We start from the raw sequence: 144179 nt of genomic DNA, 5'->3' as shown, positions 1-144179 counted from the left end.
GAACAACCTCTACTGCCCCACTGCATTCCAAACATTTTACAAAGGCTTTCTTTTCAAATCACTGAATGTGGAGAGTGATAACATATGAGCTGAAGTGATACTCCAGGTCAAAACTTCAATTATTTATTCTGCAAGTGTCAAACTGAGATCTCAAGGACTGAACCAAGCAAACAATTCTTGTTGGCTGATACTGAAATGAAAAAAAAAAAAAAAAGCAGAAGTCAATCATATATACAATCAAAAAAAATCTGTTGTTCAAACTGGTCACAAGTGTCAGCATAAAAAAGGACAAATGTATTTTGAAAGAGGACAAAGAAAAATGAACAAACATCACTTAGAAATAAAAAAAATTACATGCTATCAGAAAGGAACACAGAAGAAAACATGTAAAAGTACACTGGATACCAGCAGACAGGCCAAATGTGGAAAAGGCTTCTTACAAAATAACCATTCCAAGGTGGATTCAGGTTGACCTGGAAAACAAAAATGGGACACAACACATTTCCCAGTCAACTGAGGGGTACTTACTAAAATCCTGCACAGGCAAGTAATGTCCTCGTCGAGGACCACAGCCTCAGTCACTTGTGTTAACCTTCAAATGACCTAAGAAAAGCAACCCCCCCTTACAAAATAATCAGTAAGATCTAATAAATAATGAATTTGGAACAAATTATCTGAATATTACCATCTGTACCAAAACAAAGACTTTATTAACAAGAGTAGGGCAAGGGAAAAAACAAAACTTTTTGTAGCTGTGATGGTGGGACTGAACTGTTTCTATTCAGAAACAAAAACTCATCATTACCATAAAATATCTGAAGAAATTATACATTACAGGGGATTGGGGGGGGGTTGGTGCCAGGTGAGGAGACAGAAAAAAGGCAACTCAGAAAGATCTTCTATAATGTACACAAATAAGGAAGGCGTCAACTCAGGTTGGGGGGGGGGGGGGGGGGGGGTGGGGGGTTGGTGCCAGGTGAGGAGACAGAAAAAAGGTGCCAGGTGAGGAGACAGAAAAAAGGCAACTCAGAAAGATCTTCTATAATGAAAGATCTTCTATAATGTACACAAATAAGGAAGGCATCAACTCAGGTCTACAACCATGGGGCAAATGTTCATACGAGTTGACTCTCAGTTATGGTACTTGATTCTTCTAGCACCACCTCTCTGGTGCGAAAGGAACCCAAGTTCCTGTCAGATGCTGAGCAATATCAACGGGAAATAGTTGTGTCCACCTCCACATACAACACAGCCCTGGAACCAAATACCTGGAGAGTGGCTGGACTCTTCCTCCAGAGTTGTAAAAAGTGAGAAGCACCGGGCGGTTGATGGAGATACTCAAGTCCCCAGCTGAGTGCCACTATTATGGACTTTTCACTGCTGAACAAAAGGGCTGCCTCAATCTGGCTCTGTGCCATAGAAGAGGAAGTCTGTCCAGATGGCCTTCAACTGACCCTTCAACTGGCCCATCAAGATGATTTGGAAAAATCTATTGCCAACTTAAGACAAGGTACTCTCAGCTAGCCAGTCTCCTGACTGATACTCCAAAACAGAACGTGATGTTCTCTTTAAGAGGTTGAACAACTTTTTCCGTCACTCTCGGGGAGACGTTAAAAGCCAGGAAAGCCCAAAACCAAACTGTACAGCTACAAGACGAGATGAGTGACCTTTCTTTGAACCCAGAGGAGATAATATATTTAGGAGCTTTTATTCCAAAATGTAGACATCAGAATGCTCTAGTGATGAAATATAATTCAACAAATTGTTCAAAAAGCTGGCTATGCCCAAAATATCTACTGATGAGCGTGCAAATGCTCAACGCCCTCTTGTAGCTTTCTGAGATTAAAAAGCCAAGACAGGCAATGAGCAGTGGCATAGCACCAGGACCAGATGGGTACCCGGGTGAATTTTGTTAGAAATTCTCATACCGACTAGCCCCACTGTTTAGAAAAATGTTTAGTCATGCCATCAGGGATCCCTTGTGCCCACTCTTATGCAACCTTCTATCTCCTTGATTTTGAAAGCAGGCACTGCGCATCATATAGCGCAATTGCACTTCTACCTGTTGATGTTAAAAAAATAACTAAAGTCCTGGCACGCTGATAATGGCATGCCATGAGATATGATTATAGCAGAAGACCAGAAGGGCTTCATTAAAGATATAAATTAATTTGGTAATATCAGAAAACTTCTTAATGTCACTCACACCCTGAGTTCTTATACAGAACTGAAGGTTGTCATAGCTCTGAATGTGGAGAAGGCTTTAGGTCCATTCCACCCCATCTTTTCTTCTTTTTGCAGCAGTTTGGTTCTGAGGCAGGCTTCATGTTTTGGGTTCAGTTGCTGTCTTGCTCTCCTCAGGCATCAGTTTGTATTAATACCCAGCACTTGAAACCTTTACTCTTCTGTGGGACACGCCAGGGTTGTCTGCTCTCTTTGCACCAACTATTAAACCACTTTCGATTGCCATAAATGCCGAGAATGGAAGTAAGGGGATTAAGACACTGAGTATTGCTAATGGGGTCTCGATGTATGCCGATGATCTGCTTTTATACATTAGTGACCCTCTATCCAGCATTCCTCTCACTCTTAGAATCTTTTAGCGTGCTTTCGGGGTACAAAGTAAATCTTTCAAAAAATGAATGTTTGCTAGCAATCTGTGGGCTGAATGATTACCACAATCATTAATTCCTTTAGGATTTTGAACAAAGGATTCAAATATTTAGGTGTTACAATGACTAGACCAGTCTGTACATTGCAGAAACATAATCTTACCACTTTAACAACAATATATCTGACTTACAGAGGTGGAGCCATTTACCTTTCTCAATGGCTAGATGTATGAGGGCTTTTAAATGAAAAGACTTCCTAGATATCTATATATTTTTCAGCGTTTCCCCAGCTCATTTTTCATTTTTTGATTATATAACATCCTGATTTATTTGGGCTGACAAACAGAGTCAGCAAATGATTTTTGCAAAGAAATAGATCCTGGGGTGGGCTTGCCCTACCTACCATATTTACACCATTAAATGGCGCCGAGGGTCTGCAATTTTCGTTAAGGGGGCATTTATTGATGATCGTTTGAGTGCGTGTGCATGCTGTACACAGTACAGCCTTACGGTACCTACGGACGTGTACTGCATGCAAGAGAACCAGCACAGACTCAAATGTTTCGAGTCTGCACAGACTTTCCTAGTCGATAGGAACCGCGTCCAGGAGTGATGTAGGAACAGGACAACCCTGGCCAAAACAGCAAAGCGGTTGCTTAGTGGGGGGAGGAGAGTGCATTACAATGACATTGAAGAGGAGCTGATAAAATGGTTCCAGGAAAGGAGAAACAGCAAGCATCCGTGTGACAAAGAAGGGTCTGAAATATGAGGCACTGCGACTACATAAGCAACATGGAACCAGGACAGACTTGATGAGATTTCATGGCAATGTGGTAGGGGGCTTTAATGGAGTGAATACAGTAGTTTCATTGGCCAGTATTGAGCAGCTAACCCTCAAAAGATTAGGTTCTGTTCACCTCAGCTCACAGCAATTTATGTGGGACGAAGGTCATGTCATGCTCCTCCTCTTTCCCAGCCTTCCTCTCTCTCAGTTCACATTTCACATCCAATCCTATTGTAACCAGCATGTTGAAAATCTGGGCACAAATTAGGTGCCACCTTGGCCGGCTTACTCTCCCTCAGACAACTCTTAACTGCCTTAACAGTTTAGTCACAAAGACACAACCCTAACTCATCAAGGCAGCCATATCACTCACTACACAGTATCAAGACAGAAGCAGGTCAGTCGACACCACACTCACGCACCCCCAAAAAAAATAACTACCAGTTGTTCATGTGTCTGGCATTTAACATCCGGGTCACTGCATTATACACCTGTCTACATGATTACATCGCAATGGGGGTTGGACGATTATCACCCTGGCAGATTACAGGTGCAGATATTCAACATTTTTATGATTATCAGTATCCGTCTTTTAAAGTTGATTCACCTATAACACATCTGTCTACCATAAGTTTACATCTGTACAGAGTGATGTTTTATGAGATGCAGCCATTTGTACAAAATTGAGAAAATAGTGAAGACAGCCTGGCGTGATATTGAAAAGATGTTAATTTTTTAAATAATAATTAAAATAAAAATACACACTTAAGGAGCTGCAGACACATCCCATGAAAAATTAAACAAAATACGTATAATCCAGTTCAAAGAAGGGTTAATTTTTTAAAAAGTTACATTTACACAATACATCTCAGCTCACTACCTCACTAAAGCTTCTGCAAGTAAGATTTGAAGAAGGAAGCAAATGATGGGTCCATCCAATATTAATGTGTTTTTGGGGGGGGTTAGTTAGCCTTTTAAACATTAGTTCTGACCTATGCAGAACCTCAAATCACAAAAAAACATAAAAAAAAATGAAATTTGCATCTCATTTAACTTTGACTTAAATTGGCTCTAGTTGTGCTTACAGTGGACTGAAAAAAAAAAAGAAAAAAAAAAAAGGAAATCCATTACAAATCTTGATTTATTTTATTCTACTTCACATAGGCATAGATGTCTGAGAAGGGGCCATCAGATGGAGAAAATGGCACATTACTTCAGGAACTGAGTGGCCATTAGCCCATACCACCTTTTTGGAAATATCAATCACCATTTCTTGTCTTTTGCAACATCCCACCCACAGTACTACCTGATTTATAAGACATCACGAGTTTAGCCTATCAATGTGTAAAGGCTACTGCCTCACATACTGGCACAGAAGAAGTTAGCAATGTGCAGACTGTAACTGTGTTGACTGCATTTAGTTTGTTTGTTTGTTCAACTTCACAACAATTAGAGTTCCCTGCACTTTCTGCATGAAGGTCATGTTGAAAGGTTCTGTGATTTAAACATGCTGTGGGGCATTTCAAGAAAACACTTGTGTAAGAAGTAGTGTTAGTCAAAATTTTGAAATCTTTTACAGCAGGCAAATATTAGTTTCAAATACACGTCATCAGACTTCTGCATGAGTAATAATCTGTATGGGTCCTAAAAAGGTTTGACCCCTACATCCCACTATGAGTTACAAAATGAGAAAATACTGTCACAACCAGTATTTATCAGCTGACTGCTATTTATATTTTACATTGGTCTTTACCATTGTTCAAAACTTGCAATATACATAGTTTGTGCATTCAGACAACATTAAATGAAACATCATCCTAATAGCTTATCTCAATTAGATTAAGATCTGGACTATTTGCAGGCCATCACATTGACCCTATGTGTCTTTTTGCAAGGAATGTTTTCAGTTTTCGCTCTATGGCAAGATGCATTATCATCTTGAAAAATGATTTTCATCATCCCAAACATCCCTTTCAATTGATGGGGATAAGAAAAGTGTCCAAAACATTCAACGTAAACTTGTGCATTTAGTGATGATGTAATGACAGCCATCTCCCCAGTTGCCTTTACCTGACATGCAGCCCCATATCATCAATGACTGTGGAAATTTACATGTTCTCTTCAGGCAGTCATCTTTATAAATCTCATTGGAACGGCAACCAAACAAAAGTTCCAGCATCATCACCTTGCCCAATGCAGATTCGAGATTCGTCACTGAATATGACTTTCATCAGTCATCCACAGGTCCACGATTGCTTTTCCTTAGTCCATTGTAACCTTGTTTTTTTTGTTTAGGTGTTAATGATGGCTTTCGTTAGCTTTTCTGTATGTAAATACCATTTCCTTTAGACGGTTCTTATAGTTCGGTCACAGACGTTGACTCCAGTTCCTCCCATTCGTTCCTCATTTGTTTTGTTGTGCATTTTCGATTTTTGAGACATATTGCTTTAAGTTTCTGTCTTGACGCTTTGATGTCTTCCTTGGTCTACCAGTATGTTTGCCTTTAACAAGCCTTCCCATGTTTGTATTTGGTCCAGAGTTTAGACACAGCTGACTGTGAACAACCAACATCTTTTGCAACATTGCGTGATGATTTACTCTCTTAAGAGTTTGATAATCCTCTCCTTTGTTCAATTGACATCTCTCATGTTGGAGCCATGATTCATGTCAGTCCACTTGGTGCAACAGCTCTCCAAGGTGCGATCACTCCTTTTTAGATGAAGACTAACGAGCAGATCTGATTTGATGCAGGTGTTAGTTTTGGGGATGAAAATTTACAGGGTGATTCCATAATTTTTTCCTCAGAATTGAGTGAGTCCATATTTTTTTCCCTCTGCTTGGTCTAAAAAGTAACCGTTACTGACTGCCACAATTTTTTTTCCTGATTGTTTATAGTGTTTCTTAAAGCCAGAAAGTTGCCATTTGAAATGACTTTAGTTTTATGTCATGTCTGTGATCTGCTTTTTTTCTACAAAATTAAACAACTGAATGAACACCCTCCGAGGCCGGTGATTCCATAATTATTGCCAGGGGTTTGTATAAAGCTGTAAACAAAAACAAGCTAACCTGATTTGTGGGCATTACACAACAGTTTAACTTGAGGAAGTAGTGACAGCTACTTGACTATCATTATCTAAAGTAAAATGGCAAAATCTGACATGGAATAAAGTGTTTGACACATTATGATGAACTTGGCAAAATTATAAAACACCAGTGGGTCAGGAATATGCAAGGTGTACAGAAAACAGTTTTATTTGAGCTAGCGCTACCTACTAGCTACACAGTTAAACATTAAGAGAAATGCCAAGTGGCTGAAAGAATTTGGCTGCTCTTAGCTATAGTGGCCAACAGCCTCTGTCATACATAGTTCATACCAATTACACACCAGGTGCAATTATTGGGGTAACTATCTTGTCAGATATCACTGATTAATCCTTTGGTATGTGAATTTGATTACTAATCATGTTGTATCATTCACAGATACAATTTGTAGCTCAAGGAAACCAATTGTGACTAAAGACAAAAAACACAAAATTTAGCCACATTGCCTAAGTGTTAAAACATGTTCTAGCCCAGGTTTTATAATCTTGCATACAGTAGTGTTCAGAATAATAGTAGTGCTATGTGACTAAAAAGATTAATCCAGGTTTTGAGTATATTTCTTATTGTTAAATGGGAAACAAGGTACCAGTAGATTCAGTAGATTCTCACAAATCCAACAAGACCAAGCATTCATGATATGCACACTCACACCGGGCGCGACGCGACTGCAGTCACAGGTTGCCATGTAATCCCTATGTAAAGACGGGTTTTGGCGCCAAACTGCGCAGCCGCGACGCGAGTGAAGCGATTTTGCGCGTTTGTGGCGCAATATTGCGTCGCGTCACGTCGTGTTGCCCTCCTCTCCAAGTTGAAAAATCTGAACTTTTTCGTCTCGTCGCGCCGCGATGACCAATCAGGGACTGAATATGTAGTGACATGGAGATGTCTGGAGTTTGACTGAGGATGTGAACATGTCCTGTATCTGGTAGCAGCCTGTGAGCAGGACTTATGTCTCTTTTGTCCTTTATTTCATAATCATGACAGTTTTTGGAGCGAGCAGCAGCTCCACAGCAGCGGGAGCGGAATTTCTTTTTCTTTCTTTTTTTTTACGTGCGCGCGCGAGGGAATCATCCATGGAGATTATTTACTTATTAACTACACAGATGTATAATAAAGCAAATGGTGACTGGTTTCTAAAGACAATTATGACAGAGTTTTTTTGGGAAAGAGCAAGGAGCAGCCCCACAGCAAGCCACGGAGTTTCTTTTTTTTTTTTTTTTTTTACGTGCGCGTGCGAGCGAATCGTCTGTGTGGAGAATATTTTATTAATTAACTACACAGATGTATAATAAAACGAATGGTGACTGGTTTCTAAACACAATTATGACAGAGGTTTTTGGGGGAAGAGCGAGCTGCAGCAAGCAGTGGAGTTTCTTTTTTTTTTTTTTTATTGTTTACATGTGCGCGCATGAATGGGACAGTTGGTCCTCAAACTGGGTCCCGCAGAGGTGGAAGGACCGCTGAAAGCAGCCGTCATCCAGACGCAGCTCCTGCAGCAAATAATGATACTCTCTGTATTGGGAGCTTTTCACAACAACTCGCTCCGTGTGATCAAGGTCCGTCATGATGACTTGACGCCGAGCGAAATGGAAGCTCCTCCTATTTGATGACACACTGGGTGAATTTTCGCAGCGAAAGTCCACCCAAGCAGAGCGACACACCGGGCGAAGGAGGCGCGTCCGTCACCACGCGACCCCCGCGAATTTGTAGCGTCTGATCGCACCCGGTGTGAACGCGGCATTAAGGCTATGCAACCTGTCCCTATTAGTAAAAAAAAGTAGAAAAAGGGGTGTCACAATAATAGTGTGGCATTCAGTCAGCGAGTTCGTCAATTTTGTGGAACAAACAGGTGTGAATCAGGTGTCCCCTATTTAAGGATGAAGCCAGCACCTGTTGAATATGCTTTTCTCTTTGAAAGCCTGAGGAAATGGGATGTTCAAGACATTGTTCAGAAGAACAGCTTAGTTTGATTAAAACGTTGATTGGAGAGGGGAAAACTTAGGCTATTCATCTACAATGATCTCCAATGCTTTAAATGGACAAAAAAAAAAAAAAACACACCACGTGGAAGAAAACAACCATCAAAATGGATAGAAGAATAACCAGAATGGCAAAGGCTCCCCATTGATCAGCTCCAGGATGATCAAAGACAGTCTGGAGTTACCTGTTAAGTGCTGTGACAGTTAGAAGACACCTGTGTGAAGCTAATTTATTTGCAAGAATCCCCCGCAAAGTCACTCTGTTAAATAAAAGACGTGCAGAAGAGGTTACAATTTGCCAAAGAACACATCAACTCGGCTTAAAGAGAAATGGAGGAATATTCTGTGAACTGATGAGAGTAAAATTGTTCTTTTTGGGTCCAAGGGCCGCAGACAGTTTGGGAGACGACCCCCAAACTCTGAATTCAGCACAGTTCACAGTGAAGACAGTGAAGCATGGTGGTGCAAGCATCATGATAGGTGCATGTTTCTCCTACTATGGTGTTGGGCCTATATATCGCATACCAGGTATCATGGATCAGTTTGGTATATGTCAAAATACTTGAAGAGGTCATGTTGCCTTATGCTGAAGAGGACATGCCCTTGAATGGGTGTTTCAAACAAGACAATGACCCCAAGCACACTAGTAAACAAGCAAAATCTTGGTTCCAAACCAGCAAAATCAATGCCTCGCAGATGTGAAGAAATCATGAAAAACTGTGGTTATACAACTAAATACTAGTGATTCACAGGATTGCTAAAAAAGCAGTTTGAACATAATAGTTTTGAGTTTGTAGCGTCGACAGCAGATGCTACTATTATTGTGAACACCCCCTTTTCTACTTTTTTTACTAATTGCCCAATTTCATAGCCTTAAGAGTGTGCATCTCAAGAATGCTTGGTCTTGTTGGATTTGTGAGAATCTACTGAATCTACTGGTACTTGTTTCCCCATGTAACAATAAGAAATATACTCAAAACCTGGATTAATCTTTTTAGTCACATAGCACTACTATTATTCTGAACACTACTGTATATGTCCATCTCTTCTGGAATGTACAGTTGCACAGTTGTTGCAAATGATTTTAGGTTGTCCCTCAACAGCGTAGCTGCCAACAAGCCACAGTGTGATTATGACAAACACAGAGGGGGTGTCCCTTCAAAAGTGGCCAGTCATGGCTCACAACCCTTCCTTTATCTTGCAAAAAGAAAGCCAATAATACCATTAACATACTTCTTGACTATATTCACAAACTCAAGTGAGCATGCATTTGCTCTAGACTGTTTTGAGATTTTTTTCTTTCAAAATCCTGTTTCCCAGTATTTTAAAGAAATGCCCCCCCCCCCCACACACACACACCCCAAGTTATCATTGCAAGCAAAATATATAAACTTAATATAATCTAAACTAATGGAATTTTATTTATTTTTATTTGAATTTGTTAACTGACTAAACAAAATCTTAGACACCTATAGAGGTTCTGCTCATTCTAACTTGTTAGTGAATATGATTATTGTTGTTTTACATTAATTAAAATGTGCCAATTAATGCATTTTCAATCTGCATGCGAACAGCTCCGTAAGTATTTGGACAATGACATTTTTTGCTATGTCTGCGATTGAAATGAAACGATCAAGATGTGCTTGCAATGTAGATTTTCAACTTTAACAAAAATTTAGCACCAACCAGTTATGAACTGATCATTTTCTAGAGTCACTGCATTTTCAAAGTGTATAACAAACTGAACAAACCAAATATAAGGCTTATTTTTGAACATAAATCATTAATTTCATAAACTGTTTTGTCAAGACAAGACATGACCATTAGAAAAGCTGATATCTAAGTAGATCAGAAAAGGATCATATGCTGAACTGCAGTCAAATCAGCGGAAAAGTTTTCATCCAGGTGAGGAAAACTGAGATATTCCAAGTGTCATTCTAGCCCAAAGATTTTAGATTTTGTCATATCATACTGCTGGCACTGGTTGTATTCTTTATAAGTCTGCTTTGACTATATTGTATTGCAGATACAATCACACTATCTTCCATATGTCCAAGGTCTTTTTTTTTTATTCTTTACCTAAGTTTGTATGCCAGGTTTCGGCCAGTTTTCTGTGTTTGTTTCAGATCAAAGATCTCTTTGCTTGAGCTTCAGTGACACTAAAAAAAAAAAAAAAAAAAAAACTCAGCATGTTTCATTTTTGCACACCACTGGTTTACACTGAGCTAAAATACTAAGATACTTAATAATGGCCTCAAAAATGAACCTGAATCAACACAACTGATTTAGTGTAAGCAAAAATGGCACAGGTATTTATTGCATGCCTACAGTATGAAACACATTACAAGATTACAATGCACAGAGGCTTTAGATAGACGATAGATAGCAGATAGCAGATAGCAGACAGATAGATAGCAGATAGCAGATAGCAGATAGCAGATAGATAGATAGATAGCAGATAGATACAAGGTGATGGAGAGATTTTCTCAAGTTCTCCATCATTCAACTGTAGGATATTGAAAAAGGGGGTAGATAGAGATACTGATCAGTATATGCTGCAGCTGGACATGCTCACTGTAAATGCAGCTACTCGCTGGTTCACTGAGCAGCAATAACCCCAGACCTAAAGAAGACTCACTTGGGCTTGGTCTCAGCATCTGTAACCTGTCGAATGAAAATGGCATCTTCTGGGTGACTGATGTCTCCCTTCTCATGCATATAGGAGGCAGCGATAGCAAGCATGCTGCCGTCGTTATTGAAGGCCAGCGAGGCAATGCTGGTTGGGTAGCGGTGGAATTGACACAGCCGTTTTTTGTTGAACGGGTCCCATATGTTCACAAAGCCATCTGAGCCACCTGGTGGAAGGACAGATTCAAGGTCAACCTCAACTGATTTAGACAACACAAGACCTATGTGATCTTTAAACACTGGAATCTCAATGCTGCAAGACCCAACATTGGCATAAAAACATCTCTAAATAAACAAATGCTTAATTTAAGCTGTCTCCCATTGCCTATTTTTGGCCCCAATTGACATCTAGATTTCAAATGCAATTTAATTAGGTCCGGTTATTCATAGCAGTAGTCTACAGTTGTGTGTCATATAGTTATCACCAGATCCCTGTCAATTTCAACTGTCACTGAATGCAGTACCATACATTTATTCTAGTACTGTCTGCATATGCACCAATATCTGTGGTTAAACGCATTACAAAGCAAAAATGCAGCAGTTAACATCTAAAAATGTGTCTTCTGAAGGGTGCGGCATGCCTTTCACAGGATTATGGATGTATATTCCCAGAGTAGATTTTCAAGAGATCAGTGAACAGTGAGTCTTTTAACTGCACAGACAGTAACCGCTGCACTCACTTCACAAAGAACACAATCTGCATTGTATTTTAATTTCCTAGATTGAAGCCTGGCATCATCAAAATAACTGAGCTGCCCAATCCATGTTCAAGTGGACAATATTTATTACAAGAGGCGCTGACAAATTAATAAGCCCAACTATACATATAAAATACACGCATGATATGTGCAGTCCCGTATGCAACAAGTACTCCATACAAGCTATGGACAAACCTCTGCAGTGCTTTTGCCTAAGCAATGAGGTGTGCACCTCGGCATGGTGCTGCCGTGCATCCAACAAATCCTTGTATCCCCCCATGCTATGCTGATCTCCCCCCACTCCCCAACATACTCATTGCACACAATCCCTGCCCAAAGAGGCCATCACTATAGCTTGCCCTGACTGGATATCCAATTGCTGTTTTGTTTTTTTGTTTTGTTTTTTTTTGGGGGGGGGGGGGGGGGTAGTCACTATAGTAGCCAATCATGTTTGAAATTGGCAATGGGAGATCTGCTTTAGCTAAGATTCTCTCAGAAACCTACATTTTAAGCAAACTGTACCTGTGGCAAAGGTGTTATGAACATTATGAAATGAGATGGCATTGACAGGATAAACATGCTCAATTCCTTCCTCCTTCAGTCTGTGGCATTTAAAGGCATACTTCTTCTTCTGAACCTCCTGACTTGGGTCTAAGTATTCCACAGCAACACGGCCCTCGATTGAACTCAAAACATAGCCCTGAAGCACACACACAAAATATGAAATTATTATCCAACACCTTCCCATGAATGTGTGTATGGTTCAATTGGTTAAACAGTAACATTATTGAAATAGCACCTGTTTATTTGGGAAGGCTCTAATGCACCGAGTTTGATACTTGAGACTGGACTCTCGTCTCTGCTGTACGTAGCCCATGTTCCTCAAATCCCACACCAGCACTCGTCTTCCAGCTGTGCCAACAATCAGCCTATCCCCAGCCACAGAGAGGGTGTAAACCTTTCACAAAGACAAAAATATGACACACAACACCAAAACTTTACTTGAATCCTACAGAGATGCATGGTGCAGACAAGTCTAGTTTCACAATAAAATTAAGACCATCAACTAGTTTGTGTAATCCCCCCACCCCACCTATATACCAATTCTAACAACAAAATTCCTCTTAAGTTCTTCTTGGAAAACTATGTGTGCCATGAGACTGTCACCCAGCTTATACAGGAGTGTTTCCTTTTCACTTCCTAACAGATATAGATTATCTGGCCTCTTTTTGCATTGAAATGCTTCATATGGGGGGCTGGAATTAAACTTCAATAAAGAAATTGGTGCACATGCACCCTGATATCTGCCAGTGACGACTTGTGTGAGTCTGACGATATGCACATTAAATTTTGCTTATATCAAAACATACTGTTTGCATCCATACTGTTGGGTGCAGAAAGGTTAGCGATGCTGAAACTGAGTGATCTGTCTTTTGATATTTCTTTAGTATGCCCGTGTGATTTTTCTATGTAATATACTGACTCATTGTTAAAAGTGACAGTTTCACAGATAATACAAATGTTATTTTTCTGTAAAAAGTATTTCAAAAAAAAAAAAGAAGACCAAGCTTTGCAGAACTATAATGGGATTTCATAAATAATGAGTAGATAAATTACATTTAGCTTCCAAGTTTTTGTGCACCTCAATTTTCAAGTTCATAAAGGCAAATATCAGCATGTTCAAAAAAAAAAATGCATAATTTAATCACCCATAAACTGCAAAGGACAAAAGCACAGACATGCAGCAGCACAGGAGCAAAGGAACTACATCCTACCTGACTGCATCAGGCATGTAAACTCAACCCCTAAAGCCCCTTTTACACTGGGCCAACGGAAAATTGCGTAATGCGGCGTACCAACTAACCAAGCTTATGCAGCCCTACGTGGCAATATTCTGAAGTGCAATATTCTGCGCATGACATTTTTTTCATAACACAGCCATCCCAGCATACTTGATACACAGCACAATGCAACACTAGGCAGGTCCGGTGTGAAAAGGGCTTAAACAAGCAATTTGTGTTATTCATTTCAATTAGCCCTCTTGATAAGCTGTCGTGACCTGAACAACCATTTTAAAGTCAAATTCAGGCTTTCAATGACTGATTTTCAAATCACAACGGCACTGAAGAGTCATTTTGGAGCCGTCAAAACTACAAAAATAAACAAGGTCATCTGCTTCCCCAAAAAAACAGATACACACAGACACATATATATATTAAATGTGATCTGTTATCAGCAGACACTGACAATTAAAAGACAAAGTATGACTGTCAGAAAAGAAAAGGTTTTACTGATTACATCAAGACATTCTGCAATAAAACACAGAGATACACCAGATGCTCCTGTGCTAAAGTCACAACATACAAATTTTGCACATTTACCTTTTCAGGCTGAGTGAAGGTGCCTGCGTTACAAGGTGTCCTTGGGTCCCACAACCGAACTGACCTGTCCCAGCTACCCGTTACCATGACGTTAACCTCAGGGCAGTATTCCACACAGCGAATGGGAGCATCATGTGTTCCAACTACTGTATCTGTTTAAGGACAATACAAAATATTATAGTCATATGCAGTAGTCATAGTCTGCTCAAAAGTCCTCCTGGTATCTGTCTGCCTGCAGGAGACAGTGGTGTAGCATCCAGTTTGTTTTTATACATTTTTTCTATTCAATTTCAAATTATTTCATTTATATAGAACCAAATCACAACAAAGCTGCCTCAAGGTGCTTCACACAAGTAAGGTCTAACCTTACCAACCCTTAGAGAAAGCACACATCCCACACAAAAGTAAGATGTGATTAAAAATGAACATGTCATGTTTGAATGATTTCATTTGAAAACATCTACACAGGTTTGTGATGGAATCACAAACACTCAAAACTGCTTTGTCAAAATGTATAACCTTGACAGAGAGCTTGTCATGACATACCTTGGTCAGTGTTCAAATCATGAGTTTTTAACTGTGCATCTAAACCACCGCTCCAGGAATGTGTTGGGTCCTGCAAAAATAAAGATCATGTGATGCATGCACCACACTTCTAGACTAAGATGTCAGAATGGACTAAATCTGTGACCTACATAAAAAGCACAATCCAGAACTGGAGCTGTATGCTGGTACTTCATTCGCATGGAGTTGCCTCCCACATCATACAGGCGGACAGTGCAGTCCCAGGAGGAAACAAGCAGGAACTGGGATGTGCTGGGGCTGAACTTGACAGCAGAAATGCCATCTTCTGGGCCCTGGTTCAACTTGTACTCATTTGACCCAGTCATCTGAAAAAAGGTAGAGCTAAAAATTAAGATCAAGTCACATGCAGAGATCTCTGTAATGTGAGTGACACATATTTATTAAAAAAGGAAGCTAACAACATGTAAACACAAAACAGCAAAACACTAAACAAAACTTTCTCAAAATACTGCGCAAGTGTTGCTGCAGACAAACTCCCACAAAGGACATCTTGACACCAATCTCAAGACTGGCAGTGTGACTGACTCAGGCATTTTGGGAGACAATCGTATTGAGTTAGTGAATACTGCCAGCTCTACAAAGGGTAAAACAAACAGGTCCTGAGCAAAGAGTACAGGCATTTTTTGATATTGATGAAATGCTCGTTATCATGGCTGAATGTGTTTTAACATAGACTGCTCAAACACTGTTAAGCGATGCTGTCATAGGAAGGTGAACGACACACAACCAAGCACTGCATTAGGCAGTAAATCTACCGGGTGCTGCCTTGGCCAGTACATTACACATGAAATGAAAGGTAATTAAATTAATAAATAAAAATATGCACCACAGAGCTTAATCTTCTCAATCATCTACAACCCCAGTTCCAATGAAGTTGGGACATTGTGTGAAATGTAAATAAAAACAGAATATAATGATTTGCAAATCCTCTTCAACCTATATTCAATTGAATACACCACAAAGACAAGATATTTAATGTTCAACTGATAGACTTTTTTGTTTTTGTGCAATTATTTGCTCATTTTGAAATGGATGGATTTCAAAGAAGCTGGGACAGGGGCAACAAAAAACTGGGAAAGTTGATGAATGCTCAAAGAACACCTGTTTGAAACATTCCACATGTGAACAGGTTAACTGGAAACAAGTGAGCATAAGGTGAGATGAGATCGAGAGTTGCTGGCGTTGTGTGTTCGCCGCCCGTCTGATTTTCTCCAGTTTTCTCGTGTATAATTCGGTTTTTAGTGGCTTGAGTGTAATTTTTATTTTGGATATGTACTTAACATGGTTTTTGGTCCTTCAGTGTGCATTTTTAGTTATCTTTGATTTTTATTGCCTGCTTTGCGCTGTACGACGCCGCATTTCACTCCCTCGGCTGGCGTGATGCTAAGCTACTCTGCAGCTGTGCTACGAAGCTTGAACAACAACAATGTCCCTCGGGACATTCTCGCTATCAGAGAGCTTGGCTTGTTCCACCGACATCGCTGTGTCCACAGAGGCTCCCGGAGAAAGTTTGTGTTCCATCGAACTGGGTCGTCTGTGCCGGTCATCTGGTCAGCTGAGCGCATCGGTGCTCAGCACCCACGTCAGAGCGCTGCAGCTTCTGGGAATTGTAGTCCTGATGTGACGACAGCAGTTCCTCAGAAGTCTTCAGTTTGGGTCTTATTAACATCAGATCTTTGTCCTCAAAATCCCTGTTGATTAACAATCTAATTATGGATCATCATTTGGACATGATTGGGTTATGTGAAACCTGGCTCAAACCCACAGCTGTTCTTCCTCTGAATGAGGCCTGCCCACCAGGGTACACATTCAGTCACATGTCTCGTTGTGCGAAGCAAGGCGGGGGTGTTGCTTTCATCTATAAATCCAAGTTTACCTTCTTGACTGTCGGGGGGCACAAATATAATTCGTTTGAGCATCTGACTCTCCGCTCTGCCCATGATGCTACATATTGTCAGGGTCAGAAGTACGGAAATCAGTCATGCCATGTTGTCACTGTTTATAGGCCTCCTGGCCCATATTCTGAATTTTTAGATGAATTTGGTGCATTCATCTCTGGCCTGTCAGCTAGTGTGGACAACATTTTGATTATTGGTGATTTTAATATTCACATAAATAAGCCCTCTGATCCCCTTTGTAAGTCATTTATGGAACTTGTGGATGTGCTGGGATTCCAGCAATGTATTCAGGATTCAACACATATTAGTGGAAATACCCTTGATCTGGTACTCACACGTGGCCTTGCTGTCACAAACATTGACATTTTGCCTCTTGCCTCGGTGATCTCTGACCACTCATTTGTTAAGTGTGCATTTATGTTGCCGCGCCTAGTGGATCGAAAGCCTTGTCTTTCTTTGCGGCGACGCATTACTCCTTTAATTATGATAGAACTCGAGGCCAGACTGCCTGAAATTTTGGCCTCAGGGTTAGAGAATATTCAATCAGTAGATAGTCTTGCAGATGGCTTGAACTCAGCGCTCAAGGCCACACTGGACAAGGTTGCGCCTCCTCTCTTGAGGACACGCCTTCCCAAGGCATGCTCACCTTGGTTTAATGGTTACCTGCGTGACCTTAGGCAGAAGGCTCGAGGTTTTGAACGGAAATGGCGTAGTTCTAAGTTAGAGGTGTTCCATCTTGCATGGCGAGATGCTGTCTTGGATTATAAGCAGGCACTACTGGCTACAAAGCGTGCCTATTATTCTGAATTGATTAATAAAAATAAGCATAATTCCAAGTTTTTGTTTGAAACTATAGCATTTCTTATTCATGGACAGCCACCTGTTATTCACTCTCCTTTCTCAGCACAGGACTTCTTGGATTACTTCGAGAAGAAAATTGAGGATATTAGGTTGAGTATATCTCAGCAGGCTTTGGCCCAACCACTGCATACTGCTGTGGAGGTGGATGCGCCCACTGAGGTGGTATCCAGATTTACAGATTTTGACGGTATCTCGTTAGGCGCACTGACGAAGCTCGTGACGTCTACTAAAAGCACAACCTGTTTAATTGATCCTATACCAACGAAATTGTTTAAGGACTTGTGGCCCATTCTTGGACCAACTGTGCTGGAAATTGTAAATCTCTCATTGACTTCTGGATCTGTTCCTAGGTGTTTTAAGTCTGCAGTGATCAAACCATTACTTAAAAAATCTAATCTCGACCCTAGTGTATTGAAGAATTGAAGACCGATATCAAATCTGTCATTTTGTTCTAAAATCCTGGAAAAAGTGGTCTCGCGACAGCTCGTGGACTATCTCACCGAGAATAATCTTTTTGAGCCACTGCAGTCTGCTTTTAGAAGATTTCACTCCACAGAGACAGCACTTACTAAAGTAGCGAATGACCTTTTGCGAGCAATGGACTCGGATATCACTACGGTCCTGGTGCTGCTGGATCTTAGTGCTGCATTTGACACTGTGGATTACCATATTCTACTCAATAGGCTGGAGAATCACTTTGGGATTACTGGAACTGCTCTTGCATGGCTGACGTGTACCTGTCTAGTCGTTCCTACTGTGTATTGTGTAATGGAACCTCCTCCGATCGTAGAGACATGAAGTTTGGGGTTCGTCAGGGATCCGTTTTGGGCCCCTTGTTTTTCTCTTTATGTAGCACCCCTCGGGAATATATTGCGGCTTTTGGGATTCCCTTTCATTGCTATGCCAATAACTGCTGGTAATCTTACTCACATAAAGTCCTTGGAGGATTGTCTTGCATCAGTGAGAAGTTGGATGTCTAGTAACTTCCTACTTTTAAATTCTGATAAGACTGAGGTTATGGTTTTTGGTCCAGCGAGATATCGGCATCAATTTGATCAGCTGGCATTTAGCTTAGGTCCATGTGTTATACATCATACGGATAAAGTGAGGAACCTTGGAGTAATTTTTGATCCTGCATTGTCCTTTGATCTCCACATTAGAGACATTACAAGGACTGCCTTTTTTCATTTGCGAAATATAGCGAGGATTCGTCCTATTCTGTCTATGGCTGATGCTGAGACTTTGATTCATGCGTTTGTCTCTTCTAGATTGGACTATTGTAATGCTCTATTCTCTGGCTTACCCAGGATCAGGGGTCTTCAATTGGTTCAGAATGCTGCTGCCAGACTTTTGACACGGAGCAGAAAGTTTGACCACATTACGCCAATCTTGGCGTCCCTGCACTGGCTTCCTGTTTCTGCAAGATCGGATTTTAAAGTACTGATTTTACTTTATAAAATTGTTCATGGACTTGCATCCCTATCTGGCTGACTTGATAAGCCCCTATGTACCAGCTCGGGCCCTGAGTTCTCAGGGTGCAGGACTTCTGTGTGTTCCCAGGGTGAATAAGAGGTCTGCTGGTCACAGAGCTTTCTCCGATCGTGACCCAGCTCTGTGGAACGATCTGCCGGCACACATTCGGCAGTCGGACACTGTGGAGACCTTTAAATCACATTTAAAGACTCATTTATTTTCCCTGTCTTATCATTAGTGTTATGATGTGTTTTTAATCTGTACTTTTTTACTGCTATTTTTTTTTCTTATGTTTTTTTTTATTGTGTTTTAAATTTTTAACTGTTTTTATGTTGTGAAGCACCTTGAGACAATTTTGTCGTGAATTGGCGCTATATAAATTAATAAATTTGAATGACAACTGTATGGTTGAATTGTGGTTAATTTGAGTGACAGCTAACATCCAGGTAGGCACCCACCGGCAGGCTGCTTGTAGGCCACTAGCTCCTTTTTGATCATTTTAATCCAAATATCTAAGATAATATGGCTCGCTGTGCTGTTTTGCAATAAGATTGACCAACCATAGAAGTATGTGCTCCAGTATTTATGTTGAGTGAAATTTTAGTATGCACTCCAGCACATCACCTCAGAAAAACATGGCTGCCTGCAGCAAACTCATGACTAGAAACAGAGCTTCTTCCATGATAATAGGGCAGTGTAGTCTCATTTGATCCCTGCGTGATATCGCAGGATTTGACCACTTACGGGGACAGCTGCCCCCGTTGCACAATACATACACAGCATAACTTCACACAGAAAGAAGGTGTACTGTTTTGTTCTCGGCTGCAATCACTGAAGCAGTCGCGAAAAGTGCAGGGTTTTGTTTTTTTTCAGCTCCCAGCGGAGAAGAGAAGATAAGGCAAATGGGAGAGGTTGTGTCCATAAGTGTTAGACTACACAGCTAACCAGAGTAGCTCCGTTCTCTCGCCTGCAAAACAGCCTTGACATGTTTGAGCTCTGGGTCATAAACAAACCACATGTCCACTTCCCACCATATCAACACTTTTTTCTTAGTATTTTCACTTTGTTTGCCGTGTAATTTGCCCAAAAACTCAGAGAGGGCTGTCCCTGGATGTAGGATTATTGTCATATTTTATTTTTAACCCTTTAGCACCCGCCCTCAAACAAGACTGCACTGCCCAATTTCATCTGCCATCTTGAGAGGGATTGTCATGGATTTGTGACCCACAACGTAAGTCAGAACGCATCAGATAAGTTTATTGCATAAAACTCACCATTAAATACAGCATAAACATAAAAACTGAAACAGTAACTACTTTTCCCGCCAACTGAGAGTGCTGCCATATTGCTGTGACATCAGCTCAACGAGCTCAGTCTACACAGACCTTGCCTGAGTTTCCAACTTGGAATTCCGACTTGAATAACCCTTCCAGTGCACTTTTCCACGTCTGAGCATGTTTTGTTTTTTTCCCTTGAGTACAATGTACATAGTATTTCCTTTTTATTCCATTCTCTTGCTTTGGCTTTTATTTGCAGGCTTTACTCTGTCTCAACTCCTTCTAAAAAGAGGGTCTTGGTCCACTGTTAGATTGCTGCTAGATTTACCACTCCTTGCAGGTGCTTGGCCAATTTCCAAGAATTTTGTATCTGCATGACCTTGGAATTGTCCGTAAAGAATGCACCGGGATTGTAATGGGATCTTTAACACTGCGCTCAAATATGGCAAAAGAAATGCACAACATGGCCGAAATATCATAGCTGATATTCCTCACCACATTTCAGCAGTAGCCAAGGACCAAGTAGCAAAAGGCATTCAGTTGTCATGTTAGGTCAGTGGCGGTACAGTGAGAAAGAGCGCAACCTAAAACTTGGACCTTCTTTCTTCCCCAAACGTACGAGGGGTGACAATGTTTGAGCCCGACCCAGAAAAAGAAGGGTATGGTTCTCCACCTTTTTGCATTCTGAGAAACCAAGATTTCTCACCATTGCACCCAGGGAGTCAAAATTTCAGTCTCGAGAAACAGGCCCCACTTTTCTGAGTGTCTCAAAACTTCTCAATCGCCCCTTGTATATACATAGAACAGCATTATACAGTGCCGTCCAAAAGTATTGGGCCCTTGGTATTTCACACATTTTAATTTGTTTATGCCACTTCAAATGCAAAATGTAAATTGGGCTTCTCAATATCAAAAATTCTAAAATGATTTTCCTTAAACTCAAACTCAAAGTAAATTGCAACAAGTTGATATAAATGAATTAAAAATATAAAAGCCAAGATGATGGGTACATAAGTAATGGCCCCCTTGGTATAATACCTGTAAATAATCAGTTTAATTGCCAGTTTTCTTCAGACAAATCAGGGGATGGATACATGAACATTCCCAAGTCACCGAATATGTCTTGGACTTTATTTACTTAAATTGTGAAGGAATACAAACAGTATGGCACTCTATAGTAAATCTGTGTGGGGTAGACAGTTGTCAAAAACTGAGTGACTGTGCAAGAAAAAGAGTGAGGAAAGCCACCAAGACAAACCAGAAGTTTAGGCTTCTGTGGCTGTGATTGGAGAAATGGTGCATAGTGCATGTTTTGCATTCTGTATCCCCAGTTATACAGCTTCATGATGAAGTGGAGCAGAGAAGGATTTTCTTTCACCAAAACATTAAATCTAGCCTTGTATCTCAGATGTACCTTCTGGAAAATTGTAGCCAAACTTTCAGTTCTTTTTAAGAAAACCCTCCTCTTTACCACTTCATGAAGCTCTATAACTGGTGATACAAAATGCAAAACATGCATTTTGCAGAATTTGGGTATGGTATAATGTTTTACACCATATTTGCCCCAAATGTCTCATCCAGAACCTATGCTATTATGAGTTGGGTAAGAAACTAGTGGGATGTCCATTAGAGTGCATAATTTCATTTTAAAATTTCCTGGACTCCAAAGTTTAATGGCTACTGTTCAATCATGGGCAGAAACAAAAGCTCATTGGATGTTTCCTCAGGATGTACCGGCTTCACTTTGTTACACAACAGCTAAGAGCAGTGTCACTTTAGAAGCATGAGATCCCTCTAGACCACAACTAAGTTCACAAAAGCTACAAAACAAAACTGCCACCACCTCATTTGACTTGACCTAAATGTCCCAGAGCGGTTCTACAATCAAAAGAACAAGACAAACAGCAGAAATAAGGCAAATGTGAACAGCACATAATGATGTGTCAAGTTTGTTCCTGTGGATCAACTTTAACCATCTCAACAAAGTAACACCATCAGTTGATTGTCAGATAATTGCTGCCTGGAAATGTTTTCTTTGAAGGGGATTTTGCCAACAACATCTATTAAAGCGGGGTGAAATGGATACGTTTCTGTTGGATCTCGCCCGCAGTCAATCAAAAGGCGCACAGGGGAACTTGAGCCTCAAAGATGCGGCGCATTAGTTCTGCTAAGCTAACTGTGAATGCTAATTGCAGGAAGGACAAACTGTAAACCCTGCAGCCACAAAGCCATTAGACAGCACAGAGAGCTTCACATGCACAAAAAGCCACCCTAAAAAGGCCCACGATCCCATTTAGGTTTAAACAAGGATAACGAGGAACTCCCTCGGGATGTGCCCCTGCTCTAGTTCACCCCACCCCTTTCTTTCTATGACAAAGAAAGCTGCAAATCAGGCTGAAGCTGACTGCAAATCATCAATACAATGCAACAGGTTGTTTTCAAGTGGGGCAAGTGTGAACCTGTTGCTCCCGGTGTCCCAAGTGTACAATGTGTATCAGTTCCGGTGGTTTCAGAGCTGCAAGAAAGTCACCACCCAGTTACAAACACAAAAATAAAATAAATATGGACATCGTACACATGGGAGAGGTGCTCGTAGGTATGAGTCCTCAGTGTCAGTGTGACTTACAGACCCTACGTCAAACATAAAACCTCATAAACAGATTGGATTTAAACAATACAGACAGCTGTTGTGTATTATTGACCATCTAACATCATAAGCTAAAGTTTTCAGAGTTCACTGTTCTTGGTATGTTCACCTTTCATCTCTGGAGCCCCTCCGGGCATACATTTTTAAACATGACCCCCACGCAGTGACTGCCCTGTCTCTAATTTATCAGTCTGACAGGTGAAAACCACTTTATTGTGTCACTGAAGCATAACTGTACCACAGAATGTTGTGTATTAACACACAAATCAGGACCTGGCTAACTGAAGAACATTTTTAAGGGATTTAACAAAAACTACACATATCTGAAATCCACAACTGTCAGTTCTCTATTCATTATGTTATCTATTCCAAAGCAGATGGCCACCCCACTGAATCGGGCCTGTTCTAGTTTTTTTTTTTCTCCCCCAGTTGAAAGGGACTTTTCCTTTTCACTGTTGCCAATATGTTTACGCCTAAGCTGAAAGTGACACATCCACATTCAAAATATCAGGTATATCGAGAAAATAGGTCACTTTACACCACTGGAACACTACTCCCCACTCCCCTGTTGCTGAGTTTTTACAGGAAGCGGCCCCATAGTTGACAACCTCAGCTGTTGTGTCTCCATTACAGTGAAGACCCACCGGCTGAATGTGCAGTCTCGATTTTGATGTCAAGCAACATTCTTGGGGGAAAAAAAAAAAATCCATTTAATCATATAATGGCAACCTATCAGTTTTTTAATTACACCGGCTCCATCCCTTTATCTAAATCCACATGTCAAGTCTGGGAGCATGCAATGGTACTTCGCTTTGCAGCATCCACACCACCACAGAACCACCTTAGGTCCTAGATGGCAACCATCCAGACAAGTAGTCATCAGGTCTTTTCCTTACATCCCTTTGGCATTCTCCAGTCACTGTGGTCCTCAAAACTCAGGCACCTATGTGCAGCATCATGCAGAGAGAAACGCACTGCATGGCCAAAATAATGACGCCAAAGCTTCTTTACAATACAAGTGAGACTCTTCATCTTAGTTTCCCGAAGTACAAGGTTCCTACTGCTTAAGGCAAGACAGATTTAAGACATTTTAATGCCAGTCAGCATGAAATTCAAGACCAACACACAATAAAGCAGGTGTACCACCAAGCATTGTTCAAAGATCTCCAAGCACTGGTGCCGGTATATAAGGTGAAAAGGTAGCAGCGATAACCTGCGTGCAGCTGCTCCACCCCCCCACCCCCCATTGAAAATATTAAAATAGCACTGTTGTTCGTTTGTGCTACATTTGTGCTGAGCAGCGCTGTTTTAATATTTTGGAGGAGCGTTGGTGGGGGGCCCAGCATCACACAGGTGGGAGTGTGGGAGGAACCACAGCAGCACTGAGACATACCCGGTGTCGAACACTGGTTTGGCAGTCTTGTGTTTTTCCACTTTGCATGTGGGATTCCACCACCTGGAGTCCCACACACCCCCTGGTACTGATTTAAGCCACACCACAAAATCTTCCTTGATAAGATACACATACAACACACCATATATATATGTGTTTTTGAAAGACTGATTTCAGACATTTTAATACCAATTGAGGCCTTTATTATGTATTTAATGCATTTTCAGACTTTTTAAGGTTCTGCAGGAACCTTAAAGTAACAGCTTAATCATTCCAGCAATACCCAAGGATCCTTATAATTTACTTTTTTAATTATTGCCACATGGTTCAAATTTTGTGTATTTTATGCACATACAGGCATGGTCTCTGTATCCAGGAACTGTAGGTGGTCCTCTAGTCCATAAGTAATCCTTGTGAGGGATTGGCAGCGGGATTAGTACTTCAGCTGCCATCATAATATCTTGTTTAAAAAATTTTTTGAAAAGCATGATTCATCACCATCCATCAGAAAGTAGCATTACTATGAAAGGATAATGTAAAGCCGTTTGGAGTCTTATCTCTAATACGTTTCTGTTGGAGGATGGCAGCTGGTACTGTCCCGAGAAGGTCCTCATTTCCTTACATTCTACCAATGACCAACTTTGTTTCTTTCCTCCCTTCTTCTTGTACTTTTTTTTTCTTTTTTACGCCTACCATTTGCAGTCATGCCTCAAAGTTTACCCCTATTCCATGGTTCAGAAGTTGCTCCTGAATGATTTACTTATTCTGCTACTACTCAACAAATACAGCAAACCACGTTGGTCAAACGCCTGTCCCAATAGCAATGGTGATTTTCGCACAGTAGACTCACACTTCCATCAAAGGTTCCAAAATCAGAGAAGTTCGACTTGAGACCAAACTGTATTTGTGGATAATCAGCCATGCCCTCCCATTTACAAATCAAGAAAAACATACACCTGAAAAGCAGCCCAAACATAAACAACAGAGACCTGCCACATGTTTTATTACTAAATGATTTATCTACAGCTCACTGCCTCGAAGCCAAAAAAAGCAACCAGGGGCACAGGATCTGATGCTTTCTGTCACAAGCAAGGGTTTTGATTTACTGCAGGCCGCCCACAGATGGATGTGTGAGTGTGAAAAGAAGCGGTGGGACACACAGCCGCAAGCTTTGCTAATTAGGCTGTAATGTAACTACAGTGCTCTTCAGGAGATGTTGTCTCGGCCACCAAAGCTCCTTAAAAGCATCCCTGGGGCAGGAGCAGCATGGAGGTGCAGCGACAGGCCACAGCCACGTTCAAGGGAAAAGGGTCCGGTTTCATGTTCAGATCAATGACATGCACATCATGTCTTCATTTTGGTCCATAAATTTAATGGAAACAGTGACATACCACAAACAATTATTTGACTAAAACTAAAATATAAGGGCTTTCAGGTAAGCTTCTGTATGAAATCAGTACCACTGATATCTCAGTTTACTTTTTTTTTTTTTTTTTTTTTGCTGTTGAGTCGCTCATGTTGCCACAGCAGATCCAAATTTTCTGAGTTAGCACTATGAATTTTTCTTCTTTTGCCATTATAGTTTGGGGTATTTGTTCAGCCATATTTTTGTGTAGAATGTTACTAATTAGGGTAAAGGCTGCATCTTGTGCCGTGATAATGATATCATGGGGCCTGTATGCAGTGGTGGGCACAGTTCTGCCTAATCCACTAATTATTGAAGATAATGTGTTCATTATCGAATTAGCTTTTCAGATAATGAGAACCATCATCGGACCAATTATCTTCTGATAAGTTTTGGTCTGATCATTTTTAGACTGCTAACATTTTTGCAGACGTAGTTTTTTTGTAGTAGATGCGTAGTTCTATCCTCTACAACCAGAGAAGAGCTGGTTCCAGAATAAAGTGCTCTATCCTCTGCAGGCAAAGGAGAAGTGGTCATAGAAAGAAAAAACTAATTTCTTTTGACCCCATACAAGGGTGATTCTTAGACTACAGGCACTTATGTCCTTTGATCATATTGTATGAAAAACAGAAAAAAAGGGGAAATTTCACACTTTTATAGTTATCTTACAATGAAAGTGTTAAAAAATTTGTTCTAGTAGTCTATGATGACTTTTTCACCTTTTTTCAGCATCATTATATGCAAATATTGCCATTTTGTGCTTGTCCCACACCCAGACTTTTGATCTTCAATGATAAAAATGAATGGTAAAGAAACATTTTTTCTAATGTTTTAAAATATCTCAATAAAAATATCAGTAAAATAATCAAAACATAAGTGGGGTATTCAATGTCATACAACTGTTGTGATTTTTTTTAACAAAATGTAGTTGTCCCACACTATTGCCGTAATTTCCACCACAACACTGTAATGTCCCTTTTAAACAGTTTGTATGAAAGATTGTTTGGGTTGTTTCTATGGAGATAAACAGTGACATCAGAGCACATGTATATAGCGCCAAATCACAACAAACAGTTGCCCCAAGGCGCTTTATATTGTAAGGCAATGGTGTGGTGGAAATTACATTTACAAGGCCAATAGTGCCCGTAGTTAAAAAATCACCCACAAATACGCTGGCAATAGCACCCAAGTCATCCAGAGGCATTGAGTTTTAACTTATGGCTAGAATTTTAACCAAACTAATTTCGGACGTTATTTAAATTAACATCATGTCTAAGTTTTATAAAGTGAAAATATTCAGATATATGTTTTAGTTTTAAAGTAATGCACTAATTTTTCAAGGTTTTAGTGTGGACATGCTGTGTGTGCAGAGCATTATGGGTAGGTCCACGACAGGAGAAATGCATTTGAGACGCTCTGATCAGGCTCCTACGGACAACAGCATTAAACTCTTTGTATAGTGCCTAAAACTCTCATGAATATATTCTCTGGGTTTATAGACGTTATTGTGTTTGTTTTATGTAAAAATGCCAGAAGAAACCCAGATTGCTTTTCCAAAACCCGAAATTGTCATTCAGGCCGTGTGATATAACCGGCGTCAAAATGTACAGAACACTGCCATCTACTGGTGACCAATTATATCACAGTGTTGTTGACCTCAGGATTTTAAAATTTTCTGTAGGTTTCCAAAACCTGAGACCACACACGTGGAGATTAAAAAAACAAAACAAAAAAAAAAAAATCAGATCTGACGGTTTAATTGTACAGTGTGTGGAGTCAGCCACATGGTAAAACAACACACACACAAACAGATTTCACACACGAACATTTCCGGGTCAAACACCTCGCTTTCTGATTGGTTGCATGTCACAAATCTTCAGAATTAGTGCATTATTTTAAAATTAACAGATATGTGTTATATATCACTCTGTACATTTTAAGAGTTTACATTAATGTAGTTATTCTATCTGCAATAATTTGATTTTTTTAAAGCAAAACCATAATTCAAACCTGCTTTCCATTTCAAGACCTCTGCCTCATCGTGGGACCACTGTATCCTGTCAGGGTAAATGACGCTTTCCTACAGCAGGGGGCAGAGTGCACAAAGACAAGCACTGGCTCGTTGGCTGTTTGTGTTTGTGATCACCGTTGGTTCTATCAGATGCTTTGGCGGTGTTTAAACTCACAATCAGCTTCTTAGTAGCTGAGAGCGTATGGGAGGCAAAATTTAAAGTTATTGGTTATCTGTAGCTTCCGGTACGTTTTTAGGCAGTTTATCGGTTTAGCGTTAAAAAAAGATAACTTTTCAGATAGCCGAATACCAGTTATCGAAGCTAACTTTTTGGTTAGCTGTGCCCACCACTGCCTGTATGGAATTATGTTTTTGTTGTTTTAAATGAGTATCATGATGCCATGAAAAGTGAAGTACTGCATGGAGGAAATAATGACCTCTCGAAGAAGAATGAATTATTTCAAAAATATACAAATCCGGGAAGGACTCTGGGTAGAGCTGCTGCTTCTTCACATTGAAAGATGCCAGCTGAGGTCCTCACCAGATCGTGTTTCCACTGATCATCCTTGAGATGTTTCTACAATTTAATTGGAGCTCACCTTGGGTAAATTCAGTTGATTGGACATGATTTGGAAAGACACACACCTGTCTACATATAAGGTCCCACAGTTGACAGTGCATGTCAGAGCACAAACCAATGAAGGCACAGGAATTGTCTGTAGACCTCCAAGACAAGATTGTCTCGAGGGACAAATCTGGGGAAGGGTAGAGAAACATTTACGTATACTGCTTTGAAGGTCCCAATGAGCACAGTGGCCTCCATCATCCGTAAATGGAAGAAGTTCAGATCCACCAGGACTCTTCCTAGAGCTGGTTGTCCATCTAAACTGAGGGATCAGGGAAGAAGGGCATTAGTCAGGGAGGTGACCAAGAACCCCATGGTCACTCTATCAAAGCTCGAGCATTCCTCTGTGGAGAGACGAGAACCTTCCAGAAGGACAACCATCTCTGCAGCAATCCACCAATCTGGCCTGTATGGTAGAGTGCTATGGCTTTCAAGTGGTTTAGTGTTGGCTTGATACCACTAGCAGACAAAATTCTTAGATATTCACTGAAATGTTACTTTTTCATCCGATAGCGTATTTAGAAATAAAACAGCTAAACAAGTTTGGGGAGGTGGTGGTCTGGTGGTTAAGCGTTTGGCTTGAGGGCAGATGATCCTTGGTTCAAACCCCAGCCTGACCAGAAAATCACTAATAGCCCATGGGCAAGGTCTTTAATCCCCAAGTTGTGCCCGGTGTGTAGTGAGCATCTTGCATGGCAGCATCCTGACATCGCTGTGAATGTGAGCCATTATTGTAAAGTTCTTTGAGCTTCTGATTCAGCTGGAAAAGCGCTAAATGCAGCCCATTGACAGAGTGGCCAGACAGAAGCTACTCCTTAGGAAAAGGCACATGGCAGCCCACCTGGAGTTTGCCAAAAGGTCCCTGAAGGGACTTTCAGACCATGAGAAAGATAATGATTGAAGTCTTTGCTGTGAATGCCAGGCGTCGTGGACTATAGGCACCACCCTACAGTGAAGCATGGTGGTGGCAGCATCATGCTGTGGGGATGTTTTTCAGCAGCAGGAACTGGGAGACTAGTCAGGATTGAGGGAAAGATGAATGCAGCAATGTACAGAGACATCCTGGATGAAAACCTGCTCCAGACCGCTCCTGATCTCAGACTAGGTGACGGTTCATCTTTCAGCAGGACAATGACCCTAAGCACACAGCCAAGATATGAAAGGAGTGGCTTCAGGACAACTCTCGCGATAATTCATGTTTCCGAAGAGCATCTTTATTGGGGTTTGTGGCATCTTTAATAACAGTGGTGAAGACATTTTGCTTTTGTAGTCTATAACTTGTAGAAAAACCTATTTACCCAATGAATTGAACAATCAGCCTATGGTTGTCCTTTGTGTATCTGGTGGTGTTTTTTTTTTGTTTTTTTTATCCAATGGAGCATCATTTTTTTTCTCCTTTCTGATATATTCCTCATGAAAATGTTCGATATGGCCTGCTGCTTCGTTTCTGCCATGGTGTTCAACTGGATCAGTGAGGTAGGAAGTTTGAAATATCCCTGTCTTGATAAGTTAAGAAAAATATACACCGCAGCACCCAATTATTTTCATTTTATGAGCATGTGAGCCACTGAATTATTTTTTTTTTAAAGTAAAATATGCATACTTGGGTGTTTGCTTCCCATTTTAAAATAATAATTTAAGCCAAAAAATTGGGACCAAAAATCTGGAAAAGTGCACCCTTAGTCAGATAGTTACTTTCATAACAGTTAATTCAAAAGGTAGCAGCACACTATTCTAATTTTTACAACAGTTGTTAAGTTTGCCATGCAATTTTGTCTGCTACAGCGGCACATTGATTTGAGTCTGACTGTAGGCAGACTCTTATAACCATGGAAAGACATTAATGACATTATTACAACAGAACAGTGGTTGAGTTTGCAGTGTATTGATGTCTAGTGTTGCGAGTAGTTACTACAAATGACCATAATTACAACAGCAGTTTCAACAATGCATCCACCCCGGTTGGATTTATTGTAAACTGCAGCACTGGGGGGAGGGGGGTGACATTGTGCTAATGAAACAGGAGACAGAATGCTGTCAATATTTCCTAATGCATATGATTTCCCCATTTTCCACAGCTCAGGAGGACGTGTGGTCAGCTGGACATATAATATTAGACAGTGGTGTTGAGAGATAAAGTGTCTGGCTGAAGGTCATCTGTGCCCTCTTGAGTGAACATAAGAGCCTTTTGTGGTCGGGTTAAATGCACCTGACAGGCTTTTGGAGCACAATCGGCCATTTTAATTGTCATGTAACGCTTTCATGTAGAGCCAAAGTGTCTGCAACACTACAGCGGCTGGAAACCAGAGCCTGGCCACACAACCACATCTGTGGTTAACTGGAAAGGGGGAAAGAAGGGGGGAGAGAAATAAAAAAAGCTAGAGTGTTAAGGTGGGTTTACAGAAAGATTCAGATCAGTTGTATTTGACATTACATGTAATCAAATAAATGCATACATTAAGCACATTTTGAAGAGCTTGAACCAAAAATGTACAAATCAACTGGTGCAGTATGACTTTTTCTATTAAATCCACCTGACAAATATGCTGCCAAATGACCTTTTTCCCTTTAAAATGTATCAAAACTTTTACAGCACTAATGTCAATTCTCCAATTTAGCAGAAGCCAAAGAAGAAACAGCAGCCGAACAACAACACACGGCCATTCTGTCTGCTAATGAGCTGCAATACATCCAAAATGAATGCCATTTCATATTAAGATGCAGTCATAATCAACGTCAAAGCCCTGACTCATTATCAACTATCATGAGAATTAGTTACATCATTTAACCAAACGAACCAATCATTTTCCAGGATACCGCAGAAGCAGATAGGGCCATTAGGATAAAATGGAGCTCTTAATAGGAATAATTGACATCGCTATTTTCTCTGCTGCTTTTTCTGTAAGGCTTCAGAAATTGCATTAGTCGCCATTGAAAATCTAAACCAAGAGGAAGGGGGTGGGGGCACTTAGGTTTTTTTTTTTTTTTTTTACTCATTTATTTTTGCAGTGAATGTTCACTTTTCCATTCATGTATTGCGAAAAACAGCATTGCAAGGGCCTGTGTTAGATCCAATGCTGTCACACTGTCACAACAGCGCAGATCCGCTCAGTGATAAGCACCGGAAAAAAAAAATAAATAAATAACTGCAGTCATCCTCTTCTGGTGAGTAGAGACTTATGTCTTAACGGAACTTTCTCAATATGATTTGATTGCCTCTGTAGATATTTCTCAGAAAGTAAATAAACGTCCACAGTGCAGCAGAATCATGTAGTCAACTGTAAAAGTAGCTAAGAAACAAACAAAAATGAGCAATTTGAGATTTCGGACTTCCGCCAAGGGCTGACGAGGACTCAACATGTGATTCACATCATGACCCGAACTTTAGGTGGACCCGGATTCCACAACACAGTGCAATAATTGCATCCTGATCCAGAATGAGCCGACTGATCAACATGAGCACCGTGGTATTTAATTCACAAGCTGAAACAAACATAGTTCTTTCTGATCTGGTTTTTACATCATGATTCGTATCCGTGAAGTAGCTTGACGTAATTCTTAAAAGTCTACAACGTGAGATCCTGATCCATAATCTGGATCACCTCCGAAATTTAATGGAGTCTTCCCAAGGCCTAAGACCAGTGTGTCTGTGGTGGCAATCCATTAATAGTGTTGACTTAATCCTCACAATCCGACAAACTGAAGCTTACAAATTGAAATCCTGATCCAGAATCCGGATCTCCTCCAAAATTCAGTGGAATCTTCCATGGCCTAATATTTATCTGTGGTGCAAATTTGGTGAGAATCTGCAAAGTAGTTTTGAACATTATCCTGCTAACAGTGAGACAGACAAATAAATAAGCCGATGATTTTATCATGTCTTTGGCGACGTAATAAAGCCTAAGTTTTTGTTTTTTTTGGGGGGGGGGGGGCCTAGATGCAATACAGGTGTACTCTCTAGTGTTTTCTGCAGTAATAAAACGTAGGAACCGGGTTCAGGCCGTAGACCTGAGATGTCTATCAGCACGTCACGTATGGGGGCAATTGCAGCCCTCGGCAAGAGGACGGTGGATCATCGCCTTCCCTCAACCACCATCAAGAGAACAACCTCTACTGCCCCACTGCATTCCAAACATTTTACAAAGGCTTTCTTTTCAAATCACTGAATGTGGAGAGTGATAACATATGAGCTGAAGTGATACTCCAGGTCAAAACTTCAATTATTTATTCTGCAAGTGTCAAACCTGAGATCTCAAGGACTGAACCAAGCAAACAATTCTTGTTGGCTGATACTGAAATGAAAAAAAAAAAAAGAGAAGTCAATCATATATACAATCAAAAAAATCTGTGTTCAAACTGGTCACAAGTGTCAGCATAAAAAGGACAAATGTATTTTGAAAGAGGACAAAGAAAAAATGAACAAACACACTTAGAAATAAAAAAAATTACATGCTATCAGAAAGGAACACAGAAGAAAACATGTAAAAGTACACTGGATACCAGCAGACAGGCCAAATGTGGAAAAGGCTTCTTACAAAATAACCATTCCAAGGTGGATTCAGGTTGACCTGGAAAACAAAAATGGGACACAACACATTTCCCAGTCAACTGAGGGTACTTACTAAATCCTGCACAGGCAAGTAATGTCCTCGTCGTGAGACCACAGCCTCAGTCACTTGTGTTAACCTTCAAATGACCTAAGAAAAGCAACCCCCCTTACAAAATAATCAGTAAGATCTAATAATAATGAATTTGGAACAAATTATCTGAATATTACCATCTGTACCAAAACAAAGCTTTATTAACAAGAGTAGGGCAAGGGAAAAAACAAAACTTTTTGTAGCTGTGATGGTGGGACTGAACTGTTTCTATTCAGAAACAAAAACTCATCATTACCATAAAATATCTGAAGAAATTATACATTACAGGGGATTGGGGGGGGTTGGTGCCAGGTGAGGAGACAGAAAAAAGGCAACTCAGAAAGATCTTCTATAATGTACACAAATAAGGAAGGCGTCAACTCAGGTTGGGGGGTGGGGGGGTGGGGGTGGGGGGTTGGTGCCAGGTGAGGAGACAGAAAAAAGGTGCCAGGTGAGGAGACAGAAAAAAGGCAACTCAGAAAGATCTTCTATAATGAAAGATCTTCTATAATGTACACAAATAAGGAAGGCATCAACTCAGGTCTACAACCATGGGGCAAATGTTCATACGAGTTGACTCTCAGTTATGGTACTTGATTCTTCTAGCACCACCTCTCTGGTGCGAAAGGAACCCAAGTTCCTGTCAGATGCTGAGCAATATCAACGGGAAATAGTTGTGTCCACCTCCACATACAACACAGCCCTGGAACCAAATACCTGGAGAGTGGCTGGACTCTTCCTCCAGAGTTGTAAAAAGTGAGAAGCACCGGGCGGTTGATGGAGATACTCAAGTCCCCAGCTGAGTGCCACTATTATGGACTTTTCACTGATGAACAAAGGGCTGCCTCAATCTGGCTCTGTGCCATAGAAGAGGAAGTCTGTCCAGATGGCCTTCAACTGACCCTTCAACTGGCCCATCAAGATGATTTGGAAAAATCTATTGCCAACTTAAGACAAGGTACTCTCAGCTAGCCAGTCTCCTGACTGATACTCCAAAACAGAACGTGATGTTCTCTTTAAAGAGGTTGAACAACTTTTTCCGTCACCTCTCGGGGAGACGTTAAAAAGCCAGGAAAGCCCAAAACCAAACTGTACAGCTACAAGACGAGATGAGTGACCTTTCTTTGAACCCAGAGGAGATAATATATTTAGGAGCTTTTATTCCAAAATGTAGACATCAGAATGCTCTAGTGATGAAATATAATTCAACAAATTGTTCAAAAAGCTGGCTATGCCCAAAATATCTACTGATGAGCGTGCAAATGCTCAACGCCCTCTTGTAGCTTTCTGAGATTAAAAAGCCAAGACAGGCAATGAGCAGTGGCATAGCACCAGGACCAGATGGGTACCCGGGTGAATTTTGTTAGAAATTCTCATATCGACTAGCCCCACTGTTTAGAAAAATGTTTAGTCATGCCATCAGGGGTCCCTTGTGCCCACTCTTATGCAACCTTCTATCTCCTTGATTTTGAAAGCAGGCACTGCGCATCATATAGCGCAATTGCACTTCTACCTGTTGATGTTAAAAAATAACTAAAGTCCTGGCACGCTGATAATGGCATGCCATGAGATATGATTATAGCAGAAGACCAGAAGGGCTTCATTAAAGATATAAATTAATTTGGTAATATCAGAAAACTTCTTAATGTCACTCACACCCTGAGTTCTTATACAGAACTGAAGGTTGTCATAGCTCTGAATGTGGAGAAGGCTTTAGGTCCATTCCACCCCATCTTTTCTTCTTTTTGCAGCAGTTTGGTTCTGAGGCAGGCTTCATGTTTTGGGTTCAGTTGCTGTCTTGCTCTCCTCAGGCATCAGTTTGTATTAATACCCAGCACTTTGAAACCTTTACTCTTCTGTGGGACACGCCAGGGTTGTCTGCTCTCTTTGCACCAACTATTAAACCACTTTCGATTGCCATAAATGCCGAGAATGGAAGTAAGGGGATTAAGACACTGAGTATTGCTAATGGGGTCTCGATGTATGCCGATGATCTGCTTTTATACATTAGTGACCCTCTATCCAGCATTCCTCTCACTCTTAGAATCTTTTAGCGTGCTTTCGGGGTACAAATTAAATCTTTCAAAAAAATGAATGTTTTGCTAGCAATCTGTGGGCTGAATGATTACCACAATCATTAATTCCTTTTAGGATTTTGAACAAAGGATTCAAATATTTAGGTGTTACAATGACTAGACCAGTCTGTACATTGCAGAAACATAATCTTACCACTTTAACAACAATTATATCTGACTTACAGAGGTGGAGCCATTTACCTTTCTCAATGGCTAGATGTATGAGGGCTTTTAAAATGAAAAGACTTCCTAGATATCTATATATTTTTCAGCGTTTCCCCAGCTCATTTTTCATTTTTTGATTATATAACATCCTGATTTATTTGGGCTGACAAACAGAGTCAGCAAATGATTTTTGCAAAGAAATAGATCCTGGGGTGGGCTTGCCCTACCTACCATATTTACACCATTAAATGCGCCGAGGGTCTGCAATTTTCGTTAAGGGGGCATTTATTGATGATCGTTTGAGTGCGTGTGCATGCTGTACACAGTACAGCCTTACGGTACCTACGGACGTGTACTGCATGCAAGAGAACCAGCACAGACTCAAATGTTTCGAGTCTGCACAGACTTTCCTAGTCGATAGGAACCGCGTCCAGGAGTGATGTAGGAACAAGGACAACCCTGGCCAAAACAGCAAAGCGGTTGCTTAGTGGGGGGAGGAGAGTGCATTACAATGACATTGAAGAGGAGCTGATAAAATGGTTCCAGGAAAGGAGAACAGCAAGCATCCGTGTGACAAAGAAGGGTCTGAAATATGAGGCACTGCGACTACATAAGCAACATGGAAACCAGGACAGACTTGATGAGATTTCATGGCAATGTGGTAGGGGGCTTTAATGGAGTGAATACAGTAGTTTCATTGGCCAGTATTGAGCAGCTAACCCTCAAAAGATTAGGTTCTGGTTCACCTCAGCTCACAGCAATTTATGTGGGACGAAGGTCATGTCATGCTCCTCCTCTTTCCCAGCCTTCCTCTCTCTCAGTCACATTTCACATCCAATCCTATTGTAACCAGCATGTTGAAAATCTGGGCACAAATTAGGTGCCACCTTGGCCGGCTTACTCTCCCTCAGACAACTCTTAACTGCCTTAACAGTTTAGTCACAAAGACACAACCCTAACTCATCAAGGCAGCCATATCACTCACTACACAGTATCAAGACAGAAGCAGGTCAGTCGACACCACACTCACGCACCCCCAAAAAAAATAACTACCAGTTGTTCATGTGTCTGGCATTTAACATCCGGGTCACTGCATTATACACCTGTCTACATGATTACATCGCAATGGGGGTTGGACGATTATCACCCTGGCAGATTACAGGTGCAGATATTCAACATTTTTATGATTATCAGTATCCGTCTTTTAAAGTTGATTCACCTATAACAGACTCTGTCTACCATAAGTTTACATCTGTACAGAGTGATGTTTTATGAGATGCAGCCATTTGTACAAAATTGAGAAAATAGTGAAGACAGCCTGGCGTGATATTGAAAAGATGTTAATTTTTTTAAATAATAATTAAAATAAAAAATACACACTTAAGGAGCTGCAGACACATCCCATGAAAATTAAACAAAATACGTATAATCCAGTTCAAAGAAGGTTTAATTTTTTAAAAAGTTACATTTACACAATACATCTCAGCTCACTACCTCACTAAAGCTTCTGCAAGTAAGATTTGAAGAAGGAAGCAAATGATGGGTCCATCCAATATTAATGTGTTTTTTGGGGGGGTTAGTTTAGCCTTTTAAACATTAGTTCTGACCTATGCAGAACCTCAAATCACAAAAAAACATAAAAAAAATGAAATTTGCATCTCATTTAACTTTGACTTAAATTGGCTCTAGTTGTGGCTTACAGTGGACTGAAAAAAAAAAAAAAAAAAAAAAGGAAATCCATTACAAATCTTGATTTATTTTATTCTACTTCACATAGGCATAGATGTCTGAGAAGGGGCCATCAGATGGAGAAAATGGCACATTACTTCAGGAACTGAGTGGCCATTAGCCCATACCACCTTTTGGAAATATCAATCACCATTTTCTTGTCTTTTGCAACATCCCACCCACAGTACTACCTGATTTATAAGACATCACGAGTTTAGCCTATCAATGGTAAAGGCTACTGCCTCACATACTGGCACAGAAGAAGTTAGCAATGTGCAGACTGTAACTGTGTTGACTGCATTTATTTGTTTGTTTGTTCAACTTCACAACAATTAGAGTTCCCTGCACTTTCTGCATGAAGGTCATGTTGAAAGGTTCTGTGATTTAAACATGCTGTGGGGCATTTCAAGAAACACTTGTGTTAAGAAGTAGTGTTATTCAAAATTTTGAAATCTTTTTACAGCAGGCAAATATTAGTTTCAAATACACGTCATCAGACTTCTGCATGAGTAATAATCTGTATGGGTCCTAAAAAGGTTTGACCCCTACATCCCACTATGAGTTACAAAAATGAGAAAATACTGTCACAACCAGTATTTATCAGCTGACTGCTATTATATTTTACATTGGTCTTTACCATTGTTCAAAACTTGCAATATACATAGTTTGTGCATTCAGACAACATTAAATGAAACATCATCCTAATAAGCTTATCTCAATTAGATTAAGATCTGGACTATTTGCAGGCCATCACATTGACCCTATGTGTCTTTTTGCAAGGAATGTTTTCAGTTTTCGCTCTATGGCAAGATGCATTATCATCTTGAAAAATGATTTCATCATCCCCAAACATCCTTTCAATTGATGGGATAAGAAAAGTGTCCAAAACATCAACGTAAACTTGTGCATTTATTGATGATGTAATGACAGCCATCTCCCCAGTGCCTTTACCTGACATGCAGCCCCATATCATCAATGACTGTGGAAATTTACATGTTCTCTTCAGGCAGTCATCTTTATAAATCTCATTGGAACGGCACCAAACAAAAGTTCCAGCATCATCACCTTGCCCAATGCAGATTCGAGATTCGTCACTGAATATGACTTTCATCCAGTCATCCACAGTCCACGATTGCTTTTCCTTAGTCCATTGTAACCTTGTTTTTTTTGTTTAGGTGTTAATGATGGCTTTCGTTTAGCTTTTCTGTATGTAAATACCATTTCCTTTAGACGGTTTCTTATAGTTCGGTCACAGACGTTGACTCCAGTTTCCTCCCATTCGTTCCTCATTTGTTTTGTTGTGCATTTTCGATTTTTGAGACATATTGCTTTAAGTTTTCTGTCTTGACGCTTTGATGTCTTCCTTGGTCTACCAGTATGTTTGCCTTTAACAACCTTCCCATGTTTGTATTTGGTCCAGAGTTTAGACACAGCTGACTGTGAACAACCAACATCTTTTGCAACATTGCGTGATGATTTACTCTCTTTTAAGAGTTTGATAATCCTCTCCTTTGTTTCAATTGACATCTCTCATGTTGGAGCCATGATTCATGTCAGTCCACTTGGTGCAACAGCTCTCCAAGGTGCGATCACTCCTTTTTAGATGAAGACTAACGAGCAGATCTGATTTGATGCAGGTGTTAGTTTTGGGGATGAAAATTTACAGGGTGATTCCATAATTTTTTCCTCAGAATTGAGTGAGTCCATATTTTTTTCCCTCTGCTTGGTCTAAAAAAGTAACCGTTACTGACTGCCACAATTATTTTTCCTGATTGATTATAGTGTTTCTTAAAGCCAGAAAGTTGCCATTTGAAATGACTTTAGTTTTATGTCATGTCTGTGATCTGCTTTTTTTCTACAAAATTAAACAACTGAATGAACACCCTCCGAGGCCGGTGATTCCATAATTATTGCCAGGGGTTGTATAAAGCTGTAAACAAAAACAAGCTAACCTGATTTGTGGGCATTACACAACAGTTTAACTTGAGGAAGTAGTGACAGCTACTTGACTATCATTATCTAAAGTAAAATGGCAAAATCTGACATGGAAATAAAGTGTTTGACACATTATGATGAACTTGGCAAAATTATAAAACACCAGTGGGTCAGGAATATGCAAGGTGTACAGAAAACAGTTTTATTTGAGCTAGCGCTACCTACTAGCTACACAGTTAAACATTAAGAGAAATGCCAAGTGGCTGAAAGAATTTGGCTGCTCTTAGCTATAGTGGCCAACAGCCTCTGTCATACATAGTTCATACCAATTACACACCAGGTGCAATTATTGGGGTAACTATCTTGTCAGATATCACTGATTAATCCTTTGGTATGTGAATTTGATTACTAATCATGTTGTATCATTCACAGATACAATTTGTAGCTCAAGGAAACCAATTGTGACTAAAGACAAAAAACACAAAATTTAGCCACATTGCCTAAGTGTTAAAACATGGTTCTAGCCCAGGTTTTATAATCTTGCATACAGTAGTGTTCAGAATAATAGTAGTGCTATGTGACTAAAAAGATTAATCCAGGTTTTGAGTATATTTCTTATTGTTAAATGGGAAACAAGGTACCAGTAGATTCAGTAGATTCTCACAAATCCAACAAGACCAAGCATTCATGATATGCACACTCACACCGGGCGCGACGCGACTGCAGTCACAGGTTGCCATGTAATCCCTATGTAAAGACGGGTTTTGGCGCCAAACTGCGCAGCGCGACGCGAGTGAAGCGATTTTGCGCGTTTGTGGCGCAATATTGCGTCGCGTCACGTCGTGTTGCCCTCCTCTCCAAGTTGAAAAATCTGAACTTTTTCGTCTCGTCGCGCCGCGATGACCAATCAGGGACTGAATATGTAGTGACATGGAGATGTCTGGAGTTTGACTGAGGATGTGAACATGTCCTGTATCTGGTAGCAGCCTGTGAGCAGGACTTATGTCTCTTTTGTCCTTTATTTCATAATCATGACAGTTTTTGGAGCGAGCAGCAGCTCCACAGCAGCGGGAGCGGAATTTCTTTTTCTTTTCTTTTTTTTTACGTGCGCGCGCGAGGGAATCATCCATGGAGATTATTTTACTTATTAACTACACAGATGTATAATAAAGCAAATGGTGACTGGTTTCTAAAGACAATTATGACAGAGTTTTTTTGGGAAAGAGCAAGGAGCAGCCCCACAGCAAGCCACGGAGTTTCTTTTTTTTTTTTTTTTTTTTACGTGCGCGTGCGAGCGAATCGTCTGTGTGGAGAATATTTTATTAATTAACTACACAGATGTATAATAAAACGAATGGTGACTGGTTTCTAAACACAATTATGACAGAGGTTTTTGGGGGAAGAGCGAGCTGCAGCAAGCAGTGGAGTTTCTTTTTTTTTTTTTTTTATTGTTTACATGTGCGCGCATGAATGGGACAGTTGGTCCTCAAACTGGGTCCCGCAGAGGTGGAAGGACCGCTGAAAGCAGCCGTCATCCAGACGCAGCTCCTGCAGCAAATAATGATACTCTCTGTATTGGGAGCTTTTCACAACAACTCGCTCCGTGTGATCAAGGTCCGTCATGATGACTTGACGCCGAGCGAAATGGAAGCTCCTCCTATTTGATGACACACTGGGGTGAATTTTCGCAGCGAAAGTCCAACCAAGCAGAGCGACACACCGGGCGAAGGAGGCGCGTCCGTCACCACGCGACCCCCGCGAATTTGTAGCGTCTGATCGCACCCGGTGTGAACGCGGCATTAAGGCTATGCAACTGTCCTATTAGTAAAAAAAAGTAGAAAAAGGGGTGTTCACAATAATAGTGTGGCATTCAGTCAGCGAGTTCGTCAATTTTGTGGAACAAACAGGTGTGAATCAGGTGTCCCCTATTTAAGGATGAAGCCAGCACCTGTTGAACATGCTTTTCTCTTTGAAAGCCTGAGGAAAATGGGATGTTCAAGACATTGTTCAGAAGAACAGCTTAGTTTGATTAAAACGTTGATTGGAGAGGGGAAAACTTAGGCTATTCATCTACAATGATCTCCAATGCTTTAAAATGGACAAAAAAAAAAAAAAAAACAACCACGTGGAAGAAAACAACCATCAAAATGGATAGAAGAATAACCAGAATGGCAAAGGCTCACCCATTGATCAGCTCCAGGATGATCAAAGACAGTCTGGAGTTACCTGTTAAGTGCTGTGACAGTTAGAAGACACCTGTGTGAAGCTAATTTATTTGCAAGAATCCCCCGCAAAGTCACTCTGTTAAATAAAAGACGTGCAGAAGAGGTTACAATTTGCCAAAGAACACATCAACTGGCTTAAAGAGAAATGGAGGAATATTCTGTGAACTGATGAGAGTAAAATTGTTCTTTTTGGGTCCAAGGGCCGCAGACAGTTTGGGAGACGACCCCCAAACTCTGAATTCAAGCCACAGTTCACAGTGAAGACAGTGAAGCATGGTGGTGCAAGCATCATGATATGGGCATGTTTCTCCTACTATGGTGTTGGGCCTATATATCGCATACCAGGTATCATGGATCAGTTTGGATATGTCAAAATACTTGAAGAGGTCATGTTGCCTTATGCTGAAGAGGACATGCCCTTGAAATGGGTGTTTCAACAAGACAATGACCCCAAGCACACTAGTAAACAAGCAAAATCTTGGTTCCAAACCAGCAAAATCAATGCCTCGCAGATGTGAAGAAATCATGAAAAACTGTGGTTATACAACTAAATACTAGTGATTCACAGGATTGCTAAAAAAGCAGTTTGAACATAATAGTTTTGAGTTTGTAGCGTCGACAGCAGATGCTACTATTATTGTGAACACCCCCTTTTCTACTTTTTTTTACTAATTGCCCAATTTCATAGCCTTAAGAGTGTGCATCTCAAGAATGCTTGGTCTTGTTGGATTTGTGAGAATCTACTGAATCTACTGGTACCTTGTTTCCCCATGTAACAATAAGAAATATACTCAAAACCTGGATTAATCTTTTTAGTCACATAGCACTACTATTATTCTGAACACTACTGTATATGTCCATCTCTTCTGGAATGTACAGTTGCACAGTTGTTGCAAATGATTTTAGGTTGTCCCTCAACAGCGTAGCTGCCAACAAGCCACAGTGTGATTATGACAAACACAGAGGGGGTGTCCCTTCAAAAGTGGCCAGTCATGGCTCACAACCCTTCCTTTATCTTGCAAAAAGAAAGCCAATAATACCATTAACATACTTCTTGACTATATTCACAAACTCAAGTGAGCATGCATTTGCTCTAGACTGTTTTGAGATTTTTTTCTTTCAAAATCCTGTTTCCCAGTATTTTAAAGAAATGCCCCCCCCCCACACACACACACACACCCCAAGTTATCATTGCAAGCAATAATATTGATAAACTTAATATAATCTAAACTAATGGAATTTTATTTATTTTTTATTTGAATTTGTTAACTGACTAAACAAAATCTTAGACACCTATAGAGGTTCTGCTCATTCTAACTTGTTAGTGAATATGATTATTGTTGTTTTACATTAATTAAAATGTGCCAATTAATGCATTTTCAATCTGCATGCGAACAGCTCCGTAAGTATTTGGACAATGACATTTTTTGCTATGTCTCTGCGATTGAAATGAAACGATCAAGATGTGCTTGCAATGTAGATTTTCAACTTTAACAAAAATTTAGCACCAACCAGTTATGAACTGATCATTTTCTAGAGTCACTGCATTTTCAAAGTGTATAACAAACTGAACAAACCAAATATAAGGCTTATTTTTGAACATAAATCATTAATTTCATAAACTGTTTTGTCAAGACAAGACATGACCATTAGAAAAGCTGATATCTAAGTAGATCAGAAAAGGATCATATGCTGAACTGCAGTCAAATCAGCGGAAAAGTTTTCATCCAGGTGAGGAAAACTGAGATATTCCAAGTGTCATTCTAGCCCAAAGATTTTAGATTTTGTCATATCATACTGCTGGCACTGGTTGTATTCTTTATAAGTCTGCTTTGACTATATTGTATTGCAGATACAATCACACTATCTTCCATATGTCCAAGGTCTTTTTTTTTTTATTCTTTACCTAAGTTTGTATGCCAGGTTTCGGCCAGTTTTCTGTGTTTGTTTCAGATCAAAGATCTCTTTGCTTGAGCTTCAGTGACACTAAAAAAAAAAAAAAAAAAAAAACTCAGCATGTTTCATTATTTTTGCACACCACTGGTTTACACTGAGCTAAAATACTAAGATACTTAATAATGGCCTCAAAAATGAACGCCTGAATCAACACAACTGATTTAGTGTAAGCAAAAATGGCACAGGTATTTATTGCATGCCTACAGTATGAAACACATTACAAGATTACAATGCACAGAGGCTTTAGACAGACAGACAGACAGACAGACAGACAGACAGACAGACAGACAGACAGACAGACAGACAGACAGACAGACAGACAGATAGATAGACAAGGTGATGGAGAGATTTTCTCAAGTTCTCCATCATTCAACTGTAGGATATTGAAAAAGGGGGTAGATAGAGATACTGATCAGTATATGCTGCAGCTGGACATGCTCACTGTAAATGCAGCTACTCGCTGGTTCACTGAGCAGCAATAACCCCAGACCTAAAGAAGACTCACTTGGGCTTGGTCTCAGCATCTGTAACCTGTCGAATGAAAATGGCATCTTCTGGGTGACTGATGTCTCCCTTCTCATGCATATAGGAGGCAGCGATAGCAAGCATGCTGCCGTCGTTATTGAAGGCCAGCGAGGCAATGCTGGTTGGGTAGCGGTGGAATTGACACAGCCGTTTTTTGTTGAACGGGTCCCATATGTTCACAAAGCCATCTGAGCCACCTGGTGGAAGGACAGATTCAAGGTCAACCTCAACTGATTTAGACAACACAAGACCTATGTGATCTTTAAACACTGGAATCTCAATGCTGCAAGACCCAACATTGGCATAAAAACATCTCTAAATAAACAAATGCTTAATTTAAGCTGTCTCCCATTGCCTATTTTTGGCCCCAATTGACATCTAGATTTCAAATGCAATTTAATTAGGTCCGGTTATTCATAGCAGTAGTCTACAGTTGTGTGTCATATAGTTATCACCAGATCCCTGTCAATTTCAACTGTCACTGAATGCAGTACCATACATTTATTCTAGTACTGTCTGCATATGCACCAATATCTGTGGTTATAACGCATTACAAAGCAAAAATGCAGCAGTTAACATCTAAAAATGTGTTCTTCTGAAGGGTGCGGCATGCCTTTCACAGGATTATGGATGTATATTCCCAGAGTAGATTTTCAAGAGATCAGTGAACAGTGAGTCTTTTAACTGCACAGACAGTAACCGCTGCACTCACTTCACAAAGAACACAATCTGCATTGTATTTTAATTTCCTAGATTGAAGCCTGGCATCATCAAAATAACTGAGCTGCCCAATCCATGTTCAAGTGGACAATATTTATTACAAGAGGCGCTGACAAATTAATAAGCCCAACTATACATATAAAATACACGCATGATATGTGCAGTCCCGTATGCAACAAGTACTCCATACAAGCTATGGACAAACCTCTGCAGTGCTTTTGCCTAAGCAATGAGGTGCGCACCTCGGCATGGTGCTGCCGTGCATCCAACAAATCCTTGTATCCCCCCATGCTATGCTGATCTCCCCCCACTCCCCAACATACTCATTGCACACAATCCCTGCCCAAAGAGGCCATCACTATAGCTTGCCCTGACTGGATATCCAATTGCTGTTTTGTTTTTTTTTTGTTTTGTTTTTTTTTTGGGGGGGGGGGGGGGGGGGTAGTCACTATAGTAGCCAATCATGTTTGAAATTGGCAATGGGAGATCTGCTTTAGCTAAGATTCTCTCAGAAACCTACATTTTAAGCAAACTGTACCTGTGGCAAAGGTGTTATGAACATTATGAAATGAGATGGCATTGACAGGATAAACATGCTCAATTCCTTCCTCCTTCAGTCTGTGGCATTTAAAGGCATACTTCTTCTTCTGAACCTCCTGACTTGGGTCTAAGTATTCCACAGCAACACGGCCCTCGATTGAACTCAAAACATAGCCCTGAAGCACACACACAAAATATGAAATTATTATCCAACACCTTCCCATGAATGTGTGTATGGTTCAATTGGTTAAACAGTAACATTATTGAAATAGCACCTGTTTATTTGGGAAGGCTCTAATGCACCGAGTTTGATACTTGAGACTGGACTCTCGTCTCTGCTGTACGTAGCCCATGTTCCTCAAATCCCACACCAGCACTCGTCTTCCAGCTGTGCCAACAATCAGCCTATCCCCAGCCACAGAGAGGGTGTAAACCTTTCACAAAGACAAAAATATGACACACAACACCAAAACTTTACTTGAATCCTACAGAGATGCATGGTGCAGACAAGTCTAGTTTCACAATAAAATTAAGACCATCAACTAGTTTGTGTAATCCCCCCACCCCACCTATATACCAATTCTAACAACAAAATTCCTCTTAAGTTCTTCTTGGAAAACTATGTGTGCCATGAGACTGTCACCCAGCTTATACAGGAGTGTTTCCTTTTCACTTCCTAACAGATATAGATTATCTGGCCTCTTTTTGCATTGAAATGCTTCATATGGGGGGCTGGAATTAAACTTCAATAAAGAAATTGGTGCACATGCACCCTGATATCTGCCAGTGATGACTTGTGTGAGTCTGACGATATGCACATTAAATTTTGCTTATATCAAAACATACTGTTTGCATCCATACTGTTGGGTGCAGAAAGGTTAGCGATGCTGAAACTGAGTGATCTGTCTTTTGATATTTCTTTAGTATGCCCGTGTGATTTTTCTATGTAATATACTGACTCATTGTTAAAAGTGACAGTTTCACAGATAAATACAAATGTTATTTTTCTGTAAAAAGTATTTCAAAAAAAAAAAAGAAGACCAAGCTTTGCAGAACTATAATGGGATTTCATAAATAATGAGTAGATAAATTACATTTAGCTTCCAAGTTTTTGTGCACCTCAATTTTCAAGTTCATAAAGGCAAATATCAGCATGTTCAAAAAAAAAAATGCATAATTTAATCACCCATAAACTGCAAAGGACAAAAGCACAGACATGCAGCAGCACAGGAGCAAAGGAACTACATCCTACCTGACTGCATCAGGCATGTAAACTCAACCCCTAAAGCCCCTTTTACACTGGGCCAACGGAAAATTGCGTAATGCGGCGTACCAACTAACCAAGCTTATGCAGCCCTACGTGGCAATATTCTGAAGTGCAATATTCTGCGCATGACATTTTTTTCATAACACAGCCATCCCAGCATACTTGATACACAGCACAATGCAACGCTACGCAGGTCCGGTGTGAAAAGGGCTTAAGCAAGCAATTTGTGTTATTCATTTCAATTAGCCCTCTTGATAAGCTGTCGTGACCTGAACAACCATTTTAAAGTCAAATTCAGGCTTTCAATGACTGATTTTCAAATCACAACGGCACTGAAGAGTCATTTTGGAGCCGTCAAAACTACAAAAATAAACAAGGTCATCTGCTTCCCCAAAAAAACAGATACACACAGACACATATATATATTAAATGTGATCTGTTATCAGCAGACACTGACAATTAAAAGACAAAGTATGACTGTCAGAAAAGAAAAGGTTTTACTGATTACATCAAGACATTCTGCAATAAAACACAGAGATACACCAGATGCTCCTGTGCTAAAGTCACAACATACAAATTTTGCACATTTACCTTTTCAGGCTGAGTGAAGGTGCCTGCGTTACAAGGTGTCCTTGGGTCCCACAACCGAACTGACCTGTCCCAGCTACCCGTTACCATGACGTTAACCTCAGGGCAGTATTCCACACAGCGAATGGGAGCATCATGTGTTCCAACTACTGTATCTGTTTAAGGACAATACAAAATATTATAGTCATATGCAGTAGTCATAGTCTGCTCAAAAGTCCTCCTGGTATCTGTCTGCCTGCAGGAGACAGTGGTGTAGCATCCAGTTTGTTTTTATACATTTTTTCTATTCAATTTCAAATTATTTCATTTATATAGAACCAAATCACAACAAAGCTGCCTCAAGGTGCTTCACACAAGTAAGGTCTAACCTTACCAACCCTTAGAGAAAGCACACATCCCACACAAAAGTAAGATGTGATTAAAAATGAACATGTCATGTTTGAATGATTTCATTTGAAAACATCTACACAGGTTTGTGATGGAATCACAAACACTCAAAACTGCTTTGTCAAAATGTATAACCTTGACAGAGAGCTTGTCATGACATACCTTGGTCAGTGTTCAAATCATGAGTTTTTAACTGTGCATCTAAACCACCGCTCCAGGAATGTGTTGGGTCCTGCAAAAATAAAGATCATGTGATGCATGCACCACACTTCTAGACTAAGATGTCAGAATGGACTAAATCTGTGACCTACATAAAAAGCACAATCCAGAACTGGAGCTGTATGCTGGTACTTCATTCGCATGGAGTTGCCTCCCACATCATACAGGCGGACAGTGCAGTCCCAGGAGGAAACAAGCAGGAACTGGGATGTGCTGGGGCTGAACTTGACAGCAGAAATGCCATCTTCTGGGCCCTGGTTCAACTTGTACTCATTTGACCCAGTCATCTGAAAAAAGGTAGAGCTAAAAATTAAGATCAAGTCACATGCAGAGATCTCTGTAATGTGAGTGACACATATTTATTAAAAAAGGAAGCTAACAACATGTAAACACAAAACAGCAAAACACTAAACAAAACTTTCTCAAAATACTGCGCAAGTGTTGCTGCAGACAAACTCCCACAAAGGACATCTTGACACCAATCTCAAGACTGGCAGTGTGACTGACTCAGGCATTTTGGGAGACAATCGTATTGAGTTAGTGAATACTGCCAGCTCTACAAAGGGTAAAACAAACAGGTCCTGAGCAAAGAGTACAGGCATTTTTTGATATTGATGAAATGCTCGTTATCATGGCTGAATGTGTTTTAACATAGACTGCTCAAACACTGTTAAGCGATGCTGTCATAGGAAGGTGAACGACACACAACCAAGCACTGCATTAGGCAGTAAATCTACCGGGTGCTGCCTTGGCCAGTACATTACACATGAAAATGAAAGGTAATTAAATTAATAAATAAAAATATGCACCACAGAGCTTAATCTTCTCAATCATCTACAACCCCAGTTCCAATGAAGTTGGGACATTGTGTGAAATGTAAATAAAAACAGAATATAATGATTTGCAAATCCTCTTCAACCTATATTCAATTGAATACACCACAAAGACAAGATATTTAATGTTCAACTGATAGACTTTTTTGTTTTGTGCAATTATTTGCTCATTTTGAAATGGATGGATTTCAAAGAAGCTGGGACAGGGGCAACAAAAAACTGGGAAAGTTGATGAATGCTCAAAGAACACCTGTTTGAAACATTCCACATGTGAACAGGTTAACTGGAAACAAGTGAGCATAAGGTGAGATGAGATCGAGAGTTGCTGGCGTTGTGTGTTCGCCGCCCGTCTGATTTTCTCCAGTTTTCTCGTGTATAATTCGGTTTTTAGTGGCTTGAGTGTAATTTTTATTTTGGATATGTACTTAACATGGTTTTTGGTCCTTCAGTGTGCATTTTTAGTTATCTTTGATTGTTTATTGCCTGCTTTGCGCTGTACGACGCCGCATTTCACTCCCTCGGCTGGCGTGATGCTAAGCTACTCTGCAGCTGTGCTACGAAGCTTGAACAACAACAATGTCCCTCGGGACATTCTCGCTATCAGAGAGCTTGGCTTGTTCCACCGACATCGCTGTGTCCACAGAGGCTCCCGGAGAAAGTTTGTGTTCCATCGAACTGGGTCGTCTGTGCCGGTCATCTGGTCAGCTGAGCGCATCGGTGCTCAGCACCCACGTCAGAGCGCTGCAGCTTCTGGGAATTGTAGTCCTGATGTGACGACAGCAGTTCCTCAGAAGTCTTCAGTTTGGGTCTTATTAACATCAGATCTTTGTCCTCAAAATCCCTGTTGATTAACAATCTAATTATGGATCATCATTTGGACATGATTGGGTTATGTGAAACCTGGCTCAAACCCACAGCTGTTCTTCCTCTGAATGAGGCCTGCCCACCAGGGTACACATTCAGTCACATGTCTCGTTGTGCGAAGCAAGGCGGGGGTGTTGCTTTCATCTATAAATCCAAGTTTACCTTCTTGACTGTCGGGGGGCACAAATATAATTCGTTTGAGCATCTGACTCTCCGCTCTGCCCATGATGCTACATATTGTCAGGGTCAGAAGTACGGAAATCAGTCATGCCATGTTGTCACTGTTTATAGGCCTCCTGGCCCATATTCTGAATTTTTAGATGAATTTGGTGCATTCATCTCTGGCCTGTCAGCTAGTGTGGACAACATTTTGATTATTGGTGATTTTAATATTCACATAAATAAGCCCTCTGATCCCCTTTGTAAGTCATTTATGGAACTTGTGGATGTGCTGGGATTCCAGCAATGTATTCAGGATTCAACACATATTAGTGGAAATACCCTTGATCTGGTACTCACACGTGGCCTTGCTGTCACAAACATTGACATTTTGCCTCTTGCCTCGGTGATCTCTGACCACTCATTTGTTAAGTGTGCATTTATGTTGCCGCGCCTAGTGGATCGAAAGCCTTGTCTTTCTTTGCGGCGACGCATTACTCCTTTAATTATGATAGAACTCGAGGCCAGACTGCCTGAAATTTTGGCCTCAGGGTTAGAGAATATTCAATCAGTAGATAGTCTTGCAGATGGCTTGAACTCAGCGCTCAAGGCCACACTGGACAAGGTTGCGCCTCCTCTCTTGAGGACACGCCTTCCCAAGGCATGCTCACCTTGGTTTAATGGTTACCTGCGTGACCTTAGGCAGAAGGCTCGAGGTTTTGAACGGAAATGGCGTAGTTCTAAGTTAGAGGTGTTCCATCTTGCATGGCGAGATGCTGTCTTGGATTATAAGCAGGCACTACTGGCTACAAAGCGTGCCTATTATTCTGAATTGATTAATAAAAATAAGCATAATTCCAAGTTTTTGTTTGAAACTATAGCATTTCTTATTCATGGACAGCCACCTGTTATTCACTCTCCTTTCTCAGCACAGGACTTCTTGGATTACTTCGAGAAGAAAATTGAGGATATTAGGTTGAGTATATCTCAGCAGGCTTTGGCCCAACCACTGCATACTGCTGTGGAGGTGGATGCGCCCACTGAGGTGGTATCCAGATTTACAGATTTTGACGGTATCTCGTTAGGCGCACTGACGAAGCTCGTGACGTCTACTAAAAGCACAACCTGTTTAATTGATCCTATACCAACGAAATTGTTTAAGGACTTGTGGCCCATTCTTGGACCAACTGTGCTGGAAATTGTAAATCTCTCATTGACTTCTGGATCTGTTCCTAGGTGTTTTAAGTCTGCAGTGATCAAACCATTACTTAAAAAATCTAATCTCGACCCTAGTGTATTGAAGAATTGAAGACCGATATCAAATCTGTCATTTTGTTCTAAAATCCTGGAAAAAGTGGTCTCGCGACAGCTCGTGGACTATCTCACCGAGAATAATCTTTTTGAGCCACTGCAGTCTGCTTTTAGAAGATTTCACTCCACAGAGACAGCACTTACTAAAGTAGCGAATGACCTTTTGCGAGCAATGGACTCGGATATCACTACGGTCCTGGTGCTGCTGGATCTTAGTGCTGCATTTGACACTGTGGATTACCATATTCTACTCAATAGGCTGGAGAATCACTTTGGGATTACTGGAACTGCTCTTGCATGGCTGACGTCGTACCTGTCTAGTCGTTCCTACTGTGTATTGTGTAATGGAACCTCCTCCGATCGTAGAGACATGAAGTTTGGGGTTCGTCAGGGATCCGTTTTGGGCCCCTTGCTTTTTTCTCTTTATGTAGCACCCCTCGGGAATATATTGCGGCGTTTTGGGATTCCCTTTCATTGCTATGCCAATAACTGCTGGTAATCTTACTCACATAAAGTCCTTGGAGGATTGTCTTGCATCAGTGAGAAGTTGGATGTCTAGTAACTTCCTACTTTTAAATTCTGATAAGACTGAGGTTATGGTTTTTGGTCCAGCGAGATATCGGCATCAATTTGATCAGCTGGCATTTAGCTTAGGTCCATGTGTTATACATCATACGGATAAAGTGAGGAACCTTGGAGTAATTTTTGATCCTGCATTGTCCTTTGATCTCCACATTAGAGACATTACAAGGACTGCCTTTTTTCATTTGCGAAATATAGCGAGGATTCGTCCTATTCTGTCTATGGCTGATGCTGAGACTTTGATTCATGCGTTTGTCTCTTCTAGATTGGACTATTGTAATGCTCTATTCTCTGGCTTACCCAGGATCAGGGGTCTTCAATTGGTTCAGAATGCTGCTGCCAGACTTTTGACACGGAGCAGAAAGTTTGACCACATTACGCCAATCTTGGCGTCCCTGCACTGGCTTCCTGTTTCTGCAAGATCGGATTTTAAAGTACTGATTTTACTTTATAAAATTGTTCATGGACTTGCACCTCCCTATCTGGCTGACTTGATAAGCCCCTATGTACCAGCTCGGGCCCTGAGTTCTCAGGGTGCAGGACTTCTGTGTGTTCCCAGGGTGAATAAGAGGTCTGCTGGTCACAGAGCTTTCTCCGATCGTGACCCAGCTCTGTGGAACGATCTGCCGGCACACATTCGGCAGTCGGACACTGTGGAGACCTTTAAATCACATTTAAAGACTCATTTATTTTCCCTGTCTTATCATTAGTGTTATGATGTGTTTTTAATCTTGTACTTTTTTACTGCTATTTTTTTTTTCTTATGTTTTTTTTTTATTGTGTTTTAAATTTTTAACTGTTTTTATGTTGTGAAGCACCTTGAGACAATTTTGTCGTGAATTGGCGCTATATAAATTAATAAATTTGAATTTGAATTTATGATTGGGTATAAAAGGAGCATCCCCAAAAGGCTCAGTCATTCACAAGCAAAGATGGGGCGAGGATCACCACTTTGTAAACAACTGCGTGAAAAAAAAAATAGTCCAACAGTTTAAGAACAATGTTTCTCAACGTTCAATTGCAAGTTGAGAATCTGGAGAACTTTCTACAAGCAAGCAGCAAGGCCGAAAACCAACACTGAATGCCCGTAACCTTCGATCCCTGAGGCGGCATTGCATTAAAAACAGACATCACTGTGTAAAGGATCTTACCGCATGAGCTCAGAACACTTCAGAAAACCATTGTCAGTTAACACAGTTCATCGTTACATCTACAACTGCAAGTTAAAACTCTACCATACAAAGCGAAAGCCATACATCAACAACATCCAGAAACGCTGCCGCCTTCTCTGGACCAGAGCTCATTTGAAATGGACAGACGCAAAGTGGAAAAGTGTGCTGTGGTCTGATGAGTCCACATTTCAAATTGTTTTTGGAAATCATGGACGCCGTGTCCTCCATCACACAAAAAAGGAAAAAAGACCATCCAGATTGTTACCAGCACCAAGTTCAAAAGCCAGCATCTGTGATGGCATGGCGGTGTGTTAGTGCCAATGGCATGGACAACTTACACATCTATGATGGCACCATCAATGCTGAAGGTACATCCAGGTTTTGGAGCAACACATGCTGCCATCCAAGCAACGTCTTTTTCAGGGACGTCCCTGCTTATTTCAGCAAGACAATGCCCAGCCACATTCTGTACGTGTTACAACAGCGTGGCTTCATAGTAAAAGAGTGCGGGTACTAGACTGGCCTGCCTGCAGTCCAGACCTGTAGCCCATTGAAAATGTGTGGCGCATTATGAAGTGCAAAATACGACAACGGAGACCCCGTACTGTTGAACAACTGAAGTCATGCATCAAGCAAGAATGGGAAAGAATTCCACCTACAAAGCTTCAACAATTAGTATCTTCAGTTCCCAAACGCTTATTGAGTGTTGTTAGAAGGAAAGGTGATGTAACAGTGGTAAACATACCACTGTTCCAGCTTTTTGAAACGTGTTGCAGCCATCCATTTCAAAATGAGCAAATATTTGCACAAAAACAATAAAGTTTATCAGTTTGAACATTAAATATCTTGTCTTTGTGGTGTATTCAACTGAATATAGGTTGAAGAGGATTTGAAAATCATTGTACTCTGTTTTTATTTACATTTTACACAATGTCCCAACTTCATTGGAATTGGGGTTGTATATTATAATACCCAAGTGGCCTCTGTATGTGTGCGTGCATGTGTACGGCTTTGAACACACAGAAACTATTCTACTTACCAAACAGCTGACATCTGCTGTTTGGTATGCTTATATATTTTGGGTCAAGGACGAACGCTGCAAAAACAGAAAGTTGATAGGACAAATATTTTTGAAGAAATTAGCAATTTTATCTAACCAGTAAACAATGGACATTGTGCTGCAATGCACCATGGGAGAACAGTGATAATAACAATAATAATAATTAGTGTGTATATGACAACAAGAACTGAAACAATTTATAAATACGCTAAGACAATAAATTAACATTAAAAAAATGTAGTTTACAGGAAATAAAAGGGCTGAGTTCTTCATCTAAAAACTGTTGCAGTCTTAAGGTTCTAAAAACATTCTGGACTCACACACCATTACAACTCATTATAGAAACTATGCATAATTTACTACCACACGTCAGATACCTATTTTATAAAAACTACCCAATCTAGAGCCTGTGGCTCCCCACGGGCAACATGCCAGCTAAGATTATTTTGGGATTCACAAGTAGTGTGATCCAAACCTCTGCCACTGATATTGAAAAAAATAGTAAACGTAGTACAAGAGCAATATTTTCATTAGCACTACATTAACAGATGCAGTTACGGCAGTTAATTAAATTAAGTAATTAAAAAACTGTGTAGCTTTATTTGGTAATAATAAAAATAGGTCGAACACTTTATGAATATAAAATGTTCACTCAGCTAAACAGTTCTTGTGGATATTATCCTGATAAGCATTTCACACTCTGGGAATGTGCATGCGCGACAAGGTTGGTTCAAAGGTCGAGAGGTTTAAAAACGTAAACAGACGCTCAGTCGGTCAGTGACAGCGTCAGTCAAACAACTGTCTCAGGGCAGTGAAATGAAAATTGTGAAATCCGAGGAAAATTTGCAGGGGTCGGGGGGGGGGCAGCATCCAGGAGCTGGGGTCTAGGGCTCTGTGGGGCCCCAGAATTAATTTTTTAATCGAATGATACTTTTTTAGCATCTCCTGGAAGAACAAATCTCAAAATCAGTGCATGTTTAAATGATCCTACATTCAACCCTTTTATTTGACCTGTCAATGATGATGTTGAAATAACAGAATATGACATGGAAGTAAGACCTGGAATGATTTCCCTTTTAATTGTAAATCAAATTATGCATCAACTCAGAACAATTAAACTACATGAAATTTATGAAGACTGAAAAGACTCTTACAGCATTTCAAAAACCACAGCTAAAGCTTGTAGAATATTTGCAAAATCATGGTAAAATATCAACAACATACCTTATAGTAAAACGTCACATATTGTGTAAATTCATGCAGCCTAAATCCATTCAAACCCACAATGTCTTTTTTACAATGAAAGAAAGTCTAGATTAGTGAAAAAAGTCACAAAATCTTGTCTAAAATCCTGTTTGAACAGCAGAAAGTTTATTTTCCAAGGAGAGAAAAATTCTTACCATGTTTTCCTGATAGCACACTTCACTTTTCCCGTTTCTTTTATCTTTCAGGTGTGTTGATGAAGCCAGCGACGATGCCACGGACTCTTGTCCTTATAAGAATTTTTCAAACCGTCTTTCTTGCCATCTTCTCTCTGTGCAACGTCGCTCCGTGACAGACATGCTGCACAATTCTTTTAAAAACTTGAAAGCTCTAAAATTTTGGGATGGCCACATGCTACATTTAGCTTAAGTGCCGCACAGGAGTCACACAGCGTCGTCACAGCAACCAACCAGTCCTGCTTTACGACAACTGTCGTAACAGCTACACTTTGAGTGCAATTTTTCCTCCGCGAAACTGATTTGTATCTGTAACACACAGATCAGTGTCCGCGGACTTATAAAACTTACACGATGTCGTAAAAAAGGGAACGCTTTGCGATAAGCATTTTAAAAACTCAGTGATGTCCACGATTAAAGAGTACATCACTAACACCCCCCCCCCCCCCCATGATGAAATCCGTGAAATCCCGCGGATCCGCGGAGTTTTCACAGCCCTGCTGTCTAAATCCATACTAAACATAAGTTTTTTACAGATGCTTATAAGGAGTGAAAATGCAACTGTTGTACCAAGCCATTACAATATAAATTTTGTAAATAATTACCTTTAAGATTATCCCAAACGCTTTCTCCACCCCATGAAGCACACAAGAAAAGCTGCTGGAGAAAATTCCTCTGTGCTTCCAGAGCGATTTATCAGCCAATCTCTGAGAATAAATTATTACAAAATAATTATTTTATATAATGCAGCGTCCAGCAGTACACAGTGCAGCATCCAGTGGGTCACGTTGGCCCAGCGAACTGTGTGGCAGTGTGCGTGTTAAATGCGCGGCAGTGCCATCGAGTCATGCCGCTGTTATCATCCAGCCAGCCCCGAGTTAGGATAACAGGTTGGGGGATGATTTGCCATCGTCATCTTTTAAAAGGGCAGCGTAATCTGTCACCTAGCTCTGGTGTAATACAAATCAGTGCATTTTATCCCACCTGTGTCCATTATTCAATAAATGACACAGAACATGCAGGGATATGGGCCAGGCCGTTCCTTCACGATTATTTACTGGAGACACCATTCAGCTGCCGGAAGGGTGGTGGCCAAGTGGTTAATGCGCTTGGTTTCAGTTCAGAAGGCTCCAGGTTCAAATCCCACCCCTGCCACATTTCTCCATGTAATGTGGAGTTGCGTCAGGAAGGGCATCCGGCATAAAATCTGTGCCAATTCTACATGCAGATCCACCTTGGATTTGCTGTGGCGACCCCGAGTGCAAACAAGGGAGCAGCCGAAGGGACTTACTTTACCATTCAGCTGCCATTCACGAACCAGATCGATGATAATAATCTTATTCTTCACAAATACTTTATTTCACACACTCGGAAATATGAATGTAGTGCACAAGATTTATAGAGGTCCACAAAGCAAAACAGCGATCAGCTGATTCCATGTTTACGAATAGACACTGCCTATCAGCAGTGGGTCAAGTCGAACAAAACCTGAATTTTCAGCTCATGTGCAGCATAAGCTTCAGTTTTTCTTCCTTGGACACCAATACCACATTTTCACAAAAAACCTTTCAAGGAATCAACACTCCAACGGGAAAAACAATCAAAGTCTCTGTCATTCTCGCTGCCCACAGTCAGTCATGATGCCTAGAGACTGCAGTTTACACCTCTTGCTCTTTGACCTTGCGCGCAAGACCCGGAAGAGAGTGTACAAAGGCTTATTGTGTTATCACATTGATCTGTATATGTTACTGGATAGCTCATTGGCCCACACACTCCATACAATCTGCTGAAGCAAACTGGCAGCCAGCTTACCACTCCAAACTTATGCGGACCGCACATAGACAGCTTATTAGAACGTCAACAATTTCAAGTAATAACTGAGTTGATTCTCTCATTTACTTATTTTTGTTCTTCGGATAATGTAAGGCTGATCCCTCCTAATCTATGCCTGCCATGATTAGCTATCTGATTTATTTTCTTTCTTTCTTTTATTACTTTGACACTTTCTTCCCTTCTATTCTCACTTTACTCATAGCTCACTGGGACAAATACTCAATTCTAAAAATTATCATTCTTTAATCAAAGTTTATACAAGTTTTGTGGAATCATTAGCAAGCTTATATATATATATATATATATATATATATATATATATATATATATATATATATATATATGTGTGTGTGTGTGTGTGTGTGTGTGTGTGTGTGTGTGTGTGTGTGTGTGTGTGTGTGTGTATTGGTACCATATCATGAACAAAAGTGTATGGATAACAAAAGTCATGATGGATAATACAGAAATAGTGGATTTTTTTTTTTTTTTTAATAGTTGCACTAAAAGAATAAAACACCACTTAACCAGCTAGAGGGGAGTTAGTTTTCCCTGCAATGACATTTATTACACACAGCTCTACGAGCTTCACCCTAATATAAGTAATAAAGCTCGTAGCAACAACGCGTAAAGTGCCAAAACTATGCACAAGTAGACCTTATAAATGTCTTAAAATAGTTCGTCCAACACAAAACTCAACATGTGGCTACACATGTTGAGTTAATAAGCTTGTATTATTATTATTATTATTATTATCATCATCTTTTCCTATATGCTGGAATAAGGGATAGAACTCTTCAAATTATTGTTCATTACTTCCCATTTCAATCATAATCACGGGTGAAATGTTCGTCCACAGCCTTTGATCTGGCGATTTGCGCAGTTTACAGCTGCACATGAAGTTATTTTTTTTTAACAAAATTATAAAGAAAAAAGTTGCGTGCGCCTCATTAAAGATCGTTCAGGAGCGGGAGGTCGGAGTAGTAATATGGCGGCCTGTTTGCTTCATAAATATTATTGGCCAATAAGCTATCCAGTGTTATACATAGATCAATGTGTTAGCACAATGGCTTCCGTGCACTTTACTATTTCAACACATACAACGATGATCTTTTTGAGCCACTTCAGTCTGCTTTCAGAAAACATCACTCCACAGAGACAGCGCTTACCAGAGTGGTGAAGGACTTTCTGTGTGCAATGGATTCGGACACCACAATGGTTTTAGTGCTCTTGGATCTTAGTGCTGAGTTTGATACTGTGGATCATCGTGTAATACTTGATAGGCTGGAAAATTACTTTGGGATGAATGGAATTGTTCTTGCTTGGCTGATGTCATACTTGTCCAGTCGTTCTTATTGTGTTGTGTATAACAACTACTTCTGGCCTTGGTAAAATGAAATTTGGGGTTCCACAGGGGTCTGTGTTAGGTCCTTTGCTTTTCTCACTTTATATAGCGCCCCTTGGGCATATTCTGTGGCATTATGGGATTGCCTTTCATCGTTATGCTGATGATACTCAATTGTACAACCCCTGGCAAAAATTATAGAATCACCGGCCTTGGAGGATGTTCATTCAGTTCTTTAATTTTGTATAAAAAAAAGCAGATCACAGACATGACACAAAACTAAAGTCATTTCAAATGGCAACTTTCTGGCTTTAAGAAACACTATAAGAAATCAGGAAAAAAAAATTGTGGCAGTCAGTAACGGTTACTTTTTTAGACCAAGCAGAGGGGAAAAAATATGGAATCACTCAATTCTCAGGAAAAAATTATGGAATCATGAAAAACAAAAGAACGCTCCAACACATCACTAGTATTTTGTTGCACCACCTCTGACTTTTATAACAGCTTGCAGTCTCTGAGGCATGGACTTAATGAGTGACAAACAGTACTCTTCAATCTGGCTCCAACTTTCTCTGATTGCTGTTGCCAGATCAGCTTTGCAGGTTGGAGCCTTGTCATGGACCATTTTCTTCAACTTCCACCAAAGATTTTCAATTGGATTAAGATCCGGAATATTTGCAGGCCATGACATTGACCCTATGTGTCTTTTTGCAAGGAATGTTTTCACAGTTTTTGCTCTATGGCAAGATGCATTATCATCTTGAAAAATGATTTCATCATCCCCAAACATCCTTTCAATTGATGGGATAAGAAAAGTGTCCAAAATATTAACGTAAACTTGTGCATTTATTGATGATGTAATGACAGCCATCTCCCCAGTGCCTTTACCTGACATGCAGCCCCATATCATCAATGACTGTGGAAATTTACATGTTCTCTTCAGGCAATCATCCAGTCATCCACAGTCCACAATTGCTTTTTCCTTAGCCCATTGTAACCTTGTTTTTTTCTGTTTAGGTGTTAATGATGGCTTTCGTTTAGCTTTTCTGTATGTAAATCCCATTTCCTTTAGGCGGTTTCTTACAGTTCGGTTACAGACGTTGACTCCAGTTTCCTCCCATTCGTTCCTCATTTGTTTTGTTGTGCATTTTCAATTTTTGAGACATATTGCTTTAAGTTTTCTGTCTTGACGCTTTGATGTCTTCCTTGGTCTACCAGTATGTTTGCCTTTAACAACCTTCCCATGTTTGTATTTGGTCCAGAGTTTAGACACAGCTGACTGTGAACAACCAACATCTTTTGCAACATTGCGTGATGATTTACCCTCTTTTAAGAGTTTGACAATCCTCTCCTTTGTTTCAATTGACATCTCTCGTGTTGGAGCCATGCTTCATGTCAGTCCACTTGGTGCAACAGCTCTCCAAGGTGTGATCACTCCTTTTTAGATGCAGACTAACGAGCAGGTCTGATTTGATGCAGGTGTTAGTTTTGGGGATGAAAATTTACAGGGTGATTCCATAATTTATTCCTCAGAATTGAGTGATTCCATATTTTTTTCCCTCTGCTTGGTCTACAAAAGTAACCATTACTGACTGCCACAATTATTTTTCCTGATTTCTTATACTGTTTCTTAAAGCCAGAAAGTTGCCATTTGAAATGACTTTAGTTTTGTGTCATGTCTGTGATCTGCTTTTTTTCTACAAAATTAAACAACTGAATGAACATCCTCCGAGGCCGGTGATTCCATAATTATTGCCAGGGGTTGTAAATGCTGGTAACTGCTGGTAATCTTGCCCATATAAAAGCCATGGAAGATTGCCTTATATCTGTGAGAAGTTGGGTGTCTAGTAATTTCCTACTCTTGAATTCTGATAAGACTGAAATGATTGTTCTTGGTTCAGCTAGACATCGGCATCATTTTGACCACTTGGCGCTTAATTTTGGTTCGTGTGTTGTGCATCATACAGACAAAGTGAGGAATCTTGGAGTACTTTTCGATCCTGCATTGTCTTTTGGCCCCCATATTAGAGACATTACGAGGACTGCCTTCTTTCATCTGCGAAATGTGGCGAGGATTCGTCCCATCCTGTCTATGGCTGACGCTGACACTTTGATACATGCGTTTCCAGACTGAATTATTGGAATGCTTTATTTTCTGGCCTGCCGCAGTCTAGCATTCGAGGACTTCAGTTGGTACAGAATGCTGCTGCAAGACTTTGACACAAAGTAGAAGGTTTGACCACATACTCCCATTCTGGCATCCCTTCAATGGCTACCGGTTTCTGCCAGATCAGATTTTAAAGTTTTATTGTTGGTTTATAAAATTGTTCATGGACTGGCACCTTCCTACCTGGCGGACTTGGTTAAGCCCTACATACCCGCGACGCCCTTGCATTCGCAGGACGCAGGGCTTCTGTGTGTTCCGAGGATGAACAAGAAGTCTGTGGAGTATAGAGCCTTCTCTTACCGTGGTCCGGCTCTTTGGAACGATCTACCTGCTGTTATTCGGCAGTCTGACACGGTGGAGACTTTTAAATTAAGACTGAAGACCCACTTTTTTAGACTGTCTTATTAATTTAATGTTTGTGTTTGCTTTGTAATTTCTTTTTATTCTACTGTGTTTTATCTTTTCATTGTGCTTTTCTTGCTTTTAATTTTGATTTTAGCTTCATTTGTGTTGTGAATTGTGTGAAGCGCCTTGGGGCGACTTTGTCGTGAGATGGCGCTATATAAATTAATAAATTGAAATTGAACGTAATTACACCACGCTTACGATTAAATTTGATAACAGCTTTAAAAAAAATAGTTCTCTCCGGTTTAAGTTTCACTACAAAATAACACAACGTTATTACCGTGTTCAGCAGCACCAATAGTTCGGTTGCATCCAGCAATTACACGGAGCCCACGATGATTCCCACCAGTGCTTGCTAATGCTAACGTTAGCTTATAGCCCATGCGGTATATGTTGCACGCTACTTACCACTTCGGCTTGATGTCTCTTAGGCCCAAAAGTGTTTTTCAGTCCACCTAGGTGTATTATTACTATTTGGTTTGAGTTGAAATATCTAAAAACCGACAGATACTAATAAGTAAGATCGCTATGTGCTGTATGTATGCCGTGTCGTCGACGCCCCTGAAAAACTTGATTGGCTGAGGTAAATGTTCAAACTCCCGCTTTCGTTGTGATTGGTTGAAATTGACACAGGCCCTTTCGACTTCCGTTGTGTGAAAACACATCACGTGATACGGGTTCGTCGTCCTTTTCCTTTTCTTTCTTTTCTCTCTCTCTCTCTCTCTGTCTCTCTTTCTCAAAAGCAGGGTACTGGCAAAGATTGAATTTTATTTGGATCCATTCATAGAATTCGAACTTTCACATTTTTTAGCCTCTTATATTTTCTTGCTTTAACAATGCCAGCATTTGTTTGAAATATGTTTTAATTTTTTTTAATTTTCATTTTATGTGGCAAGTCACTGTCAGGTTTCAGGCATCCTTTTTAAATTATAAAAGTTTAGTGTCTGTATTTATAGATCACGAGTGTAAATTTTCAAATTTTGCTGTTTTCCCATTATATGTTTATTAGCAGGGTTGGGTAGCCAAGTGTACATATAATAGACCAGATTACATTGTAAAAATGTGCAATCAGATTATAGTTACATTATTAAGGATTACTTGAGTACATTTTGATGATTAAAGTGTGGTCATTTTAAAAGTGCCTTAAAAAGTGCCTTTAAAGTACCTTTAAAATGATTCAGTTGTATTAACTCAACTCATCAATTGTATTAACTCATCAACCAACAGTCCGGCTTGTTTTTTGTTTTTGTTTTTTAAGACTCTGCGCCACTTAATACAAAAAAACAGCTTTTGATTCTTGACAATGTCGCCATATATATATATATATATATATATATATATATGTGTGTGTGTGTGTGTGTGTGTGTGTGTGTGTGTGTGTGTGTGTGTGTGTGTGTGTGTGTGTGTGTGTTTTGTTTGTTTGTTTGTTGTTGTTGTTTTCATTTAAAAAAAAATGTGCGCAAGAAGGTAAATGTTGAGTGCAGTATGGGTAATTTGTTATGAGATGAAAAGACAATTTTCAGATCATTGAAAGAGATATGTTTTGGGATGCTTTGTTTTAATTTATAATTTAACTTATAAATTATGCAACCCAGAAAAGTTATATTTGTGGTTATGTCAAATTTTTTTGTATTATGTACATCATTCTCAGTAACTGGATTTGAAGTAATCTAAAAGCATTCAGATCACAATACTTTTTTTATAATCCGGTTTTATAACTTGGACATGTAATTTGTATTTAATAACTGATTAAATTTCAAAGAAATCTGACCCAACTCTCTTAGTTAGCTAGCTAGTTAGTTCAATACATAATTTTAATTTATATTTTAGGTTATTTTATTTTAATTTTCCATCTGTCTTATTTAGTGTCTTTTTTATCTTATCTGCACATGTTAAAAATGCAGGATTTTTGTTTTAAAAAACAAAATAAAAAAAACAAAATTCAAAAATACATTATGCTAATTGTTATGTGTTAATAACCTTGTATTAACAGAGTAACACTCAAATTATTTTAAATTCACCCTGAAATCTGACTGACTTCATCCCCTAAATTCTGAACCAACATATATATATATATATATATATATATATATATATATATATATATATATATATATATAAACTTTTTCTCATCTCAACATCAGCATCTTCATAGTAAAATCACTAAAACTGTCAGTGTTAGTTTTATGCTGGTGATTTTACTGTGTTGGAGAAATGAAGTTATTCTTCAGTTAATCACTCAACCTAAAATGATATTTTGACAATTACTAATTTTATATTATTTGATAAAGGATTTAGTTCTTTTTCCTTTCATCTTCACTCAATGGGGTTGATGTGTTTTTCTGGTTCAATGAAGGCAACATGCTCTTCCTGACACCAGGTCTTCCAGATTTTCTTCATACTTCAGCCCATGCAGAAACCGTTCCATGCCTTGCTCAGAAGCAGCCACTGTCCAAACCAATAACCTTTATGAACAACCAACCAACACTTCATGAGCTGCTGTCACCCTGCACTGAAAAATAAATTGACCATCTTTATATTTTGAACTGTTGGGATTCCAGAACAAGTTAAATGAAGATGGCATTGGTCAGTGGGAAAATATTTTTTTCTTTATTAACTGTTTTACAAGCAGCGGCAGCCACCACACTGAGATGGACTAAGCCCATTTCAAGATATATGTAAATTCAGTTATACCTGCTCCTAAATTCCCAGTTATGCATGTGATGGTTATTTATTCCTGACAAGTCCAGCAAATGGCAGGAATGCATGTGATATATATATATACCTTTTTATTTTAGCGTTTATTGTTTTGGAGTTATTTGGAGAGGTCGGACTCATTCATTCATCGTATTTGACAAAGGGCATCCTGAGGGTTTTTTTTTTTTTAAGAAAGCTGAGGAGCAGACAAATTGAATAACTTATTTTTTTAATCAACTCTTATTTCAACAATGAAAAAATAATTGTTCATTGCAGTCTGATGTGAATGGAATGGTGGTGATGATTATCAAACATTCAAATCCGTTTTGTCTTCATCGAGTTAGTTGTTTTTCCTTGTTTTTCTGGTCAGTTACTGTTATTCTGTCTTCCAAGGAGGAAGACAGAATGGTTTCATCTCAGTCGTTTCTTGTTACCAAGACTGCCCAAAATCGAATCCATTTTAATGTAACTCGGAGGGGTGTGAGCCATTAAATTCTGGATCCATGAAATTATTTTTCACTTATTGGACAATTATCAGATGTTTTGATGTTCTTCAAAAATTAATGCACAGATCTTCATGAGAAAACTCATTCAGACCCATTACTGTTTATTGATAAGTGTCATTTGGTCCTAAACTGTACATTGAAAAAAATGCTACTTTGGATCAACTTAAAAAATTGATGTAATTTGTTACAGCTAATTTTTTTAGTTTCTCACAATGTATATTTATGATTTTGTAAAGTGATTCCAGCAGATTTAAACTGGAAACCACAATTTTCCATTAGACCAATGTAAATAAGTGCTTTGAATGAAGTGCACTGTGTTTCACTTTTTTCAGTGTAACAATCCTGTTCTGATGGACAAATATTTTCAGACCGGGATGAGCCACCAGAGTAGACTTTGTGTTGCAATTTGGTTTGGAGCTGCATCTGGTCTGGTTCCTCAGTATCATCAGAGGGAGTTTTTTCTTACCACTCTCACCTGTGTGCTTGCTCAGGGGGGTTGGTAAGGTTAGACCTTACTCGTGTGAAGTGCCTTGAGGCAGCTTTGTTATGATTTGGCACTATATAAATGAAATGAATTGAGCTAGAGGACGGTGGCTGAGGAACACACTCAACTGAGCGCTCTTCTAATTCTGTATTTGTCTTTGTCTTTCCACTTTTTGCCAGGCAAAGATGATCAGGGTTATGTCAAAGGGCACCTCAAACCGTGTCACAACAGATGCATAGATAGATAGATAGAGATACCAAACAAAACCCACATGATTGTAACAATGAAAAGCAATATTAAGTTGGGATGCACAAATTTGATATTTTCAATTGTATAGGTCATATTTGGGCCAACATTAGTGGATTTTCATTCATTTTCTGAACCTGATTAGTCCTGTTGAGGATCGGGGCTATCCCTGTGGCCGTGTTCATTGGGTGCGACGTGGTGTATGCCCCGGTCAAGTGGCCAGTCTGTCGCAGGGCCGACACATATAGACAGCTCATTCACACTCCAACCCAGGTCAATTTAACATTTCTACGTTTCAACATTTAACATGCATTTCATTCACCTATCCTGCAGGTCTTTGGAGGTAGGAGGAAGCCGGAGCACCTGGAGAGAACCCACGCAAACACAGGGAGAACATGCAAACTCCACAAAGAAAGACCACAGCAAACCACGAATAAACCACAAATTCACCATGCTGCCCGATATCAGAAATGTAAAAAATAAATAAAAACAATTCTGATCTTCAGATGGTAAATGGAATACATTTATATAGCGCTTTTCCAACTGAATTAGAAGCTCAAAGCTCTTTACAATGATGCCTCACATTCACCCATACATTGATGTCAGGGTATTGCCATGCAGGATGCTTACTACACTGGGGAGAACTCAGGGATTAAGGACCTTGCTCAAGGGCCCTTAGTGATTGTCTGGATGGGGTTTGAACACTTAAGACCAACACTTTACCTCTGGACCTAAATGTATTTATTAGGGGGAAAATTGTTTTGAAAAAAAGGGGGGGCGGAGTATCAGATTGGTATCGGTAAATTAGCAGATCCTAAAGATTCTAAAGATTTTATCCTAATACTAAATAGTATAAAATATAATAGTACTTTATATGGACATTTTGCACTTAATTTTGAAATTTCCAACAGACAGGAAAAAAAAGTGATATTGTAACAAATGGATTGAAGTCATTATTCATGTTGCACCTGTTTTCCTTTTTGTCAAAACATCAGCTGTGAATATGTCTTTGGAATATATATTATTTTCCACATTAAAAGCCTCTGAATCATCCATTTCTTATTTATGAAAACTGCTGATGTAACAAATAATTCCACCGCAGTGTAATGCTTTGTAAGACTTTTTTAAATCGTCTGTAAAATTAATAATAAAATCCAAGATCGCTGTGGAGCTTTGTTTTTTTATAATTAATGTTCGAAATGAACTCATGTCAGCACATTTTTTTCAACGTCCGGTAATCACTCAAAGGTTTACAATAACAAAAAATGTAATATTTTAATTGACAGAACCTTATACTCTATTAAAAATAGAGATCACGTAACTCTCATAAATATTTAAAAACAAAGATATTTAACCGTGAAATCTTTCCTAAGTGCATAAGACTATATAATACAGATTTTTTTTTCTTAAAATAATAAAGGAAAAACGTACACAAACAGGGTCTATTTGGCTCTTTCATGGCTTCAATAATTACTGACAAAATGTTACGTCATAAAAACAATTCGTTTTTTTTTTACCTGCAGGTTTCCTGGGATTTTGTTTTTGTATATATATATATATATATATATATATATATATATATATATATATATATATATATATATATATATATATATATGCACGATTGTCCTCACCTTTACAAAAAGTCCCCCCCCCCCCAGTGGGCGCCGAGAGACAAGAAAAGCGAAGCAAACAATATTGCACAATATTGCAAAAATATCAAAATATTAAATTCCACAGTTTTAACAACAAACACTGACATCGATTCTGTAAAATACATATGGACACTCAGCCCCGTGGAAAACAGTTTTCCCCCTCCAAAATGAACACAATAAAAATAAAATAACTATAATTCTACCACTAATAATAACCCCCTAGAGCTCTGCAGTGAAGCATAATAATATTTTTTTACAAAATCTACAAAAAAATGTTGAATTTAAAAATGACGCGCACACGGTGTTAAACGGGCCTGAGCAGCGGGACCGAGTGTGAATAGTACATGTGGTGCTGAAAGGCCAGCAGGTTCTGGCTGCCCGGTGAGTTCCCCGCGGACCCCGCGCTCGTTTCCGTGGCCCCGTTCTCGTGGTAAAGTATCGGAACCCGCACAATCCTCTGCGCCGCCGCGTGGTTCAGGTTGGCCGCCTCCAACTCCGCGGCCAGCTGCCGTTTCCACTTATTCCTGCGGTTCTGGAACCAGATTTTGACCTGCGTCTCGGTCAGGTGCAGGGACGCGGCCAAGCCCGCCCTCTCCGAGCTGCTCAGGTAGCGCTTGATATCGAAGGTGGACTCCAGCTGGAAGACCTGGCTCCTGGAGAACACCGTGCGCGTTTTCTTCTTGCGGCACGGCTTCTTCTCGGAGTCCAGCTCGTCCGCTTTTCTGCTCCAGTCGTCGTCCTGATCCGTTTCTTTCTTCGCCTCTTCTAGGTCACTTTCATCCAGCGCGATGTCTTCATCGGCGCTTTCCTCTTTGGCATCCTGATCACTTTTTTGGAGATCCGGGGAGCGCCTGTCCGGTACCGGCGATACCTCCCTCAGCTCGCTTTTTGCAGATCCTACAGAAAAAAAGGTACAGCATGAAAACCTATTAAAAATAATTTTCTGTAGAGTTTGAGGACATACCTTATTATATAAATCATGTTTTAAATTTGTTGTAAATATTTCCAGATCCAAACAGATCTTATCCATTACGCACGGGAATTGTATTTACCTGCAGTTCTCAGATGGGCTCCAAACGTGTACGGGTACCACCAAGTGGATGCTCTCTCCAAATACTGCGCCGACAGTCCGATTCGCTGTGTGGGAAACTCAAACCGAGGGAACGAGAAGTCACCGAGCCGAGAGAAGAAGCTTCCTTCAAACACTCCTTTGGACGAGGCGAGGAAGCTTCTCGGCCTCGCAGGTTTGTCGTCGATATTCAACAGGTTCTTGATGGAGAACGGCGACTCTTTGACGGTTTGGCGAGTCTCATGTGGAACAGAGTCTGCCATCACCGACGTGGATCACCATGAAGGAATAAAAAAGAAAGAAAGAAAAAACACCCGCAAATTCCAGAGTCACCGGACGTGAGAGCGCGTGCAGAGATCAATCCGGATCTGAGAAAATCCTCCAAAATTAAACTCTCGCTCTGCTGTTAGACAGTTACGACAGCAAGCGTGGTTTGAGATGAAACCGTGAGGGGACGTGACGACGACAGACTCCTAAAGAAGAGGCCGCGCACTGACGCAGGCTCGATCGCGCGGGCACCCACTTATTATCCAATTAGATTGAAGAAGACAAATTCTTAAGGCCTCCAAGGGGACGCACGCGCGCGCGCTCCGCTCTCACCTGCGCCTAAAATGACGAAATGGTCCGGTATCGGTTATCACATCTGAAAAAGAACAGGTGTGCTTTGGCACGACGATTACGCACATATTTTACGCACGTGTTGGCAAGCTTTGAAAACATAACGGCGGCTTTGTGGCTTTGACAAAGTTACAGGAGGAAAATGGAGAGGAACAACATTAAAAGTGTGTAGAAGCAGCAATGTTTATTTCCCGCAGGACGAGCAACCTGTCATTCATGTTTGTATCAGTTCCAAATATGTCGAAGACTTTACGCACGTTTCACTTGGACTTCAGTGAGCTCACTGTGGTTGATCACAATGTAATTATCCAGGAAGTGTTACAGACATCAAACTGAACGTTTGACTCAAATTATGCAATCCTGGGACAACAGGAAAAGGCGCAACTACTGGGGTGGGTTTCGGGTTTCAACCCTCCTGAAATACTTAACACATAGCAAAGGCCAGGAAAAGAGGCATTTGGAAACTTTGAGATAAATTATCCAATTTGGTCACAAAGGGAAAACGGTGCAATGTTTCAAAACATTCAAACCACTAAATGAAACAGTCAAAAAAGAAAAGATTCAGTGTATCAAAACACTGAAAACAAAAAGAATACTGCTCGGAACACAATTCACTGTTTGAAAACATTAAACACTAAACGAAATAGAACCAAAAGACAATGTATCAAAATACACCAAAACCCAGGAAAGAACTGCTTTATTTGGAACATCATTCATTCACTGTTTGAAAACACTAAATGAAACAGTCACCTCATCAACAACTGAATGTATCAAAACAATGGAAACGCTAAAATAAGTAATTGCTTCATAATGTGATACACTATTTCAAATGGTTAAATTTAACATTGCTTCAGAAAAAAGTGCATCAAAACATAAGAAACACAAAACAATTGATTCAGGAATCAATAGTTTACATACACACACACACACACACACATTATATATATATATATATATATATATATATATATATAGTCCAGGTCTCCCTTGTAAAAGATCTCGATTTCAGTGGGATTAACCTGGTTAAATAAAGGTTCTATATCAAATCAATTCAATTTTATTTATATAGCGCCAAATCACAACAAACAGTTGCCCCAAGGCGCTTTATATTGTAAGGCAAGGCCATACAATAATTACGTAAAAACCCCAACGGTCAAAACGACCCCCTGTGAGCAAGCACTTGGCGACAGTGGGAATGAAAAACTCCCTTTTAACAGGAAGAAACCTCCAGCAGAACCAGGCTCAGGGAGGTTCTGAGCCTGGTCTGAGCCACACACACACACATACATATATATATATATATATATGTATGTATATATGTGTGTGTGTGTGTGTGTGTGTGTTATAATCTAGTCATTTTAGTTTTATTAAATTTTATTTAAATTGTATTAAAAAATTATTTTTTCAAATTATTTACACTTTTCTTTGTCACTCTTTCAACATTCTACAAATAATAAATACATTATTCTCCGAATTTCTTTTTGATCCCTCTTGAGATGTGTGGCAGTGCAATCACAAACTTCAATGTGCGTGTTGCAGCTGTAATCCAAAGAAGAGGAGTGTGGATTGAACATATCAATTACTGAACTGGTATATGTATATATATATATATATATATATATATATATATATATATATATATATATATATATATATATATATAATTAATTGTCATCGTATAAAGAGCTTCATATTGAGCTGTGGGGAGAAATGATTCTGACCTGTTGGTAGGCTCAGAAGGCCTCCTGTAAAGTGCAAGAACATGAACTGAATGTATTATTTGTCATTAAAACTAATCTTGAAGTATCTACTGAGAACTAATCGAATGAATTGAATTTGCTCAACCTACAAATATGTATGCATGTCCTTTCAGCTGGTGGAGCAGCTCTCCAGTAGAGCTTGTGAAAGCTACTTGAATCGTGCATAATGAAAAGCCTCGCAGAGATGCACACAGGCAGCCCAGCTTTCCATTTCACATCACTCTCATTAAACAGGAGCTTTTTACAAGTTAGAACAAGTCAGAGAGGATTAGAGGGGAAATGTAAGTAGTACAAACGCAGGCCCGTAATGTCTGCACAAACGGTTTATAGTTCTCCCCAAAAGGAATTTACAGCACCACAACTGTGAGTGTAACTGCAGATTAACAGCGCACATTTTAATAACATTTAAAGTTTGACAGAAATGGAGTATTGCGTTCATAATAATCTATTCATTAGTTCATAACTGGCAGCATAGTGGGTTAATGGTTAGCACAGTTGCCTCACAGTAAGAAGGTCATGAGATCGATTTCCACCTGTGGCCCTTCTGTGTGAAGTTTGCATGTTCTCCCCACGTTTGCGTGGGTTCCATCATCCGGGTGCTCCGGCTTCCTCCCACATCCAAAGACATGCAGGTTAGGTGGATTGGAAACTATAAATTGCCCATAGTGTGCATGCAGGTGTGAATGTGTTTGTTTGTCTATATGTGGCCCTGTGACAGACTGGTGTCCTATCCAGGGTGTACCCCACCTAACACCCCATCACTGCTAGGATAGGCTCCACTACAATGGCATCCCCATTGATACCTGGGAAGAAATCGCCGGCGATAGAAAGAAGTGGCATCTTGCAACACGCGAAAGAGTGACAAATTTCGAGAACCAGCATGAAAAAGAGACGAACAATGTCGTCAGGAGCAGAAAGAACGACAACGACTCCCGCGCCCACCTCCCCATACCCTCTGCATGTCCTGCTCAAGGCTACCTCTGTCTCTGGAGTCATCAGCGGGCGGCGCATCCAGGAAGATGAAGTAACTGGCGAAGTTCCCCTAACTTGGACTATAGCGGGTGCTGATGACGAAACATCTTAGATTCTTTTGGGGCATTAAGTCGAGATATATTTCATATACATATGTGATTTCAAATGGAGAAAAGCTTTACATATTGAACAAGTGTTACTGAAGCTGGTGTCAAACGTGACGGGTACAATAACTGTGGGACAAAAAGAATGTTTAATCAAAAAATTAGAGCAGTTGTGTTATAGTGTAAACACTGATATTATTGTATGTCAGAAATGGAATTTAATACATTCAACTGCAGCAAGAGGGATCACAGCTTATGCTGGAATAATGCTTTGTCAAAAAACTGCCTTAGCATTTTCATCTCATCTTCAACCGCTTATCCAGGATCGCGTCACAGGTTCAGTATTTTTATTGTGTAGAATTACTTACAAGATGATTATTTATCAAGGTATACAAGTTTTTTAAGAGGAATCTGTGAAAAATGATGAAATTCTGCTGAATATGTAACACAGGCCTTGGGATAGCGGACCCATGTACCGTATCAAATGCAGGGTTTGGTGAAAAGATAGTGGCGCTAGAAACATGAGTCCATCCTCTGCAGGTTGGAACCACAATAAGTCACAAACAATCCATGATATCATTTTGTAACTCAACAAATTAAAAGGGCATATAATGAGGCTCAACTAATTAGACTTTGACAAACTGTGATCAACCAGATCAAGCCAAAAAGCAAATTTATTTTGGTTATGTAAAATACCATAGACCTATTTGCTCAGTAAGTAGTGTTCACCCTTTTTTCCTTGGAGCACCCCTATATATACAGTGAGGAAAATAAGTATTTGAACACCCTGCGGTTTAGCAAGTTCTCCCACTTAGAAATCATGGAGGGGTCTGAAATTTTCATCTTAGGTGCATGTCCACTGTGAGAGACATAATCTAAAAAAAAAAAAAAAAAAAAAAAATCCAGAAATCACAATGTATGATTTTTTAATAATTTATTTGTATGTTACTGCTGCAAATAAGTATTTGAACACCTGTGAAAATCAATGTTAATATTTGGTACAGTAGCCTTTGTTTGCAATTACAGAGGTTAAACCTTTACTGTAGTTTTTCACCAGGTTTGCACACACTACAGCAGGGATTTTGGTCCACTCCTCCATACAGATCTTCTCTCGATCTTTCAGGTTCGGAGTTTCAGCTCCCTCCAAAGACTTTCGATTGAGTTCAGGTCTGGAGACTGGCCAGGCCACTCCAGGACCTTGAAATGCTTCTTACGGAGGCTCTCCTTAGTTGCCCTGGCTGTGTGTTTGGGGTCATTGTCATGCTGGAAGACCCAGCCATGACCCATCTTCAATGCTCTTACTGAGGGAAGGAGGTTTTTTGCCAAAATCTCGCAATACATGACCCCATCCATCCTCCCTTCAATACGGTGCAGTCGTCCTGTCCCCTTTGCAGAAGAGCACCCCCAGAGTATGATGTTTCCACCCCCATGCTTCACGGTTGGGATGCTTTTCTTGGGTTTGTTCTCATCCTCTAAACATGGTAAATGGAGTTGATTCCAAAAAGCTCTATTTTGGTCTCATCTGACCACATGACCATCTCCCATGCCTCCTCTGGATTATCCAGATGGTCACTGGTGAACTTCAAACAGGCCTGGACATGTGCTGGCTTGAGCAGGGGGACCTTGCTGCCCTGCAGGATTTTAAACCATGACAGCATCATGTGTTACTAATGTAATCATTATGACTGTGGTCCCAGCTCTCTTCAGGTCATTGACCAGGTCCTCCTGCGTAGTTCTGAGCTTTCTCAGAATCATCCTTACCCCACAAAGTGAGATCTTGCATGGAATCCCAGACTGAGGGAGATTGACAGTCATCTTGTGTTTCTTCCACTTTCTAATAAATAATCATAACAGTTGTTGTCTTCTACCAAGCTGCTTGCCTGTTGTCCTGTAGTCCATCCCAGCCTGGTGCAGGTCTACAGTTTTGTCCCTGGTGTCCTTAGACAGCTCTTTGGTCTTGGCTATGGTGGACAGGCTGGAGTGTGATTGAGTGTGTGAACAGGTGTCTTTTATACAGGCAACAAGTTCACACAGGTGCAATTAATACAGGTAAAGAGTGCAGAATAAGAGGGCCTCTTAAATAAAATTTAACAGGTCTGTGAGAACCAGAATTCTTGCTGGGTGGTAGGCCTTCAAATACTTATTTCCAGCAGTAACATACAAATAAATGATTAAAAAGTCACACACTGTAATTTCCAGATTTTTTTTTTTTTAGATTATGTCTCTCACAGTGGACATGCACCTAAGATGAAAATTTCAGACCCCTCCATGATTTCTAAGTGGGAGAACTTGCAAAATAGCAGGGTGTTCAAATACTTATTTGCAGATACTATAGGGCACTTTTTTTTTGTCAGGACTGGACAGTAATGACTTTAGCTGCCTGTATGAAACTGATCTGTGTGAAATAATAGAGGCCAGGGAAATTTAATTATTACTGAAAAATGATCACTGTGGGACAATTATGCAAGGCAGACTGCTTCCATCTGAAGCACCGGTATAATTAAATTGACATGAAATATCATTAAATGTGACAGGCTGTTAAAAGAGCTGCTAATTAACTGCTATTGAGGGGGAGCAGTTATCGGCAAAGATAACCCTGACATCTACTGGCAACAAAACATCTTTGCAGGCAAATGACAACCAAACCACACATTGCAAAGTGTATTTATTGCATTGCTACATAGTTTCCCATTTATTCAAGATTTTTTTTTTAAGGTTTTTGCAGTGAGAAATCATTTATCCATATTTCCCCCCGACAAAGAAGTGTACAGTATGTACAGAGCATATTAGTGTGTCACCTGTCACAAATTATTACAATGTATACTGCAACATAAAACTCATTTTTATGTTTTTTAAATTTAAAGGTAGCGATAAAAAAAGAAAATCTGAAGGCACTAAAACATAATTAAATCCCAACTGTCCAGTTTCAACATTTACACTGAAAGTTAATAAAGCCTATGGTCCATTAGAAAATCAAAATTAAATAAAAGCCCAAAAAGCCTGTTTGTCATATACAGTCCTAGAGAAGGAAGGAAAACAAAGAGGATAAATAACACGTCACCATACATCACAGGATTTGATGTTTGGAACATGGAACCATGTATCCATCAGTATTGGGCAAAAAGGGCAACTACCACAGGACTGCAGGAGCTCAGCAACACCGAAGAACACAAATCTGAAACAGGAAAAGAGCATTTAAACACATGACTGCCGGAAACAGTGATGCTGTCAGAACAAGAATTTTGGGGGTTTGTTTTTATGGGTGGGGGTGGGCATAACACAGGGAAGTACAATCATTTTGTCACCATGCAACAATAACAAACCTCTCGTATGATTACTGTACATTCCTTTTTGCAAAACACGTGACCTTCTCCGTTTCAGTCCACTGTGAAACTCTACAACTGCTGGTGCAGCAAATAAGAGTTGCACCATGCGTTGCCTCTCCAATCACAGCCACATAAGTACATAATTCCTTCAGAGTTGTCATAGTGGCTTCCCTCACTAGTCACATTGTTGCACATTCACTAAGTTTTTTAACAACTGCATACTCCACACAGGTTTACCAGACAGCACCACACTTTTTTATTTCCACTTTGTTGGAAATGTTCATGTATCTTTCCTGTGACTCACTGTGAAATCAGCCATTTACTATAAATTCATCAGTGCCTCAATAATTATGTTGCATATATTTTATGTCTGTTTTTTTTTGTGGCTATGCAAAAAAAAAAAAAAAAGTTCTGTTCAACAACTTTTTATTCATATTCTTACAATATAAAATAAATCAATTTGCATTTATATATATGTTCCAATTTTGGTAAAAAGTGGTACAAATTATTGATTAAGTTAATAGTCAATTTTTTTCAAAAGAGGAATGTCTAAGGAGTATTTGTGCCAAATTTGGTGCTTGTTTCACCAATTTTTTCACCGATTGAAGGACTGTTTCAGTAATCTGCTGCAGTATTCAGGTTGTTGCTTTTTTTGCGGTGGTGCTTCCTACTCTCTTGCATTCTCTTGTGTGATCCTCCATTTCATAAAAGTAAGGTTTTCAAACTTGTTAGCCTGCACTAGCACCAAGTAGCACTGTAAAATGTGATAGGCAGAGACAGTATGTCCGTTTTGGGCTCCTGTATAATCATGCTCGTGGAATATTGTGGCTTCCATGAGTGGGGCCCCACTCCCATGTGGATACAAAGGGTTCATTCATATCTTATGAAAACACACACAGATAGTTATGAATTATGTATTCCATTTATGCTAATAAAGTCCCCTAAATCCTCCATACTGTAGCTTTAAAGAAAATATGTAATAGGAAATAATGGGCTTTGCAATGCCTTGAAAAAGTCATGTTTTGTAGCTCAATGCAAAATCATTAACAATAAAAATAAAATACCCACCGTGACCTTTAAAGTCTGTGCTTTGTATAGACTCCACGTCAGATCAGATATCATAGTCCTTATCAATAAACTTAGCCAAAGTGGATAGCTGAATATTTGACGTGCCCTCATAAATGGTACCTGTACACATGGAGATAAAGTGTAACAATGAATGCCGGGTCTGTAAAAAGTCACAACAAATTCGATTTAGTCTGTTAACTCCAGTGATCAGCACAACAACAAGCAGCTTTCAGGAAGAGGAACAACTAGCTCATTATGCAGCTCAGGCCACCTGAAGAACCGCACCGCCAAAATCAAAGTTGTTTTCCACCGGCAGCTTCCTTGGTGGTAGAGTGCCAGCTCGCCCGTGGAGTCTGATTACAGCTGATGATATCGGCCTTCGTCTCCACTCTGTGCTGGTCCAATCACTAACAACTACAGCTAATGTTCTTGCTCTCAGTGTAAGCTATGTCCTTTCTGCAGCCCAAGAACAATACCGCTCCCTCACCGACTGAACAATCCAACAGTACACATACATGCTGACAGCCGTGTTTGCTCACCGATTTTACAGTCTCTGTAGTATTTCTCTATGGGGTAGTCTTTGGTGAAGCCGAATGCTCCCATCCATTCGATGCATTTTGACGTGGTTAGGGTTGCAACCTGAGGAACACAAAACATTGTAACGTACTCCGACTGTTCCAAAACCCTCCATGTACTGATTTTTAGTGTGTGATACAAGCAGTTCACCTCCGCAGCAAAGTATTTGGCCATGCAGGCCTCCTTAATGAAAGATCGTCCAGCTTCTTTCAAACGAGCAGCGTTGTAGGTGAGCAGCCGAGCAGCTTCAATCTGCGTAGCTACGTGGGCTATTTGATGCTGCATGCCCTGAAATACACAGAAGTATCATTAAGACATGGGAAACTAGAAAAGTAGAACGCATTCCTCTGCCAAAGACACAGATGCCTCATTCCGCAATCTAAAATTATAGTCTAGTAAAACTTGTTAATCTAATAAGAGGACAGAGACACGTTTTGTAATTTTGCTGCTATACACCTTTACAATGGAGCGACACAGATAATGATAGTTATCTAGAATAGAATGCTAGTTACCCAGAAGGCACATAGGAGATTCGACCTTAGATTTGATTTGTTCCCTTGTATCAAAGTCTGGGTCCTGCTCCACCATGAAGCTACGACTGGTGCTGAAACAGACAAAAGTTGCAATATTCCCATTCTCTCCAATCATAGCCAAAAAGCCTATAATTCCTTCAAAGTTGTCATGGATCTCTTGTTGGCTACACTCACAATCTATTGCTGGCTAATTACAGTCCTGTCTAAAATTTACCTTTCTTTTCAAAAACTCTTGAAAAAGTAATTTTGAAACAACTTTTGTGTTATTAATGAGGTAATCTCTGTGAAACATTACAGTCACCATTTACAAGTGACCACTCTGTGGAAACTGAACCCATTAAAGCAGCAAATGATTCTATTGTTCTGGACTTAGATGCAACTTCAGTGCTGTTGTGGGGTTTTCTTCCCAGCATGGAATTATATCACTTCACTTTGCAACTACACAGTGCCCATTAAACACCATCAGTTCCAGGTGACAGACAATATGGGCAGGTATGCAGGATGTAACGTGTGTTATAAACCCGGTCATGTAAGGCACATCTGAGTTTTGTGCTCTTTAAACTCTGTGCCCATCAACAGGAGGTACAAATGTGCAACACAAACTGGTGGCAGTAGAAGCTGCAGCAGGCTGGGGTGTGCCCTGCTGCTGCTGGTGGTCTGGAGACTGTCAGCCACTAGTTCTCAAAAAGTGCTTTCATATCATATAATTTTCATGAGAAAATATTAAAGTGTCAGCAGAATAGAAGCCTGCTGTTGCAACCTGCCGCTATCAATTTTCAAATTTTTTTTCCAATTTATTTTCATTTATATAGCGCCAAATCACAACAGAGTTGCCTCAAAGTGCTTCACACAGGTAAAGTCTAACCTTACCAACCCCCCGAGCAACAGTGGTAAGGAAAAACTCCCTCTGAGGAAGAAACCTCAAGCAGACCCTCTGCTTGGGCCATGCTACAAACATAAATTACAGAACAATTCACGGACGAATATACAAGAAATGCTATAGGCGCACAGGACAGGAGGATCGCCAACACGAATACAACTCCCATCTCTGGATGGAGCTGCACCTTAAACAGAGAGAAAAAACAGAATCAGGCATCAGAAAGACAAAAAAATGCTATATAATTTGCCAGCAAAAACAGTGAAATACTAAGGTGATCGCCGGCCACTAGCCATAAACGTCACTAAAGGACCCAGAATTTAGGTAAAGTTGAGGCCACAGCCTGCTCCAATTACTAATAAATGAATTAAAAGGGTAAAAAGCATAAAACAAAACTGTACCAGTATGCTAGCCATATGAAAGGGAAAATAAGTGCGTCTTAAGTCTGGACTTGTAAATCTCCACAGAATCTGACTGTTTTATTGACACAGGGAGATCATTCCACAGAACAGGGGCATGATAAGTGTAAGCTCTGTAACCCACAGACTTCTTATTCACCTTAGGGACACAAAGTAGTCCTGCACTCTGAGAACGTAAAGCCCGGGCTGGTACGTAAGGTTTAATTAGGTCAGCTAGGTAGGGAGGTGCCAGTCCATGAATAATTTTATAGGTTAGTAGCAGAACCTTAAAATCTGATCTCACTGGGACAGGAAGCCAGTGAAGAGATGCCAAAATGGGTGTAATGTGGTCAAACTTTCTGCTTCGTGTCAAACGTCTGGCTGCAGCATTTTGAACCAATTGGAGACCCCTAATGCTAGACTGCGGTAAACCAGAAAATAGAACATTGCGGTAGTCCAATCTAGAAGAGATAAATGCATGGATCAGGGTCTCAGCATCAGCCATAGACAGGATGGGACAAATCTTCGCTATATTTTGCAGGTGGAAGAAAGCAGTTCTAGTAATATTTCTAATGTGGAGGCCAAAGGACAACAAAGGATCAAAAATTACCCCAAGGTTCCTCATTTTGTCAGTGTGATGTATGACACACGAGCCGAGGCTGAGCGTTAACTGGTCAAATTGATGCCGATTTCTCAATGGACCAAGAACCATCATTTCAGTCTTATCAGAGTTTAAAAGTAGGAAGTTTCTAGACATCCAACTTCTCACTGTTGCAAGGCAATCTTCTAGGGATTTTATGTGAATGAGATTACCAGCCGTTATCGGCATGTATAACTGAGTATCATCTGCATAGCAGTGAAAGGTAATCCCAAAACGCTGCAATATGTGCCCAAGGGGTGCTATATAAAGGGAGAAAAGTAGGGGGCCTAAGACAGACCCCTGTGGAACCCCAAATTTTATGCCACTAAGGTTCGAGGTAGTGTTACTGTACAAAACACAGTGAGAACGACTGGTCAAATATGACGTCAGCCATGCAAGGGCACTCCCAGTAATCCCAAAATGATTTTCCAGCCTATCAAGTAGAATATGATGATCCACTGTATCAAATGCAGTACTGAGATCTAGCAGCAACAGAACCGTAGTGGTGTCCGAATCCATTGTAAGCAGAAGATCATTCACCACTTTAGTGAGAGCCGTCTCTGTGGAATGATATTTTCTAAAAGCAGACTGCAGTGGCTCAAAGAGATTATTCTCAGTAAGATAGTCTACAGGCTGCCGTGACACCACTTTTTCCAGAATTTTAGAGACAAATGACGGATTTGATATCGGCTGATAGTTTGTCAATACACTAGGGTCAAGATTAGGTTTCTTAAGTAATGGTTTAATCACTGCAGATCTGAAACATTTAGGAACAGATCCAGAAGTTAAAGAAAGATTAATAATTTCCAGCACAGTCGGCTCAAGAGTGGGCCACAGGTCCTTAAACAGTTTTGTTGGTATAGGATCAAATAAACAGGTTGTGCTTTTTGTTGACATTACGAATTTTGTCAGCATGCCTAGTGAGATACTATGAAATTCTGTAAATCTAGGTAATACCTCAGTAGTGGTGCCCACCTCAATAGCAGGGTGTAGTGGCTGGGTTAAGGCATGCCGGGATATCTTTAACCTGATGTCTTCTATTTTCTTCCCAAAGTAATCCAGGAAATCCTGTGCTGCTCTAGCCTCTCACTGCCTCACAGTGACAGAGGAGATTCAAGAAAATGACTACAAAAGTACTGTATTTAAGTTTTCAATGTCAGAATTTTGATCAAAATATAGTTCTTAAAAAGAGCTTTCAGAATTATTTTCATATGGAAAAACCTACTTTTAGACATTAAGAAAGTCATCTGCAGTTCAGGAGGGCAAAATGACCTCCAGCCATCTGACAACTACACACTGAGATTCCTAAAGATGCCTGGTTTACCCAGAAAATATGCATTTTTATCACTGTAATTGTTTACAAAGATAGTTTAGACAAACTGCTTTGAGATTATCACCTATATGTGTCTTTATCTATAATCTGGTTGTCAAAGTGATGGTCAGCAGACCCAAGGGGTCTGGACCTCATCCAGATTACAAATGGTTATAAATTACTAGATGCACATCAACTGATTGTAACTTTGATACACATATTGCCTTACCTACTTATCTGTCAGATAATGTTAAAATAATTAGGAAACAGCAGATTTTTTGGGAAAAAATCCTTAAAAATATTTTAAAAAATTATATTATATATTTATATATATATATATATATATATATATATACACACACACACACACACACACACACACACACACACACACATAACCCCAATTCCAACGAAGTTGGGATGTCGTGTAAAATGAAAATAAAAACAGAATACAATGATTTTCAAATCCTCTTCAACTTATATTCAATTTAATGTTCAAACTGATAAACTTTATTGTTTTTGTGCAAATATTTGCTCATTTTGAAATGGATGCCTGCAACAAGTTTCAAAAAGCTGGGACAGTGGTATGTTTACCACTGTGTTACATCACCTTTCCTTCTAACAACACTCAATAAGCGTTTGGGAACTGAGGACACTAATTGTGAGTGTCAACATTGGGTATAAAAGCAGCATCCCCAAAAGGCTCAGCCGTTCACAAGCAGATGGGACGAGGATCACCACTTTGTGAACAACTGCATGAAAAAAATAGTCCAATAATTTAAGAACAATGTTTCTCAATGTTCAATTGCAAGGAATTTAAGGATTCCATCATATGCAGTCCATAATATAATGAGAAGATTCCATTTGAAAAATTGGGGTTTTGTGTGTGTCTATATATATATATATATATATATATATATATATATATATATATATATATATATATATATATATATATATATATATATATATATATATATATATATATATATATATATATATATATATATATAGAGAGAGAGAGAGAGAGAGAGAGAGAGAGAGAGAGAGAGAGAGAGAGAGAGAGAGAGAGAGAGAGAGAGAGAGAGAGAGAGAGACACACATATACACACACACAGATATGTTTAGTTCATCTTCTGTACATTATATACATGTTTGAATGATATCTGTGTGATAGTAACTTTTTGCGCAATTGAATATCAAAAGTTGAGATATCCTGCATCTGATGATCGACTCCCCTAATGTTGGGAACAGAACTTATAAAGACACATAGCGCTGGACCTTAGACCAGGTTTTTGGTGGCATTAAGGAATAAATGCTTTCTTGTGTGTGACGATATAAATGCACCAGCTCTGTGCTCGACCATATCTCATTTGTAGACTGACATACCCATATAAGTGTAAGTCGTCTATTGATTTAGAGGATGTGGACACTGGGTGTAAAAATGACACCTGTGTCAGGTATCAGATGAAAATTATCTATGTCACTACAGCTGCTGCCCTGTCCGCCAAGCAGAAGGAAGGGTCTTTGCTGACAATGTAAAGTCATAAGCCTCAATCCCACAAAATTCACTAGAATCTCCTGCACACCAAAATACGCGAATGCAGTAGACTGCATCAGTCCCACCAGAAGTTACCAGCATTGTGCAACTTTGTTTGCTGAGCTCCATAGAACATAAAAAGCCACAAAGAAGTTTTATCCGATGCCGTATTGACACAGATTTTTTGGCATCTAACTGCTCTTGTGCGATATTTACCTGGAAGTCAAAGATACGTTTTCCAAACTGCATCCTCTGTCTTGTATATGGAATAGTGTGGTCAAAGCATCCCTGAGCCAGCCCCAGCATCTGAGACAGAGGGGGGAAAAAGTGACACAATTTTTCTTTTGATTATCTTGTAACAAACACCTTTAGTTTGCTTGAATACCACAATTTAAGTAAAAAAAAAAAAAAAAAAAAAAAGGGGGGGGGGGGGGGGGGAGCCTGATGGCATACCTGAGCAGCAATTCCGATCCTGCCCTCATTCAACATGCCAATGGCATACTTGTACCCTTGACCAACTTGCCCCAAAATGTTATTCTCTGGTACCTACAACAAATCCTCCCGTTTATCAAAAATACCTCAATTTATGTATCACTGACTTACATCATATTGACATCAAGATGCTGCAGCATAAAACAGGTATTTGTTTGTACCTTGACATTATCAAAGTTGAGCGGGCAGGTGGAGGATGCACGCAAGCCAAGCTTGTTTTCCTTCTTTCCAATCTCAAACCCCTCCGTGTCCCGGTCCACTATGAAGCAGGTGATACCTCTATAGCCCTGTCAATCAACCGTGTCACAAACATTTAGAGTTGCAAGCCCCTTTATTTTGAAATACAAACAGCATCCACATCTACAGTGGGAAGATGCAAGTACTCTTACAACGTAATGCAACTCGGTAAAATGTCTTTGGACATTTCTAAAGTTAAGATTTTGGTAAAACAGACATAAATTCAACATTAAAATTAATTTTGACACTAATACTGAATTACATTATTGTTGTATTTATACCCTCAAACCCCACAAACCACCAGCAGGTTTGAAAGCCATGTTTTCAAAGTATAAAAAAAAAAAAAAAAATGACAAAATGATACCATTTATCATGAACTGCAAAACCAATAATGTCCATTGGATTTTAAAATTTCAGACACTTCTCAAAGTAGCCATGTGCTACAAAAGCTTCTCTCAGGAAAAAAAAACGAAATACAAAATCTAAGCATAAAATAGTAATATGTCATCAAAATTTGTTTATTTACATGTCTCATTAAACTTTTGCCAATAAATAAAAGCTTTGTTCAGATTCTAAAAAATAAATAAATAAACTCTGCTTACAAGAGCAACAAGCTCCTGATTGTCAACAAAGTTGTAATGACTCAGTGGAAGGCAGTGCTACAAACGGCTAGGACAGTAAGGTAAGCAGCTAACTGCAAAGATTACAACAAAAAATGTAATAAAAACAAAAATGAGTTAAGGTACTTACAGCAGAGAGGTCTACATTGGCCATCACCAGGAACACGCCTGCATGATCTGCATTACTGATCCACAATTTGGATCCATTTATAAGATAGTAGTCTTTGTGTTTTTCAGCATGTGTCTTCAAAGAAAATGCGTCACTTCCCGACTGTGCCTCAGACAAGCAGAAGCTTCCAACCTGCATGTCAGAAAACATAAATGCAGTTAGGTACACATATATTTGGGTATTGACAACATATGACTGGACTTTAATATGTCTAAAACATTTCAGCTGATTCACCTGATTTCAGACAATATATTGCATCTTGTATATGAGAGGATATATATAAAATATTAGGCTCACACATTGTTTCTACAGGTTTTCAAATCTGTTGCTGAAGACCGTACAGTAACCTTTCTGAGGGAATACAAAGACTTTTGTAAGAGCCCACAGTCAAAGAGTCAAGTACAGAATATTTTCCATAAAAACAAAACAAACAAAACAAAAAACAGATAGACATGATGGAACCACCTCCAAATTTTTATTCTCGGTAGCAAGTGTTTTTCTTGGAATGCTGTGTTCTTTTTCTGCCATGCATACCGCCCCTTGTTATGTCCAAATAACTCAATTTTAGTTTCATCAGTCCACAGCACCTTATTCCAAAATGAAGCTGGCTTGTCCAAATGTGCTTCAGCATACCTCAAGCGACTCTGTTTGTGGCGTGTACGCAGAAAAGGCTTCTTCTACATTACAGCATCATACAGCATCTCCTTGTACAAAATGCATTGTATAGTTGAATGATGCACAGAGACACTATCTGCAGCAAGATCATGTTGTAGGTCTTTGAAGCAGGTCTGTGGGTTGACTATGACTGCTCTCACCATCGTTCGCTTCAGCTTATCTTTAATTAATTTAATTAATTATTGCACACTTTCTGTAAATACTACAACCCCTGGCAAAAATTATGGAATCACCGGCCTCGGAGGATGTTCATTCAGTTGTTTAATTTTGTAGAAAAAAAGCAGATCACAGATATGACACAAAACTAAAGTCATTTCAAATGGCAACTTTCTGGCTTTAAGAAACACTATAAGAAATCCAGAAAAAAAGATTGTGGCAGTCAGTAACGGTTACTTTTTTAGACCAAGCAGAGGAAAAAAATATGGAATCACTCAATTCTGAGGAAAAAATTATGGAATCACCCTGTAAATTTTCATCCCCAAAACTAACACCTGCATCATATCAGATCTGCTCTTTAGTCTGCATCTAAAAAGGAGTGAACACACCTTGGAGAGCTGTTGCACCAAGTGGACTGACATGAATCATGGCTCCAACACGAGAGATGTCTATTGAAACAAAGGAGAGGATTATCAAACTCTTAAAAGAGAGTAAATCATCACGCAATGTTGCAAAAGATGTTGGTTGTTCACAGTCAGCTGTGTCTAAACTCTGGACCAAATACAAACAACATGGGAAGGTTGTTGAAGGCAAACATACTGGTAGACCAAGGAAGACATCAAAGCGTCAAGACAGAAAACTTAAAGCAATATGTCTCAAAAATCGAAAAATGTACAACAAAACAAATGAGGAACGAATGGGAGGAAACTGGAGTCAACGTCTGTGACCGAACTGTAAGAAACCGCCTAAAGGAAATGGGATTTACATACAGAAAAGCTAAACGAAAGGCATCATTAACACCTAAACAGAAAAAAACAAGGTTACAATGGGCTAAGGAAAAGCAATTGTGGACTGTGGATGACTGGATGAAAGTCATATTCAGTGATGAATCTCGAATCTGCATTGGGCAAGGTGATGATGCTGGAACTTTTGTTTGGTGCCTTTCCAATGAGATTTATAAAGATGACTGCCTGAAGAGAACATGTAAATTTCCACAGTCATTGATGATATGGGGCTGCATGTCAGGTAAAGGCACTGGGGAGATGGCTGTCATTACATCATCAATAAATGCACAAGTTTATGTTGATATTTTGGACAATTGAAAGGATGTTGGGGATGATGAAATCATTTTTCAAGATGATAATGCATCTTGCCATAGAGCAAAAACTGCAAAAACATTCCTTGCAAAAATACACATAGGGTCAATGTCAAGGCATAGGGTCAATGTAAATGAGCAGATCTGATTTGATGCAGGTGTTAATTTGGGGGATGAAAATTTACAGGGTGATTCCATAATTTTTTCCTCAGAATTGAGTGATTCCATATTTTTTTCCTCTGCTTGGTCTAAAAAAGTAACCGTTACTGACTGCCACAATCTTTTTTTCTTGATTTCTTATAGTGTTTCTTAAAGCCAGAAAGTTGCCATTTGAAATGACTTTAGTTTTGTGTCATGTATGTGATCTGCTTTTTTTCTACAAAATTAAACAACTGAATGAACATCCTCTGAGGCCGGTGATTCCATAATTTTTGCCAGGGGTTGTAGAAACTTCATTTCATGTCTCAAATATCAGTGTGTTTGTCTGCTATATGATATATTTAACTGACATTTCTGATCCAGACAACCAATGATTTATAAAGGAAAATCATGAAAATTATCAGGGGTGCCCAAACTTTTGCATACAACTGTATATTCCCATTAATTTCAAAAGAAAGTTTCCAACATCAAAAATTTGCAGAGGTATGCAACCTTAGATGGGATTACAACTTTCTGCACAGCTCCTGCCCTCCTCCTCTGCTGCACGGTGCAAACTACATGCCAAATTTCATAATGTTCATGCAGTTATTCTGTGATACATTTCTGCATTGCAGTCATACATATTGCATCATGTGATTGAGTAACATATAATACACTGGGTTTTATTAATTTGAGAGAATGGCCTTGAGATTTGCCAGAAGGCACTTGGGAGACTTTATGTTTTGAATGCAAAATGCCTCACCATGTCAGTTGACAGTCGACTGAGGTACTGTTCTTTCTGAGCTGGGGTTCCCAGTTTCATAAACAGCGTGTTGATCAGTGTGTTCTGGATGTCACACAGCACTGCCACAGAGGCATCCACCTTTGCTAACTCTTCAATGACCAGAATGGAGGAGAAGAATGAGGAGCCGGTGCCACCATATTCTGGGTCGATCTCAATACCCATAAGCTGTCAAAGTACAAGGTTAAACATCAAGAATTGTTTTGATTGACACATCAGTAATCTACAGTGAGGAAAATAAGTATTTGAACACCCTGCGATTTTGCAAGTTCTCCCACTTAGAAATCATGGAGGGGTCTGAAATTTTCATCTTAGGTGCATGTCCACTGTGAGAGACATAATCCAAAAAAAAAAAAAGAAAAAAAAATCTGGAAATCACAATGTATGACTTTTTAAATAATTTATTTGTATGTTAACTGCTGCAAATAAGTATTTCAACACCTGCCAATCAGCAAAAATTCTGGCCCCCAAAGACCTGTTAGTCCGCCTCTAAAAAGTCCACCTCCACTCCACTTATTATTCGAAATTAGAAGCACCTATTTGAGGTTGTTAGCTGCATAAACACACCTGTCCACCCCACACAATCAGTAAGACTCCAACTACTAACATGGCTAAGACCAAACAGCTGTCCAAAGACACCAGAGACAAAATTGTAGACCTCCACAAGGCTGGAAAGGGCTACGGGGCAACTGCCAAGCAGCTTGGTGAAAAAAGATCAACTGTTGGAGCAATTATTAGAAAATGGAAGAGGCTAAACATGACTGTCAATCTCCCTCGGACTGGGGCTCCATGCAAGATCCCACCTCGTAGTGTATCAATGATCCTAAGAAAGGTGAGGAATCAGCCAATGACCTGAAGAGAGCTGGCACCACTGTTTCCAAGGTTACTGTGGGTAATACACTAAGACGTCATGGGTTAAACTCATGCATGGCACAGAAGGTTCCCCTGCTTAAATCGTCACACATCCAGGCCCGTCTTAAGTTTGCTCATGACCATTTGGATGATCCAGAGGAATCATGGGAGAAAGTTATGTGGTCAGAGACCAAAACAGAACTTTTTGGTCTTAATTCCACTCGCTGTGTTTGGAGGAAGAAGAATGCTGAGTACCATCCCAAAAACACTGTCCCTACTGTAAAGCATGGGGGTGGAAGCATCATGCTTTGAGGGTGTTTTTCTGCACATGGGACAGGACAACTGCACTGTATTAAGGAGAGGATGACCGGGGCCATGTATTGCGCGATTTTGGGGAACAACCTCCTTTCCTCAGTTAGAGCATTGAAGATGGGTCATGGATGGGTCTTCCAACATGACAATGACCCGAAGTACACAGCCAGGATAACCAAGGAGTGGCTCCTTAAGAAGCATATCAAGGTTCTGGAGCGGCCTAGCCGGTCTCCAGACCTAAACCCAATAGAAAATCTTTGGAGAGAGCTCAAACTCCGTGTTTCGCAGTGACAGCCCAGTAACCTGGCTGATCTAGAGAAGATCTGTGTGGAGGAATGGGCCAAAATCCCTGCTGCAGTGTGTGCAATCCTGGTGAGAAACTACAGGAAAACGTTTGACCTCTGTAATTGCAAACAAAGGCTATTGTACCAAATATTTACACTGATTTTCACAGGTGTTGAAATACTTATTTGCAGCAGTAACATACAAATAAATTATTTAAAAAAAATCATACACTGTGATTTCTAGATATATTTTTTTAGATTATGTCTCTCACAGTGGATGTGCACCTAAGATGAAAATTTCAGATCCCTCCATGATTTCTAAGTGGGAGAACTTGCAAAATTGCAAGGTGTTCAAATACTTATGTTCCTCACTGTATTATTAAAGGTGTTGCCACTTACACCCTGTTCAAAAAGAGATTTTATCACTTCTTTATCCATTGCTGAATCTTCATCCATCTTTGACACAAATGGAGCAATGCACTCTTGTGCATATTTAGTCACTGTTCAAAAACAGAACAATGTTTTGTTTGTTTACAGAATTTCCATCGCAGCTGTGAGGTGCAGAACGACTTAGAAGCTTAGTTTAACAGCTCACCTGCTGCCTTCATCATAGCCTCCTCCTCTGAATAAGTCTGCAGAGGAGGAAAGGAGACTCCTGCTGCAGCAGAGTGCTCCGAGGAGGACACATGAAGAGATCTGGAAGAGCTGATCCTCCATCTGCTTCGGCTCGAACGAGGCAACTGCCTGCAAGACTGCACAAAAGACAGCCAAACTGCATTAAAATAATTTTCAAACAGTCACAACCAAAAGGTGTAATTGTTTATAGGCCTCCAGTTTTACTCTAATCACCTTAATGTTGCAAATTTGTCATTTAACTTTCATGAAGTACTGTTTTATATCAGTTACCTACATTTTTTGTTTTTAAAAGGCAGAGCTGGATAACATAACACACTATCAATTTGTCCCTTTTCCTGATCCCTTTGGAACTCTGATTTGCACAAATCACTCCTATTCATCAGAAAAAGAAGACAGTAGCCGATAACTATCACCTTGTGTTTATACTCAGAATTGGAAGTCTGCTGATTAAGAGGGTTGTTTATGAACAAATCAATCAGTATATCCTTTTCCTTAGTGCAGCAGACAACAGAATATTTGCAGAGGAATCCTTCAACTGGTGATACAAGCACCAGAGTTGGCACAAATACTCCTTAAATGTTACCCTTTTTGAAAAAAACTGAGTATCCACTTGAATTTTCAATAGGCAGCCAGGAAGGGGTCAATTTAAGAATTACACAGGGGTCAAAATTTTAAAATGTTCCAATTATATTGAAAGCTGTACCACTTTTTTTTTCATGTATGTCATTTATTCAGATGATGATCTTGTTCAAAAGGGATTAAAAAAACATTTTCACTGTCATTTATAAAACATATTGCATTAATTACCGGTATATATTTATGCATTGATTATTGCATTAAACAAGTTTATTTTATCAATAAACGATGTTATGGGCTTATGTGGAACACACATGGGCTTAAATGGTACCATGGTACCAATTTTTAATTGTACATCAACTAATTACTAAATATTCAAATGAGAGGTAAATCTTACCCTTTAACAAATGTCACCAACAAATTATGTCAATATATAGGACAAATAGCAAAACCTAGATTTTTGTGGGCTTAATGGGTACACTTAACCTATAGTTATCTGCTCCACTACCTGGTCCATAGTCTTTTAAATGAGTTTCAATCAGGTTTCTGGTCCTCATACTCCACTGACACGTGTTTAATTCACCTGAGTGACCATACAAAGTCTGAACAGGAGAAAGGCAATTAACCAGGGATTGTTGTTCTTGACCTAGATAAAGCATTTGACGCTGTGGACCATAGGATCTGATGCTGGAAGCCACTGGACTTCAGAAATCTGCTGTTAACTGGTTCCAGTAGTACCTTTGTAATAGGCAGCAGTGTGTGGACATTGTTGGCATATCAACTACTTCAACATAAGTGGTCTGTGGAGTAAGTACCTCAAGCTTCAATACTGGGCCCTTTTGCTTTTTCTTACTATAGCTATTTTAATGATATGCCCTCTGCAGTAAACTGAAAATTGCTGTTATATGCTGACAATTCTGCTCTCTTGGTAGCTGGCAAAAGTACAATTGTCATTCGAACTGCAGTCTGATTGGTCTGCAGATAACTCAGAACATAAAATATAAAATAAGGTTTCATTTAAACGCAACTCCTCCCACTCACTTTGGTCATGAATAATTTACAAGTTAGGATGTTACTGGTGAGTCTCTTTTGAGTTAAACTGCAGCTTGGCATGTGTATGGTAAACAGTCACTTTAGCATTAGCCTTACTGCTAGCGTGACGTCGGTGAGATGCAGTTACTGAAGTTGACTAAATGAAAAGCAAGCAAATAAAGGCAGAAATACACGGGGAAAAAAGATAAATTCTACAAAAGAAAGCGATTGTAGTAGCTCAGTTAACTCTTACCTTCAACAAAATCCTTAGTAACGGGGCAGCCATGGCTAAATAGCGTCACGATAATATACTAGAGGGACAGCGAACTTCTTTTCGCGGTATTTTTAACCGCCATTTTGGTAGAGTGCATATCACGACTTTGTGACCCGCCACTGTACTGAGAGCAAGTACAAGATTCATAACTCAAGTCAGTATATACAGTCAATATATACAGTCTGCAATCAGTGCCCGTCAGATACATTTATTGCATAAAACCCGCCATCTGGTGGCTGTGGCAAATGCTACAAAAATCCAAACCGTTGGCTTCATCAGATTAATATCGTATCTGTGAATCAAAACATCACACAAGTTGTTTACGATGAAGCAACGAACAATGTGACACCCAATTAACTTATATATTATTATATATATTAACTACACTGATGCTGAAAACCGGGGAGATCCACATTTGCTTGACGTGACTGGGAACCCACATCAGTTTTAAGATGAACATGTGTAACTGTCAACAACACTTGATTGTGAAAATGCCTGACTGCATTCATACACAAAGGTCAAAGTCATGAATGTTTCTTTACTGATTAACTGATGCATTTAAAAACATATTTAAGAAAAAAAAAACCGGAGCAGCCTAAAGAATCATGGACTCGAAAAGAAACACCACCATGTGTATTATCAAATATACGTTTTACTTCATTAAGGGAAATATATACGTGTATTTTATCATTAATCGCACTTGCGTGTATGTCTGGAATTTATGCTTGCTATAATTCTTGATAGCCACTAGATGTCGCTGTTTTATTTACTTCGATACAAAGCCTTGGCTTCATCTCGGGCCGTGAACATGTACGTGCGCATACGGCCAAAAACAGGGTAAATAAATAAATAAACACACACACACACACACACACACACACACACACACACACACACACACACACACACACACACACACACACACACACACACACACACACACACACACACACACACACAGAGTAATTCCTTTTTATGCTTTGGATGTTTGGCTCTGCGGTACATTTCCAGTTCTTTTGTGTAAGAAAAATGACGAGAATTTTTTTTTTTTTTTTTACTTGAAAGTCACTTGCCTTCTCACATTTTCAGTGACCAACCATTTTACTACAACTCCTTCACACTTACATTTCACACAAGTTGTTCTGGTCCACTGGAGCTGAGGTCATGAAAATATGGAAACAGTAGATGGTATGTGCAGTCAGATGGTAATCAGAGTGTGATGATGTATTTTTATTTTTTTACACTAACTGATGCTATAGACCCAAACAAGGCTAGGTGTTGTATTTTCTATTATATTGTGTTTTAAGACCATCTAGCTGGAAGTAAACCTCCTGGTATTTTGGGGGAAAAAAAGCTGATGTAATACCAATCTTTTAAAAAAGGAGACGGAACCATTTATGGTAATTATATATAGTAAGTAAGTCCCTTCGGCTGCTCCCTTGTTTTGTACTCGGGGTCGCCACAGCAAATCCAAGGTGGATCTGCATGTTCAATTGGCACAAATTTTACACCGGATGCCCTTCCTGACACAACTCCACATTACATGGAGAAATGTGGTAGGGGTGGGATTCGAACCGGGAACCTTCCGCACTGAAACCAAGTGCATTAACCACTTGGTCACCACACCTACTATGGTAATTATATATACTTAGAATTAATATTTGGAGGAATTGGTTGAACGCAAGTCTATGGTTATTGTTTCACACTAACATGAAGTCCTAGCTCACCTATCTTGGTCACATTACCTTGGACCTCAAAACATCAAATGATTTTAGAGTAACATTTTTTAAGAATTAGTTGTACAGTTACTATTATTTTTTTTTTAAATAAAGCAACCTCATTACTGTGTTTTGTTTGGGAAGCACACCACCTGTCTGGTTCTTTGAACAAAAGTATTTTGTAGTTAATCAGGTGAATACAGGTCATTCTATTGGCTCTATTTTTACCTTATGAAATATATGAACGCTCACAAGAAAATAAAACATTTGTTATTTGATGACAAACATGAGAAACAATATTAAATATATACAGGCATACAGGTGTAGAGTGTTTTCAGCCATCTTGGATTAATTTGTTCGTTCGAACAACCAGCTGACTTTACGCTAGCTATTCTCACTGGCAGTCGCCATGTAGCATCACTCTATTTATATAAAATACATTTCAGGTCTGTTGTGGCCCCGCATAGCTGTTGGCAGAGTAACCGTTGTCTCTTGCCACTGTAAAATGGCCACTGTCATTGAAAATGAACGACCAGTCGTCGCTTTGACTCTGTGGCTTGTAGGTAATGTGACCATGGCTTAACGGCGCCTGAAGGCACGAGATATCCTCCACGCGTTTGGTTCTTCATATCGATTGTAGAGAGGTTCAAGACGCTGTTGTTTCTTCTGTTTGCTGAGACGTGTCGGGTCAGACACTTTAAAGAAAGCAGGAGCAAATTCCACCAGCCACCGAGGGTCGATGGTGGTCACCTCACGCATATACTCTTTAGTTGTTAATACCAACTCATGGTACACGACCCTGTGGCAGAAAAAAGCAACACGAGACATAAAAAAAAAAAAAAAAAATTCTCATTTTCTTACTTTTCCTTATCAGAGAAAAGTTATAATAAACTGTTATTCATTTCAAAGATTCTGTAGTCATCTTTGTGTTAAAGCGTCACACTGAAATGCCTCCATACCACTCAGGCTGACGGTTGAAGAGAGCGCTGGACGGGTGGATGTAAACCACTTGCTGGTCTATAAGGGTCCGGTAGCCCTCTTGTGGGTCTTTCTTGGCTGCGTTTCGGAAAAAGCCACTGCAAATAGCTTTTTGAACGCGCACTGTCGCTTTTCCGCAAGACACCACATCCAGTTTATGTCTGAAGAAGAGAGAAGGTTGGCTGTTACTTCAAAAACAGGTTTCATTTTCCATGACATTCTGCCCCGTTAATGTGATATCATACCTGTCCATAATACCCAGCATCTGCTTACGGATATCTTGAGCTCTGCGAAGTGAGCGCGCCTGGATGAAGTTTTCGTAACACCAGGGGTTGGAGAACTTGTTGTTTTTCCAGGAGTTATAAACAGCAAGCAAAGTGAGATGGTCCCCCTCAGGTTGGTGGAACTTTGCCTTCTTCTGGTCAGCTAAGGCCTGTTTGTCCTGCATTAGTAAAGTACAAAAAGATGCTAGATGTAAGATCAGATATTTCAGACTGTGAAGAAAAAAAAAAACAAAACATCTGTTCGTCCTACAGCAGTTGAAAGCCAAGACAAAGAATGATCACCAGCATTTATACTTCAGTCTAATAGTATCAAAAATCCTCCAAAGAGACCGAGTACCAAAGACATCCAGCCATCTCCTTTGATACCTGGATAGGGTCTAAAGGGCCTTTCAGGCCACATGCGCAGTGCCCTCAAGTTGTCGCATCCGCAGGTGCAGGGCAAGCAAGCAGATGTGGAAAATGGGCAGAGTTGTGTTCATGTTCTGGAGGCTGAACAAGAATCGCAGTCACCATGTCTGTGAAGACTCGTGCGTTCCCAAAAAAATAATTAAAAAGCGAAAGTCTGCAAGTTATAACCCCAAGATGAGCAGCAAAAAGCAAAAGAACGAGTGACAGACATCATCCTGCTGGGAGGAGCTTTTCTCAGCGAGTGAGACTGGGCGGAGCTGAAGCACGGCCCGACCAAAGACCCACAGACCCGGTCAGAGAGACCCACAGCAGCTGGCGTAATTGAGCGGACATACTCAGTCTGAAATTCTTTTGGACACATACACGCACCCAGGGTGAGCAACAGATCTGCAAATATGCGTGAGTAATCTGAAAATAAAATATGACATCAGTGCACCACTGAACACTGAAGTTTTGTCAGCTAACGTTAGCTTAGCCTTTAGCTACAGTATATTGACTCACTCAGTCGAGCTGACTTGAACTTTTTTGTAAATTGTTTAATCTATTTTTACCAAATCAGTCTGCAGTTTTTTGATAGTTACTGCTTTGAAAGGAAGAACAGTCTCAACTTGAAATAACTTTAGATTTTTTTTATTTTTTTTAACAATTGAGTAATCAGACCTTACAGAAAATAGTATAACACTGTTTTGTGTTTCTTTATATTTTAAGAAATATATTTCTTCACTTGTCCCCCATCAGGAGCATTTCAACATTTGCTGTGCAGAGAACCTTGTTAAATACGGATACACTTCAGAACTTCCAGTGATGGAACTGAACAACAAAACCTGAATGCCAGATGGAAGGAGAGAACATCTCTGCTCTTTAAAATGTGAGGAAAGGGTCTCCAAAAACTCCACCAAGAGGCCGACGCTGCAGAGACCATCATCTGGTTAAATGTCCTGAGGTACAAGCTCACCTGTTGTCTCAGAAAACCAGTATCTGCTGCTGCACTTCTAAATAAAGCCAAAGCTCTTTAAAGAACAATTATTTTATTCTTTGAAAAAGCGGTTTCCTTTTATATTTTAACATTAAATGAATGAATCACTAAACAAGTCCATGAAGTGAATGTTTAGTCAAAAAGACACTTGCACAGGTAGAAGAAGCCCCGCCCCTATTGTGCACAATTTCAAAGCATTCACAATCACTAGAATAGTGATTGTGATTCACATTTTAGTAAGTACTATGTCCTGTTTATAAGATTAAAATCACAGTCAGCAAAGACGTAATTAAATGTTGAAATGACTAAATTAAAAAAATTATTTCTTCATGAGGTTTGTCACATGACTACATGTGATGACAAATAAGAGTAAATGAAATGTGACCGCAGAAAAAATACATTATTCTTTAACAGACACTATAGTCATTGTTAAATTGTGTCCTTTTGTTTACAAAAAAAATTGTATTTATTTACAATGTCAGTTTTTTTTCCTTGTTGAAGTGCAGATATGAACAAATGAATCTATCAAACTTCTTCAAAATGTACACATTACTTTTCATGCTAATTTATTTGTCCAAGGTTCATTGTTATGTTCATTGTGACTCGCAAAGCTATGTCACAGTGTGCAGCGGTGAAAGTTGCACTGAGTTGAATTTTGACCGCGGTGAGTTTCATGTCAAGCGGTGGTGCATGCTTCTGAAGGAGCATCGCACAAGTTCTGTTTTTGCGCATTGCATCTAATGGAAAATAATGAGTTTAGAGCAATGCGCGCTCAGTGTGAAAGGCCTTTAAGTCTCTCAACCATACAGTACGACAAAAGCACCAGTACCTTGGATAACATTTCATAACATCATTGTCCTGAAAAGGTTATCAGAACTGCCAAAAAACCTCTGGCAGGGTCATTGTGGTGTCATAAGATCTCAATCTCAAAGTCTACAGACCCACATGTCACTGGCTAAAAAAGATGTATCTACAAATTTGACACTTTCACTACACATAGATACACTTGTGATAGCTAAATCCAGTTAGTACTAAAAGCTTAGATCCAGGACAATTGCTAACCCAGACAATCTGAGTCCTTACTCAACTTTTCAAGTGTCAGATAGCATTCACAGTCTGCAAAGTCAAGGTCAGTAAACCTTCCCTTACTGAAAAAGGCACTGAAGTAGCAAATTCCACAACCTTACCCAATACACAATCCAAGAACAAAGTAGGAGCTTGAAGACATTCCTGACAAAAACCGGAAAACACTGGAAAGTATTCACTTTGCCCCCACTCCACACTGTGCTCACATTCATATGTATGGCTTAATGAACAGGTTAGTTATGATACCCTGTAACTGACTGAAGATCCCCAAAATTCTCAGGATGTTCCACCAACTAACAGACAACCAAATAGAATACTTTGCTGAAAACAAAATTTGCTGCAAAGAAGCACCTGCGATATTGGTGCTGGCACTCAAATACTTTCAGAAGTAGGACATATTTACTGATCACATCATGGTGGCAAGATCAGCTGAACACACGTACTCAATGCCATGGTGTGGTAAAGCAGTCATCTGTCAGAACCATGTCACCCCCCCAGCATGATGGCAGTGGGACAAGGTGTTATTTTGGAGGAATGCAGTGCTCTGCTTTCTCTGTAAGTGGGCAGATGCTCACTGAACTACAGATGGCGAGTCACCTGCTCACAGATTCATGTAACAACTGCCTCCTTCAGTCTCTAAGTTCCCCATGTACTTACTCTGTAGATGTGATTTGATTTTAAATAAATAGAGGAAAAGGGGAAGAAACACACAGCAATACCATAAAACAGAAATAAAACACTTCAAATAATAATTGTGTGACGTGCAAACCTTTGGCCTGTAGAAGACGTTCTGCACAGAGAGCATTGAAACAATCGTGAGCATTTCTTCACTGCAGCCCAGATGGACCGACATGATCAACATCTTACACAACATCGGCTCCAGAGGGAACTCTGCCATCTACACGACACACAAAGGAGAACAAAAAATAATTACAAATTTTTTTAAAAGTTGAAGTGAATGCTAAACAAGACTCATTACAAATTACATATTTGTTCAGTTGTCTAACAACTTTGTTTCCTAATTACATAATTATGTCTATGTTTTCGATCAATCAATAATGAATAGATTGACAAAACTCCTTGAAAATATTTGGTTTTAACTGGAAAATAAACCACTAAATTCTGTCCTACACCTGAGAGGGGAAAAAAGCCAAGTCAGAAACAAGGACAGTGTTACGAACGTGTGTGGTTGTGTATTTCTCACCCTTCTGCCGAGCCGTGTAAGTAAGCCTTCATCGTCCAGAGCTCCTAAAGTGTAGAGCTGCTCCATGGCTGTGATCAGAGTCTCCATTGGTGGAGCATCCATGAAGTCAAAAGACAGGAGGTCATTGATGCCCATTGCCTAAAGACAAAGTTGAATCCATTGAATTATGTACATGCTTTGTTTTGGGTGTTTTTTTATTCTAAAGAAATAAGAACAAACATTGCAAAGGTCTTGATGAAAAATGAGATTATGATTGGACAAAGTGGTCTACTTAGGAGCTTTAGCTGGACACTAGATCAGAGGAAAGCCCCACATGACAAACATCTTGCAGTATAATCAGATCATTGTTCATAAATGGCAGGATAATAAGATGTGGACTACAAAATAACCTTTTACCTTCAGAGACAACACTGTGCTGGCCAAATTGGTTCTCTGGATCTCTGGCACATTCGTCGTCAGCATTTCATCTCTGTAAGCTCGCTCAGTGTAAAGCCGGTAACACTTCCCCGGTCCAGTTCTTCCAGCACGACCGGCCCTTTGCTTCGCTTGGGCCTGAAGTAGGAAGGGTTTTTAATTATTCCAATAAAACCAGACCTTTCCAAATTATTGAATAATGTAATTCTCCTGCTTATAATGCAGGAGAACTTGCTGCAGTGTATGATGCATGAGGTACCTGTGAGATGGGAGTCACAACCAGCTGGTCAATGCCCGTTTTGGAGTTGTACACTTTTTGCTTGACAAATCCAGGATCTACGACATAATAGATTCCATCGATGGTCAAAGACGTCTCTGCAATATTTGTAGCTATGACCACCTAAGAGCAAAAGCACACATTTAAAAAAACAAATGGTGAAAATTTAAAACATACAAGCTTTGGTTTTTACCCTCCCAACCAACACTGTTGCTAACCATTATCAACAAAACTGGAGTTAAAGTTGATAAAAGACAATTTCTTCAGTGTTTTCCATATTGTAGTAGTGATGACCTGCCAGCTTTGCTATAACAACAAAAAAAATCTGCGACTAGCTTGGTGTTTTCACACCATCAATCTGTCGTTGCAGTGCAGCTTAAATTAGTATGTTTGTTCTTCAGTTTAATCAAAATTAATTTTGTTCTTGTATCATTGTTTTTAATAATTAGATCAAATTAAGCAGGAAGGCATATTTTGGAAACATTAAAAGTGTACCACCTCTTTTTTTAGGTTTACAGTGCATCTGGAAAATATTCACAGCACTCAACTTTTTCCACATTTTATGTTACAGCATTTTTTCCCCACCTCACAACACGCCATAATGACAACATGAAAAAAGTTTACATTTTTTGCAAATTTATTCAAAATAAAACAACAAACACAATCTAAGAAATCACATGTACATAAGTATTAACACCCTTTGCTCTGTAACTTTGTTAAAGCACCTTTGGCAGCAATTACAGCCTCAAGTCTTCTTGAATATGATGCCACAAGCTTGGTGCACCTATCTTTGAGCAGTTTTGTCCATTCCTCTTTGCAGCATTTCTCAAGCTCCATCAGATGGATGGGGAGTGTCGGTACACAGCCATTTTCAGATCTCTCCAGACTCTACTCAAGGATATTTTCAGAGTTGTCCTGAAGCCACTCCTTTGATATCTTGGCTGTGTGTTTAGGGTCATTGTCCTGCTGAATGATGAACAGTCGCCCCAGTCTGAGATCAAGAGCACTCTGGAGCAGGTTTTCATCCAGGATGTCTCTGCACATTGCTGCATTTATCTTCCCCTCAATCCTGACTAGTCTCCCAGTTCCTGCTACTGAAAAACATCCCCACATCATGATGCTGCCACCACCATACTTCACTGTAGGGATGGTGCCTGGTTTCCACCAAACATGATGCCTGGCATTCACACCATAGAGTTCAATCTCTGTCTCATCAATCCAGAGGCATTTTGTTTCTCATGGTCTGAGAATCCTTCAGGTACCTTGTGGCAAACTCCAGGTGGGCTGCCATGTGCCTTTTACCAAGGAGTAGCTTCTGTCTGGTCACTCTACCATACAGGCCTGATCGGTGGATTGCTGCAGAGATGGTTGTCCTTCTGGAAGGTTCTCCTCTCTCCACAGAAGAATGCTGGAGTTCTGAACAGAGGGACCATCAGGTTCTTGGTCACCTCCCTGATTAAGACCACTCTCAGCCTGACCACTCTCGCGCTCAGTTTAGATGGCGGCCAGCTCTAGTAACAGTCCTGGTGGATCTGAAGTTCTTCCATTTACGAATGATGGAGGCCACTGTGCTCATTGGGACCTTCAAAGCAGCAGAAATGTTTCTCTGCCCTTCCCCAGATCTGTGCCAAGACAATCCTGTCTTGGAGGTCTACACACAACTCCTTTGGCTTCATGCTTGGCTTGTGCTCTGACATACACTGTCAACTGTGGGACCTAATATGTGGACAGGTGTGTGCTTTCCAAATCATGTCCAATCAACCAAACTGAAGAACTAGATCGCAGGTACAAGCGGCTGAAATGGGCTTCCTTAGGCGCGTGGCAGGTGTCTCCCTTAGAGATAGGGTGTGAAACTCGGTCATTTGTGGGGAGCTCGGAGTAAAGCCGCTGCTCCTTCGTGCTGAAAGGGGCCAGCTGAGGTGGTTTGGGCATCTGGTAAGGATGCCCCCTGGGCGCCTCCCTAGGGAGGTGTTCCAGGCACATCCATCTGGGAGGAGACCCTAGGAAGACCCAGGACTAAGTGGAAAGATTATATCTCCACACTGGCCTGGAAACACTTCGGGATCCCCCAGTCAGAGGTGGTCAATGTGGCCCAGGAAAAGGAAGTCTGGGGTCCCCTGCTATAGCTGTTGCCCCCATGACCCGATCCCGGATAAGCAGTTGAAGATGAGTGACTGAAATTTTCACCAGATGGAAATACTGGAGCAGACTTCTTAGACTGTCTGTTAGTACAACAAAACCAAAGAAAGCCACACTATCGCAGAAATTTGTAATAAAACGATGGAGTCGGCCCACAACAGCTGACAGTCCCCGATAACAGTCTCTGCGTGACAACATAGCTATCCAGCACAACTGTTGTCGGGAAAGAATATGGCACTGTGATTGGCTGAACTCTTATTAATTTTGGAAGACACAGACTTGCATGCAGCACAAATGGTTAATACTTTACTTGAGCTTTTTTGCACACTTTTGTGTGACAAATAGTACCAGCGTACTTTAATCTCAAAATGCGTACAGGCTGGCAGATCTGGGATTTGGTGATTGACAAGGTTTGTAAATTTAAAGATGTTAAAAAACTGACTGCTTAAATTAATGTTCTATTTTAGTCACTGCAATCTGATTATGATATATTTGAAATCTCCATCAAGTATCAGTACCTTTCTGCTTCCTGGAGGTGCAGGATCAAATATCCTTGTCTGCATCTCGCTGGGCAACGCAGAATAGACTGGCAGAATGATCAGTTCAGGCACATCAGGGCCCAAGGACTTCATCCGTTCATACAGGATCTCGCAAGCAGTGTCGATCTCTTCCTGTCCAGTTAAAAACACCAGGATGTCACCTGGACAGAGAAAAAGGGCACAAACCTTTGTGAAATACCTTCATACAACAACAGCAGCGTGTCCACGCCGCTCCATTTTCAAGCTTATAAATCGTACCAGGAGGCTCTGTCAGATGAATCTGCATGACTGTGATGAGGCTGGCATCCAGGTAGTCAGTCTCAGGTTCTTTGGTGTACAGAACCTCCACAGGGTAGGTTCTGCCCGGGATGGTGAAAATGGGTGCTTCATAGAAATACTGAGAAAACTTCACGGCATCCAGAGTAGCTGATGTCACAATCAACTTCATGTCTGTGCGTTTCTGTACAGTCTGAGACAAACATCAGCATCTTGTTAGAACAAAATTCATCTTTCATGAATTTCAGTTTCCTGTCTCTACAGTGTGATAGCAAAAAAAAGTTTGCATCCTGTTTACCTTCTTCAGTAAACCAAAGAGAACATCAGTGTGGATTGTCCTCTCGTGAGCTTCGTCCAACATAATAATGGCATACTGGCCCAATTCTGAGTCGATCAGGCATTCTCTCAGCAACATGCCGTCTGTCATGTACTTGATCACCGTCTCAGGGCTGGTGCAGTCCTCAAAACGAATGGTGTAACCCACCTGGAAAACAAATGCCATCAGACCTTCAGAAACTACACAAATCAAGTACAAGTTAACAGATTAGAAATTAATATTGAAACAATTTAGAAAGACATTTCATCAACGTGATTGTGTGTGTGTGTGGGGGGGTTCTTTCTAGGGGTACATATAGTTGACCAATGACACTACAAACCTCAATAAATTCCTTGCTTTCAAGTACAATGACAATTACACGTGGCACTTTGTTCACAAGCAGAGGGAGGCACGGTGACCACCAGACTTTGGCTTTGGAGATTAAAGAAACTAACAAGCTCATTTCAATTTACATGTAACCTCACCCTAATTTCCATCATGCACATGATACGATCATTTCATGCAACAATCTCAGACATGTCCAGCGGGAGGCAAAGGGGTAATCGCATGAGCATTAAAAAAAAAAAAAAAATCCTAAGCAGAGGATCACTCAGTTTCAGCCCAACTAACTTCTCTGCTGCTTACTGCATGAGCTTAAACAATAGGTTTGGGTATAAGGAAAACTTAATGTTCATATTTATTGTCAGAATTCCTTCAGTCATCACTGGTAGATCTCAGGGTGCATGTGCACCCAGATTTTCTCAAAGGTTTGATTTCACGTTAGGCCTCAAATTAGCATGCTATCATGCCAGCAACATTTAATTAATAATTAGCACATTTTACTGGACTTTCTGTGACTCTGGAAGAAGTCACAGACATGAAAAATATGAATACATTAAAAAAGCATTTAAGTGACAACAAAAAGTCATATGACTGCTGTCTAATTACAGAAAGTCACTTTCTGCTATTCACTTTTCTGAACACTCAACTAAACACATGGGAGCTCTGTAACCCACAAGATCTGGGTTATTAAAATAATCAAACAAAGGAAACACTGATTGTGAGTCTAAATGTATTTAAATACATATTATAAGTTCATACATTGCAAATATTTGATGCAAAGTGTGATTACAGGGAGGTGCTGTTGGGTTATGGCTCTATCAGCTGAAAGATCCAGTCAAAAAAACAAAACAGACACACAAAAAAGCCCAACTTAACCTGTAAAACTCAAATATGAACTGATAGTGAATTATGTAGCATCTCAAGCTTGCCATCCTAATCATCTTTTTAGTGAAAGACAAAAGGATGCAAGCATCATATTCTTCCTTGTGCATTAAATTAATGTAGGGAAAAAAAAACAAAACAACAACAACAAGACAACACATTACTCACTTCCTGTCCCAGACAGCAGCCGTATTCTTCAGATACTCTCTTGGCCACTGACATGGCGGCCACACGACGGGGCTGAGTGCAGCCAATCTTGCCCCTGGAGGTGTAGCCTGCCTCTGCCAGGTACTGGGTGATCTGTGTGGTCTTGCCAGATCCTGTCTCTCCAATCACAATCAGAATCTGGTTGTCATGTACGGCCTGGAGCAGAATAACAAAGAAGCAAGAGTTAACAACAAATGGTGGCTCTGCATCAGAATACAGTTAATTAAATGGACAAGACAGAAAGGAAACAGAAAACCTGCCAGGAGAATGTGTTGGAATCAGAAATTACTGGACTACTGTTTGTTCCAAAGTTTAAAAGTATAAAACGTGATTACTCACACAATTAGAAATAGATTAAATTCAAATCACTGGATTACGCCATTTTATGGAAGTAGAAATGTAGTCTTTCTCAAGTATTGTTTTCTAAATGAACCTGAATAAGTTGCTCCTTCAGCTTATAGATGGGCAAACTCTCTCTCTGCTCCAGAATAGACAGCTGTGTCTTCTTTCCATAAGAGGCTTTATTGCCCCCAAAAGCATGCCTCTTCCACTCTGGGATATCACTGGGCATCATGCCGATGCCCCTCATGTTCGCTGCAATTTGTCGGCCATCAGCTGTAAAAAGAGGAATGCAAGCGTCTATGATAATGAAAACTGTAGTTTTGAAAAGTCAGAGTAACACTTTCAGAGATATGCATATAACTGACAAACAGGTATTGGAAAAACAGTTACCCACAAATATGAGCTAACATGCAGTTTGATGACATCATGCTTAAAATCTGTACTATGTGATGCCTGAAAAAACAATTACAGCCGTAGTATAACAGGCCCAAAACCGTGGTTGCGGAAAACCAAACCTGCAAGGCTGTGGTCATACTAAGGACAGAAAAATAAATTTTACCTCTAGTGGAACAGACAGAACTTGATATAACTACTTTTTGCCATTGATGACTATTGTATTTTCAGTGTGGAATAATGAACACACAAAAACAACATAACATCACAACTGGAAACTTAAATTGAGAAACACCTTTAACTGTGTAGCAACTCAACAATGCTTGTTGAACATTTTCTGCATAGCTACCGTATTTTCCGCACCATAAGGCGCACCTAAAAGCCTTAAATTTTCACACACAAAAAAATCGGCCGTGCGCCCTATAATCCGGTGCGCCTTATGTGCGCACTGAATTCCAAAATCTGTAAAAATGACAGACGTCTTTGACCGTCGGAATATCGGACCATTTCCCGCTGACACAAGGACGTAATACGTAAAGTACGTATGCTAGCAGCGTAGAGTACATACCCTGGCAGCGATAAACCAATCGGAGAACATTATGTAATACGTAAAGTACATACGCTGGTAGAGTAGAGTACGTACGCTGCCAGCGATAAACCAATCAGAGAAGAGTCCGTAAGTCTGTGGTATGTACACTTACCTCCGCCACTCCTCCGGTAGTTACTGTATACTACAGGTATCCTGCAAAACAACATTTGTTTGTCTAAGGACCCCCGAAAATGGCGCCAGTGAAGAGAAATGCTTACGAGGCACAATTCAAACTGCAGGCTATCAGTTACGCGGTTGTTCATGGGAACAGAGCAGCTACGAGAGGAAACAAGAAAATGAACTGCGCCAAGTTAAAAAAAACAAACGGAGTTTCCGCAGAAACAAAGCGAGGTGGCCACAGCTAGAAGACCAGCTGTTCAATTCAGACAGAAGATGAAGACTTCGATGGATTTGTGACAGAACCATAATAAAAAATAATGTGAGTACCATATTGTTAAATACCGGTAGTTCAAAGTTGTTAAAAAGTTCAAATAAACTCACCGTTTTGCTTCCGTGACCTTTTTTTTTGTAGACTATATGTTTTAGCGTGCGCCTTTTGTAAGGGTTAAGTACCCGCTAATTGAGGCCGCACCTTATAATCCGGTGCGCCTTTTGTAAGGGTTAAGTACCCGCTAATTGAGGGTGCGCCTTATGGTGCAGAAAATACGGTACATGTCAAGTAGCCATGCAAGCTGGCTGGACAAACCATTGTATAATCTGGGCTATGTCAGCTAATCACCACCTGAATTACATAAAATGAGATATTTGTGCAAGTAGAATGTATCTATACTTAGAAGTTCCTGTTTTACTAAAATGACCTGGTTTTGGAGCCATTTATTCATCAATCGAGCAGCATTTCGCAAAACCGCATTTACTGAAACATCAAGTTTTTGTAGACTGTTTAATATATTTGCCTGTAAAATCAGCAGCATCAACTTAGAATATGGTTGCACGTTGACGATATTGTGTGTTGAAGTTCAGGGAGGTCAAGCAAATTGCAATATCCACATCGAAGATTTTAGCAAACACTGGACCTTAAGAGTGAATCTGCACACGTACATAGTCCCACCTACATGCAAATGCTGGTCTGAATAACTGCATGCAAGTATCAGTAACTGCTGTTAAAAGAAATATATACTTCGAATGTACATCCAAATGATTTCTAACCGTCTGGCAGTGGGTCAACCCAGTGCTTGTTCAGCCCCATGGGGATGGAGTCCATCTCTGCCTCACGTGCAGCCTGCTTCAGCTCTCGTCTCTCCTTAGCCAGAGCACTCTGCATCATGGCTGCTTGGGACAACGAGCCATCTGGATTCTATTGAACAGCAAATGGAAGACTTCATTTTTAAGATCACATTTTTAACCTCACAAACTGAATTGTGAGGCTAAAAAAAACTTTCAACATTTAAAATAAAACTCAAATGATTTTAGCATACTTCCTCAACATTTCAATACATGAGGTCTGAAAACATTCTACAGGCAATTGTTGAGAACATACAGTAGTACTTACAGAACATACAGTACTCTTAAGGCTATGAAATTGGGCTATTAGTAAAAAAAAAGTAGAAAAGGGGGTGTTCACAATAATAGCATCTGCTGTTGACACTACAAACTCAAAACTATTATGTTCAAACTGCTGTTTTGGCAATCCTGTGAATCATTAAACTAGTATTTAGTTGTATAACCACAGTTTTTCATGATTTCTTCACATCTGCAAGGCTTTAATTTTGCTGGTTTGGAACCAAGATTTTGCCCGTTTACTAGTGTGCTTGGGGTCACTGTCTTGTTGAAACACCCATTTCAAGGGCATGTCCTCTTCAGCATAAGGCAACATGACCTCTTCAAGTATTTTGACATGTCCAAACTGATCCATGATACCTGGTATGCGATATATATAGGCCCAACACCATAGTAGGAGAAACATGCCCATATCATGATGCTTGCACCACCATGCTTCACTGTCTTCACTGTGAACTGTGGCTTGAATTCAGAGTTTGGGGGATCGTCTCACAAACTGTCTGCGGCCCTTGGACCCAAAAAGAACAGTTTTACTCTCATCAGTCCACAAAATAGTCCTCCATTTCTCTTTAGGCCAGTTTATGTGTTCTTTGACAAACTGTAACCTTTTCTACATGTCTTTTATTTAACAGAGGGACTTTGTGGGGGATTCTTGCAAATAAATTAGCTTCACACAGGCGTTTCTGTCACAGCACTTACAGGTAACTCCAGACTGTCTTTGATCATCCTGGAGCTGATCAGTGGGTGAGCCTTTGCCATTCTGGTTATTCTTCTATCCATTTTGATGGTTGTTTTCCGTTCTCTTCCACGCGTCTGTTTTTTTTTTTTTTTTTTTGTCCATTTTAAAGCATTGGAGATCATTGTAGATGAACAGCCTATAATTTATTGCACCTGCGTATAGGTTTTCCCCTCTCCAATCAACTTTTTAATCAAACTACGCTGTTCTTCTGAACAATGTCTTGAACGTCCCATTTTCCTCAGGCTTTCAAAGAGAAAAGCATGTTCAACAGGTGCTGGCTTCATCCTTAAATAGGGGACACCTGATTCACACCTGTTTGTTCCACAAATTTGACAAACTCACTGACCGAATGCCACACTACTATTATTGTGAACACCCCCTTTTCTACTTTTTTTTTTTTTTTCCTAACAGCCCAATTTCATAGCCTTAAGAGTGTGCATATCATGAATGCTTGGTCTTGTTGGATTTGAGAGAATCTACTGAATCTACTGATACTTTGTTTCCCATGTAACAGTAAGAAATATACTCAAAACCTGGATTAATCTTTTTAGTCACATAGCACTATTATTATTCTGAACACTACTGTATATGAGGAATACTGGACCTTTACAATCTTGACTGGGCTCATGTCCATGCTTTGTTTAGTGTGTCCCCTCAGGAACGGGGGCTCCTCTTCAACCAGCTCAATTTCCAAGTCTTCATCTGAAAGGCAACAAAAAACTATAATCAAACCTGCAGGTCACTCACCCCCCCCCCCCAAAAAAAATGTCATGCAACAGCTTTTCAACAACATTCATGTGCTCCAGCTTTTTCACTTGTTTCAACTTGAAACCTAATCAATTATATGGAGACAGAAATGCATTGGTTCTTAAACAAGGAACTGGTTTTGGGGAGATTGTACACCAAAGCAATTAAGTTCTTACCCTCTTCATCGTCCACTTTAGGAAGGATCCCTGTCTCATCATCAAAATCTGGGAATTCTTCTTTAGACAAGACATTCGCTGCAATCATCTGAAGGGAAAATAAAATGAGCCCAGTAATGGTTACGATTCCATGTTCTGCCAAACAACAACTCGGGAGTTCACTGTGTGCAGATCTTCCCTTTATAAACACACCTGTTTGATCTCCCACTTCTCTGGATCTGATATCTTGGTGAGTCTCTTGCGCTGCAGAGTGTCGTCCTGCTCCAGCTCTGGGGCATGCCCCAGATTGAGATTGCTTGGTCTGTCAGGGTTCCTCATGGAGGTGTCTTCACCTGCATCTGGGCCGGTGTTCCTCCTCCTGTTGGGGTTTAGGTCTTCCCCAGTTTCTTGATCCACATCCTGAAGAATCATAGAAGTATTGCAACATTCCAGGTGTGAGCCAAATACCCTAAGATGATAGGCTCTACTTCCAACTACAAAGCACATGGAGATAATAATGATAACTGCTATTACTAGGGATGGGAATTGAGACCTGGTTCCAGTACCACCTTAAAACGTGATGGAATCTTAAACTTGCCACTGGAATTGCAACATTAAAAGGCAGACTCAGGGATTTAAAAAAAAAGAAGCTGAAAATGTTTTTTTTTTTTTTTTTTTAAACAGCCAAATCACAAACTGTTCACATCTACCTTTTTTAAAAACCCTTTTGCGACCATGCGCTAGAATTTAAGGTAAAACAATTTGGAGACCGATAAGAAAACAGCAAATTGTTCTCCTGCTGAACAAGATTATATTTCACTCACTAATAACATTGCTGCTTTCTTCTAATGCAGCATCATTTCAGACATGTAAGTAGGGTGAGGTCAAAAAATGTGAAATTGTCGATGGATTGCAAGTGCTAACGGGGAAGGTGTGGTAGGGGTAGTGCACCTAGGCACACTAGGAAGGAGTGTCCCTCCCACTGGGGGGGGGGTCCGTGGGGCCTCCCCTGGAAAAATGAGGTACCAAATGGTGCATTTTTATTACAATTTTAGGGATGAATAGAACAAAGAAAGTCCATATTTGCTCACAAAATGTTTTGTATTTTACATATTTACACAGAGTGAGGGTTGGGGTAACAGGAAGAAAATGCACTAATTTGAATTCCAGCAACTTTCCATTCATGACACAGAAGTCAAGCCACAGCTAGGACACAATTATCAAATCAAATCAATTTCATTTATATAGCGCCAAATCACAACAAACAGTCGCCCCAAGGCGCTTTATATTGTAAGGCAAAAGCCATACAATAATTACAGAAAAACCCCCAACGGTCAAAACGACCCCCCATGAGCAAGCACTTGGCGACAGCGGGAAGGAAAGGATTATATAAAATTATATAATTATTATAATTTATTCTAATTATAATTTATAATTATTAAAATCATATAGAATTATATAAAATTTAAAACTGCACAGCAATGCATGGTAAACTAATTGAACAATATTCAATTAAACTTATTTGAACAGATATTCAAGAGTGGAATAAATGTGTCTTTCATAGGTGGCTGTGTAGATTCAAAACAAAAGGTTATTTTCTAGATGATATGGAGTAAAATAATCCATTTTAAAATTGCCAGTGCTGTTATTGAGCCAATAACACCAAAATCAACACTCAGCCTTTAACTTTCATGTTTCCCATCAGTTTACAGCCATCGAATGGGGCAAAACACCTTTTTACAAAGAACTGAACATGAACAGAATCAGTGAATTGAAAAAATACCTTTGTCAAAACTGTGAAAAATACAAAAGAGTGAAAAAGAGCAAAACTGATCTGAATTTATAACTGTAACTCTTAAAAAAGGGGAGAGAGGGAAAGAGAGGAAGAGAGAGAGAATGAGCATGTCCACATGGTCTGGTGAGGTAACAAGAATAATTTCAAAACCCTTTCTGTATAAATGCCTTCATCCTCACAGATCAGAGTTCATTCAGGTCCTGGTCATAGACTATCAGCACACGCTCAGAAGCACTTTTTATTTATTTATTTTTTGACAGTCTGTTTTGTGGAGCTGCTGCATTTCTTTTGAACAGACTGATTTTTTTCCGACTTTAAAATCAAGTCACCATCCCACTTATGTAATCTTTGCAATTAATCCGTGGTTCACACTGTGGAAAAATGTTGAGGACTGATTTAAACATTAACGTGTCGATGCAGCTTTTGGAGATGTTAGAACGCAGAACAATGAATTATTGACGCAGGCAGCATTGGATGTTGGAGACTGTGAAGGCAGACGCTCGTGGTGGAGTTGCACAACAATACACAGAGCCACACTACAGAAGCAAAAGTTGCATTTTTTGGGGGGGGGGGGTGGGGGGGATTGGTCATTCAGAGTTCAGGAAGCCATATATATTTGAAAATGATTATGGCTGTTGGGGTTAATATGTGTTTGAGGTTTGATCAACAGATAAACTCTGTTGTCAAAGTCAGTTTTTTCCCCAACTACGCCTTCTGGCTAAAGTCCTGCCTCAGTAGATGTAATCTGCAGACAGCCATTCATGCTTTCATCAGCTCTAGAGTTGATTACTGTAATGCACTAATGCTGGTGTTAACCTGAGTCCTTTTATACAGAGAGTAGCGACAAACAACAAAAAAAGTCGTAGTGCCATCTTGGGACCAAATTAGCGTTTCATGTTAAGCTATCTGCATGTAAATCCATCTTATTTATTAATTTATTCACTGAAAATGCTAGATTGTTGCACATTTAGATGCACAAACAGGCACAACAAGGGGTTCAAGATGTACAGATTCCCTTCAGATGTGAACAGAAGAAAAATTTGGGAAACTAACGTTAGCCGTGTGGAATGAAAGCAACTTCAAGCTTTGCAAGGTAGGCAAATTTAGTGTTCAGCCCCATGTACAGTAAAACTTGCCTAAACAGTCATCTTATAAACTTTTCCAAACTGTGCTCAGACACAGGACCTGCAGCCTGACATGCACCTGCTAAATCAGACACCACAAAAGGCTGTGATTTAACACTTTTGTGATTTCACTGTTTCCTCTCATATTTTAATAGTTTTTGCAGTGTGCACACTGAATACAAATGTATCAAATATGTTTGGAAGAAAAGTCCGCAATTTACAAAACGGATTAAGAAAAAGAGGAAATTGTACACCTTATCTTTGAATTGGAAGTTAATTAGAAAGAAAAGCTTGTTGAGGGACAAATTAATCCAGAATAATCAGAATAAAGCATAATCCAGTGACAGAGAACTTTAAAACTGCCATGCATGTCAACGTCACTGCATGACACAGAGCTACAGAAAAATAAATCAGGCATTAAATTAATTAAATATATAAATGGTAAATTTGATATCTTTACTATTTTTATATTTATTCTGATAGTACATGTACCTGGATGTGTTGCTGTATGTGATTAATTGATAAAAAAAAAAAAAAGGAAAACATATCATCACAAAACATCAGTAGTTCAGCACAACTGGCCCTAAAGTGACAGTGTTCTCAGTTGTCACTACTCTCTGTATAAAGGGACTCTAGTGTTAACCAGTCTTCTCTTGCACTCCTCAAACTTGTGCAAAATGCTACCACTTGTCTTTACTGAACACTCCCAGAAGTGAACATATTACACTTGTACTTTACTCACTCCACATCCAACCCATTTTAGAATTGATTTTAAGATTTTAATGTTTGTTTTTAAAACTATTAATGGTCTTGCATAATCTCCGCACTTACAGTACGATATTACGGGCGTCTGGTCAACTTTACTTAGATGTTCTGGGATCAAAATATAAATTCCAGGGCGAACGTGCTTTTGCAATACTTGAACCCAGACTGTGGAAAAAGTTTCCTCCTGATTTACGCACTATTTCTGACCCAGCACTTTAAAAAAAAAAAAAAAATCATAGCTCAAAATTTATTTATTTAAAATGGCTTTTAATACCTGGTGGCGTTGTGACACATTTTGTTTGTATGTGCCGTTTTAATTCTATTGTACGCTGTGTTTTATTTTTGTGAATTCTTATTCCATGACTTACTGTAAAACCCTTTGGACACCATCTGGCTGCTGTAAAGGGCTAAGGAAATAAATGTTGATCGATTGATAGCAATCTTAAACAAATGTAGGTTGTAGCATCAATTTGGGGTAAATGCAAAGAAAAGGTGAAAATGTGCAAAAAGAAAATACAATCACCACACAGACTAAGCAGTACAACTAAATTTGGGGGGAGAAAAGAGAAAATAGTCATCAAAAAACCCTCCAGAATGCATCCCTGGACATCAAAAATCCCAAAATTTTCAAAGGGCCTTCAATGGCCTCCCCAAACCCCCTACCAACAACGATCTACTCTCCCTTTTCAGATCCTGGATATTTGGTTGTTGTTCCAGTCCTTCCAGAAGCCTCAGAATGCCCCATTTTGATCTCAATACTTATAAAGGGCCACCATTCTGCACCATCCCCACTGCTCAGTTACGCTGCTCACTTGCATCTTGTGTTGCCCCCTTGCTAAATTTTCCTAGAAAAACCCCTGCATAATCCATGATCAAATAACCCCCAGTTTTTAAAATCTCATTGGATCTCCACTGATCTCATATATGGCCTTCTGGCAGCCCCAATTAATGGAAATCTGTTGTAGGAGTACTTTAATCCCCGCAGACAGACTTAAATTTAAAGTCTGACTGTAGGATAGGTGTTGATCTTTGTCATTTCATTTAAGCGTTTCTTGAAATAACAGCCTTGAGACAGAAAGTAAGCTTGCATCACAATGATAAAGCAACAAAAAAGACAAAAGCTTTTGACTCACTTCTGACTCAAAATTGAAACAACTCTTCCCAAACACAAAGAACATACCAAAAACATAGATAACGTGATCCTATATGCTCTGCCCCACAGCGCTCTCACCTTCATACTGAGGCTGGTCTTGGAGCCAGTGAAGGATAACACCTTGACTTTGACTCTTTGACCTTTGCTGACGACATCAGCTACGTTGGCCACACGGCCCTCTCGCCGGAGCTCTGAAATGTGAACCAAACCCTCCCATCGCTTCCTGCAAACAGACAGTCAAAACCTGGATGGTACTTTTCCATCTTGGCTCTGATTCAGAGATTCTACCCACAATTAAGCTAAAATATGTTTAACTTTATACTGACCTCAGTCCTTCTAGTTGAACAAAACAGCCGAACTGCATGATGCTGGTGACTTTTCCATTGTAAATGTCGCCAACAGAAGGTTCCTCTGGTGGAGGACGGTCCACATGTTTGTCCTTCCAGCGCTCAGAGTCTCTGTCTTGCTCTTTTCGGGGACTTGGCGTGCGATCAGCCCAACGAGATGATCGATCTCTTCTTTTACCACGGTCCCTGTCTCTATGCTTTTCGCGATCTAGAGAGCGAGACCTGGACCTGGATCGAGAACGATGCCGCCTCCTCCGGTCTTTATCCCGCTCTCTGTCTCTGTGGCGCACTCGCTCCCTACTTCTGCTGCGACTTCGGCTGCGTCGCCTACTCTTGTCTGACCTGTGAAATGAAGTGTAGAAAACTGAAATGAATGTTACAGATAAAATGTAACTTTAAACACACACAATTAATGTTCTACCAAGGCAAACAAGTGCTTATTTGCTAGTTATTATATTCGTAACAGACATTTTCAATAAAAGTAAATTTCATCAAGATTTAAAATGTTTGCAACTTTTCCTGAGGTATTGATAAGACTTTATCAATAGATACCATTATCAATTCCGCTTATCAATCTGATTCCTTTATCGATACCTCTTGTGAATTTTCTGTGTACCAAAAGTAGGCTTTACAGGTTTTCTCTGTCAACAAGATTTTATTGAGTCTTAAAGTAAATAAATATGAAATTGGTCACTGGATCCTTAAACTATGGACATAATAAACTCTACATGATGGATACTTGATCTCTGGACATAAATAGAAATAAACAAAATCTGTAGTTTTTGTCAAAAGAATTTCCTTTCAGACATTATTGGCATCTGAGCTGAGCTCTTGCAGCTGGACGTCAGGATGCAATTCATAAAGAACGCAGGACATCTCATTTTGGGAGGAAAAAAAACGTTTTAATCAATTGCAGTTTATTGTCTGTATTACAGCGTTTGGAAAGAGGTGTCATTTTATTTAAAGCGGCAATTCGTTTTGAAGTTATTACGTCTGATCGGACTCTGTCTCCGCAGAGAGCCGCGCAGCATTTGGAGCTGTGCCAACTGAAGACGATTCTCGTGTCTTGACTGCAACAAGACAAGAGTCCCAGTTAGTGACTTTAATCCACACAAAAGTGACTCACGACTGACATATTTTAATGGCTTCTGAAGAGCAGCGAATCAAAGAACCAACGAGCCAGCGGATCAAAGCACTGTTTCATTGGTTCACGCTTCAAAGTGGAGTCGCACTGCAGAAACGGTTGATTACAGAGCCGCTGCAGGGTCTGTAATCAACGTAGAGAAATTATCATTTTCCTGACAAACACGCTCAAAAACAACGACCGCTCTTAAGGACCGATGAGGGAACTGTTAACCAAAAAGGCTATTGACATCGGTGGATCAAATCATTTCTTAACGATACCCAAAAAGAACCGGTTCTTGATACCCAACCCTATTCCTGACTCTACTTGTAAAACTGAGCAACAATGATGCAATTTTGCGTAAAATTTTTAAATATACAAATTTAAGTAAAATAATTTTTAAAACCAATATATAATAATAGTGCAAAATCCTAAAAACATGAAATATACTGCATTGACAATTTTACATTTTTAAGTTGAACATATTCAGCTGTCATAAATGATATTGCCAACCATTTGTTCCCCACCAAAAATTAGTAAATTGTAAATATGTAAATTTAAACATGGATATTTTGAAATAACTCAAATATCACAAAAGGTTTTTTTGGCTCACATTAGGTTATTTTTCATTACATTGGAAAAAGTCATTCAAGAAAACTACAACACTTTTACATGACCTTTTAGTGCAGAAAGTCACATGACACTCTACAGAGGAAGAGGCCAAGAGCTCGTTAAGCCTTATGGGTTGCCACGGACTTTACCCGAGCGCCCTCTAGTGGCTATTTTTGGCAATGAAAACGACGCCGAACACAATACAAATACATGTATTGTACTCAAGCAGTCCATGGCTGGATGTCAACTTGAAAGCACAAATGAAGGAAAGAGATAAAGCCAAGCAGACTGCAATAATATCTGGAAGGGAGTTTGACTGGAAAGTATATCGTAAACTTAGAAACTTTGTGGTGAAAGAAAACAAGAAAAAGAAAAGATTATACTATTATGAGAAATTTAAAACTTTTACAGACAGTAAACAGTTATGGAGAAGTCTCAATTCCCTCCTGTATGGTAATACATCAATTCCACTGGTCTTGGAAACAAATGAGGGATTTTTAACTAAATCTGACGAAACTGCAAATTATTTAAATAATTATTTTATAGAAAAGATAGATGCAGTCAGAAATAAGTTAAAATCAAAAAATGAAAATCAGTCATTTGAGATCATAAAAGAAAATATGAAATCAAAAAAGTGTAATTTTTGCCTTAAGGTTCTAAGTATAAATGAAGTTGAACAATATTTGAAGACACTAAAAGACAAACCTCCAGGAGTAGATGAACTAGATGGGCGCCTCCTAAAACCTGTAGCCTCAATAATAGCACCAGCCATAACCAATGTTTTAATGAAAATAATTTTTTGTCGGCTTGGAAAATATCAAAAATTATAGCATTGCCAAAAAATAAAAAAGTGCCATTTTCTGCGACGAATAGCAGACCTATCAGTTTACTTCCGGTATTGAGTAAATTAATGGAAAAAATTATGTATGATCAGATTAACGCTTATTTTAGAGAGAATAATTTAATAACAAATTATCAGCATGCTTATAGAGAAAAGCATTCAACAGCGACTGCACTGACCCAAATGACTGATGACTGGTTATGGGAAATGGACAAAGGTAACATTATTGGGACAGTATTATTAGACTTCTCCGCTGCTTTTGATCTCATTGATCACAAAATTCTTCTAAAAAAAACTTGAATGTTATGGCTTCTCCAAATCTGCTGTGCAATTTATTTGATTATTTATGTGACAAAAAACAATTAGTGTATTATAATGGATGTTTTTCAAATGTTTTAACTGTGAAACATGGTGTGCCACAGGGCAGTTGTCTTGGTCCGCTTTTATATTCTATCTTCACAAATGATCTACCATTAGTGCTTGATACAGCAAGCATTTCAATGTTTGCAGATGACACAAGTCTATATGGCTGGGAAATCAATTGAGGAAGTTAAAACAAAACTTGAGCAGGAAATTAAAAAGATGGAAAATTGGATTGAAGACAACAAACTCATTCTGAATGCAGGAAAAACAGTAAGCATTGTTATTGGAACTAAACATTCCTTAAGAGCCGAACCACAACTAAATCTTGTAATGAAAAATACAGTTGTTAAACAAGTGGAAGAAGTCAAACTTCTTGGAGTCTGTATTGACAGCCAACTGTCCTGGGACAAACACATAATGTAGTCTCTAAAATGGGATGGACTTTGGCAGTGATAAGAAGATGTTCAAGATATTTAACTAAACCAGTGATACCATATGTCATTCAAAGTTTGGTGTTGTCCCAGTTGGATTATTGTGCAGTTGTCTGGTCAAATACTTCAGTAAATAATGTAAAAAAATTACAGCTTGTGCAAAATAAAGCTGCACGTGTGGTGTTAAAATGTGGCTTTAGGACGAGTGTGGATACAATGCATAAGCGCCTCTCTTGGTTTTTGGTGAGGGACAGGTGGCTATATGCAAAAGCAAACTTTTTAAGAAATATTATTACAACTCAGATACCATCTGTGCTTTACCAAGAAGTGCCTTTTAGTAAGGATACTCATTTTTATCCAACCAGGCATGCCAAAGGACTGTTTCATTTTGCCTAAATGTAAAACAAACCAGAGTCAATGGAATCATTTACCACTAAAGTTAAGGGAATTGAGCAGTGGACTGGGTTTTAAAAAGGAACTTAAAAAGTATTATCTGAGGCAAATGGTTGAAGTATTGTGATGTATTATGAATTGATTATGAATGAATTTATTCTGAATGTATTATGAATTTTCATTATGATTTACAGGCCTTAATGGAAATCTATTATGTTATTGTACTGAAACTATGATTAAAACATGTATGGACCCCAGGAAGAGTAGCTGATGCTGTTATATTGCAGATGCTAATAGGATCCAAATAAATAAACAAAATAAATAAATGTGATTTGGTCACTTTTCAAGGTCAGTGTCAGACTTGTCAATAGAGTCAATTTAATCTACAATGGGCACACAATCAACGCAGGCCAAGCGTGTTTTCATTGGGCAGCCAGTCACGGAAGTACGAACTCTCGCCTTCAGATTCACCACTTCGCCAGAAGTGACGTGTCTCCGCACCAACCCGTAAGGAGACAACATTATGGAAATTTTGGGTTTGAGGAAAAATAAAAATTAAAAAAATAAAAATAAATAAAATATTTAGCAGAACTTTCACATCCGTTGCCTGGACTACTGCAATGACAGTTATCCCACAAACATAACTCATTAGATGTCCAAAGTCACTCAGTGGAAATGCTGTCAATTGCATCTGGTCTCTTCTCCTTGTCTTACCTCTTCTTGCATATGTCTGACTCTGTCCCACTGACACTGGGCAGAAACATCTCCAACTCTTTCATGGCTTCGGCTGCTACTTTTACATCATCCTCATCAAGCAACTTCTGCAGGAAAGAGCCAAAGAAACAGTATACATCAGTGATACAATAAGAATCTAATCTCAACAGGTTATGTTTTTGTTTAGCATCAAATCACCTCAGATTTGCAAACTCTGAACCAACTCTAGCAATGTTTGTGCTGAAGAAAGAACATTAACTAAGCACTGGGAAGTAGCACATTTTAGTATTTTTGTGGCCAAGTTCACACAATATTACTACAACTTCAACATTACTAAATGACAAGGGCAAGTAAAAGTTCTCATGGAACAAGTAAAATTACAACAGCCACTATCCAATGTGGCAAGTAATTTGTACTTTGTGTACTGTAGTTAATTTATCTACAAGTTTGACTTGACTGATAAACTGGTTGTTAGAAAACTGAGCGCTACCAGCAGTTATGTTTTTACAGTCTCCAGATCTGATGCAAAAACCACAGAAAAACAAAAACCATAAATGAACGAGTAAACTGAAAAATGAGTGAGAAGCAATGAGTCTGTTGTTTCTTGAAATAACACACACCCTTGGCACCGGATCGTTCGCTCTACACAGAGCAGGAAACATCTCCTTCAGTCGCTCTTTTTCTGTCTTTGGTTTACCCACATCTTCAGATCCTGTTGTAAGGAGGGGAAAAATAAGTGGGGAGGTTTATTTAAGTTTGCCATCATTTGAATATTAAGAGACATTTGTTGTGTATACAAAAACATCAGCCACTTGCACAAATCCCTTGAGTACAAATAAGGAAGCCAAAAGCTTTTATGGTCTGAGTAAAGCTGGTCATAAGTTAAAAAAAAGACCCTAAATTCAGAAGGAATTCATTACAATAACAATGTAATATTCTATCATCAATAACAGGAGTGCCACATTGGTGATTGTTGTTATTATTATACTGTATATATTTTGGTCAATTAAATCAAAGCTGATATATACATTGAATTAAATTAAATCTCAGTAACTCACCTTTACTTGTAGCTTTGGCTGGTGGTCGCATAGTCTGAATGAGTCTCAGCAAATTACCAATGAGAGAATCCTACAAAGATTACAGACAACAAACCAATTATAACCACAGAAACAGGGCCAAACGTAACAGTTGTTCTCCCTTCTTTTAAACATACTGTGAACTCGGCTCCATTTTGGATCAGAACCGTCTTGAATCCATCAAAGGTCGGTTGTTCTTCAGCCAAATGGATGACAAACTCAGCTGTAAACAGAAATAAGAAGTTAAGAATTATGCAAACACCACACATATATGCTTATCAAATCCAATCCATATCTGCTATTTAAGATTCCACAAAATAAAGCTCTCACTGATGGTTTATTAGTATGCCAACAGTACAATTAAGTTAAAATTACACTTTGCACGGCTGCTAGCTAAGGGCTAGTTAGCACTAGCAAGCTAGACGAACGCTTAAAACAGCGGAGATTTATGGCAATAAATACGGACCTAAATCTTTATCACTCAGCCCAAGATGGTTATCAAGCTCAGTACAAACTTTGGACACCAAAGACAAATATTCCAGCTGCTTTAATTCGTCAGCTCCAACACAAGCCATGATCGTAAAAACTGTTCAATCCACAGACGGGCCTTCTTCTTTTTCTTCTTCTATGGTGTTTAACGGCAGCCGGCATCCTTATTATTGCATTGCTGCCACCTTCTGCATCAGTCCGTTATAGCAGTACTAAATCCTCTCGATGAGTCCAGTATCTTTCAAGAATTTAAAAAGGCAACACTTTCCCCTCCCAACTGACCCTATGTCTATATTACTTCCTACACAAACTTCTTTCAGGACTATCCTTCTAAATTCTGAGAGAAGCTCTTGCCTTTCTGTGGAATGTTTTTTTTTTTTTCAATACACAAGGACATGATGCACTGTCTTTGGCTGTGGACATTCCAGAAATAGTCCATCCTGATATTTTCATAAGAGGAAGAAAGTATTGTTCAAAAAAGTATAACCAATTCTCAGTTTAGCAATAGTGACTTTATCCTTTATTTCCCACACTCTTCTTCCACAACTATTTCTTGAACCTGTCACTCTACTAGCTGTTGAAAATAAATGTCTACTTCTGCTTCCAGTTGCTGCTGTTCATTCGGCTGCTCCCGGTTTTGTTCGGGGTTGCCACAGTGGATACAGCCAAATCCGCATTGGTAATTGGCACAAGTTTTACGCCGGATGCCCTTCCTGACGCAACTCCATTCATTAAAAATGAATTAAAAAAATTAAAATACATAATTAAAAACAGAAGTAAAATAATAAAACAGATTAAAAAATAAAAACTATTCATGAGAAAGAGAATAAAAATGGGTTTTCAGTCTTGACTTAAAAATGTCCACGGACTCCAACTGCCTCACGGTCGCAGGAAGACTGTTCCACAAGGTGGGTGCACAATGAGAAAAGGCTCTTTGACCTGCTGACTTCTTCTTCACCCTGGGAACACAGAGACGTCCCCCATTTTGAGAAGCATTTTGGCTGTAGACCAGTTAACAGTAGCAAGTTGAAGGGAACAGTGTGGACAGTGCATTTCCCAAACAAATATCAATGATCAGGCTGGTGTGTCCAGTGGGTGGTCAACTAAATATAACCTCAGCCCTTTTTATTCCTCCTAATCCCTTCTGTGTCTTGATTCAGTTTGCTCATATTGTGGAGAAAAAAAAAAAATACATCCATTGTGTGGCAGTTCAAAAAAAGTTCAAACCACAATGTACTTCAGTGTCCTTGCACCACTTTTTGACTAGACACTGCAATCCCATGGGCTCAGAAAAACCACTTCTTCCTGCCACCACTAATCTCAAAAACTTTAAATATTGAATCATCATTGTGCACAGACCCCTGGACAAATATGTCACACCTGTGACCTAAAGCTTAAAAAATAAAAAAATAATTAAAGCTGGCAGAGATAAATTGTTTTGTTGAAGAGGCACTGAAGTTTGAATACGAAATTTGTCTACATTATAAATGGGAAAAAGACTATTTCAAAAGCAAATTCCATAAGAAGATTATAAACTGCCAAAGAAGGCACCAGCACGCAATATGAATAAGCTTAAGTGTGATGATATGACAGGGTTACTGTGGTCACATGACAGTGACCTGCTTTCTCTGCATGAGACATTGTGTAGGGAAAACAAACGTTCATATTTTTCATGACCACAGCAACCAAATGAGAAATATATTTACCCAGAGCAATATGTAAATCTTTAAGTCCTCGTTCAGTAAGTGAGTTGGTATGCTCCAACTGCTGACGGCGAGGGAGGGAGCTCATAGATTTATCTTACTTTTATAATTTTATTTAGCACTAAGTCATTATGTTAGGTTGACCACGATATTGTTTTGTCTTTTTTTTTCTATAAACAAATGCGTGATATTTTATGTAACTTATTTTCGTGAGAACGTTGAGTATTTTGGTCAGTGAACACCCCTTGCCGTGTTGTGGTACGTGCGCATTAGAAGTTCTCGAGAGACAACGTTTAACGGAATTGTAACGATAATTGCTTTGTCATGATATTTTGAAGAGTTATGTAAGATGCAGAAATCACAAGTCTGTACTGTAGAGTGTTTTGACATTACTTCACAAGGTTAGCACTGCATCGTTTCCTACTGTGTTCTTTTGAAGTGCTTCGGCTCGTGTGATGTCACGCCAAACGTCGCAAGGCATTATGGAACATGTAGTTTTTCCTCTGTGGTTTGTATAAAACGAATGTAAGGTGTATTTTCACTTATCTAATGTTGGGTGTGTGTGTGTGTGTGTGTGTGCGTGTGTGTGTGTGTGTGTGTGTGTGTGTGTGTGTGTGTGTGTGTGTGTGTGTGTGTGTGTGTGTGTGTGTGTGTGTGTGTGTGCGCACAGAAGGTTAATGTGCTTACTCTGTGATGAATTAAATGTGTGAGACAGGGCATATTTTTTTTATTTTTGTCAGTTGTTCTACTTTATTTTTTGCATCCTTTACAGTATTTTGAGAGGAGAGAAGGATGTGAATTGATGCAGCCCTGTCACATGTTGTGTCATTACAGGTATGATTGGGAAAAAATATATTACCACTATACGATCAACGCGCTCTTCCCTCTGACCTTGTCTGGGAACGCGCTCTCTGTCTGACCGTGTCTGGGAACGCGCTCTCTGTCTGACCGTGTCTGGGAACGCACTCTCCGTCTGACCGTGTCTGGGAACACGCTCTCCCTCTGACCATGTCTGGAAACGCATTTTTCCTCTGACCATGTCTGGGAGAGTCAACCAGCTGCTGTGTGATGACCGACTTCCAGGGTTGACTTGATTTGAAAGACTATATTTCTGCTGAATAAAGCATCATTTTTTTTCTTCTTTCAAATATTACAGTGTGAATTCACCCCAGAATCAAACCTCCATACTTTTGCACAACAACTCTGCACATAGATCACACAGCTGTAGTGTAAATAGTTAGTATATTGGCCTAGTTCTGTTGTACTGTATATAGTTAGTTATATGTGTATATTGAGTATGAGAAGAATCACTCATTTGAGATCTAAAATTTTTTATTTAACATTTGTGAATGACACTAACATTTAGTAAATATTTAATAACTTGATAGCACATGTCAGTTTTTTTATTATTATTATTTACAATTGGTAAGCTAAATGTACAGCTGAGAAGTGGAGACCAATGTTTTCTGCTTTGCAGTTATTGTGTAGCTTTCTGCACCAACACTGGTATGACAAGGGTGAACCTCTTGGCACAGGTCCGAAGTCTGAACCTACAGTCCACCATGGACAGCTCAGACAGGCCACGCAGCACTGAGGTGATCAGTGGTTACAGTCTGATAGAGGTGGGCGGATCGATCCTAATATCGATAATATCGATACCAACGCTGGTATTGATATTGAATGATCCTCATGTAAAAAGATCGATACTCAAGCTTTTTTCTCTCCCGCACGTACTGACTGCTGCGCATGCAGATTCATCAAAGTCTACTCTCTGTCTGTAAGAGCAGCGCTGCGCTGTGTCACACAACACAGAGCAAGGCACCCTCCAACCTCTGTTTTTTTGTTGTTGCGCGGTCACGTGGCTCAGCGGCACCAGCCAACAACCATGCAGGTAGGCTCTGCCTGGCCCGCCCATGCAGCACTCTCCTCAAGTCAGCCCTCTACCTCAGGAGATTTTGTATTAAGTTGTGTTAAGTGATATTTTTTAAACAAAAATGTTGATTGTGATAATAAAGTATTTTGTTGTCATGTACAATGTTTGGTGAAATTTTATCCTAGGTCTTTTGGATCCTTTGGATCTATGAAGCTTAAATATGAAAAAGTATCGGTATCGATATCGGCGATACTGGGCCTGTATTTACTTGGTATGGGATCAATACCAAAATTCCCGTTATCACCCACCTCTACAGTCTGAGGCTGTTCACTCCTTCACCAAGAGACAGTGTGTCAGAGCGGTGTCCTGAAATAAATTAAGCAACATAAATAAATTAATTAATTCACTGATCTTCCACGCATCTCTTGCAGCTTGTTTTGATTTTCGATTCTGATGTCAACAGTTATTCTTGAAAACCACTGACTTCAATGTTTTATTTACTACATCAATATGAACAATAAGTGGCAAAATACAGCAATGAACATTATTATACACGAACCAACAGTTTAAGAGTGTCATCACCTGTGTGTGTTTGGTTAGAGTGTTGATTTGCAGACACTCCTGGCTGATGGCTTTGGTCTCCTCACAGCCACGTCCTGAACTGGCTCTGCATGAATCCTCTGGGAATGATATTAACAAGTAGACATGAGTGGAATAATGTCCTGTAAGAACTCAACATCAAGTTCAGAAAAAAATCTAACAGCCCAAAGTCTATTTTTATTTGCCTTTGGGTCTGTACAAATTGTTTTATAAAGTGGTTATTGATTAATTTTCTGATTTGTTTTAACCTCCATGTCAGTGATGTTGGATACTGATAAAATAAATAATACATCAAACACAGAGATGTGCATGTACTGTAGATACATTTATACTGGACTATGGATTTCTGCAATTCATAGACTGATGATAGAATAAAATTAATTGACAGATAAAATTAATTCATGATGCACTGCAACACAAGGACCATGAAATAATTAATTAAATAGTGAAATAATTATATATGTTTTTGACCATGAAATAATTAAATAGTGAAATAATTATTTATGTATTTAATTCCAATTTTAATGAATTAATGGCACATTTAAGTAATTATTCTCCATTTAAATTAATTCATGACATTTAATTAATTAATGACATTCAATTAATTATTTAATGACATATTTATTTATTTAACTTTGGCACTCTTATTCCTCCATAAGCTCATGTCATTCTCGAGGATTCACAGCCCTGGTTCTTCTTTCCTGAAGCTTGTGGCCATCAGAAAGACAAGATTTATTTATTTATTTATTTTTTTTATTAAACACAATAAAACAATATAGAAAACATACATCCTCTTGTGAGGACTATACATTTTCATACAATAAAAGTGTTGTCAAAAATACAGAGAAATACAAAGTAAGAATTACAAAACTAAAAGAAGAAAGAAAATACATGGTACTGCCTAGAAAGCAAAATCTTGGGTATAATTCAAATAAGCAAGAGACGAGATATAGCCCCACAGATCTTTCTAGTTATTTTGTTGGAACAGCAAGACAAGCTGCAAATAGCTCATCTTGTCGGGACACCTGCCGTTTTCGGCCACAGCCAAAGAGGTGGCCACAGCATACTCACCATCGAGCGCTGACGCCCCATTTTCTGAATGGTTTGTGCCGACGCTGCACACTCCACCAAAACAGTTGGTGGCGGTAATGCACCGTGTGGGGTTGCAAATCGCCAATAAATCCGATAAAAGAAGAAGAATCGCCTTCACTGTTCTCTTGTTCTCCGAACGTTCGAGTACTGTTTCTAAAGGTGAACAACAACGTCACGTTCTGGGTTTGTAACTTTAATTTTATTACGCTCACATTCAAAAGAGTCTGGCATTTACCTCCATACTTAATTTTTATGCGGTTTATAAGAACTGAGTTTTGACGTAGTTACGGTGTGTTACATCATGCTAGCTAACTTTAGCTGCTGTTTTTTGTGACCCATTCTTTTTATCTCCAACGCAGTAGGATTTGGAATACTAACTGGTTGTCTTTTTAACTATAAACTGGCGGAGTTGCGGAGTGTGGTGCGTTAGCAGCTGGTGTGTGTTTTTGTTTGTCTCTTCCAGACTGATAATCAGATAACACTCTGACCATGTTGGTGTCGAGGTTGACGTGTTTGAGGACTCTTCCTCTCGCTGGGCTCCGTCCTCTGATCACACAGAGAGTTGTCACATTGAAGGCTTGTCCACCTCTGGTCAGGCCTCATCAGGTACTGGCAGCTTTTCCAACAGACTTACACTACGTTAAAATAGAATAGAGCCTTTATAAGACGTCTCACACTCTCAGGTGACACACTGCATTGTGGGAGAGGTGAGAAGTTATCTGACCCAAACACAGCCAAGGAGTGTGAGCGGCGCTATTTATATTCAGTTCATTTCTCTTTGTTTATCAGTATTTTGTGGTAATTCGACGATCAGATACCATCGTAGTTTCGACCATAAGCGATGACAGCTAGCGATCCGGTGGCGTTATTCCCAGGATCTGCCGGGCAGCATCTGGTGTACCGGGAAGACAGTGGAGACGAAAGAGTACCGCCAGGAGCCTGCGGATTAATTTGACTCAACACGGGAAACCTCACCCGACCCGGACACAGTAAACATGAACAGACTGATCGCTCTTTTGCTCCCACCGGCTCCTGTCAGTGTTTATTCTCACCGTTCTTTGTTGATGGAGCAATTTGTTTGGTTAATTCCGATAATGAATGAAACTCTGGAATGCTAACTAGTTACCCGGTCCTGTGCTGCGTCAACTTCCTAGAGGAACAAGTGGCGTTCAGCCACACAAGATTGAGCAAAAACATGGGTAATTGTGACAGTAGTGAAGAAGAAAGCAGACATGCAAACTCCAGCCATATTGTTTAAGTCTGCAGCAAACCATTGTTTGGACCGTTGACCCGGAAGTGCTCTAGGCTCTCCCAGGCATGCGCACTCTGTGAGATGGCTTATTGTAATTGCAAATATATACACACAGTGAAATTTGTCCTCTGCATTTAACCCATCCTACTTACAGTTAGATACAATCCAACCACTAGGAGCACTGGGCCACAGTCCAGCGCCTGAGGAACAATCCCAGATGTAGATGCTGCCTTGGTCAATGGCAGAGAAGGAACAGACCCTCAGTAACCATGTTTTGTTTTTTTGTTATTGTGAGAGGAAACATGAATGCCTGGAGGAAACCCACGCAGACGTGGGAGAACATGCAAACTCCACACAGAAAGGGCAGGAAGAGATTCCACGACGTTCTTACTGTGAGGCACCAGTACTATCAGCGAATCCACATGCTGTGTTTGGTGTAAAATTCTTCCAGTATTACTCAAGAATTCTCTCAGACCAAGTACCAAACTTCTTCAGTCTGTGTCTTAGGTTATTTGTTAGTGTCCACATGCTACGGCTGCATAGTAAAATTGTAAGCACCAGGACTTTGGACAGTTCTGCAAAGATCTCGGCATCTCCAAACGGCTATTTACAAGGACCTCATGATTCCATAAACCCTGATAAATGAAAATCATTGATGAGGTACATGAATGTCTTCACAAGTTTGACAGTGCACATTGATATACTTCTGATGTCTGAGACTAGAAATTCTTTGACAGACTGCATCATAGGCCGTGTCCACACATAAACAGTGTTTAAATACTATCAAACGATAGTATTTGAAAATGGGTCCAGAGAAGATAAATCTGAAAACACTGGACATGTGTCGCTGTGTGCATAAGCAATACGGAATGTTTCTGAAAGCATTACATCACAGCACCACTTTCTAACCACAGCGGCTCATAATTACTAATTGTGCATTTATGTCCGTTAAGTACATAATAAAATCTTTGGCATCTACTTATTTGTCTGTTAGCAGGATTACGTCAAAACTACTACACAGATTTTGTATGAAATTTTCACCACAGATATCAGGCATGGAAGACTCCATTAAATTTTGGAGGTGATATGGATCCGGATTCTGGGTCAAAATTTCACTTGATGTAGGCTTTGAAGGGTTACATCAAAGCAACTTCACGGATTCTCACCAAATTTCCATCACATATAGATATTAGGGCATGGCAGACTCTACTGAATTTTGGAGGGGATCTGGACTGGCGGACGTCAGAAATCTGGAATTGCTCTTGTTTTTTAAACTGCTGTGAGCCTGAAGCATCTGCACAAAACACCTCACATGGAATGTGTTCATATATTAATAGGTAGATTAAAGTTTATGTGGATTGAAACTGCTGGCTAAGCGTAAATTTGGTAAGATTGTAATTCACGTCGGCAGTAATGACACCCGGTTACGCCAATCGGAGGTCACTAAAATTAACATTAAATCGGTGTGTAACTTTGCAAAAACAATGTCGGACTCTGTAGTTTTCTCTGGGCCCCTCCCCAATCAGACCGGGAGTGACATGTTTAGCCGCATGTTCTCCTTGAATTGCTGGCTGTCTGAGTGGTGTCCAAAAAATGAGGTGGGCTTCATAGATAATTGGCAAAGCTTCTGGGGAAAACCTGGTCTTGTTAGGAGAGACGGCATCCATCCCACTTTGGATGGAGCAGCTCTCATTTCTAGAAATCTGACCAATTTTCTTAAATCCTCCAAACCGTGACTATCCAGGGTTGGGACCAGGAAGCAGAGTTGTAGTCTTACACACCTCTCTGCAGCTTCTCTCCCCCTGCCATCCCCTCATTACCCCATCCCTGTAGAGACGGTGCCTGCTCCCAGACTACCAATAACCAGCAAAAATCTATTTAAGCATAAAAATTCAAAAAGAAAAAATAATATAGCACCTTCAACTGCACCACAGACTAAAACAGTTAAATGTGGTCTATTAAACATTAGGTCTCTCTCTTCTAAGTCCCTGTTGGTAAATGATATAATAATTGATCAACATATTGATTTATTCTGCCTTACAGAAACCTGGTTACAGCAGGATGAATATGTTAGTTTAAATGAGTCAACACCCCCGAGTCACACTAACTGTCAGAATGCTCGTAGCACGGGCCGGGGCGGAGGATTAGCAGCAATCTTCCATTCCAGCTTATTAATTAATCAAAAACCCAGACAGAGCTTTAATTCATTTGAAAGCTTGACTCTTAGTCTTGTCCATCCAAATTGGAAGTCCCAAAAACCAGTTTTATTTGTTATTATCTATCGTCCACCTGGTCGTTACTGTGAGTTTCTCTGTGAATTTTCAGACCTTTTGTCTGACTTAGTGCTTAGCTCAGATAAGATAATTATAGTGGGCGATTTTAACATCCACACAGATGCTGAGAATGACAGCCTCAACACTGCATTTAATCTATTATTAGACTCTATTGGCTTTGCTCAAAAAGTAAATGAGTCCACCCACCACTTTAATCATATCTTAGATCTTGTTCTGACTTATGGTATGGAAATAGAAGACTTAACAGTATTCCCTGAAAACTCCCTTCTGTCTGATCATTTCTTAATAACATTTACATTTACTCTGATGGACTACCCAGCAGTGGGGAATAAGTTTCATTACACTAGAAGTCTTTCAGAAAGCGCTGTAACTAGGTTTAAGGATATGATTCCTTCTTTATGTTCTCTAATGCCATATACCAACACAGTGCAGAGTAGCTACCTAAACTCTGTAAGTGAGATAGAGTATCTCGTCAATAGTTTTACATCCTCATTGAAGACAACTTTGGATGCTGTAGCTCCTCTAAAAAAGAGAGCTTTAAATCAGAAGTGCCTGACTCCGTGGTATAACTCACAAACTCGTAGCTTAAAGCAGATAACCCGTAAGTTGGAGAGGAAATGGCGTCTCACTAATTTAGAAGATCTTCACTTAGCCTGGAAAAAGAGTCTGTTGCTGTATAAAAAAGCCCTCCGTAAAGCTAGGACATCTTTCTACTCATCACTAATTGAAGAAAATAAGAACAACCCCAGGTTTCTTTTCAGCACTGTAGCCAAGCTGACAGAGTCAGAGCTCTATTGAGCTGAGTATTCCATTAACTTTAACTAGTAATGACTTCATGACTTTCTTTGCTAACAAAATTTTAACTATTAGAGAAAAAATTACTCATAACCATCCCAAAGACGTATCGTTATCTTTGGCTGCTTTCAGTGATGCCGGTATTTGGTTAGACTCTTTCTCTCCGATTGTTCTGTCTGAGTTATTTTCATTAGTTACTTCATCCAAACCATCAACATGTTTATTAGACCCCATTCCTACCAGGCTGCTCAAGGAAGCCCTACCATTATTTAATGCTTCGATCTTAAATATGATCAATCTATCTTTGTTAGTTGGCTATGTACCACAGGCTTTTAAGGTGGCAGTAATTAAACCATTACTTAAAAAGCCATCACTTGACCCAGCTATCTTAGCTAATTATAGGCCAATCTCCAACCTTCCTTTTCTCTCAAAAATTCTTGAAAGGGTAGTTGTAAAACAGCTAACTGATCATCTGCAGAGGAATGGTCTATTTGAAGAGTTTCAGTCAGGTTTTAGAATTCATCATAGTACAGAAACAGCATTAGTGAAGGTTACAAATGATCTTCTTATGGCCTCAGACAGTGGACTCATCTCTGTGCTTGTTCTGTTAGACCTCAGTGCTGCTTTTGATACTGTTGACCATAAAATGTTATTACAGAGATTAGAGCATGCCATAGGTATTAAAGGCACTGCGCTGCGGTGGTTTGAATCATATTTGTCTAATAGATTACAATTTGTTCATGTAAATGGGGAATCTTCTTCACAGACTAAAGTTAATTATGGAGTTCCACAAGGTTCTGTGCTAGGACCAATTTTATTCACTTTATACATGCTTCCCTTAGGCAGTATTATTAGACGATATTGCTTAAATTTTCATTGTTACGCAGATGATACCCAGCTTTATCTATCCATGAAGCCAGAGGACACACACCAATTAGCTAAACTGCAGGATTGTCTTACAGACATAAAGACATGGATGACCTCTAATTTCTTGCTTTTAAACTCAGATAAAACTGAAGTTATTGTACTTGGCCCCACAAATCTTAGAAACATGGTGTCTAACCAGATCCTTACTCTGGATGGCATTACCCTGACCTCTAGTAATACTGTGAGAAATCTTGGAGTCATTTTTGATCAGGATATGTCATTCAAAGCGCATATTAAACAAATATGTAGGACTGCTTTTTTGCATTTACGCAATATCTCTAAAATCAGAAAGGTCTTGTCTCAGAGTGATGCTGAAAAACTAATTCATGCATTTATTTCCTCTAGGCTGGACTATTGTAATTCATTATTATCAGGTTGTCCTAAAAGTTCCCTAAAAAGCCTTCAGTTAATTCAAAATGCTGCAGCTAGAGTACTGACGGGGACTAGAAGGAGAGAGCATATCTCACCCATGTTGGCCTCTCTTCATTGGCTTCCTGTTAATTCTAGAATAGAATTTAAAATTCTTCTTCTTACTTATAAGGTTTTGAATAATCAGGTCCCATCTTATCTTAGGGACCTCATAGTACCATATCACCCCAATAGAGCGCTTTGCTCTCAGACTGCAGGCTTACTTGTAGTTCCTAGGGTTTGTAAGAGTAGAATGGGAGGCAGAGCCTTCAGCTTTCAGGCTCCTCTCCTGTGGAACCAGCTCCCAATTCAGATCAGGGAGACAGACACCCTCTCTACTTTTAAGATTAGGCTTAAAACTTTCCTTTTTGCTAAAGCTTATAGTTAGGGCTGGATCAGGTGACCCTGAACCATCCCTTAGTTATGCTGCTATAGACGTAGACTGCTGGGGGGTTCCCATGATGCACTGTTTCTTTCTCTTTTTGCTCTGTATGCACCACTCTGCATTTAATCATTAGTGATCGATCTCTGCTCCCCTCCACAGCATGTCTTTTTCCTGGTTCTCTCCCTCAGCCCCAACCAGTCCCAGCAGAAGACTGCCCCTCCCTGAGCCTGGTTCTGCTGGAGGTTTCTTCCTGTTAAAAGGGAGTTTTTCCTTCCCACTGTAGCCAAGTGCTTGCTCACAGGGGGTCGTTTTGACCGTTGGGGTTTTACATAATTATTGTATGGCCTTGTCTTACAATATAAAGCGCCTTGGGGCAACTGTTTGTTGTGATTTGGCGCTATATAAAAAAATTGATTGAATTGAATTGAAGATAGTTTTCTTTTTCTGTGTGGTGCTCCGGTTTTTGTGTAATCCAAAAGTTTTCCGTGTGGCGCTCCAGGACAAAAGTGAGTTTTCTGAACCACACAACAGTTGCGTGACTTTCTTTCAGTCCCTGAAATGGTTTTAAAGAAAAAAAAAAACTTTGTATTTTTCATGGCTGTGTTGTTTTCCAGCCATAGAAAGTCCAGTGAAAGGTAATTATCCAATGGTCATTTTCTGCTGATTTTACACTGGCTGCTTGAATGGAGGAGAAATACACATACATTAAGGATAGATCCAAACTGAAGTGTGGAAAAGTAATCTTTTTCTTATTTATCCAGTTTACTTTGGAAATCTGAAAGTTGTTCTTTATTGATTGCTCGGCTGTGTTTTGAAATTTCTTTTCTCTTCTTCATACAGGGTTATGCCACCAAAGCCAGATTTGGTTTCCGCCGTGCAAAGACAACCAGAGACCAGCTCAAGGAAGCAGCTTTTGAACCAGCGACAGATACAGCTATTCGAAGTAAATAATATATTACATTACTGCATTTTGCAGTGATATTACTAAGGGTCGACCGATACGGATTTTTAAGGACTGATACCAATACCGATTATCGGCATGGTTTGGTAGCCAATGCTGATATTTCAGGCCGATATTTATCTGCAGTAAAAATATTAAAAATGTGTCAAAATTGAGTACACTGGACTCTCAACACAAAACTTTCTTTAAATGTTTAACATAACCTTTCAATAGAGAACCGCAGTCTTGTTTGAAACCCTGTGTGATATCACGAGATTTCGCGGGACCACTTCCGGGGACAGCCTGCACAAACACAGCATCACTTCTAACTGAAAAATGGTGTACTGTTTTTTTTTTTTTTTTTTTGGCTGCAATCACCAAAGCAGTCGTGAAAAGTGCCTTTTTTTTTTTGGTTGCTAGTAGAGAAGGGAAGATGGGGCAGATGGGAGAGGTCGTGATGGTAAGTTTCAGCCTACACACCTTGATAGAGTAGCTGCGGTCTCTCGCATGCACAACCATCTCGACATGTTGGGACATAAACAAACTGCAACACATGTCCACTTTCCACCACATCATCACTTTTTCTTTGCATTTTCACTCTTTTTAAGAAACTCGATTTGTGGTTCATGAGGTACTGTAGCTGGTGATGCAGCAGACAAATATGCTTTCTTCAATCACTGCAACAGCCTATATCAGTTGTCATTGGTGTAAAAAAAAAAAAAAAAAATTTACAGTCGGCCCACTAACTTCAGCTCATGGCAGACCAGTCAGTACCAGAAGGGCTTTGAACCAGAATTTTGTTTTTCCCCAACAGGTTTGTTATGAACAGAAACAGTATTTTTTAATGTTTCCAGGTTTGGTTTCCCCCCCAAAATTGTCATTCCTGAACCAATTGGGATTAAAAAAAAAGTACTGTTCCTGAACTGGTTAATAGTCTTCCGTGTCAGCTGTGGGACACTGAAAACACTGTATATGCCAGACCTGTATGTGGCGCTGTAACACTCCCATGAAAAACGGAGAAGACAATAGAGCATGCTGTAGCAGTTGCTTTGTGTTGCTCTCTGCCTCACAGAGAAGCCTGCACAGTCCCTCTGCAGGCCATTAATTGGTTCAGCAGCAAAAGCTACAGTCCTCACACGACCATTCACACAGTTTGGATTGTTTCAAATAGTAAAACCATTCACACACTGAATAAATAAAAAGTCATAATCGGACATGTTATGTCATTTCAGTCAGATTCATTATCACAGCCTGACGATAAGACGTCAGCAGTGCTTTGTCCTACCATCAACAACCAAAATCAATGACAGGCAGAAATGAACCTCATCCGGTGGTGGTCTTCTTCTTCTGTTGAGTTCATTGGAGGTTTGCAAACCTCTAGCTGTTGAAATCAGTTTTTGTTTGGTGCAGTTATGAGAAATTTAGGCCATATTAATAAACATTTGAATGCAACAACTTTAAAGAATCATACTAGAAATTTTTATATGTCCATTTTTTTTTTCTGGACTGTCACATCGAAGCATTAATCGCATCTATCCAAAATGCGTCATGAAGAGTACTCCCCCCCCCCCCCCCAAAAAAAAGAAAAGTCACACCAGTCTATAAGCCAACTTTATTTTTGAACTGTGCTGGTATTGCTTCATGTAACAAGAAACAAAATTAATTTGAGTGTGCCATTAATAACCCAAACACATTACCGAGCAGAAGCTAATGGACTAAATGTTATTGTATAAGGCAAAAAAAAAAACAACCTGGGGTAAACTGCTTGTAGGCACTAAACAGATGATCATAGATGAGGTAAATATGTAGTATATGTGCTGTCATTTCCAGAGTATAATCGCACATGTTCAGAAATACCTCTTGAAGAGGAAGAACCCATATATAAGTCCACAGAAGTGTATATGTACCCCTTTTTTTTTCTCCGTTATCAGCGCTTTATTTAAGATTTTTGTGCATTGCTATGCTGTACTCTTTATTATTGGCATTTATTCTTTTATTACTTCCTTTCATCCCTTTCAGCTGCACTAAATTGGTAAATTGTTTGAGTTTTGTTCTATATGTTTTAATTTTTGTTTTCTCTTGACTTCTTTTGTAAATGAGAGGTTTTGTTCATGCGTGCTGAATAAGTCATTCATTCATTCATTACAGTTTATTGTGCTTAGCACTTTGATTTTTGGAAAAGACCTAGATAAATGGTGGCATTGGGGTGTAAGTTACAGGACCTCCCAAACTAGTAAAAGAATAAATAAATAAAAATGTCTTTCGAAACTCCTTTGTCAAAGCTGAGCTGTCCTGTTAGTAGTTTTTCTTGTCTCACACAGTCCAAACAAGTGGAATTCCTAGTAGTATGAAAATTTTATTCCTCCTCGTTATTTAGGCGCATGATTTATGTTTCCGACTTACAGTTGACAACATAGGAAGAATAATTCTGGCAGGAGGTGCTGCAGTTGGCCTGGGAGCTCTGTGTTATTACGGACTTGGCATGTCCAATGAAATTGGTGCCATTGAGAAAGCAATGTGAGTAACAGACATTTGTATCAGCAGATTATTTTCTAATTCTGGTCAGGGGAAAGAGTTTATGTAATCTAAGGGTTTCATCGGTCTTTGTATTTTCTTTGTGCAGAATCTGGCCTCAGTATGTGAAGGACAGGATCCATTCCACTTACATGTACTTTGCAGGCGGTGTGGGACTGACTGGTTTGTCTGCTGTAGCTGTGAGCAGGACTCCAGCTCTTTTGGGTCTCATGATGAGAGGATCCTGGATGGTGAGATTCAGAACTCAAATGCAGTCAAAATGGATGAATATATTTTCAAATACTAATTATACTGAACTCTGTGGCATCTAGAGAGGGGAAACAATATGTACATTTGGTTTTAATGAAACTTCACACAATTGTAGCACACTGTATGATGACATAATTCTGGACCAACATCTTCAAGGGGAGATAATTGGCTGAACTGTAATTAATGCTGGAGAATGGGGTGTTTAATGTGAGGTTTTATTTTTTTTATATATATTGACAGTAGTTTTATTGACTATTGCAAAGAGAAGTGGTAATATTAACCATAGGAAATTTTATCATGATTGATTGTGGAAAATGGGAACACTCTTATTCCTAGCTTACTCGCAGATGTGTTGTGTATTTTGTTCTTTTATGCATTTTCTTGTGTATGAATTAACAGCATGAACTTATCATTCAGTACATTAGTCCCCTTCTGACACTTACCCTATAAACTGTGAATTTAATACTGTTGTATTTTATTTTGGACAGAGGTGTGAATGTACTTTTGATCCTACCTGATAAGTGCCATATCATTGTCTTTGACGTCACTTATCAACTACAGAGATGTTCACGGTTTTTTTTTTTTTTAGCTAACTCTGCATCTCCTCCTGCAGAAGGCAAGTCGTCAAATAATTTATATGCACAAGTTTTAAAAATAGCATGGCCATAAAATATTCAGTGAATACGAACTATGCAGTAATTTGGGTTCACTGAGTGTTAATACCAGGCATGAGTCTATGTGCTCATGAAGACACTAAGGGCTATGATTGAAAGGTAGCGTAAGCAGGGTGTCAATAGCTTCCATTGGTCATCACGACTTTTTGCTTTCTGGTAGCGTCACATGCATATGAACCACGAGTTAATTATAAAGTTTACATAGTAGTATGAAATGCAGCTTAGTTGTCACAGTGACTTGCTTGTAAAGTAGTAACTGCATAAATCTCGGTGCAGAGTTATAGTTAAATCTGAGTGTTAGCGGTGAAACGCAGCTGTGGGTTTAAGTGAACGGAGCATGTTAAAAGTAGCTGGCCTCCCTGCTGTCTTGTGCTCCACTCAAGAAGGATGGCGAAAGTTATCGCTCCGAGTCTTTGCTTGCTGTCCTGAGCTCCCTGTCATGAGCACAGGTAGTGCTCTGCAAACAAAAATGACTTTTGCCAAGTGCTGCCTGCTTGGCAGAATATGAAAGGGTGAAATAAAGTTGCTGCTGCTGTTATTATTATTATGGCCCTCTCACCAGACAGTGTAGACATCTTCATCTTTTTGAAAAAGAGTTATGAACTCGGGGTCCGTATTTATCAACCTTCTCAGAATTATCCATAAGAACAGTGCTAAGAATTTACTTAAGTTGGTTCAAAGTTGGACTTAAAAGTTAGCTATCAAGTACCGTAGTTCCACTTTAAAGGAAGTGTAGGACAGTCACAAGTGTCAGTCTTGCAGCCAATTCACAACACTTGCTGTGCCGCAAACGTGATTTTGGATCGTGACATAGACAAGGACCGGGATCACTGGATAGATTTCCATATTTAAGAATATTCTGTGATAAATGGCACAGTGAATGGTGAAATTCCTAACTGGACTTGACATGCAGCACACGTAACACAAAATTTTCAAGAGAATAAATTAGGATACACACATGGGAAATGGCAGATAAAAAGTTTCCGTCATCTATTACAACAGTTCTTCTTTACCAATTTAAACTGATGTGACCTGTCTATATAAAGCCTGGATTTGATAGTGTTCCTCACCAAGTCAGTGATGAAGATTATGCCTGCTTTGTCCAAACAATACCATTTGATCTGCGCTTGATTAGACAGGTCCGAAACCTTTTCTGCTCCCAAGCGATGTATGCACATCTGTCTCATCAGTGGCATCAGAATTTGATTTGATTTATTTGGCTTTCAAGACATAAAACTATCGTTGATTTTATAAATAAAATACTGGCCCATGAAAGAAATGCAAAGTCACTAGACTTATTTACATTGCGGTCCTCACAACAAACAACAAAACATTTAAAAATGTAAAATATTAAAACTGTGATGAACACTGTTAAGAGAAAACACAAGAAACATGCATGTTAAAAATACAAGAACACATTTGTTTCAGACACCATATTGGAATGACATAAACAACTTTTTAATGTAGAAGTTTGTATATTATAATTGAGGTCTACAGGCAATTTAGCATCAGTAATAGCACATGTATTTTCTTCCATGACTACCACGATGTGGAAGGCCCCTACTGGCAGCTTGGAACCACTTGAGCATTCTCCTGAGTGGTCTTAAATAACTGGGAGAGTGATGCATAGCTTTAAGAAATATCATAACTTGCTTTTATAGTTAAGTTTGAAAGTTGGAGTAAATTTTAGCATTTCAGACAAAAATTGCACTTTGAAAAGCTTGATAAATACAGGCCAGGTTGGGTTTGCTGTATGCCTTGATTACTTTTTATTATATTCAGTGATATTTTCATTTACTGTTACTGTTCATATTCTAATTTAATATAACGATTAGTCATTTTATTTGATCATTCTTTAAGCATTGGACACATAATTCAGGACAATACGCAAAAGCTCCTTGTTTTCTTTATGTTCTGTTTAAAAATGGAAAACCAAAGTTTGTCAGAAATTAATATTTTCACCAAAGGACCTGTGAGGAGTTGGCCAGTGAACTGACCAACTGACCTTAACCTCAGTGTCTGACCTTTGGTAAATTTGACCTCACATGGGTCATTCTGGAACTTGCTGACATGTATGTTTTGTGGGAATCAGTAAAAATCCAGATTTTGATACTTGACCCTAATGACCTTGGCCTTTGTCAAAACAAACCCTGTAAAAGCGTTTTGGAGCTCAGCCATGAGCCACTTATCAAGTTTGGTGGCCAAAGGGCCTGGAAGGAGTAGGGGAATAAACACAGAAACTCTGCTCAAATTATAGCATGATGACCACACATGTTAGTAAAATTGTGTCCTAATTAATTTATTCAACATGTCTACTGGCTTTTTGTGTTGGTATTTTTAAGTTAAAATAAAACCTTTGTTTAGTAATATTTGTTCACTCTGATAGTGGTGTTTTATAGTATATTTAATGTTTTATTTTTTTCTCTTCCCTTCCTTCTCTCTGATGTAACCCAGGCAATTGGAGCCACTTTTGCAGCGATGATAGGTGCTGGCATTCTGGTGAGGTCCATTTCCTATGAGCACAACCCCATGCCCAAACACCTTGCTTGGATGTTACATGCAGGTTTGTACGAAAGTGCATGCCCTTACCAGAAAGTAGTACATGCAAGTATATTTCAAGTATACTTCCAGTTTACTTATCAGTACTTTTTTTTCGGTAAGGGTGGTTGGAATGCTATCATGTCACTGAAATAATATCTGTTCTGTATTTACTTCAGGATAAGTTTTGGACAACTGGAAAAGTACTGCAGATGTGAGGGAGACAGCTAGGACAGTACTGGGTATGACATCTGGACAGTGGAAGGAAGACAAGGAGACTTGGTGGTGGAATGAAGAGGTCCAGGAAAGCATAAAGAGAAAGAGCTTGGCAAAAAAGTTTTGGGATAGTAAGAGAGATGAAAGTAAACAGGAGTACAAGGAGAAGTGGCGTAAGGCGAAAAGAGAAGTGGCAAAAGCGAAAGAAAAGGCATATTGCGAGCTATACAAGAAGTTGAATAGTAAGGAAGGAGAAAAGGACTTGTACTGATTGGCCAGACAAAGGGACAGAGCTGGAAAGGATGTGCAGCAGGTTAGGGTGGTAAAAGATGCACATGGTAATGTGCTGATAAGTGAGGAGTGTGTGCTGAGAAGGTGGAGGGAATATATTGAAGAGCTGATGAATGAGGAAAATCAGCGAGAGAAAATGCTGGATGATGTGGTGAGAGTAAATCAGGAAGTACAAGAGATTAGTAAGGAAGAAGTGAGGGCTGCTATGAAGAGGATGAAGAGTGGAAAGACAGTTGGTCCAGATGACATTCCAGTAGAGGCATGGAAATGTCGAGGAGAGACGGCAGTAGAGTTTCTAACCAGACTGTTTAATAAAATCTTGGAAAGTGAGAGGATGCCTGAGGAGTGGAGACGAATTGTGCTGTTCCTATTTTCAAGAACAAGGGTGATGTGCAGAGCTGCAGTAACTTCAGAAGCATAAAGTTGATCAGCCACAGCATGAAGTTATGGGAAAGAGTAGTAAAAACTAGGCTTAGAAAACAGGTGAAGATCTATGAGCAGCAATATTTTTTCATGCCGAGAAAGAGCACTACAGATGCAATGTTTCCTCTGAGCATACTGTTGGAGAAGTACAGAGAAAGCCAGAAAGTTACATTGTGTGTTTGTGGACTTAGAAAAAGCTTATGATAGGGTGCCAAGAGAAGAGCTGTGGTATTGTATGAGGAAGTCTGGAGTGGCAGAGAAGTATGTTAGGGTAGTGCAGAACATGTACAAGAATAGTGTGACAGAGCTGATCCTTGGTGTAATCCCACCTCCACCTTGAATAAGTCTGTCCTTTTGACATCTCACCGCTGAGTCCTTTCTTGTTTGCAGTGGTGATGGACAGGTTGACAGATGAGATCAGACAGGACTGTAATGTTTGCAGATGACATTGTGATCTGTAGTGAGAGTAGAGAGCAAGTTGAGTCTAGTCTGGAGAGGTGGAGATATGCTTTGGAGAGCAGGGGAATGAAAGTCAGTAGAAGCAAGACTGAATACGTGTGTGTGAATGGGAGGGAGCCCAGTGGAATAGTGCAGTTACAAGGAGTAGAAGTGGTGAAAGTAGATGAGTTTAAATATTTGGGGTCAACTGTTCAAAGTAATGGAGAGTGTGGTACAGAGGTGAAGAAGAGAGTGCAGGCAAGGTGGAGTGGATGGAAAAAGGTGGCAGGAGTGATTTGTGACCGAAGAATATCAGCAGGAGTGAAAGGGAAAGTTTACAAGACAGTAGTGAGACCAGCTATGTTGTATGGTTTAGAGACGGTGGCACTAACAAAAAGACAGGAGGCAGAGCTGAAGATGTTGAGATTCTCTTTGGGAGTGACAATAATGGACAAGATTAGGAATGAACATATCAGAGGGACAGCTCAGGTGGGACGGTTTGGAGACAAAGTCAGAGAGGCGAGATTGAGATGGTTTGGACATGTGCAGAGGAGGGACCCAGGGTATATAGGGAAAAAGATACTGATGATGGAGCCACCAGGCAGGAGGAGAAGAGAGAGGCCAAAGAGGAGGTTTATGGATGTGCTGAGGGAGGACATGCAGGTGGTTGGTGTGACAGAGGAAGATACAGAGGACAGGGTGAGATGGAAACGATTGATCTGCTGTGGCGACCCCTAATGGTAACACCCGAAAGACAAAGAAGAATTTACTTCAGGATAACAGTAGAGGGCAGTCATGTTCTGGATTAGGAGCAGCTACTAGTCTATTGAAAGTCTCGACAGCACATTAGTGCTAATGATAGTAGTCCTATTCAGCTTTGAGTGCTGTTCACATTTTGTTTTGTTTTTTAATATTAAAGGTGTGATGGGAGCTGTTGTTGCTCCTCTTGTTCTCCTGGGAGGGCCTCTGATGTTGCGAGCTGCCTGGTACACTGCTGGCATTGTGGGAGGTCTGTCTACTGTGGCCATGTGTGCTCCGAGTGAGAAGTTCCTCAACATGGGTGGACCGTTGGCAGTCGGGTTTGGATTGGTGTTTGTGTCCTCACTCGGTGAGTGCGGTGCAGATTCACATCACTGTCAAACACAAAACACTGGTGTTTCTTCCCCACAATCTGTGTAAACCGTCTGCTGCCCACTTCTGCTTGAATATAGTTTAACATACTGATACGTCAAGAACTGAAGTGTGAACATCTTGGGAAATTGTCAAAAGACTGTTTTCAGTGAATAATTTATTCTATTTAAGGCTTCAGAATGCTTCACTTCCCTTCTTAATAAGATGTATTAACCATAATTTTGATAAGCAAATCACGTCACTATTAAAAATCACAACCATTTTTTAATGCTAATTAATTCCTTTGCTTCTGTTTACTGTGCAAAGTTATTAATGAAGTACAGTCATTCACAACAGATGTGCAGTAAAAATATTCTGTAAAGCAAAATGTAACTACCTAAAAAAAAAAACACACATTTTAGACTTCACAAAGAACCACTTGTCTCAGCAGCTCAACTTGCCATAATAAAATGTTCTCCTTAACAATGTCGAGTCATCCAAATGTAGCAGTATGCATACTTTTTTAAAAAGAGAAGGTACTATGTTTTTTATGTTGTCAATAATGAACCCTGTGAAAGCAGCAAACTGTGACCACACAATGTTTTTTTTGTTTGTTTGTTTGTTTGTTTGTTTTTTTAACGAAACCTGACTGTTATTCTTCAGGAGGTACTTCAAATAACCATGAAGGTGTACATAGTCATGGTTTTTGTACAATCAGTAGGGGGCCACAAATGCTGCATTAAAATTTACAATCTGAAATTTGATTTTTGGCAGGTTTGTAAGATGCAACCTGTAGATCTGAACATGTCTAATAATGGCAAATCCTCTGAAACTTTTTGGTGGGTTTCAATAAAGTGTCTTTGAGCACCTCATGGACGTGTGTGAGTGAGTGAGTGAAAATGATTCCAATACTGGATTTTTTTAAAATTTATTACATTATGTGGTGTTGACCTCCATAAGGACATTTCCTCCCAAACTGTTGAGCTCTTCAATACAGAAGTTGACCAGTTTAATTAAAGTGTTTCATCACAAAAGATTAACTACCACTGATGTGTTATTGTTTGTTTTGCGGCTGGTCCCGGTTGTTCAGGGTCGCCACGGCGGAACCAGCACAGATCTGCATTGGTATTTGGCATACTTTTTATAACAGATGCCCTTCCTGACACAGCCCCTGTTTTTACCTGGAGAAACACACACACACACACAGCCCCTGGTCTTCTGAAGAGGTCTCCCATCCGAGTACTAACCAGGACCCACTCTGCTTAGCTCCTGACATCTGTTGGAAGCAGGCTTACACACAGCAGACTGGCTGCCTACCACTGATGTGTAATACATATGAATAAATAGTATGGCAGACTGGGGGGTATCTTATTTTTCATGGGCTTGGACCCCTCTAGTACTGAGCAACAGAACATGTGCAGTCATCGGACCTTCACTATTTTAGCAGACTTTTTTGTGGCAAAGGAGACAGTGGATTCACTCACTTAGTGCATAAATAAATCTAATAGTATATGAATGCAAAGCAAAATTTTGACCCTCTGTAAATATGTTGAACACTAAGATAATGAAGCTAAAGAAAGATATGCAGCAAAATGTTCACCAGTTGGGATTCTCTGTTCCATACGGTCTACCTGGATAATAGTAATAATACCTCTTTTAACAGCTTTTCTTGCATGTGTCATAAGTAATAATCGAAGGTTAATGAAATTGGGTATAAAGTAGTCTGACGCTGATGTAAAATGCAGTGGACAAGAACCGATGTGGATGCTTGTTAAGGTGTTGGGTCATGTTTGCTCTCAAAAAAGGTACAGACAGAGATCTAATATAATTTTCAACAAGAAAGGGCTTGTGTGTTCCACACCTGGTTGAACCACTTTTTATTTGACTGACACACAACCCTTCGACCATGTTTAATCCATGTTGGCTCCAGTGTTTGAAGTAAACCTATGTGACCTTGGGTTTGAGTCCAGTGTGGTTCCACACATAGTATGAACTTCTCGGTCCTCACACTGTGTGGTGCTGTCTCCACCAGGGACGATGTTCTTGCCTCCAACAACAGCGCTGGGGGCAGGCCTGTACTCAGTGGCTGTGTATGGAGGCCTGGTTCTGTTCAGCATGTTCCTGCTATACGACACACAGAAGGTCATCAAGAGGGCAGAGACACACCCACTCTACGGCGTTCAGAAATATGACCCCATCAACGCGTAAGTCACTCCCAGTCCTGTAATCTCAAACGAATGTGAAATAATGAGAATTTGCATGAGTAGAGCTTGCTGGTTGAAAATAACTTGTTTAAATCATTTTTTAATGTGGTAATTTCCTGATTCTTTTTTTAGTTGTATGGGGATTTACATGGACACACTTAACATCTTCATCAGGCTGGTGATGATTCTGGCCAATGGTGGCGGCGGCAGAAGGAAGTGAGCAGGGGTGTGGTGACTTGTGCTTAGTTGTACTTTCCACAAATTGGAACAGCCATCTTTTCTTCCTGGTAACTGACATTAGGTGTCGCATTTAGAGGAACATCCAACATGAACACATTTGTGTGACGAAGAGGACTACACTCTGCACATTCAGTCTGAGTAACGAACATAAACCATTGATAAAACACTGTTGAGTGGAAATATGTGATTTATGCTGTTATTACAGAAGGTTCAATCTCACTAAAGTAATTTGGTCAGCCTCAATTTGTTCCTTACTTTGCTTATTTATTTTAACTTTGTGGGTTTTTTTTTTCACCTCCCCAGAGAATGAAAGTTGAAGACAAAAAAATTTATATGGGTAACATCAGTGTTATGTCAGACTTCATGTGTCATAATACCCAGTAAGGCCATAATCACAAAGTGTGTGCTTTTCCCTGTAATATCAGTTATCAAGTTGTTCACCAATGAATATTCGGCTGAAGGGTATATAGTTTTCTTCAAGGTGTATAAAAGCCATATTCATTGGTAAAACAACTTGATAACGATTTTATCATATACCTATAAATGATAAATGCACACAGAACACAATGCTCGTGCTCTCCCTTCGCTTACTGCCTCCGGGGGTACGGATGCGGGACCCGCAAAGAATCCAGGTCATGGCCACGGAGCTCTGCGGCTGCGGTTACCGAGACTATGCAGCGGGCGCTGCGCATCAAAACAGTGAGCGTAGTCTCTGGACCTGTTGCTGCATGCAGCTCGGCACAGCAGACAGGGGGACGGTGTGAGTGGCCCGCTGCGGTGCTTACCGAGCCCGCAGACTCAGTAAGCAAATCGGAGGCAGTGAGGGCAATCGCGGTGATGGCTACCGGTGCCGCAACCGGACCACCTGATAAGGACGCAGAACCCAATGTGCTGTTTAAAAAAAAAAAAAAAAAGCATGCAAAATTGCACTAAAAAAATCCGCGAAACTGCGAGGCCGCGAAAGGGAGTTACGTTCTAAAAATAACCCGCGATAGGCGAAATCCGCGAAGTAGTCAGCGTTATTTTTTTACAATTATTATAGATGTTTTAAGGCTGTAAAACCCCTCACTACACACTTTATACACTTTTCTCAAACAGGCATTAACATTTTCTCACTTTTCTCTCCTGTGTAAACACTCAAAGTTCAGACCATAGTAGAAAAAAAAATAGATGTTTTCCTATAAAGAATTATGATGGCTTTTAGAACTAACGAATTTAAATTTTAACGATCAACCCACGAGGTTGGACACGTAAGAAATTATTAATAGTGACTCACCAGTATTTCACAGTTCCTCTGACCGTGCCTCTTCTTGTGGTGCCGCTCCGCTGTCCGGATTGGCTGATTACTCAGGTGGTATGAAAAATATTACCCGTCTGCAAAAAGGGTGTATTGCTATTTATTCTTTAGTGTTTTATCCAAACATATTGGCGTATCATTTATAGGTATATGATAAGTAATGATATTGCCCTTTGGTGATGGGTTAATAAGGCTGGTATCATTTCATGTTTCTGTGCAAAATGCAGCAGTTAATTAATAAAGCTGGTTAAACATATTTTTGATGTTATACTTTGCGTACGAATGCAGTCAGGCATTTCTCACCGTCAGTTAGTGTTGTCGGCAAAGTTGCACACTTTTTGATGTGGATTCCAATATTGGGTGTCAAGTCCATTATTGTTTCATCAGGAACAACGTGTGTGATGTTTCTAATTCACAGATAAGAGCAAATAATTAGCACAATAGGATCCATAAGTATTTGGGCAGATGTAATTTGTGAGCTTTTGCACTTTTGCACAGCGGAGATAAAATGAAAGAATAAGAGGAAAAAAAGAACTTTATCTTGGAGGAAACATTCAGGATCGACTTACAGTTGTATGCAAAAGTTTGGGCACCCCTGATTATTTTCATGATTTTTCTTTAGAAATCATTGGTTGTCTGGATCACAAATTTCAGTTAAGTACGAGGTCTGTTAGAAAAGTATCCGACCTTTTTATTTTTTGCAAAAACCTGATCGATTTGAATCACGTGTGCTTGCATGACCCAACCTTCAAGCTTCGTGTGCATGCGTGAATGTTTTCACGCCTGTCAATTGTGTCATTTGCTGGAGTTTTCATTGCAAGGAAAATGGCGGAACGACTGGAGCAGCGCTACTGCATCAAATTTTGCCAGAAACTGGGCGACAGCCAGGTGGAAACCATTCGGATTATTCAGACGGCTTTCGGTGACGATCCTATGGGCATCACATAGATTAAGGAGCGGTACAACCGGTTTAAAGACGTCCACACAACGGTGGAGAGCAAGCCACACTCCGGTCTGCCATCAACATGCTGAAATGACCAGATTGTCAGAGTTGGACCTGAAAAGAACTGTTTACACACAGAAATGATCACGCAAGAGACACTGAATTTCTTTGTCCTGTACAGGAAAGGACAAATGAGAAGCTCCTTCAGAAAGAACTGTCGTCCGTCCTAAAGGTCCCGCCCATTTGCCTCTCCTTTTATTGAATATTGTTACATACAGCATATGAGTGATAATATCACAAAACAATGGAAATACACAAACTCTGGTCTCACATTGATATGAAAACTGTTATGACTTTTGAGCCCTCAGTCTCCTAAGCTTTCCATAACAATGTCCAGCCCTTGAACCGTGTTCCAGTTACAATGCTCTTCTTCAAGGCTGAACCATTAATCAAAAGTACACATCTGTGATTAGCCAAACATGACCCTAGCCAACCAGTCTGACATTCTGGCAAAACAATCTGCACATTGAATGGTCAAAGATCATCTGCTCACTTTTCTTGTTTGACAGTCTTAATGATCACTTGAACCATTCAGAGTATATGATTGCTTTTGACACCAAGTAATTATTTAAAGGAATAATGGTACATGAACTTTCACACATGCATATACGTATATATGAAAAATAGAGAACAGAATCAAAGACATGATTACAGAGAGTACATCAAAGTGAAGACATTAATATTTGATAATACATATATTGACAATATAGAGAAAAACCCTGTCACAGATCATTTCCAAAGTGAACTCTGTGGTGATGCGGGACCATCGTGTCACTGAGAAATTGCGGAAGAGGTGGACATCAGCACTTTTTCGGCACATTCCACTGTGACAGAAGATTTGGCCATGAAAAGAGTGGTGGCGAAATTGGCACGAAGCTGTTGACGGCGGCGCAAAAGCAACTCCATGTTGAAGTCTCACAGGACATGCTGGACTCCGAAAAATGATGCCCACCTCTTCCACAATTCCGAATGGTTATTTCTGCAAAAGGAGGATCTACTAAATATTGATGTATTTTTTTCTGTTGAGGTGCCCAAATTTATGCAACTGCTTAATTTTAGTTAAAGAGTTATTGTACACTTTCTTTAAATCCAAGAAACTTCATTTCACTTCTCTAATATCACTGTTTGTCTGCTATATGATATATTTAACTGAAATTGCTCATCCAAACAACCAATGATTTATAAAGGAAAATTATGGAAATCATCAGGGGTGCCCAAACTTTTACATACCACTGTATATTGCTGAGTTTCAGCTTTAATTTAATAGAAGCATCTCATTAGAAAATAATGAATTATAGACCTTTTTATTTAGTCTATTTTCAGAGCCCATAATAGATTAAGTACCATAGTTGTAAATATAAGGATTAAGTAATCTCTTTTACAACCAGTTTCCCCCCGATGGAAGCATCAACATTTACAAGGTTTATTACAAGTGTTTCCAAGCTGGTTTATCAAGCCTTGAGGCCACCAGTTCCACCAGAATGACACTGGGGGCAAGATTCTAATGGGTCATTCCACAGAAAGAGGTCACTATTACACAAGCCAACATTATTGGTCAGTAAAAACAGAATGGCCCTATGTGCAGGGAAAAATATAAAATTATTCTCTCTCTCTCACACAAATAACGGTGATGACATAGAGGACCTAAT

General features: G+C 39.7%; 6 protein-coding genes and 1 long non-coding RNA gene across 10 annotated transcripts; 2 read left to right on the top strand and 5 right to left on the bottom strand.

Annotated features, from left to right (window-relative positions):
- Positions 1-239: 239 nt before the first annotated feature.
- Positions 240-15155, bottom strand: LOC117530889 (mitotic checkpoint protein BUB3). Its single transcript, XM_034193842.1, has 7 exons — positions 14940-15155; positions 14791-14860; positions 14245-14396; positions 12663-12821; positions 12386-12563; positions 11116-11332; positions 240-473 (listed from the first exon to the last, which is right to left on the bottom strand). The coding sequence occupies exons 1-7, from the start codon at positions 15132-15134 to the stop codon at positions 464-466; spliced, it is 981 nt and encodes a 326-aa protein (XP_034049733.1). The 5' UTR covers positions 15135-15155; the 3' UTR covers positions 240-463.
- Positions 15156-30157: 15002 nt separating this feature from the next.
- Positions 30158-43601, top strand: LOC117530891. Its single transcript, XR_004566468.1, has 3 exons — positions 30158-30168; positions 33433-33434; positions 43467-43601. It is a non-coding gene; the product is annotated as an uncharacterized LOC117530891 (long non-coding RNA).
- Positions 32845-61131, bottom strand: bub3 (BUB3 mitotic checkpoint protein). Of its 2 annotated transcripts, none has more exons than XM_034193841.1 (8): positions 60965-61131; positions 47482-47692; positions 47333-47402; positions 46787-46938; positions 45204-45362; positions 44927-45104; positions 43649-43865; positions 32845-32987 (listed from the first exon to the last, which is right to left on the bottom strand). In XM_034193841.1, the coding sequence occupies exons 2-8, from the start codon at positions 47674-47676 to the stop codon at positions 32978-32980; spliced, it is 981 nt and encodes a 326-aa protein (XP_034049732.1). In that variant the 5' UTR covers positions 47677-47692; positions 60965-61131; the 3' UTR covers positions 32845-32977. The 2 variants fall into 2 exon arrangements, with proteins under 2 accessions (XP_034049732.1, XP_034049731.1); XM_034193840.1 differs by having other exon boundaries at positions 47482-47676; positions 60965-61130.
- A 5261-nt stretch (positions 61132-66392) lies between these two features.
- On the bottom strand, positions 66393-67572 carry LOC117531494 (homeobox protein HMX3-B). Its single transcript, XM_034194606.1, has 2 exons — positions 67197-67572; positions 66393-67041 (listed from the first exon to the last, which is right to left on the bottom strand). The coding sequence occupies exons 1-2, from the start codon at positions 67474-67476 to the stop codon at positions 66449-66451; spliced, it is 873 nt and encodes a 290-aa protein (XP_034050497.1). The 5' UTR covers positions 67477-67572; the 3' UTR covers positions 66393-66448.
- A 6170-nt stretch (positions 67573-73742) lies between these two features.
- acadsb (acyl-CoA dehydrogenase short/branched chain) lies at positions 73743-89382 on the bottom strand. Of its 2 annotated transcripts, none has more exons than XM_034193319.1 (12): positions 89268-89382; positions 87366-87522; positions 87170-87270; positions 85284-85490; positions 82417-82587; positions 81591-81716; positions 81391-81483; positions 81154-81243; positions 75788-75925; positions 75601-75700; positions 75062-75181; positions 73743-73842 (listed from the first exon to the last, which is right to left on the bottom strand). In XM_034193319.1, exons 1-11 carry the CDS (start codon positions 89298-89300, stop codon positions 75105-75107), a joined length of 1293 nt encoding a protein of 430 aa, XP_034049210.1. In that variant the 5' UTR covers positions 89301-89382; the 3' UTR covers positions 73743-73842; positions 75062-75104. The 2 variants fall into 2 exon arrangements, with proteins under 2 accessions (XP_034049210.1, XP_034049209.1); XM_034193318.1 differs by having other exon boundaries at positions 73743-73843; positions 75086-75181; positions 89268-89300.
- Positions 89383-89806: 424 nt separating this feature from the next.
- On the bottom strand, positions 89807-117129 carry dhx8 (DEAH (Asp-Glu-Ala-His) box polypeptide 8). The gene is made up of 23 exons (XM_034193317.1): positions 117021-117129; positions 116692-116777; positions 116537-116606; positions 116099-116190; positions 115479-115585; positions 110981-111343; positions 110733-110877; positions 106031-106237; positions 105839-105926; positions 105520-105617; positions 103826-103973; positions 101768-101949; positions 101296-101490; positions 99886-100071; positions 99570-99780; positions 99291-99472; positions 96616-96756; positions 96339-96494; positions 95943-96080; positions 95508-95636; positions 92230-92426; positions 91966-92145; positions 89807-91805 (listed from the first exon to the last, which is right to left on the bottom strand). The coding sequence occupies exons 1-23, from the start codon at positions 117127-117129 to the stop codon at positions 91586-91588; spliced, it is 3630 nt and encodes a 1209-aa protein (XP_034049208.1). The 3' UTR covers positions 89807-91585.
- A 5223-nt stretch (positions 117130-122352) lies between these two features.
- ghitm (growth hormone inducible transmembrane protein) lies at positions 122353-140372 on the top strand. Of its 2 annotated transcripts, none has more exons than XM_034194192.1 (9): positions 122353-122494; positions 122775-122917; positions 129213-129315; positions 131718-131829; positions 131936-132077; positions 135225-135333; positions 137596-137784; positions 139819-139990; positions 140123-140372. In XM_034194192.1, the coding sequence occupies exons 2-9, from the start codon at positions 122801-122803 to the stop codon at positions 140208-140210; spliced, it is 1032 nt and encodes a 343-aa protein (XP_034050083.1). In that variant the 5' UTR covers positions 122353-122494; positions 122775-122800; the 3' UTR covers positions 140211-140372. The 2 variants fall into 2 exon arrangements, with proteins under 2 accessions (XP_034050083.1, XP_034050084.1); XM_034194193.1 differs by having other exon boundaries at positions 122425-122444; positions 122774-122917.
- Positions 140373-144179: the final 3807 nt, after the last annotated feature.

This window comes from Thalassophryne amazonica, chromosome 18, assembly GCF_902500255.1.
Source record: "Thalassophryne amazonica chromosome 18, fThaAma1.1, whole genome shotgun sequence".
In the NCBI taxonomy this organism is placed as follows: domain Eukaryota; kingdom Metazoa; phylum Chordata; class Actinopteri; order Batrachoidiformes; family Batrachoididae; genus Thalassophryne; species Thalassophryne amazonica.
This window is presented reverse-complemented; position numbering and strand designations above follow the sequence as displayed.

What these genes read in the sequence shown, in the direction of transcription:
- LOC117530889 (XM_034193842.1), bottom strand. Translation starts at nt 15,134, where the DNA reads ATGACTGGGTCAAATGAGTACAAGTTGAACCAGGGCCCAGAAGATGGC. An exon ending in CCTTCACTCAGCCTGAAAAG is followed by an intron (nt 12,822 to 14,244) that starts GTAAATGTGCAA and finishes TCTTTGTGAAAG; the next exon opens with GTTTACACCCTCTCTGTGGC. An exon ending in GAGCCTTCCCAAATAAACAG is followed by an intron (nt 12,564 to 12,662) that starts GTGCTATTTCAA and finishes TGTGTGCTTCAG; the next exon opens with GGCTATGTTTTGAGTTCAAT.
- bub3 (XM_034193841.1), bottom strand. Translation starts at nt 47,676, where the DNA reads ATGACTGGGTCAAATGAGTACAAGTTGAACCAGGGCCCAGAAGATGGC. An exon ending in TTCTGGATTGTGCTTTTTAT is followed by an intron (nt 47,403 to 47,481) that starts GTAGGTCACAGA and finishes TTATTTTTGCAG; the next exon opens with GACCCAACACATTCCTGGAG. An exon ending in CCTTCACTCAGCCTGAAAAG is followed by an intron (nt 45,363 to 46,786) that starts GTAAATGTGCAA and finishes TCTTTGTGAAAG; the next exon opens with GTTTACACCCTCTCTGTGGC.
- LOC117531494 (XM_034194606.1), bottom strand. Translation starts at nt 67,476, where the DNA reads ATGGCAGACTCTGTTCCACATGAGACTCGCCAAACCGTCAAAGAGTCG. An exon ending in AGCCCATCTGAGAACTGCAG is followed by an intron (nt 67,042 to 67,196) that starts GTAAATACAATT and finishes TTTTTTCTGTAG; the next exon opens with GATCTGCAAAAAGCGAGCTG.
- acadsb (XM_034193319.1), bottom strand. Translation starts at nt 89,300, where the DNA reads ATGGCTGCCCCGTTACTAAGGATTTTGTTGAAG. An exon ending in GGCTATGATGAAGGCAGCAG is followed by an intron (nt 87,271 to 87,365) that starts GTGAGCTGTTAA and finishes GTTTTTGAACAG; the next exon opens with TGACTAAATATGCACAAGAG. An exon ending in TCAACTTTGATAATGTCAAG is followed by an intron (nt 81,484 to 81,590) that starts GTACAAACAAAT and finishes GATTTGTTGTAG; the next exon opens with GTACCAGAGAATAACATTTT.
- dhx8 (XM_034193317.1), bottom strand. Translation starts at nt 117,129, where the DNA reads ATGGCTTGTGTTGGAGCTGACGAATTAAAGCAGCTGGAATATTTGTCT. An exon ending in GGTTGACCCACTGCCAGACG is followed by an intron (nt 101,950 to 103,825) that starts GTTAGAAATCAT and finishes CTCTTTTTACAG; the next exon opens with CTGATGGCCGACAAATTGCA. An exon ending in CACCTCCAGGAAGCAGAAAG is followed by an intron (nt 96,757 to 99,290) that starts GTACTGATACTT and finishes TTTTGCTCTTAG; the next exon opens with GTGGTCATAGCTACAAATAT.
- ghitm (XM_034194192.1), top strand. Translation starts at nt 122,801, where the DNA reads ATGTTGGTGTCGAGGTTGACGTGTTTGAGGACTCTTCCTCTCGCTGGG. An exon ending in GGTGTTTGTGTCCTCACTCG is followed by an intron (nt 137,785 to 139,818) that starts GTGAGTGCGGTG and finishes TGTCTCCACCAG; the next exon opens with GGACGATGTTCTTGCCTCCA. An exon ending in AAATATGACCCCATCAACGC is followed by an intron (nt 139,991 to 140,122) that starts GTAAGTCACTCC and finishes TTCTTTTTTTAG; the next exon opens with TTGTATGGGGATTTACATGG.